Source organism: Bos javanicus, chromosome 23, assembly GCF_032452875.1.
Source record: "Bos javanicus breed banteng chromosome 23, ARS-OSU_banteng_1.0, whole genome shotgun sequence".
Lineage (NCBI taxonomy): Eukaryota > Metazoa > Chordata > Mammalia > Artiodactyla > Bovidae > Bos > Bos javanicus.
The window spans coordinates 7469951-7594383 of NC_083890.1; the positions used below are offsets into that span (position 1 = coordinate 7469951).

Below are 124433 nucleotides of genomic sequence, written 5' to 3' on the forward strand. Positions count from 1 at the left end.
ATATATTGACAATATCAGCATAGGGCAGGATTTCTTAAATAAGACCAAAATGCAAAGATGGATACATAAGCTACTTTAAAAAATTTTTAAACTTCGATGAGACAAGAAACAGCATAACAAATAAAAAGACAAGCCACAGACTTAGAGACTATTTACAATCTATATGACCAGCGAAGGATGAGTATTCAGGATTTATAAAGAACTCTTGCAGGGAATTCCCTAACAGTCTAGCAGTGAGGAACCTCCACTTTATCTGCCATGGGCCTGGATTCGACCCCTGATTGGGGAACTAAGATCCTTGCAAGCCACACGATGTGGTAAAAAATAAAGCTGAAAGAATTCCTTCATACCAAGCAAAATCAATGAAAGGGGAATTAAAAAGAAAAAATCCTTGTCGATCAACAAGAAAAGAACAAGACAGGGAGAAATGAGCAAAAGCTGTGACTAGGCAGATCACCAAAGAGGAAGACCAGATGGCCAATAAACATCAAAAGACACTCAACATCCTTAACCCAAACTGTCTACTTCACTGTAGCAATAACATTAAAATAACTCTGATAACAACAATTGTTGACAAAAATGTGGGATAATAGGAACTCAGCCATTTTGGATCGAAGCGTGAACAACTATAACAGATTTGAAGGGAGATTTGGCAACACTTCAGGCTGTAAATACACATACCCTAAAACCCAGCGACCTGGCTTCTAGATGTATTCCTTAGGAAAACATTTCTCCATATGCACAAGGAAGCAAGGGCAAGAATGGGCATGGCAGTATCATTTGTTTGTCCAGAAAATGTGGAAACAATCTAATCTATCCTTAAGATAAAGGAATGCATAAATAAAGTACAGTTTATTCTTACAATGCACTGCTACACAACAGTTAAAATAAGTGAATTATAGCTATGTTTACCAATATTTGAGTAAAGGAAAGTTGCAAAAGTAGATGTTACAATTTATTTTATAATAAGGTGGATGTTGTATGATATTTATGAGTCTAAAAATACACAAACAGGGACTTCTCTGTTGGTCCAGCGGTTAAGACTCCATGCTTCCACTGTAGGGGGCCTGGGTTCAATCCCTGGTTAGGGAACTAGGTCCCACATGCTGCAACCAAGCATTCGCATAGCACAGCTAAAGACCCCAAGTGCTGCAGCTAAGGCCCAGCACAGCCAAATAAATAACATATACCAACAATGATACATGTTTTAAAAAGCATATTTTTAATATTTTATTTATTTACTTATCGGTGAGTTCTAAACTTGATTTACTCAGGGGAGATTTTTGAGCTCCCTTCCAGATTCAAAAAAAAAAAAATTTTTTTTTACCATTTTAACTTTTTATTTTATTGGAGTATAGCTGTTTAACAATGTGATAGTTTCAGGTGGACAGTGAAGGGACACTGCATATACATGTATCATTCTCCCCCAAACTTGCAACAAACATATTTGTTAAAGTACAAAATATACATGGGAATAATTTCTAATGACTTCAGAATGATAATTACCACCCAGGAACAAGAGAAATGGGATGCATTTTGGCTGTAACTATAATGCTTTTAAAAATTATTTTGAAAGAATAAGATAGAGAGGAACAGAGGCAATGGGAAAATGAGGGTTTGCTTAATTGGGTTGCTGATTAAATTCTCCCCACCCTCCAGAAGTGTGTGCTTCGGAATCTAGCAGAGGCTCAACCTCAGCCTTTTACAGGCTTCAATTGTAGTCATCTTTTGTTTCCAGGATATAGAGCAAGAGATTGCAGAAGCATTTCCCTGGGGCCAGAAGAGTGTTAATTATGAGCAGATGTTCGGGGTTTCAGGGTGTGCTGTGCCAGAACTGAGGGCCAGATCCCAAGTGACAGAGGTGCCCAGGTTTGTCTCATAAATGCTGTATGTGATAGAGGAGGTCCTCTGAAGTCTGTGGACCAGGGCAGGACATCTGTGGTCCAGATCTGAGGATGACAGTTTGTGATCATATTCATATTCACTTCAAATTCACTTTCACATATTCACTTTTGAATATGCTAAGTTTCTGGGCCTTTGAGACATGCACGTAGGGATGTCAGGTAGGAAATCAGATCCACAAGTCTGGAGACCAGAGGAAAGACATACATTTGAGAGTGATCAGCTGATAGCAACTGAAACCAAGGATCAGTCGTGATGGATCCCCTGGAGGGAGAATGTAGCATGAGAAGAGGAGGGGTCCAGGGCACACGAGCCTTGAGCATCTGGCTCAAGGCTGGCCAGGATGGCCAGATAGAGCAGGATGAGGACACAAAGGTGCAAGGAGCAGCCAGGGGGAGAGGAGAAACACAGGAGAGCCCTCAGTCCTGAACACCAAGGGAAGACCAGACTGTGCTTCAATAAAGAAATGGCCCAAAGTGTTGAATACTGGTGAGAGGTCAAGTAGAAGACAACTGAAAAATGGATTTAATGACATGAGGTTCACAGAAAATGCACTTGCCTGACTTGGGAGGGCAGACACCAGCCAAAGTGTGTTAAGGAAAGAGTGGGCATGAGGCACTAGAGAGAGAATTCCCCCCCAGCTTTTCATTAAAAATTTTAAACATGTTCAGTTCAGTCGCTCAGTCGTGTCTGACTCTGCGCTCCATGGACTGCAGCACGCCAGTCCTCCCTGTCCATCACCAGCTCCCGGAGCTTGCTCAAACTCATGTCCATTGAGTCGGTGATGGATACATGTATATGCAGCGTCCCTTCACTGTCCACCTGAAACTATCACATCGCACCATCTCATCCTCTGCTGTCCCCTTCTCCTGCCTTTAGTCTTTCCTGGCCTCAGAGTCTTTTCCAATTAAACATGTGGAAATGTTGAAACTATAGTACAATGATCAGTTGTGAATTCGCCACTGCACTTAATGTAACAACTGTTATCATTTATACATACATGTGTGTGCGTGCTCATTCGCTTTAGTCGTGTCCGACCCTTTGCAACCCTATGGACTGTAGCCCACCAGGCTCCTCTGTCCATGGGATTCTCCAGGCAAGAATACTGGAGTGGGTTGCCATGCCCTCCTCCAGGGGATCTTCCTGACCCAGGGGCTGAACCTGAGTCTCCGGTGTCTCCTTCAATGTAGGCAGATTCTTTACCAAATATTCTTTACAGAATATACTTAATATTCTTTACAGAATATACTTTAAAGAATATACTAAAAAAAAACCCAACCCAAATTTATTTTATATATGTCTTTTTCAAGTCAGGATCTGATCAAGGTATACACGCTATAAGTGTGAGGCTGAATGATGTACCAGGAACAGTCAGAGGAGGAGGAGATGAGGTGGAGGAGGGTTTGGCTTTGGGGGTTTTACTTTGGGAGGAAGAGGTTGAAGATTCAGGAGGGAGAGTGGGGTTAATCAGGAAGATGAGAGGCAGTCACAGGGAGAGACCGGCTTTGAGCAAGAGGAGGCCAATGCCTCTGCTCCTGGGATTCTCAAAGTGGGGTCCCCAGCCAGTAGCATTGAGCATCACCTGGAAACTAGTCACAAATGAAAATTCTAGCCCCACCCACCCAACACTGAATAGGAAACGTGGTTTTTTTCCCTTCTTTTTTCTTTTCTAAATTATGAAAGTATGACAACACATTTACAGGAGACTTGGAAAATACAGAACAGAGTTACATATGGTTCCAATATATATTACAATTATTTTTTAGGTAGATAAATTAAGAATTTCTAGTTGGCGTTTCAATATCAAACTCTCAAAAACGAATAGAATGAATAGACAGAGAAGTAGAAGGATACAGTAGACCTGAAAAGCACTATGAACCAATTGAACATACTTAAGATGTATATGATTTTCACACAACAGCAGGATACATATTCTATTCAAGTTTCCATAGACTATAAAACAAGAGACACTGGAACATGTCCAGGGACATAAAATAAGGTGCAAAATTTCGTGATCTAAAGATATTGAAATCATACAGAGTCTGTTCTCTTAACACTGTGGAATTACGTTAGAAATCAATATCAAAAGATATTTGAAAGTAACCCACATATTTTCAAGCGCAGTCCAAGAGAGATCTTTGACATAGCCATCAAAAGACTAAATAAAGTTAAAAGAAAAACACAGATGGTGACTACAGAGAAGAAATCATTTAAATGAAAAATGAATGTCAAAATGAGAAATTAATATCAAAGATACTTTAAACATCCTATATATTTGGAAATTAAATGTTTACTTTTAAGTGATGGATGTATCTAAGAAGCCGTAATGGGGAAAATTAGAAAATATTCATAACAGAATAAAAATGAGAACAGAATTTCACAGAATTTGCTGCATGCTGTTGAAGCTGCTCAGTGCAATTAATACAATGTGGAATCTTGACTAGGGCATGAAAACAAATTACGGACACCACTGTAAAATTTTGTGAAATTTGAGCAAAATCTGTACTGTACTTATGCTGTATCACACGTTCATTTCCTGTTTGTTTGTTTTTTTTTTAATTTTAAACAACATCATTGTCGTTGTTCAGTTGCTCAGTCGTGTCTGACTCTTCGTGACCCCATGGACTGCAGCACGCCAGGTTTCCCTGTCCTTCACCATCTCCTGGAGTTTACTCAAATTCACGTCCATTGAATCAGTGATGCTATCTAACCATCACGGCCTCTGCCACCCTCCTCCTTTTGCCTTCAATCTTCCCCAGCATCAGGGTCTTTTCCAATGAGTTGGCTCTTTGCATCAGGTGGCCAAAGTATTGGAGCTTCTCAATTAATCCTTCGAATGAATATTCAGGGTTGATTTCCTTTAGGATTGACTAGTTTGATCTCCTTGCTGTCCAAGGGACTCTCAGGAGACTTCTCCAGCACTACAATTCAAAAGCATCAATTCTTCAGTGCTCAGCCTTCTTTATGGTCCAACTCTCACATCTGTATATGACTACTGGAAAAACCACAGCTTTGACTATATGGACTTCTGTTGGCAAAGAGATGTCTCTGCTTTTTAATATGCTGTCTAGGTGTGTCATAGCTTTTTTTCCAAGGAGCAAGCATCCTTTAAATTCACGGTGGCATTCCCATCCACAGTGATTTTGGAGCCCAAGAAAATAAAATCTGTAACTGCTTCCACTTTTTCCACTTCTATTTGCCATGAAGTGATGGGGCCGGATGCCATGATCTTAGTTGTTCCCACATTGAGTTTTAAGTCAGCTTTTTCACTCTCCTCTTTCACTGTCATCTCTTGACTTTTTAGTTCCTCTTCACTTTCTGCCATTACAGTGGTATCATGAGGTTGTTAATATTTCTCTCCCAGCAATCTTGATTCTGGTTTGTGCTTCATCCAGCCGGGCATTTCACATGATGTACTCTGGATATAAGTTAAATAAACAGAGTGACAATATACAGCCTTGTCTTTTTCCTTTCCCAATTTTGAACTAGTCAGTTGTTCCCTGTAAGGTTCTAATTATTGTTTCTTGAACTGCATACAGGTTTTTCAGGAGACATGTAAGGTGATCTGATATTCCCATCTCTTTAAGAATTTTCCATAGTTTGTTGTGATCCACACAGTCAAGGGTTTAGTGTAGTCAATAAAACAGAAGTAGGTGTCTTTCTGGAATTCCCTTGCTTCCTCTCTGATCCAACAAATGTTGACAATTTGATCTCTGGTTCCTTTGCCTTTTCTCAAACCTGCTTGTAAGTTCTCTGTTCATGTACTGCTAAAGCCTAGCTTGAAGAATTTTGAGCATAAACTTGCTCGTATGCAAAATGAGTGCAATTGTATGGTAGCTTGAACATTCTTTGGTATTGCCCTTCTTTGGGATTTGAGTGAAAACTGACCTTCTCCAGTCCTGTGGGCACTGCTGAGTTTTCCAAATTTGCTGACATATTTAGTGCAGCACTTTAACAGCATCATCCTTTAGGATTTTAAAAAGCTCAACTGGAATTCCATCACCTTCACTAGCTTTGTTTGTAGTGATGCTTCCTAAGGCCCACTTGACTTCACACTTCAGGATGACTGGCTATAGGTGAGTGATCACACCATCGTGATTATCTTGGTCATGAAGTTATTTTTTGTACTGTTCTTCTGTGTATTCTTGCCACCTCTTCTTAATATCGTCTGCTTCTGTTAGGTCCTTACCATTTCTGTCCTTTATTGTGCCCATCTTTGCATGAAATGTTCCCTTGGTATATTTAATTTTTTTGAAGAGATCTCTAGTCTTTCCCATTCTATTGTTTTCCTCTATTTCTATGCATTGTTCATTTAAGAAAGCCTTCTTATCTCTCCTTGCTATTCTTTAGAACTCTGCATTCAAATGGGTATATCTTTCCTTTTCTCCTTTGCTTTTCACTTCTCTTCTTTTCACAGCTATTTGTAAGGCCGCCTCAGACAGCCATTTTGCTTTTTTGCATTTCTTTTTCTTGGAGGTGGTCTTGCTCCCTGTCTCCTGTAATGTCACAAACCTCCGTCCATAGTTCATTAGGCACTCTTGTCTATCATATCTAGGCCCTTAAATCTATTTCTAACTTCCACTGTATAATCATAAGGGATTTGATTTAGGTCATAGCTGAATGGTCTAGTGGTTTTCCCCACTTTCTTCAATTTAAGTCTGAATTTGGCAATAAGGAGTTCATGATCTGAGCCACAGTCAGCTCCCAGTCTGGTTTTTGCTGACTGTATAGAGCTTCTCCATCTTTGGCTGCAAAGAATATAATCAATCTGATTTTGGTGTTGGCCATCTGGTGATGTCCATGTGTAGAATTTTCTCTTGTGTTGTTGGAAGAGGGTGTTTGCTATGACCAGTGTGTTCTCTTGGCAAAACTCTATTAGCCTTTGCCCTACCTCATTCTGTACTCCAAGGCCAAATTTGGCTGTTACTCCAGGTGTTTCTTGACTTCCTACCTTTGCATTCCAGTCCCCTATAATGAAAAAGACATCTTTTTTGGGTGTTAGTTATAAAAGGTCTTGTAGGTCTTCATAGAACTGTCCAACTTCAGCTTCTTCAGCGTTACTGGTTGGGGCATAGGCTTGGATTACTGTGGTATTGAATGGTTTGCCTTGGAAACTAACAGAGATCATTCTGTCATTTTTGAGAGTGCATCCAAGTACTGCATTTCAGACTCTTTTGTTGACCATGATGGTTACTCCATTTCTTCTAATGGATTCCTGCCCACAGTAGTAGATATAATGATCATCTGAGTTAAATTCAACCATTCCAGTCCATTTTAGTTCGCTGATTCCTAGAATGTCGACATTCACACTTGCCATCCCCTGTTTGACCACTTCCAATTTGCCTTGATTCATGGACCTATCTTTCCAGGTTCCTATGCAATATTGCTCTTTACAGCATCGGATCTTGCTTCTATCACCAGTCACATCCACAACTGGGTGTTGTTTTTGCTTTGGCTCCATCCCTTCATTCTTTCTGGAGTTATTTCTCCACTGATCTCCAGTAGCATATTGGGCACCTACCGACCTGGGGAGTTCATCTTTCAGTATCCTATCTTTTTGCTTTTTCATACTGTTCATGGGGTTCTCAAGGCAAGAATACTGAAGTGGTTTGCCATTCCCGTCTCCAGTGGACCACATTCTGTCAGACCTCTCCACCATGACCCGCCCGTTTTGGGTGGCCCCACGGGCATGGCTTAGTTTCATTGAGTTAGACAAGGCTGTGGCCCATATTATTATAATGATAAAAGATGCTGATCAGTTTTCACAATCAATAGCCAGACCAAAAAAAAAAAAAATGATAGTTATAACTATCAGGTTGTAACTTGTAACTATCAAGTTGATAGTTGTAACTAGTTGATATTTATAACTATCAAGTTAATGGGAACATGATTAACCTAACAATATAAAATAATTATGTACAGTTTGGGAGATTAAGTAACGTGTTAAGTAGAAGTGCATACATGCACATGTTTTCATCCAGTCTGTGTCTTTGGTTGGTGCATTTAATCCATTTACATTTAAGGTAGTTATTGATGTGTATGATTCTATTGTCATTTTCCTAATTGTTTTGGGTTTATTTTTTTTGGTCTTTTTCTTCTCTTGTACTTCCTGCCTAGAGAAATTCCTTTAGCATTTGTTGGAAAGCTGGTTTGGTGATGTTGAGTTCTCTGAACTTTTTCTTGTCTGTGAAGCTTTTGATTTCTCTGCCAAATCTGAACAAGAGTCTTGCTGGGTAGAGTATTCTTGGTTGTAGATTCTTCTTTTTCATCACTTTAAATATATCATGTTATTGACTTCTGGCTGGTAGAGTTTCTGTTGAGAAATCAGCTGATAACCTTAAAGGAGTTCCCGTGTATGTTATTTGTGATTTTCCCTTGTTGCTTTTAATATTTTACCTGAGTCTTTAATTTTTGTCAGTTTGATTCCTGTCTGTCCCAGTGTATTCCTCCTTGGGTTTATCCTGCCTGGGACTCTCTGCTTTCTGGACTTGGTTAACTATTTCCTTTCCCATGTTAGGGAAGTTTTCAGCTATTATCTCTTTAAATATTTTCTCAGGTCCTTTCTCTCTCTCTTCTCCTTCTGGGACCCCTACAGTGGGAATGTTGGTGCATTTCATGTTGTCTCAGTGGTCTCTTAAGCTGTTTTCATTTTTTTTTTTCATTCTCTTTTCTATATTCTGTTTTGCAGCAGTGATTTCTACCATTCTGTCTTCCAGGTCACTTATCCATTCTTCTGCTTTAGTTATTCTGTGATTGATTCCTTCTAGTGTATTGTTCATCTCTGTTTCTTTGCTCTTTAGTTCTTCTGGGGCTTTGAAAAGTGAAAGTGAAAGTTGCTCAGTGAGTATCTGACTCTTTGTGACCCCATGGACTATAAAGTCCCTGGAATTCTCCAGGCCAGAATACTGGAGTGGGTAGCCTTTCCCTTCTCCAGGGGATCTTCCCAATCCAGGGATCGAATCCAGGTCTCCCTCATTGCAGGAAGATTCTTTACCAGCTGAGCCACAAGGGAAGCCCAAGAATACTGGAGTGGTAGCCTATCCCTTCTCTAGCAGATCTTCCCCACCCAGGAATCGAACCAGGGTCTCCTGCATTGCAGGCAGATTCTTCATCAACTGAGCCATCAGGGAAGCCCATTTCTGGGTCTTTGGTAAACGTTCATTGCATTTTCTCCATTCTTTTTCCAAGATCCTGAATCACCTTCACTATCATTATTCTGAATTCTTTTCCTGGAAGGTTGCTTATCTCCACTTCATTTAGTTATTTTTCTTGGATTTTATCTTACCCCTTCATAATCCTCTACCTTTTCATTTTGATTAACTTTCTGTGGTTGTGGTTTTCATTTTGGCTGCTGCAGGATTGTAATTCTTGCTTCTTCTGTCTGCCCTCTGGTGGAGGAGGCTAAGAGGTTTGTGTAAGCTTCCTGAGGGGAGGAACTGCAGTGGGAAAAACTGGATCTTGCTCTGGCAGGCAGCGCTGTGCTCAGTAAAACTTAAAAATTTTACTCAGTAAAATAAAATCTGATTTTCTGCTAATGGGTGGGGCTGTACTCACTCCCTCGTTATTTGCTGGGCCTGAGGTAACCCAGCCCTGGAGCCTACAGGCTCTACAGTAGGGCTAATGGTGGCCTCCAAGAGGGCTCAGGCCAAAGGACACCCCCTAGGACTGCTACTGCCAGTGCCCGCGTCCCTGCAGCAGGCCACTTCTGGCCTACGCTGCCACAGGAGCCCTTCAACACAGGCAGGTAGGCCAGCTCCCGTCTCCTGTGGGGTCACTGCTCTTTTCCCCTGGGTCCTGGTGCACAGGAGACTGTGTCTGTGCCCTTCAAGAGCAGAGTCTCTGTTTCCTCCTGTGGAAGTCCTGCAGTTAAACCCCTTTGGCCTTCAAAGTCAGATTTCCTGGGGATTCCTAATCCCTTTGCTGGATCCCTAGGCTGGGAAGCCTGACATGGGGCTCAGAACCTTCACAGCAGTGGGAGAACTTCTTTGGTATTATCGTTCTCCAGTTTGTGGGTCACCGACCCAGCAGGTATGGGATTTGATTTCATGGTGATTGTGCCCCTCCTACCATCTCCTTGTGGCTTTGCCTTTATCTTTGGATGTGGGGGTATCTTTTTAAGTGGGTTCCAGGGTCCTCCTGTTGATAGTTGTTCAACAGCTAGTTGCAATTCTGGTGCTCTCACAAGAGGTAATGAGTACACGTCCCTCTACTCTACCACCTTGAACCAATCTCAAAACATGTTTTTTTTTAATACTTATTAATTTTTTAAATATCTATATGAATGCATCTTTAAATCTGCAAACAGTCCATATCTATTAAAAATCCTCTGACTTTTAAAGGTCAGAAGCCCAGAATCTGCGTTTTAATGATATTTTCTAAAGGGGTTGTTATCATTTTCTGTTGCTATAATTTTATTATTATCTTGGTGGTGGTGGGAGGGTGGTGGGCAGGTCGTGGGCGGGTGGTGGGCGGGTGGTGGGAGGATCATGGGCGGGTCATGGGCGGGTCATGGGAGGATGGTGGGAGGGTGGTGGGCAGGTCGTGGGCGGGTGGTGGGAGGATCGTGGGCGGGTGGTGGGCGGGTGGTGGGAGGGTCGTGGGCGGGTCGTGGGAGGATGGTGGGAGGGCAGCACAGCTCTGTAGTATTAGCATCTGGCCGACCACCACTGGGATTCCCGTCTGGCCCGGTGGAGGTGGTGTTTTTGGAAGAGGGAGGAGGGGATTTGAACCTGGGGGCCCATAAACACATCCCTTCGTGGCCTGTATCTGTTTCCCCATTCCTAGCAGCCCCTTCTCTGGAGCCGAGTTCATGGCTTGAGGGCTGAGGATGGTGGACAAACCAAGAGGCATGCCTCCTCCTGCTTCCGCTGATTCTCCTCCTCAGCCTTGATCACCTCCTGTCTCTTCATATCCTGGCCCTGCTCAAACCTGCTGGTCAGGTCCCTGGGCGGGCGGTTTGATGGCGTACTTCTTACGGGGTGCCTTTTCCTCCTCCTTGACACTCTGTCACAAGACAAGAGGAAAATGATCGGCAGCCACTCACACTCTTGCTCCTGGAGTCTGCAGGCTCTCTGACCCCAAACACAGAAAGAGCCTCAGCTTCAGACCTGTGACTGTGGGCATGTCCTCCCATTTCCCTAACCGCAGCATCTTCTGCAAAATTCAGTGAGAACCGTTTCCCCAGACTTGATCTGCCAAATGCAGACAGGCCAGTGCCTGTATGAGTTGCCCATCTAGGCCGGAGCTCAGGAGGTGTGACTTCTGTTCTTCATACCCCACGGCCTAGACTAGCTACGATGTGGATCTGATTTAGAAAATAGGGCAAATTGTCGGGAATCAGATTTTCTGGATTTTACCACTGCAGGGCTTCACATGTTGACTTGAAGTGAGAGTTTCCTGGGCTCGGAAAAAGAACAAAGCCTGTGTGTGTGTGTGTGTGTGTGTGTGTGTGTGCGCGCGCGCGCGCATGTGTGCATGAGCGCGCGCGCGCGCATGTGTGCATAAGCGTGTGTACACAAATGTGTGCTAGGTGGCCAGAAAAATGTCCAGGAAAAGAAACCACAGAAGCTGCAGAATGGGGAGAATATCCTGGGTTTGCTTCTCCTGGGTTTGCATCTCCTGGGTTGCTTCCAGCCGCAACCCGTGAACAACCACGAGATTCTCCCCTCAACGCAAGATGAGGCCCTTTTCCAGAGCAGTGTCTCGAGAGAAACCCCACGTTCCCTCTTGAAATGCAAAAGGGTACTTGACACCCTTGATGCAACTCAGGAAGTTCCCGGAGATACCCGTCCCCACTAGAGAGGAACCCCGAGTTTCACACCACAACTCAAAAAGAGCCCCGTTTTCCCCCTCCTCTAATCGAGATGAGGGTCGATTCCCCTGCTTCGTCGGGAAAGGAATCCCGACGTTGCTGTCGGCCCTCAGGAGGAGGCCAGTCTCCCCTTGAAACTCGAGCGCATTCCCAGGAGTCGTGCCTCAGTTCGAAAAGACCCCGATTTCCCCATCCACTCCAGATAAGCCTGATTCCCCTGCACGGACTTGACTGGAACCCAGAAGATAGACTCAAAACACGAAGGGAGGGGTGACAGCCCCATGGAACCTCGAGAAAAAGCCCCAGCACCCTGTGTCCACTCGACAGGAAGCCTGACACCTCTTTTACACGTCGAGAGGGAAGCTGAATTCCATGTCTCCACACAAGACGAAGCCTGACTCCCCTGTTGAAACTCCATAGGAACCCCAAGATCCATGTCAGAACTGAAGAGGAACCCTGAGGCTCCGGCCTCAACTCGAGATGAGGCCCTATGCCCCTGCACCGACTGCAGAGGAATCCCGAGAGGCCCCTCGCAACTCAAATGGAGACTTGACTATCCTGAGGCAATATGAGTGGGTTTGAGGTCCCCGTCGCAACTCGAGAGGAACCCCAAGTTTCCTGCCGCGACTGGAGAAACCCCAGGAGGTTCTCCCCTCAACTCGAGATGAGGCCCCTTTCTGCTGCAGCGTCTCAAGAGAAATCCCACCTTTCGTCTTGAGCCTCGGAAGGGTACTTGACACCCTTTAGGCAACTCAAGAAGTTCCCCGACATACCCGTCTCCACTCGAGAGGAACACCGAGTTTCCCACCACAACTCAAGAAATAATAATATTATTATAAGTATTATAATTATAATAATTATTATACAATTATAATTATTATAAATAATAATATATATATTAAAATTATTATTATTTATTATCTGCTTGCTAATCATTTTGTTCTGTTCATCGGACCAGGAATTCCATGTGTTCTCTCATTTTTTCATTTTCATTCATTCTCTCATATTTTCCAGCATTTGAAGTGGTGTCTCTTGAACCACGTCCTTGATTGGGTGGCCATGTTCCTCCTCAGGGATCCTGAAATTCCCTCATGTAATGGTTAGCACTCTGGATTCCGAATCCAGGAAATATGTTTCAACATGCCCTCCAGGCAATTTTGATGCACCAGGTTGGAACACCGTCACTCTTTTCTGAAGGAAGAGGGAAAGATGAGCACAGGTCCTTGTGAATTTGGTGACAGGTGGTTGAAGGAGTCCACCTCTAATGGCTTCAGCTTTCTCTGTGGTGTAAAAGCAAGATCACCACATGAATATGAGGTGAGAGACAGAGAGGCACCTCATAGGCTCCAGGTTCAGGGAGTTTAAAGTGGTCAGTGACCAGCCTGGTGTGGCTGGGTCACTAGGCAATGCCTCGTAGGGACCACGAATGAGGAGTGGTGACCATTTCCTGGCTGGAGACTTCCTCCGTTTCTTGACTTGCAGAGTAAAATCTTGGAGAAAAGAGATCATTAGGCTCACCCAGGTTGAGATTTTTGCCTGAGACGTATGAAGGATGAAAATACACTAGTGCGAGGGAGTTCAGGATACTGGCAAGAGAGCTGATGAAATGAAGAGGCACAGACGTGAAGCTGCATAAGGCAGGGCTGATGCAAGAAGGAATACTCCGTTGACCTGGAGGTCCTAGGAGACTGAAAAATGGTCATGAGAGGAGCAGAGACGGATGGGAGGAAGGATAGATGGGAGCTGAGTGATTCTGGAAGAGCTGCTTCAGATGACAAGGGCCAGGGCGTGACAGTGTGAAGCAGTGGCTGAGCTGAAGTGGAGACGGTCCAGGTCATGAAGTCACCAATGTGCTGAGGAGCTAGGTGGGGAGTGGGTCCTCTCCTCGGATGATGAGATGGAAAGAGGCAGTCTGCTGAGTGCCAGTGGCCCCCTGAGTGAGGCAGCGAGGCAGACAGTAGCCAAAAGGAAGGAAAACGGCAATTTAGCCCAACAGTTGGGCCTCAGAGGCCGTGAGTTATTTTATACTAGAAACTGGGGGTGGAGGATGAGGGTCTGGAGGCAGCCGTCTGAGGGGGAAGAAAGGACCCTCATGTATGAGAAAACAAACATCTCTCATTTTAGAAGCCGGCAGAGGAGGTGGTACCCTCCAGGGAGAGTTCAATTTCAGTGGAAGTCAGGAAGTAAGGGAGCACTCCAAGGAGAAGTGAGGGGTAGGAGGAGGCTCCCAGCTTATTAGAGCGCATGTCAGGGGGGCAGGGGGTGGGTCGGAGCCAAAAAGCACAGTCTTGTGGAAACAGTAATGCCGTAGAGTAGGTGGGCCAGGGAATGTACAGGCAGGCTGGATATCATCTCATCAGTCTCTGGGAAACTGTGAGAAGTGGTGGTTCAGGATGCGGAGCAGACCTCCTAATTCAAATCCCAGCCTTGCCGTGCAAGACTTTGGTCAAGGGCTCTGGACCCTCATTTTCACATCTGTAAAATGGGGATAACAATAGTTCCATCCTCACAGAGTTGCTGTGAGCCAACCTGTGATTCAATGACTTAGTGTGTTAAACACTGAGAACAGTGTCTGAACAGTTGCCTCAGATAACTTGGTCGTGCTCCCAAGCCTGGTGGAGCAGGCTCTTGGCTCTCCTGGCCCCTGCCCTGTGCTAGGTAGGATAGCGACCCTTGGATGGAAACAAGGAGTTCGATGAGCAGCTGCAAATGCAAAAATGACTTGAAGATCAAAGACATCCAAGAGGATTCCGGTAGAAAAAATGGACTCTTTGGGGCCAGCAGCCTGGGGACACTGCCCACACAGGGTCTGGATGGAAGGCTTGGTTCCTCAAGACCACAGAAGGTTTCACTGCTACCTATCAGGCCAATTATGGCTTTTCTAACGATATCGTGTCTAGCTCTACTGCAAAAATACAAGACCTCAACGCTGGAGATGCAGAGGAACTTCTGCAAAAAAAAACCTCAAACCCACTGATCCCCAAAAGAGGGGAGATAAAAGAAAGAATCGAGATGGTTTCATGTTGATAAAGATAGAAATACAAATGTATGATATATCTGACTTGCCTCCAGACATTATAGTGTGTGAAGTTACACAGCTGACATCCAAATTTTGCATTATTTTGAGAGATCCTCAGAAGAATTTAAAGTCAAGTTTTGTGTTTGTTTTTTTGTTTTTTTGTTTTTGTTTTTTTACAAAGATAACCAAAGAAATCTTAAAGGAGACAGGCTATGCTGTTATTTGAAGAAGGGATCTTTGGATCTTGCATTAAAGCTCTTTGATGAAGATAAAATTAGAAGCTACAGGCAGGGACAGACTGGGAGCTTGGGGTTAGTAGATGCAAACTGGTATATATAAAATGTATAAACAACAAGGTCCTACTGTGTAGCACAGGGAACTACACTCAATATCCTGTGATAAATCACGATGGAAAAGAATATGAAAAAGAATGTGTATGTATGCGTGTAACTGAATACTTTGCTGCACACACCATGGTAAACCAACTATACTATCTCAATAAAAATCACAAAGTGGCAAAGTTTCAGCTGAAGCTATAAGTTACAAAGTGGCAAAGTTCCAGCTGGTGCTTCAAAAAAGAAGTACAAAATCTACAAGTAGAAACTGGCTCTGCAACAGAAGCAATTGGACTGGAGACCTGAAAGGCGATGGGCCAGCCGGAATGTATCAGGAATGAGTTGTCATCATCAAAAATATATGTCATCCAATGGATCTGGAGGGTGTTCCACTGGTGCTGAAGGAGATCAGAGAACACCTTTGAATAGAGTGTTCAAAGGTCGGACAAGGTAGGAAGCTCCTTTTCTTTAATAGGCACGCAGCTGGGATGGACTTCCTGTCCTTGAGGAATGCAGAGAAAGCTGGCTGTTGTAGTCAAACCCTTGATGGAAGGGGGTCGGATGGCCATCAAAGCACTGCAGCAGGTGGGATTACAGACTATCAGGTTGAGGAGACCTCAGGAGAGAGGGGGAGTTGAGGGTAAAGGGAACTCTCCACAGACTGTGTGTGTTTATGTAACTGAAAGTGGTTCATTCCCCTGTGTGTGGTGATATACCAAGCCAGGCGGAGTGGGAGGGGGCTGCACCACGGGGAGGAATGTTTTGTTACCATCGTTGTATTATTGCTGGTGTGTGGTAACCATAAAAGTTGATTTTAGTATTATTTAAAAATTTTTTACAGACAACTGCCTTGGAAGAAATACTGAATTTCACCGTGATGTTGGTGGAAATAAAATACACTCCTCCCCATCCTCATTCACAGATTCTTCGGGATGCTGGCTAAGAGCCTTATCTTAGAGCCAGGAATAGAGAGGAAAGGAAGTCAGGTCAGGAGAGCATATTGCCTCCTGCCCACCAGCCTTCTAACCCTTGGTCCCAAATCCTGGAACTGTCATGGTTTCGGTCCTTCCCAAATCCTGCCTGTTCAGCTTTCCTCTGAAAGGTCCTTCAATCATTTCTTCTTACTTCTTAGAGTTCGAGCTTCCCTGATAGCTCAGTTGGTAAAGAATCTGCCTGTGGGAGACCTGGGTTAGGATCCTTGGGTTAGGAAGATCTCCTGGAGAAGGGAACGGCTACCCACTCCAGTACTCTTGGGCTTCCCTGATAGCTCAGCTGGTAAAGAATCTGCCTGCAATGCAGGAGACCTGGGTTTGATCCCTGTGTTGGGAAGATCCCCTGGAGAAGGGAACAGTCACCCATTCCAGTATTCTGGCCTGGAGAATTCCATGGACTCTATAGTCCATGGGGTCGCAAAGAGTCAGACACAACTGAGTGACTTTCACTCACGCTTAGAGTTAATGTGATATTTCTCTCCTGACAGCTGCTTCTTCAACTCCAGGACTGTCAGCCTGGAGTCATGGCACAAGAAGGAATTTTGGGCACAGAAGGTTCAAACCACTGAGTGGCTGTGTGTGTTGGGTTCATTACTTAGTCTAGCACAGAACACAGGAAGAACACTTCCGGGGGCAGGGGTGTGAATTCAGTGAGATGACACATCTGCTCTGTGATTTCAGGGACCTTGACTTACTGTTGGCTGAATCCACGGTAGCTATCAGAGAACACAGGGAGCAAGATGAATGGATAAAGAAGATACGGTACCTATGCTGCTGCTGCTGCTAAGTCACTTCTGTCACGTCCGACTCTGTGTGACCTCATAGACGGCAGCCCACCAGGCTCCCCCATCCCTGGGACTCTCCAGGCAAGAACACTGGAGTGGGTTGCCATTTCCTTCTCCAATGCATGAAAGGGAAAAGTGAAAGTGAAGTCGCTCAGTTGTGTCTGACCCTCAGCGACCCCATGGACTGCAGCCTTCCAGGCTCCTCCGTCCATGGGATTTTCCAGGCAGGAGTACTGGAGTGGGGTGCCATTGCCTTCTCAGCCATTAAAAGCAACAAAATTGGATAATTCGTAAATATGTGGATGGACCTAGAGACTGTCATACAGAATGAAGTAAGTCAGAAAGAGAAAAACAAATTGTGTGTATTAATGCAAAACTAAGATCAAGGCATCCAGTCCCATCACTTCATGGGAAATCGATGGGGAAACAGTGGAAACAGTGTCAGACTTTATTTTTCTGGGCTCCAAAATCACTGCAGATTGTGATTGCAGCCATGAAATTAAAAGACGCTTACTCCTTGAAAGGAAAGTTATGACCAATCTAGATAGCATATTCAAAAGCAGAGACATTACTTTGCCAACAAAGGTTCATCTAGTCAAGGCTATGGTTTTTCCTGTGGTCATGTATGGATGTGAGAGTTGGACTGTGAAGAAGGCTGAGCGCTGAAGAATTGATGCTTTTGAACTGTGGTGTTGGAGAAGACTCTTGAGAGTCCCTTGGACTGCAAGGAGATCCAACCAGTCCATTCTGAAGGAGATCAGCCCTGGGATTTCTTTGGAAGGAATGATGCTAAAGCTGAAACTCCAGTACTTTGGCCGCCTCATGAGTTGACTCATTGGAAAAGACTCTGATGCTGGGAGGGATTGGGGGCAGGAGGAGAAGGGGACGACAGAGGATGAGATGGCTGGATGGCATCACCGACTCAATGGACATGAATTTGGGTGAACTCCGGGAGTTGGTGATGGACAAGGAGGCCTGGCGTGCTGCGATTCATGGGGTAGCAAAGAGTCGGACACGACTGAGCAACTGAACTGAACTGAACTGATGCCTTGGTTTAATGAATACTGTTTCCAAAACTCCCTGCAAACTGAAATGCAGCATGAATTGCTATATCCATTTTCTCCAGGGTGGAGAGAGCTGATTTCAAAGTTGTCTCAATCTTGCTTTCTCCTTCTTTCCTTGGATCTTTACCCTAAATCTGTGTTGGAACCCAGGGAATTTGCCTGCTCCCCTCATGCCTGATTTCCTAATGTCAGAAAAACCACCTTTCTTAAATGCAAGGTGGGTGGGTCCATAACTTCGTTCCTTTTGTCCTCAGGGTACACGTCCATTCAATAGCTCTGGAATTGATGCTGAGATGGCACTTTCGTTTTGTGCAGAGACAGAGTTGTTGAACACAGAATAATGTTTCCCAGAGAGTCCAGTTGAAAAAAAACTCAGGGACTTCCCCAGTGGTTCAATGGTTATGAATCCACCTCCCAATGCAGGGGACATGGGTTCGATCTCTGGTCTGGGAAGATTCCACATGCCAAGGGGCAACTAAGTCCATGAGCCACAACCACTGAGCCCGAGCCCTCCAGCCCTCGCTCAGCAACAAGGGAAGTCACTGCATCGAGAAGCCCACTCGAAGCAAGAGACCCAGTGCAGCCAAAAGTAAATCAGTAAACAACTCAGGACAAGCTGAGGACACAGAGGTGAGGACACAGAGGTGTAAAAATAGAAGGAAATGATATTTCTTTAAAGGACAGAGATCCTTGAATAGCACTGGTGGGCTGTTACAAGCCATAGGGACATCTCCAAGTCCTTCCTATAGACACTAGGTAAGGACAGGGACCAGTGTGCCAGATGCAGGTGTGAGTCTCACAGATGAGCAAAGGGAAGGAGGATATTGACACAGTCCTGTCCGAGGTGGTGATCCCTGATGCTTCTGGGTCTGTGAGTCCAGTGGGTCCGTTATTAGCAAAAGAGAAAAGTGAGGGAGTTTAAGGAGCGGTGGCTCTAGCCAGAAGTTATGCGTTTCAGCTTGGGGATCACAAGGACCCACCTACGCCACAGGGACTGCGTGTCTTTGGACTGAAAGAAAAGCCCCTCAGCTGCTTCAGCGTGGACGGCGAGCGGGGGAGGCCTGACTGCCTTCCAGAGCAGGCGCGGCCTCCCAGACCGCCGACGGGCGGAGTGGCCGAGCTCCAGTCCCTGGTCGATGCTGCCCCCTGGAGGTCAACGTGGGGACTCCAAGAGGTCTCCCGCTCTCGGTCTTCATACCGTCCTGAGAAGGCATGGCTCAGAGGGCTGCTATAGATTCCAGGGTCTGTTCGACGTCCCCGGAAACTGTGTGCTTCAATATAACCATAATGCTTCCCGGCCCCAGTATGTAAGCCCTCTCAGATTCCAGCAGTGCCCCTCGGGGAGGCCTGCAGAAAAACATGCTTCTCTGTCCAGCGTGTGTATTTGGGTTTGGGGAGGGACAGGACAAGGGAAATTCAGAATTTCGAAAACCAAGGTACCAGCATGCATGGCCCTTCTCCCGCTGGCGCCTTAGCTGGCCTTCGACGAAGACACCTGTGTTGGCAATCTCCCTCGCGGGCTATCCAGAGATGCCCCCGCACCCCGACCCCCTTCTCTGGGAAACTGCTCTGTCAAAGCAACCTACGTCTCCCTAGTCCCAAAGCCTGGGCCCTTCTCGTCCTCCTCGAGCTGGGGCAGGGGTCAGGTCAGCGTGAGGACATCTGGGTCCCTGTGGAGTGCTGGGGGCCGAGGAACAGGAAAGGAAGGTGGGGGACGGAAGGTTCCCGGGGCGCGGGTGCCCAGGAGCCAGCTCGCGGTGCCCCCGTCTGGAGCGCCACCGCCCAGCACCGGGTGGGCCTCAGGGAAGGTCTGCGGGGGAGTCAGAGCGGGCAAAGCCTCGAGGATGCCGAGAGGAGGCGAGGGTGGCGGGGACGTGGGGTGCGGTCATTAAGGCCTCTTCCCTGAACCCTCGCCATCTCCCCGGGCTCCTCAGACCATCCGAGGCCGAAGCTCCGAGGTGCAGGTCCCGAGGTTGGTCAGCGTGCCGCTCTGAGAGCTGGGGCGGCACCCCGAAAAGAGGCGAGTGGGAGAGGCGGCTGGCACGGCTGCCCATTCGCCGCGCTCTCTGACCTTAATCCCAGGAAGCACGAAGCGCGGGCTTGACCCCAGCCCCGGTGCTCGGAGCAGACGGGGCGCCACTTTGCACCGATTCTCCCCGCCTCCGCGTGCGGGCTGGGCCAGCATCCAGAGGGCCCAAGCAGCCACTCGGGGGAATGAGTAGGTCGAGGGGTGCGGGGACGTCCCCGAGTTACCATTTCCCCCTGACGGCACTGGCCCCTCCCCCTTCGCATTTCCAGGCGCCCCCATGTCTCCTCGTGGCTCAGAAGGTAAAGCGTCTGTCTACAATGCGGGAGACCTGGGTTTGATCCCTGGGTCGGGAAGATCCCCTGGAGAAGGAAATGGCAACCCACTCCAGTACTATTGCCTGGAAAATCCCATGGACAGAGGAGCCTGGTAGGCTACAGTCCATGGGGTCGCAAAGAGTCGGACAGGACTGAGCGACTTCACTTTCACGTCTCCTCTGTCTACAGTCTGAGTTCAAATGGGATCCTAAGGCGGCAGCAGCAGAAAGGGGCCGAGACACAGAGAGGGATGAGATGGCCACACTGCAGGCCTGGCCTGCTCAGGGCACAGTGCAATGGGAACTGCAGCCCCCTAGCAAGGGCTGCGATGGTCACACCGGAGGAGCTAGGGAGCTGACCCTCAAGGAGAGAAGGCAATCCCAGCGTCAACCTGGGGTGGCCAGAGGCAAGGAGAGCTGGTGTCTGCCTTAGGGGAGCCGAGGCTGCTCTAGTGCCCCATGCGGCCAGCATCTGCCATTTTCACCAGGGTCACTTCCTCCGCCAGGTTGGTTACTCCAGAAACAGTTCTCGCCCTAAAACCAACGCAGCCACTTTGGCCTGAAGGAGCTGAAGGTTAGAGGTAACCGCGAGCCCCGAGTTTCTGGACACCCACCAGAAAGGGATGCAGGCCCAGGAGGCAGTCAGAGCGCAAAGGTGATCCTGGAGCAAAGACGGGGTTACTTGAAGGCCCCAGGAGGAAGGAGAAAAGAAATGGGAAAAGAGTGTTATATCATATTAAGTATTTATTGTTTTCTGCAGACTGACCTTGATGTAACTCTCAAGCCAGGAGGGGATTGATTAGTGTTCAAGCTGCTGAGATCTTAGGTCAAAAAGCTACAGAAAATAAATCACTGAGTGGAAGAAAAAAAAAAAAAAGCCAACCATTATGAGACAGTCTTCCCTTAACACACCAATTCCAAGAGTTGAGGCTTCACACCTCATGACATGCTGACAAGAGCTGAGTGAACCAGAAGGTTTTACTGGGAGAAGAAAAAAGCCTTGGGGGTGGGGAGTGGGAGTAAAGAGAGGAATGACAACACTGGAAAGATAACTGAGGTTATTTTGGAAGCCCAGGAGGTCCTGGGAAACTTGAAGACACGAGAGATTCCCAAAGCCAAGGGGATCCTGCTTATCCTGACGAAGCAAGGTCCCGGGAATGAAGGCAGAGTGAGGCATGTGAGAGCCTAGGAGGCAAGGGGGGACTGGCAGGGAGTCCCAGGTGAAAAAGGGGATGGGATGGGGCACAGAAGTCCGTGGAAAGGGCTGGCGGCCCCCAGGGCTCGGCGCATCAGAAGTTGGGCTTGTGCTTCTTGAGTTCCACCATGAGGTGGTGGATGTTGATGAGCTCGGCCCGGGCAGGGAGGGCTCGCAGCTGCGGCTGAGACAGCACCCGGTGGAAGCGATGATAGAGCTGGATCAGCTGGGTCAGAGCTCCCTGCTCAGAGAAAGTCACGGAGGGATGAGATGCAGGGTGATGCTAAGGATGACGATAGCCGTCAGCTTAGGGCTCAGCCAGAACTTTGGGCACGGCTGGTAGGTGAAGATCAAGCCAGGAGGGGACTGATTAGTGTTCAAGCTGCCGAGATCTTAGGTCAAGATTCCGAGCCCCGAGAAAAGAGGAGGGCAAACCAGTGATGGCGTGGGGTGGGAGTGGGGACCGGGAGTCGCAGGTTACCTGGATGATGCTGGTTCCATTTCTGAAGTTGGTGAAGCTCCGCATCACATCCTGACTCAGAGACTCCACCGACGATTTCCAGGAACTGCCGAAGCCACGGATCAGCTGAGTAACCCGGGCTGAGAGAAGGAGGAAAAAGATCATGGCTAAGTGATGTCTGATCCCGCTAGGTCCTCCCCAAGGTACAGCCGTCCTCACCCTGAAACCCCTCTTTTCTGGTGTTCTCCCGACCCCCTCTTTCGTGCCTGACACCCTCCCCATGTAATCTGCATCCCTGAATTTTTCTTTTCCATTCACCTTTCCCCTCACCCCACCACATCCACCCCATTCTCAGACCTTCTTCCCCTCGAAGTCGTTCCGCTTGTCCACGCTCAATCAAAGCTTCAGCTTCCTTTACAAATGCCACCAGCCCCCCAAAGGGGGGCGACAGCAACTCTTCAATGAATTCCTGTAGGAACACACACACACACAGTTGAGTTTCCTGGGGTGGGCAGATGTTTCCCAGTTCTGGCATCATGACCAACTCGGTCCTTAGAACACTCCCATAACAACAGTGAACCTCTAGAAAAGTCATATACTTTAAGACACGGTTGGTCTCACAAGAGGTAGGGGAAATCTCCTCCCTTCTCAAAATAAATAAATAAATGAACCACAAAACCTTTGTTTAGTTAAATTTTAAAAAACTGAGCTGGGAGCAGAGGGCCAGAACCAGAGAAGTGGGCCCTGAGCGCCTGGGAGAGGCGGGGCTTCAGAAAAGTAAACGGTCACAGCAGCTCTGCTATCAGGAAGCTGAGCTGATGCGGCCTTGAGCGGAGATGCTGAGCGTGGTCTCAGGAGAGCCTCTCAGAGGTGCCAGTGCAGACCCAGCTGGATGGCATCTTTCAGCTATTGCAAAAGCAGAGGCAAGTCTTCTCTGAAATCTCCCTGATCCCCATTTAGGCCCCGATGACTGCCCCTGATTGAGACCGAGAAAAGAGCCCAAAGATACCCAGTCACAGAAGCAAGCCAGCTACCACGAGTCAGAAGAGGCAACAAGCAGTGGACTCAGACCTCCGAAGACCGCCAGTGTTAAAACTGTCACATACAGAGCAGTTGTACATTCTGTATGAAATGTTCAAAGAAGTTAAAGACACAGACACAAACGTGACGTATTACCAAGATCAGAAACAGACAGACTTGAAACAAAATGGGATTTTAAAGAAATGATTTAGAAAAAAACTTTTTTAATTTAAAAAATGTCAGCTGGCTAAACAGCAGATTGGATATACCTGGAAAAATGACTGAGCAAACTGGAATTTATAATTGAAGAAATGACTCAAAATGCAGACAGATAAGGAGATGGAAATTTTTGAGACATTGAGAGATATAGAAATCTAATGGTCTAAGCGGTGATAACCGATGGCCACTGGCAAAAAGAAAGCCAAGAAGACACTAATGCCCTGAGAGAAGTACACACCACCACCTCTCAAATAGCCTTGTAAAAAAATCTAATTGGAATCTGCTCAAGCCTTTCCACTGAATCACACATTTATGGGAAAAGAGGAACAGCTTAGGCATGCTATGCAAGGCAGTCAGCAAAATCCAGACTATACGTCATTCTACGTGACAAATGACTCCATTTCTTCCACAAATAAATTGCATGGAGGAGATAGGGAAGAGATGGAAGGGAAATCTACAGATTAAAAAGAGACCTACAGGGACTGCCCTGGTGGTCCAGTGGTTAAGACTCCACACTCCCAAAGCAGGGGGCCCAGGTTCGATCCCTGGTTAGGGAACTAGATCCCACATGCCGCAACTAAGACCTGGCACAGCCAGATAAACTAAAAAAGAGAGAGAGGCATGTATGGACTGTATATGGATGCTGACTTGAACCACTGTTTATAAGTGGGGATACCTGAATACTAGCTACTTTGAGAGTGACTCTTTTTTTTTCCAGGCCACCTCAAGTGAAAGCCCCAAGTTCTATCTTTTTTTAAAAGTGTGATAAAGTATTGTGGTTTAAAAAAACATATCCTGACACAGATGACATGATGACAGTGATGTACAGAATTTAATTCAAAGTCACTGAGGGTTGGGGGACGGATGGGAGGATGAACAACGGGTTTTGATTACAGATGAAACAACTGTCCTGTTATTGGCTGAAGATCTGTGATGGCCCCTGGGGGCTCACCCTGCTATCCTCTACATAGCACGTACATTTGAAATTTCCCAAAACACAAAGTTAAAATGAAAAGGCAAACAAACAAATAAAAAACAGTGCAAGGGAGGGACTTCCCTGGTGGTCCAGTGGTTAAGAATCCACCTTGCAATGCAGGGGACACAGGTTCGAACCCTGGATAGGGAACTAAGATCCCACATGCTGCAAAGGAAGCAACAACTGAGCCCTCTCACTCCAAAGCCCATGCGCCACACAATGAGAGTCTGTGCGCAGCAACAGAAGATTCTGTGCGAAGCAACTAGACCTGATGCAGCCAAAAAAAAAAAAAAAATTTTAATGGAAGGGTGAAATTAAAGTAGAAAAAAAAAAAGAAGAAGAAAGAAAAGAAAAACCCAACCCAAATAGCAAGATCTGGTAAGGTGAAAGCAGAACTTTTATTTCACTTAAAAATAAACTACTTATATTTAAAAATAAAATCCTTTGTGGAATCTAAAATATGGCACAAATGAATCTATCTACAAAACAGGAACAGACTCACAGACATAGAGTACAGACTTGTGGTTGCCAAGGGGGAGGGAGCTGGAGGAGGGACGGATTAGGAGTCACAAACTATTATATAGGATGGATACGCAACAAGGTCCTACCGCAGAGCACAGGGGGTTCCAGCCAATACCCTGGGACAAACCATAATGGAGAGGAATATTAAAAAGAATGTACACATATGTATAACTGAGTCACTTTTCTGTACATCAGAAATTAACACAACATTGGAAATCAACTATATATCAATAATGTGCTCAGTTGCTTAGTCATGGCTGACTCTGAGACTCTGTGGACTGCAGCCCGCCATGGAATTTTCCAGGCAAGAATACTGGAGTGGGTTGCCATTTCCTTCTCCAGATATATCAGTAATAAATAAAAATAAAATCTTTTCCATTCTTCCCACAAAACATCCACCTATATCCACTGGAGGCTGTGAGATAACTAACACGAGATGAAGAAGACATTCCCAAGAACACATCTTTCCATAATTAAGGAATCTTTATTTGTGATGTGATTTGGGACAGAGATCATAACAAATTCAACCTGTTATAGTTGCCTAAATGCAATAAACCCACAACACCCTTAAACAGTAGGTGGGTGGATGCAGAGCTAAGCTCAACTAACAGAGATGACCTGTCCTAACACAGTCACCATGAATCACATGTAACAACTGGTCACTTGAAACAAGGCTGCTGCTGCTGATGATGAGTTGCTTCAGTCATGTCCGACTCTGTGTGACCCTACTGACAGTAGCCCACCAGGCTCCCCCGTCCCTGGGATTCTCCAGGCAAGAACACTGGAGTGGGTTGCCATTTCCTTCTCCAATGCATGAAAGTGAGAAGTGAAAGTGAAGTCGCTCAGTCGTGTCCGACTCTTAGCGACCCCATGGACTGCAGCCCACCAGGCTCCTACATCCATGGGATTTTCCAGGCAAGAGTACTAGAGTGGGGTACCATTGCCTTCTCCGTGAAACAAGGCTATTGAAACTGAAATGTGCTGTGAACATACACACCAGGCTAAGAGACTTCACATAGGAAAACTTTTCAGATGAATCATTATTCATCTATTTGTGGATAAATAATGTTGAAATGATAGTATCTTGGACACAGTGTTTTCAGTAAAACATATTAAATTTGTTTCACCTATTTCTTTTTTGTCTATAAAACTCAGACACTAGAAAACTTGAGGCACGTACTATATTTCCATGGGGCAGCAGTGGTCTAGACTTGGATGGACTTTCTTTAAGCTCTCTATCCAGCCAAAGAGAGTGGGTTTTTGTTTGTTTGTTTGTTTTGACCTTGCAGCCCAGCTTGTGGGATCTGTTTTCCCACCAGGGATCGAACCTGTGGCCTCTGCAGTGGAAGCACAGAGTCCTAACTTCTGGACCTCCAGGATAGGACCTCCAGGAGAGAGTGTTCTGACCACAGAGGAGTGACCAGAGGAAAGAGCACGCTGGGCTTCAGCTCGTAATCTCTCCCACACAGTACTGAGCAGCAGCCCACCCGAAGGCACAGGGACCGTCCCCACCCTGGCAGATCCCACAGGGCCTCAGGGCTCTCAGCAGAGTCCTCACTGAGCACATCTCTGGGGTCAAGAGGGTCTAGAGAACTGCGATTCTGAAGGCAGAGCCAACATTCCCTCTGGTCACCTAACTGTGCAGGTGAGGACAGCAGGTTCTTTTCTCATCGAACTAAACGTTTATTTTATGAAACAGAGAAAACAGACTGGGAAAGTTTAACCTATAACTGACCAGATCCCAGGAAAGAAAGATAGGAGGAAAGCAACGTTTAAAAAAATACTGGCTTCGGGAGAAGGGGCAAGACAGGGAAAGGGGATGAAGAGGTACAAACTATTACGTACAAAATAAATAAGCTACAAGGAGATATGATACAGCACAGGGAATACAGAGAATATTTCACATTTAAAGGAATACAGGGACTTCCCTGGCTATCCAGTGGTGAGGATTCTGTGCTTTCACTGCAGAGGATGTGCGTTCAATCCCTGGTGGGGAAACTAAGATCCCACAAGCCGTGTGGTTCAGCCAAGAGAAAAGTAAAGTAAATAACATAAAGGCATTTAAAAAACAAAAGTAGGACAGAAAAAAACACTGGTCAATAATTAGCAGGGAAAACAGAAGGGGAGGGACGACTGAAGCATTAAAACATCTAAAATGTTTAAAAGTCCATGTATTACTTGAGATCGGTGTTAAATATTAAGTTTAGATGTTAAGCTAAATTAACATTAGCTTGTTAATTTAAAATTTAAAGGACAAATTCCAAAAGAATGGAGTACAAAATCCAAACAATCAGAGATGGACAAAAAGTTGTAAGAAAAACAAAGGCAAGAAGAAAAAAAGACACAAGACACAGAGAAAACTAAAGATGGATGAAAACAGTAGAAATGTCACATTAATCACAATAAACATAAATGAAAAAAAAGACAAATTAAAGGGCAGAGATAATTCAATTGGATTTTTTAAATTCCAGCTATTTCTATTTTTAAAAGACTTAAAATGTGAAAATATGAAAAGGAAAGTAAAAAGAAAGTAAAGGAAAAAAGTGGAAATTTTTTAAAAAGTGGAAATAAATTAAAAAGCAAATATTAACTAAAATAAAGCTGGAAGAGCTATGTTAACATAAAATAGAATAGGCTTTAAGAGAAAACTGTTAGGGCTAACATGGGTCATGATACAGTGACAAATGCTTCAAGTCACAAGGAAGATCATATGATTCTAAACTTGTGAGAATTTAGATAAAATAAGTTGAAACTATATAAAACAAGATCTGATAAAACTGCAGTGAAAAAGTGATAAACTTATGAATTTCAAAACATCTCTCTCAACTACTGACCAAAAAAAAAATCAGTAAAGATATAGGTGATGTAAATAACAATTAAAGAGCTTGATTTCCACCCCTGACAATCAAAGAACACACAACCTTCTCAAACATATATGGATTGTTTTCAAAAGTTGATCATGTCCTATGCTATGCTATGCTATGCTAAGTCACTTCAGTCGTGTCCGACTCTGTGTGACCCCATAGACAGCAGCCCACCAGGCTCCCCCGTCCCTGGGATTCTCCAGGCAAGAACACTGGAGTGGGTTGCCATTTCCTTCTCCAATGCATGAAAGTGAAAAGTGAAAGTGAAGTCGCTCAGTCGGGTCCGACTCTTAGCGACCCCATGGACTGCAGCCTACCAGGCTCCTCCGTCCATGGGATTTTCCAAGCAAGAGTACTGGAGTGGGGTGTCATTGCCTTCTCCGTGATCATGTCCTAGGCCGAAGCAAATCTAAAAAGATTTCAAATTTCAGATTTTTAATACCAAAAGGCCACATTCTCCATTCACAACGCAACTGTTAAACATTAATAACAAAAAGACTTTTGGAAATGTTAAAGCACTTCTAAAAAACCTCATGGATTAAAGAATAATTGAAATATAAAAGTTCTTTGAACTGAATAAGAAAAATGCTACACTTTCAAACCCACAGAAGTCAATACAAGCAGTATTTAGAGGGAATTTCATAGTTTTAAATCTTCGTAGATGTTTGCGCTGGCAAGTTCTAAGATATTTTATAGGAAGAGATCATTTCAAACCCAAAATCTTTAAGAATAAAAAGAATGAGGAAATCCTTCCTTCCCACCTGCCTCTACAAATCCAGTACGACTTTGGTGCCAAAACCACATAAGGGCAGGACAAGAAAGGAATAGCACAGGCCTATCTCATTTCTGCACAGAGAAGCAAAAACTCTATATGCATCAGACCAAATCCAGAATGGCTTAACATTCCAAAATCCACAAATGTAGGATACCACATGATAGACTTTTTTAAAAAATGAAGTATAGTTGATTTACAATGTTGTGAGTACATGTATATTGAATGAATATACATGTATACATATATATGTATTTTACAGATTCTTATCTTTTATAGATTATGAGGTATTAAATATATTTCTCTGCAGTATACAGTAGATCCTTGTTGTTTATTTTATATATAGTTCTGTGTATCCATTAATCCCAAAGTCCTAATTTTTTAAAATTAAATATATGATTACCTCAACAACTGCAGAAAAAGCACACATCCCTGATTAAAAATTCAATACCCATTCATGATTTAAAAACAATAACTCCTGGAATACTAGGGATTGAAAGGAATTTTCTTTACCTGATAAAGGATATCTATTTCAAAAAAAAAAACAACCCTACGATAACAGTACTCTTAAAGGGGAAATGATGAAAGCATTTGTTTTAAAGTTAGGAAGGGACTTCCGTGGTGGTCCAGTGGCTAAGGGGGGCCTGGGTTCCATCCTTGGTCAAAGAACTAGACCCCACATGCCACAACTAAGAAGAAAAAAATAATCCCGCATGCCACAACTAAGACACGGCACAGCCAAATAAATAAATAAATATTCTTTTCAAATTAAGAAAAGGTAAGCGTTCTCACTATCACCCTTCTATTCAACCATTCAACTTTAAACAAGGTACTAGCCCGTGTAGTAAGAGAATAAAGACATAGGAATAAAATAGGAAGACTGAAACTGTCACAATGCAGAGATGACGAATGCCTACATAGGAACACACATCTCCAGAAGTATTATTAGAAATAATTTAGGAAGTGGCTGGCTATATAATCCATATACAAAAATCAATAGCACTTCATATACCAGTTCAAGTAAATTTCCTTTTGAAAAGGTAGTATTTAACAGTCTATTTAAAGGACAAATTCTAAAAGAATAAAGTCCAAACAATTAGGAAAAAAAAAATGAGGTGATTATTTCTAGTAATTTCAAGTATTACTCTTGGTAATTACTCCTAAATAAACGGTAGATCCCTAGTTCCGGAAGATCCCACATATCGCGGGACGACTAAGCCGGAGAGTCGTAACTACTGAGCGCACCCGCCCTGGAGCCCGTGCTCCGCAACAAGAGAGAAGCCCCGTCGGCCACAACTAGAAAAAGCCCGCACACAGCAACAAAGACCAACACAGCCGACAATTAATAGAAGTAACTAAACTAATTGACTTTAAAAAGAATGAGCTACAGCCTCATGTCATAACAGGACAATACTAGAAAAATTATGCGTCAAATAATCCTGCAATCCTGTTACTACGGCACTCAGAACAAACACCGAATAGTTACTGTTTCGGCATACAATTTTTTTTCTTTCCTTTTTGGTTGTGTGCTGCACAGCATGCAGGATCTTAGCTTCCCATATCCCCTGCAGTAGAAGCCAAGAGTCCCAACTACCGGACTGCCAGGGAATTCCCTATAGCTCTATTATTGCCCATAGCCAGGGCATGATAAACGCAACATTTAGGTCAATAAGCGCCTCTATGTGAGAGACAGAGACAGGGGCCGAGGAAGAACTCAGACTTTGATGTTAGTTATTGCCAAGGTGTGTGGTAGCTTTGTGGATGTCTGTATCATTAAAAAAAAAAAAAAAGAAAAAACAGACCGATAACAACAGCATGTTGTGAATCAAGAGTTGTATCACAATTTCAATTCTGCGTACCTGGAGCCCGCTGCCACTGTAAGCGTGCGCGCACACACACACACTGACCTAAACAGCACACACGTGACTTCCCTGGTGGTCTAGTGGTTAAGAATCCGCCCTCCAATGCAGGGGACGTGGGTTCAACCCCTGGCTGGGGTACTAAGGCTATACATGCAATGGGGCAACTAAGCCCTCGAGCCGCAAGTACCGAGCCCTGTGCTCTAGGGCCCGTGTGCGGCAGCAAGAGAAGCCGGAGCGCCGTGACAGAGAGCCAGTGCAGCCAAAGTCACCAGCAAAACACAGCACAGGACTGTCCCTGCCCTCACCCCACACCCCTACCTGTGTCCGCGCGTTGAGCAGCTGCTGGAAACTTTCAACCTCTTTGCTGTCATCCGCCGCCCGCTCCTGAGGAAAGACAGAGGGGAGTCTCAAGTTTGGGGAGAAGCTGCCCTTCATGCTGGCATATCCCCGTCCTTCCACATTCACCGTATGGAGCTGGACACCACGTCAGACTCCAAGAAGAAAACGCTTGACAAGGCCAACGTGATCTTTGCACTAGTGGAGGAAAGGGGGCAGAGCGGGAACCCGGGGTCTCGGGGGAGGGTGACGGGCAGGGGCCTCGGTACCATCAGCACACCCAGGAAAGGGGGCAGAGCGAGCGCCCGGGGTCTCGGGGAGGGTGACGGGCAGGGGCCTCGGTACCATCAGCACACCCAGGACAGGGGGCAGAGCGGGCGCCCGGGGTCTCGGGGAGGGTGACGGGCAGGGGCCTCGGTACCATCAGCACACCCAGGACAGGGGGCAGAGCGGGCGCCCGGGGTCTCGGGGAGGGTGACGGGCAGGGGCCTCGGTACCATCAGCACACCCAGGACAGGGGGCAGAGCGGGCGCCCGGGGTCTCGGGGGGGTGACGGGCAGGGCCTCGGTACCATCAGCACGCCCAGCATCATGTCATAGTTGTTGATCAGAAACACAAGCTGCTCCTTCCTCGAGGAGAACTCAGCTGCCACCCGGAGGACAAAATTCTCCACCTCCACCTGAAAAAAAGACCAAAAGGAGGGGGTGACAGGAGCAGGCAAGGCTCCCCCCCACTTCAGCCCCAGGGGCAGGGGACCCCTCCCGCACCCCGCACCTGGAGCTGGCCCAGCAGCTGCATGGTCCGTTCGTTGGGAATCGTCTGATTGATGCTGACAAGAGCCGAGGAGAATTCTGCGTATCGGCGCGTGATCTGGAGTAAGAAGGAGGGACGAAAACTCACGCCAATCCCCCCGGCTCAACCGACAAAACCCCTGACTCTCTCGAAGCTGGCCAACCAGCCTCTGGGCGATCCCCACCTCCAGGCCCTCCCACACAGTGCCCAGCCCACACTCCCAGGGTGCCCCCACACAGCGTGGCTACATGTCCAGTCAGGCCCAGAGACACAGCCCCGAGGCCGAGTGACCACACAGTGGGGCTGCCAGCCCTGCCTTTCCGCAGACCCCGCCACCCCTGCCCATGCTCACATAGTGAGGCCGAGTGTCCAGCCCTCCGAGGCGCTGAGGGTCAGTGCTGCGGACACTTTGGACGTTCATCTCCAGGATCAGTTCAAACCGTGGCCACAACAAGGCAAGCACCTGTTCCCAGTACCTGTGGGCTTGATCAGAATCAGAGATCTGGCAAGGAATGTCACGGGTGGGGTGGGGGAGGCTGAAACCTGATCGAGGGGTGACCATCAGTGGAGGCAGGAGTGGGTGTGAGAGGTGAGTGTGGAGGCATCAATACTGCCTCCAGGCAGACAAATGGGACCAGTGACCTGTCCAGGGCAGGAACGTCCCTCTTGGCTGTGATGTTGCGGAACCGGAGGACGATGTGGATGCAGAGGAAAACAGCGATGGCATCGTAACAGTCAACGAGGTAAGACTCCAGGTGTTTCTGTGGTTGAGGATTTAGAAACAGGCAGAGGACTGGAAGTGTCTCTTCCTGTCATTCCCAGTGACCATGGACAGATGCAGTGCTCCTTGGGGGACATGACACTTGCGGGTACAGGGAGAGATCTAAATGGAAAACGCACCTCCTTTCCTGTCCACCAGCCACTCACGTGGTCCTGTGGCCTTGCTCACCTAATCTATGATCACAAGCCCATCACAGCAGAATTCAGGGCCAGGAACCAAGGTCTAGGAGCCTCTAAGTGTTGGGTGCTATCGCCTGGGTGTGAATCAGAAGGAGGGGCGCCTCAGGGACCCCCAAGCTTTGATGGTTTTGTGGGGAGTCACACACAGTGAGAATGAGGCGCATGCATTCTAAAATGAGACGATCCTGCCTTCAGTGCCCCAGGGCCGTGGCCTCACTGCAGTGCTGATGAGGACTGGGGACAGGGTTGAGGAGCCCAGGAGCCAGCGAGCTCACCTGGGTCATGCTGAGGGTGCGGCCCATGACAGCATGGAACAGATCGTGGGCAGCCGGGCCGGACACCATGAAGAACTCACAGATGAAGAGGTATTCACGGCAGGAGTTGTCGAGGAGGGCGTAGTGCTGGCTGCGGAAGAGGGCCTCGAAAGGATACTAGGATGGGTGGGAGAGGCAGGAAGAGACACAGACGGGTGGACCCCAGTCCTGGCTCTCTGTGGACATGGCTGGAACATCAGCTCAACTGGGTACCAGTAGCTCAGAAGACCCTCCCCATCTAACCCTCGTTCAGGCTGCAAAAGGGCTTCCGGAACAGGTACTGAAGGGCAGGGGCGGGGTGGGGGGAGGGCTACACGAAAAGAGCCCACCCCCACCTGCTGTTGCTGCTCCCGCATTTACTGCCACACCTGCCTAATGACCTATCACCCTCTGTAACACCCTGAGTCAATGGTCCAACCCTCCTCTCATCGCAGAGTGCAGGAGCAACTGGAGATGGGGACTCCCCCGGGCCCTGCAGCCGGGAAGCTCTGCCCTGAGCTCTGTGCTCAGAGCCCCACCCCGAGGCTGAGGCTGGCTCTCCCTCCTACCCTCTGTTCCCCGCGCTGGGCAGTGTGGGGCACGAGGATGGGGGCTTCCAGTTCAGCGGGGGAGATGACAGAGCCCCGGGTCCCCAGGGTGAAGATGGTGTTCCTGCTGCGGAGGGATGGCTTTGAGAAGAATCGTGAAAGGCCAGAGTCAAGGGAAACAGATCACAACTATGATGGAAGATCAAAGACCCAGGACCTCCAGGGGCCCCCAGCAGTCAGACATGGCCTCGGGGTCCCTCCTCCCCAGTCTTGGGGCCCCACTTCACCTGACATCTGTGAATGGGCTCCAGGGAGCCTCTACGCTCCCTGACATCATACACAAAGCTCAGTGTAAGGGTGATCTGTGCATTTTTCTGGGGAGGGAGGTCCCCGCCTTGATCTCATTTGCAAAGTTTTGGTCCCACAGAAAAAGGTAAGCAGCAGGGCCTTGGAGGCTGGAGCCAGAGGCCCTTCCCTCTCCAGGCCCAGCTGAGTGCCCCTCAGTTCCAAGATATCTTTCTTGGCTGTATCTTCCACGCCCATTAGGTCATCCTTCTCAGCGACTTCCTCATACTAGAGAAGAGAGGATAGAGAACTGGAACATTGCTTCCCAATGTACAAGAAAAAAAGACGTCTCTTTACACAGTCACTCCTCTCAACTCAGGCGCCCAGAGCACCTCTCCTTCCACGGGCTTACCTGCACCTTCATGAGCCGCCCCAGGTAGGAGCGGTAGTAAGACAGGTATATCTTGCTCAGCGTCTCCACGTACTCGTCCCTGATTTCCTTCGCAGTGGCGCGTTCGTTGCCCAGCAGGAACTGATAGAAGAACCTGGAGGAGCCAAGAACCAGTCAGTCTCCCAGCCAGCCCCCCAGGGACACCCGCCCACTCTCTGGGTGGCGACCTGTATTTCAGCAAGGCTGTCTGTGGGATCTGATAGTTGGTCATTGGCTTTCTGAAGGAATAAATCTTCTGAAGGATGAACTCTCGGATCTTCGTCACAGCCTAGATGTGGGGGACCAAACACAAGGCATGAAGCTGTAGCCTTCTCACTGCCTGGGAAGCACCGAGGGAAGGAATGAACGTTGACTGTTGGACGAGCAAGAGTAGAGAACACCTCTTTGATATCTGTTAAGACTTTCAGAGGAACCCAGAGATGTGAGGATGAGCCCTGCCACATAAAGGCAAGGAGAAGTTCTTGGGGGTGGGCTACAGCGAGCTTTGCCAGGGCAATCCAGGGTAGAGGTCTAAGGGAGGCTGGTTCGAGTCGTATGTCCACCCCCACTTCCCACCTTGACTCGGAGGCGGTCGAGCACGCCCCGGACATCTGCACAGGCCGCTGTGCCCCTAGCCTCCTGTTCTCGGACTGCAGCTGCCTTAGCATCCAGCTCCTGCAGCTGCTCCAAGAACCGGGGCTCTGTGACTGGTGCCTCCAAAATTGCCCTGGGGAGCAGGGAGGGGTGGGATGGGTGAGGAGGGAGACCCAGACACCTCGAGACTCTAAACCATACCCCTGGCATCCAGCGTGTGTCTCCTCTCCCTTTGTACACTGCATCATAGGGTCAGAACACGTGCACAAAGTATTCTGTTCCTGGACACACATACCTCCATCACCCACATCAACCTTAAACCCTTTCTCGATGCCCAACCCCAGATGATTCCTATTCCTTAAAGCCTGAGTCAGGGTAAAAAAGAGCTGTCAACTGCTCATCATTTTCTGGAAAGTGTGTGATAACCTGAAGCCAGGAGACCCACGTGGTTAAGTAGGGTAGGTCATGCCCGCCCATCTACTTTCTATGACATTGTTGTCCTTTGTTATTCAGTCACTCGGCCGTGTCCAACTCTTTGCAACCCCATGGACTGCACCATGCCAGGCCTCCCTGTCCCTCACTATCTCCTGGAGTTTGCCCAAGCTCATATCCATTGAATCTGTGACACCATCCAACCATCTCATCCTCTGTCTTCTGCCTTCAACCTTTCCCAGCAGCAGGATCTTTTCCAATGAGTTAGCTATGACATTAGGACCGTTCAAACTAGTGACTCACGTGACCAGAGCAGAGGGCACCACGAGACCATCAACAAGCTCCCCGAGTTTCCCCCGGACAGCCTGCCGGTTCCGCAGTCGAATGTTCATGGCTCCAGACTGTTCCTGCAGTGTCCGGATCTCAGAGCTGATGGAGCTGAGATCACTCTGAAAAGCTCCCAACATCTGCTCCATGCGCTGGGAGAAGGCAGAAGCGCTGCTGATTAGCCATAGGATTGGTAGGGGACAAGTCTCTAGGTAAAGTCTCTAGTACCTATCCAACTATGAGAGTAGTGGGTGATGAGGAAAAAGGCACAGCAGAGGCAAATAACAACGTTAGTCACGGCAGCAGCAACAAAAACGGCTGCTGAGATCATCCTGAAAGGGACTCTAACTGTCCCTGCCTGAGGCAGATGGCCTAAAGAATCATCCTCAAGACCATGACCATGATCTGCGCTCTGGGATATGAGGGGTCCCAGGGCATGGTTACTAACCTCAAGGACAGCATCGCAGGCTGTGATCTGATTGTGCAAAGATGCTATGTTCTCACTCTCTTGGATATCTGACTCACAACAAGTCAAGGGGCCTCACTGTGGACATGGAGATTCTCAGACCTCCGCAGGACCTCTCCAATTTCTCCCTGAGATGACAGAAACCTCAGAGAGAAGACGGTGGCCCCGGGTGGGCTGTCAGCACCATACCCCTACAAAATGCCCGTTTTAATAACAGCACCCCTCTCCTCTGTGGAGGATACAATCCCGAATGGACTTCTGCTCAATCTGCTGTAGCTCCAGCTCAACCTGCTTTGAATAGTGACGAAGATCCACACCCTGGGAGAACAGAAATGTGAGAGGGTCAGGAGGAAGTCAGTGAAGGGACACTGGAACAGAGTCAGCAAAGGACTAGAGAAAAAGACCAGGGTGATAGTAGGAGCGCAAAAGACTTTTTTCTTTCCTTTAAGGGGAGGGTTCAGGAAGGGGCAGATTAGTATAGTGGAAAGCCTCACCGTTTTAAGAGCTTCCTTTACTAACTCATCCTCCAGATTTGCCTGAATGTGAACTGCAAATAGAAGTTCATCATAAGGGTTCAGCTAACTCTACAGCTCTGTCTCCACACTGAACATCCACACACCAGTCCCAGCCTTAGTACTTGCAGAGCCCAGCCTCTCAGGTTACAGGACCACATACCCCCCCACCCTCTGCCATCACTTACCATCCACTTCATCCAGGATGAATTCATCAGAGGTGATGTCCAACTCTCCAATCTGCAATGGCTCCCGAAGACCTGGACCACTCCCCTGGAGAGGAACAGGTTAATGGGAAAGAGAGAAGTAGAACAAAATATAATGGAGTAGTCACCAATCCTTCAAGCGGAAAAGAGGGACTTTCACTGGGGAATCACAGGTAAATACTGAGTTCACAAAATGTCAAAAGTTCCATATTGTCTCAGTCTACTAATCGGGGCTGATGGATAGGAACGGGACAAGGAGACAGGCAAACCACGAAGCGTGAAGGTAACCAAATCAGAAAAATTAGAAGATGCAGAAGGCAGAACAGAACTTGCAGGTGAATTTAGGATCTCTAGACTGCTGCTAAGAGTCAGACATGACGGAGCCATTTCACTTTCACTTTTCCTTTCATGCATTGGAGAAGGAAATGGCAACCCACTCCAGTGTTCTTGCCTGGAGAATCCCAGGGATGGGGGAGCCTGGTGGGCTGCCGTCTATGGGGTCGCACAGAGTCGGACACGACTGAAGCGACTTAGCAGCAGCAGCAGCAGCAGCAGACTGCTGCTACCTTAAATGTTCTATCACCATCCCTCGGGGGCGCGCCAACCTATTTAAAACTACCAGCTAATACATAGTGTTTACCTACCTGCCAGGTGCCATCTTACATATATTCATTCACCCAGTCCTAACCCACAACATAGATAGTAGGTCTTAGTTTTTTCACCTTATAGGTGTGGAAGTAAGGGCATAGAGAGGCAAGTTAAACTTGCCCGAAGACACACAGAGTATACGTGGCAGAGCCTGAATTAAAGCCCAAGCAATCTGGTTCCAGAAGCCGTGTTCCTAGACTTGCTTCTCTATTCTGCCCAAACATCTGGAAGTTAACTGAAATTGTGGCCCCAGAGCCAAAGTCTCGGCCATGCTGACCCCAGCTCAGGTTCAGGTCGGATCCCACGGAGGCGTATGGAGAACCAAGCCGGGTAGCATCATTGGCAGCTGCGAGTTCCACCCTTGTGCCTACACCCAGCCCAGGCTTTCCTGACGTGAGGAGACTGGACAAGACTCTGAAGGAGAAACAGCCCTGCTTCTCACCATCGGGCCCTCCTCCTCCTCCATATCTGAGGCCCCGGCCCGCAACACCAGCTCACGAGCAGCTGCCGCCATGGTCGCAGCGGCGGCCATTCCGCGCAGCCTCACTTCCGGCAGCTGTCAGTCAGGCGAATCTGTTCCCCGGAATGGAACTACAGGTCCTGGAGTGTCTTGCACGGCGCGAAATCGCTCCCAGATATTTGTTTGCCTCCAGTCTCCCTCTTTCAGCTGTAACCGCTTCACCCAAGTGAAAACAAGTGGAATTCTTAAGCACAATCTCAATCCGGAACCTTTGTTGCTCGCACACACAAGACCTGTACGAACAGTAAAGAAAACCCGGACCGGAAGTCATGCCGCCCGATTCAGGGTCTTGCATAGTTTCCGGAAGCTCCTTGCTCAGATAGCTCCGCCCGTTCCGCCTGGTAGCAATATAAGGCTGTTACGTCACTTCCGTTTTCTCTTCCACTGGAGGCCTACACGCCGCCGCTAGGGCCGCCGCCATGGTAAGAGTACAATCCTTGCGGGGATCTAGCGACATCGGGACCGGGGCAGGGAAGGTCTTGCTGTCAGAGGGTTGAAAATGTCCTGTCTTGGGGGCCTCCAACTTTCTGGGTGGAGCCTCGGATACCGCTTCTGGAAAAGGACAACTAAAGACATCCAGTCTGGGGGCTGGGGCCGGAGGAACTCCCACCCCGGGCACTAGAACGGTTTGGGCGTGAGTGGGGACCTCAGTCTCCGCCACTCAGAGTGTACTTGGGGCACGGGTAGGAGACACACTTCTTCCCCGAGGTTGCGTTTTCCCAGGCCTGAACACTTCATGTTCCTGCTGTCTGCAGGATTCAGGAATTTGTTGTGTCGTGAAGACCTGACGGGGGTTTCCTGCTCCCTGTGTGACAAGCTTAGCGTTCGTGTTTGAGGTTACGGTTTGATAGTAGTTCACTCTAATTTCTCCCTCAATCTCTGTCAGTCTCTAGTAATCCCTGAGAAGTTCCAGCACATCTTGCGAGTACTCAACACCAACATCGATGGGCGGCGGAAAATTGCCTTTGCCATCACTGCAATTAAGGTAAAGTAGGGTAAGGACTGATGGCTTCCTTGGTGGCTCAGACGGTAAAGAATCTGCCTGCAATACGGGAGACCAGGGTTTGATCCTTGGGGTTGGGAAGATCCCCTGGAGAATCTCCTCCAGTATTCTTGCCAATTCCACGGACAGAGGAGCCTGGTGGGGCAACAGTCCATGGAGTCTTAAAGAATCAGACACGACTGAGCGACTCACACACACGCAGGGTAAGGACTAGAGACTATAGATGAAACTTGAGTTGTTAACACCTGAGCTGAAAGTGAGGCAAGGTGAGGGGAGTCCCAACCAGATGGTCTTGTCTGCTAGGTAAAAAAAAAAAAGGACGATTAAGAGAGCAGTTAGTTCTCTTAACCGCTCGCCCCCTTTGTCCCAAAAGGTAAGTGAGAAAAGCCAGAGAGTCCTCTCAGGTCAAACCAAGAGATTTCACCTAGGGAATGGGGAAGTTGGATAATTGTACCATTTGAAGGGTAAATAGAAATGCCAAGAGAGTCCAAGTATGAAGAAACCTATAGTTATTATGCCAGTGAATGCAAGCTTGGATATCTCCCTTAACCTAATGAACTCCCAGCCTTCCAGATGGGGATGTTATCCTTAAAAAGATTTTTTAATTGTGGAAATGACTGAATGTTTTCTGCCAGTATGTTTACACTTCTTGGAGCCAAGGTTGCTTAGAATCCCCAGAAGACACTATGATAAGTATTTTATAGATTGTTTAAAACGGCAAATCAGCATCAGCTTTTCTTGGTGAGATTTGTCACGTTTACTTTTTCACTCTAATTCAAGGAGCACGGCTTTCATTCTTAAATAGTACGTTTCATCTTCTGTGAAACTAGTAAGTCAGTGAAAAATACAGTGTTCAGTGCAGGCTCACCTCATTTTGTGGAGCTTTGCAGATACTGTGTTTTTTTGTGGTAGCTCTTAAGACAGTTCTTCAACATTTGCACACATGGTGTGTCTGTCACATTTTGATGAAATACTTTAAAAGTTTTCAGTGGTGTATTTGTTATGCTTATCTGTGATCAGTGACCTTTGTTACTATTGCAAAAAGATTTAGACTTGCTTAAAGTTCACATGATGGTTAGTATTTCATAGTAATAAAGTGTCTTGATTAAGGTATGTATAGGCAGTTGCTCACTTAATAGATTATGTAACTACATGTGCTGAGAAACCAAAATACCATGTAGCTTTCTTTATTTCAGTGTTGTTGGGTGTGGTCTGGAGCTGAACCTGCTGTATCTCTGAGGTTGCTTCTGTTTTTAAAGATTGCTAGAATGCTTAGGTCAGATAGTGGAAATAAAAGATGAGCGTGGTTGATAGGATGCTTCTATTAAACCCTTTCTCCCTGCTTCTTTGAAATTAACTAGTTTGGTATTTGTTACCTTAAGTATATGTGATGACCTTAAAACAGATTTTGTAAGCAGTTTCCAGTACTTAATGAGTATGTTGATAAGAGTCTCTTAGGGAATCTCATGCCCTGCTTACCACTGGGAAAGATTATTCTAGAGATACACAGGTACTTGGGGTTTTGCTAACTGTGTTTCAGCTTTTGCTGGCTCTTCTCTGGTGAGACAGCCAAAGCTTAGAGGTACCTGGTCTTTTGTTAATGATTTGGAATGTGGGGTTGAGTAATACTTATAAATTGGAAGGGAGTTGCTGGGGCTGGAGGCTGAGTAGGAGGAGGGATTCCTCAGAAAATTAAAGGAGCAAAGTTAATTGGGAAAGGTGAGGTATCAAAGGTGACATAAGCAGAAAAGGGTATTTACTAAGTGGTAACACACCTGCAAGATTTTTTTATGCCACAATCCCTTCTTTTCTTTCCATTTGTGCACTTCTGCTATGAATAGTCCTTAAGGTTGGACTGCCCTTCCTCTAAATCAGGATGATACCTGGTCATCTGGATTGTTTGGAAACATGGTTGGAACTAGTCACAATGACTGGATGATACCCACTGGTTCTCATAATTGGCAAGCCAGTATCTGAACAGGGCTTTCAAAAAGCTTGACAGCAACTTAAAAAAAAAGAAAAGCTGTTTATCAAAAATCATAAACGCTAAAAAGTAGGAGAGAGAATTATTGGCCCCCTATTGATGCATCCAAGGGACTCCTGAAAATCCCTTGGACAGCAGGGAGATTAAACCAGTCAATCTTAAGGGAGGTCAACCCTTAATATTCACTGGAAGGACTGATGTTGACGCTCTAGTATTTTGGTCATCTGATGCTGGGAAAGATTGAGGACAGAAGAAGAGGGCATCAGAGGTGAGATGGCTGGACAGCATCACTGATGCAGTGAACATGAAGTTGGGCAAATTCTGGGAGGTGGTGGGGGGCAGGGAGGCCTGGTGTGCTACCGCCCCCAGGGTAGCAAAGAGTTGGACACTACTGGGTGACTGAACAACGGTCGATGTATCATCTAGTTAAAAATTAGAATCTTGTTTTATCTTTACCTTTCTCTACCCACTTGTATTTTAAAGCAAGTCTCAGACATACCACCTGTAAATATTTAAATTTGAGAGACACTTAGATCTTAGTCTCCTCTCAATCAATTTGGTAATTTGACCTCCAGGTCACTTTCTTACAGAGAGGAAATCCAGTTTCCTGGGACCTTTGTGACACAGATTTGTTGACTTAAAACAACCGAAACTTAATCTCTCAGTTCCGTGCCAAACATCCTTGGTTTCCTTGTCTTGGCAGCTGCATCACTCTAGTGTCTCACCTTATCACATGGCCTTCTTGCCTGTCTGTGTCCTCTCCTTTTATAAGAATACCAGTCATTGGATTTAACTATTTCTAACCAAAGCCATGTTTTGAGGCTCCCGATGAACAGAAAGTTGGTGGAACACTACTCAACCCAGCACACGGTCGTTCACTTTGCAAATCTGTTTGGCTCGTGAGCTCAGGTGGCAAGGAGCACCAGTGTTGGTGGTGACAGGATTCCACTGGTCTCAGTGTTTATTTTGATCACAGGGATTTAGTGACCTGCCCAAAGGATCATGGCCTATGGCCCTTTGACATCACGAGCAACTGACAATGCTGTCGCTCAACCGTTAATTCAGAGAACCTTGATCTTGTTGCTTTGGTGCTCCATTGACTGAGAAGCATCAATTTCGTCTCCACTGTGTAGAAATCAGAAGGTGCCACTCGGGTGCTACAGCTTTCAGGGGATATCAAAACCTTTTTTTCCCTTTAATGATTAGGCTTTGTATCTGGAAGAGTATGTTATTTTGGACCCTACTTTTGTGTGCTTTTTGAATCATGAGCAACCCAAAAGGTCAGACTCACACAACTCTAAAACCTCTCCTCAGGGTGTGGGGCGAAGATATGCTCATGTGGTGTTGAGGAAAGCAGACATCGACCTCACCAAGAGGGCCGGGGAGCTCACCGAGGATGAGGTGAGGACAGGGATCGGGGCTGGGGCTGGGCCTGGGCCTGCCTGGAGATGGGGGCTGTCTGGACCTGACCCTTGTCCTGCCTGCCAGGTGGAACGTGTGATCACCATTATGCAGAATCCACGCCAATACAAGATCCCAGACTGGTTCTTAAACAGACAGAAGGACGTGAAGGACGGGAAATACAGCCAGGTGTGTGTGGAGAGGGGAGAGCAGAAAGAAAAGCAGGCTGTCCAGTTGGGACTGGACCTAGGAGACCAGGGCGGAGAACAGCCATCCCTCACTGTCCCCCGTCTGTGTAGGTCCTGGCCAACGGTCTAGACAACAAACTCCGTGAAGACCTGGAGCGCCTGAAGAAGATTCGGGCCCACAGGGGGCTGCGCCACTTCTGGGGGTGAGTGGGGGCCCATTTGTCTGTCCTTAGACTCCCAGGGGACTCTCATGCCCCGTCTTTTCCCAGATTTGCTTGATATGGTGAGTAACCTTTGTCTTTTCTCCCTGCAGACTCCGTGTCCGAGGCCAGCACACCAAGACCACAGGCCGCCGTGGTCGCACTGTGGGTGTGTCCAAGAAGAAATAATGTGTGGGCTTTGTGTTAATAAATAGTTTATACAGTTAACGGCTTCCGTCTTGTGGTTCTTTGCGTTTTTCTGGAAACTCTGATAGGGAATATGCTTTCACACCGGGCCCTGTTGGTCATTTTTCACACTCGATTGATGTCCCCACTCAGCTGCCCAGACCTTGTCTTGGTCTTTGTGTCCTCGCTGCGCTCGGCTTCTCTTTAGTTGTGAGCATGGCTGCTCATTGCAGAGCACAGGCTCCGCGGCACGGTAGTGTGTAGGCGCCGAAGTGGTGGTCCCTGGGCTCAGTTGCCCTAGGGCATGCGGCATTCCGGGACCTGGGGTGGGGTCTGTGTCCCCTGCGTTGACAGGTATATTCTAGAGAGCTCCCAACACTCTTGGTCTTGATTAAAGCTATGCTGTTGCCACACCCCCTTACCAGAAGCAACCTTTTACCTATTGGTGCCACTCTCCAGGTGGGTAGAGGGAGGAGCTGCACATTCACCCTCGAGGGGGCGCTCTCGGACATTCCAAGGCCCGGCTTCCCCTTGCTGGCTGGCGGGGTGTTGGGGTTTGCGCAGGTAGCTGAGCCTAGCCAGCGGCGGGTTAGGTGAGTATCTGCGTATTGACCGCCGTACGTCTCCGAAGGCTGGAGATGCTGGTGTTGGTGACCTGGAAACGTTGAGCCCCGCCGCGCGGGGGTGGGTGTGGGGAGGCGCCGGCCGCACGGCGTCCGGCCGATGTGGCCGAGGCCCGCGGATCCAAACCCGCTTCCCGTTTTGGGCAAAGACCCCCCTTGCGCACCCCCCGCTCCCTCCAGTCTGTGTTCCGCCAAGCGCGCAGCCGCGGAGCTTCCGGCGGGGGCTGCGCACGCCACGCCTTCCGGCGGGGAGGGGCGGCGAGCGGAGACGGCCGGCCATGGAGCCGGGCCTTGTCGGCCGCGCCGACCAGGTAACGTCCCCGCGGGCCCCGCCGCGAGGGCAGCTTAGGGCGTCGGCACCGGCCGCCGCCCGGTCCCGGGGGTGGCTCGCTGCAGGCCGCTGTCTGAGAGCCGCGCTTCGCGGCCTCTAACCACGCCCGGTCTCTCCCCGCAGGTGCCCTCTGGCCGCGCCGCACCATGCGCCCCGGCTTGTCCCGGCGCCTGCTCCTGGCCGCCCTGCTGCTCCTGCTCGTCTGGACCCTCTTTGGGCCCTCCGGCCTCGGGGAGGAGCTGTTGAGCCTCTCCCTGGCCTCCTTGCTCCCCGGCCCGGCCTCGCCCGGGCCGCCCCTGGCCCTGCCCCGCCTCCTGATCCCCAACGAGGCGGCGTGCGGCGCGCCCGGCCCCCCTCCCTTCCTCCTGATCCTGGTCTGCACCGCCCCGGACAACCTGAACCAGAGAAACGCCATCCGGGCCTCCTGGGGCCGCCTGCGCGAGGTCCGCGGGCTCAGGGTGCAGACTGTTTTCCTGCTGGGAGAGCCCGGCTGGGGGTCGCGCGGGAGCGACCTGGTGTGGGAGTCGGCGGCCCACGGGGACATCATGCAGGCAGCCTTCCAGGACTCCTACCGCAACCTCACCCTCAAGACCCTCAGCGGGCTGAGCTGGGCCGACAGACACTGCCCCACGGCCCGCTACATCCTCAAGACCGACGATGATGTGTTCGTCAACGTCCCCGAACTGGTGTCGGAGCTGGTCAGGCGGGGAGGCCGCTGGGAGCAATGGGAGACGGGCGTGGGGCCCCCGAGAAAGGCGAAGGCTGGAGATGAGAAGTGGGACGGAAGCCCCACCTTGGGGAGCCAGCCAGTGCCTCTCTTGTACTTGGGTCGCGTGCATTGGCGGGTGCAGCCCTCTCGGTCACCGGGAGGCAAGCACCAGGTATCGGAGGAGCAGTGGCCTCCCTCCTGGGGCCCCTTTCCCCCCTACGCCTCAGGCACGGGCTATGTGCTATCAGCTTCTGCTGTGCAGCTTATCCTGAAGGTGGCCAGCCGGGCACCCCTTCTGCCCCTGGAGGATGTTTTTGTGGGGTTAAGTGCCCGCCGAGGAGGCCTTGCCCCAACCCACTGTGTCAAGCTGGCTGGTGCCACCCACTACCCCCTGGATCGGTGCTGCTATGGGAAATTCCTTCTGACATCGCACAAGTTGGACCCCTGGGAGATGCAGGAAGCCTGGAAGCTAGTGGGTGGCTCTGATGGGGAAAGAACTGTACCTTTCTGCTCCTGGCTCCAGGGGCTCCTGGGCATCCTGCGATGCCGGTTAATAGCTTGGCTTCACAGCTGAGAGGGCCTGGGCGCCCAGGAGAGGGGTGTGGAATGGAGGGTCCAGCCAGCAACGCCCCCACTTTCTTTCTCCCAGGCCCAAAGCAGGAGCGCTAGTTGGCTGCAGCTGAGCAAGCTGCTCCACACAGGTGCTCGGGCTGTCACTGAAGACTGAGGGTCACAGGAGGGACCTAGGGGGCTGCCTGGCCTGCCAGCCCCAGAGATGGTCTTCAGGAAGAACCACACACGCTGGCTTGTTCTCTCCAGCCATGGCAGGGGAGGGGCATAGGCCCCTCAATAAACTTGTCTTTTTTCTTCGAGTGTGTGGTCCAGGACTCTCAGAACACAATCCTGGGAAACCCAGAGGCTACCAGAGCCTGCTGGTGGGGAAGGCCATCTCCAGGGACTTGGAGCACACCTCTCCCTGGAGGAAGGCCTTAGGGAGCTGGACGAGGCCACAGCGCCCACAAGATGGGTGGGGCCAGAGAGGAGACTCAGCCCCTCACGTCCAAGAGTAGCCCCAGGGTGCACGCAGGCAGGGGACAGGTTCACGGGATGATTGAGACACGGTATCCAAAAGTCCACGTTCCTTTTTAATACCGACCACCCCCCACCCCAGGAACCAGCTGTCCTCCCCAGGAGGAAGGGGGCTCCCTGCTCCCTCCTCATTCCAGGGACGGGTAATTCCCCACAGGTGGGCGTGGGGAGAGAATGTTTCTCCTGGGTCCGGGAGCCTGACTCAGCGCACGAATCTGTCCAGGGCCGACGGCCGGGCCCCCGTGGGCTTGGCCTTCTCTTGCTTCTGCAGCTGCTGCTCCAGGCTCTGGCGGATTTTGTCCTGGGTAGGGAGAGACAGGTGAGAAGTGGCAGGTGGATGAGGCCAGCGGGGCCAGCAGGAGGGCGTTCCCCTTGGGATGCCCAGCCCGCCCCCGGTGCCCGCTCACCCTGTGCTCCTGGTCCATGACCTTCCTCTTCCTCTTTACCAGACTCGCGGTCGAGCTGCGACCTTTCTGCTTTGGCTTTGGCTGGAAGGGAGCCCTGGCATCGGGATCGTAGCCCTGAGGAAGGGGAGGGAGGTGAAAGCTGCAGCAGCCTCTGAGGCAGGGAGCTGTGCTTCTGAGGATGCAGTGGGGATGGGACGTGGTGGGAAGGGGCGCCCAGGCCCTCGGAGCCCCGCTCCGTACCAGCCTCTCTGCCCGTTCCTTCTTTGCCTGCTCCAAAGAGATGACATCAACCTCTGCCAGGGCTCGTGGATCCAGACAGATGAGCTCGGCGGGCACCTGGATGCAACACAGAGGGACGGACGGGTAAGGATCCACAGGAAGGTGACACCAAAGAGGGACAGAAAGCAGAGGCACTGCTGAAATCCTTTCTTCCTAAGACCCCCCGCCCCAGCCTGCGGGGGCGCAGGCGCATCCTCACCTTCTCTAGCAGCGCCTTCACCTCCCACTCCTGCCGCTGCTTCCGGCTCCTGTATGGGTTACTCTCCAGGCCGTCAAAGTTGGGTTCGGCAGCCCCTGGAGGGAGAGGGGGCATGTGGAACTATAACAGGAACCTGCTCCAGCCTGACAGGAGCCCCCTGCTGTCTCAGGGTCCGGCCCACAAAAGCCTCCATTTCGAGGTCACCGCTTGGAGCCCCAGCCCTGCCTGCTCACCAGGGACCAGCATGCTGGTGATGCCCCCGCTGTGCCCCACTCCCAGCACATCCTCATAGGGGCAGAACTGAAGGCCATGCACGTGGCCCGAGAGCCGGTGCGTGAGGTAGGGCTGCTCCAGGGAAGGAGGGCTGGCCTTGCCCTGTCCTGCCCAAATGTTGACCACATCGCCCATTCCCGCTGCCAGCAGTCCCCGCTGGGAGAACGCCAGGTGCCCTGCTCCTTGGGGCAGGGTCCGAGCGCTCAGAGGCTGGAACGTCCCTCGCAGGTCGAAAACCTTCAGCTGGTGGTCCAGGCCAGAGGTGGCCATGTGCCTGGGAGTGAGAGAGGGAAGTTAATCACAGCATGAAGCATCAGGTCTGCTGGGGGAGAAGATGACTGTTAAGGACGGAACCACTACCACCACCCACCTCTTTTCATTTCCCTTTTACAGAGAGGAAACTGAAGTATTGGGGTGAGTGGTGGAGCTAGAATTCAAGTCAGAGCTGTGTCTTTACTGTCTTTTCTCACCACATGTGAATGAAAGGGAGGATGCATGTGACAATCTACACTCAGGTGTGAGGTCACATCACACAGACAGGCAGCCCAGCAGTCAGCAGAGGGAAAGGCTGATGGCAATGGTCAGGGAGGGCTTTGTGGGACTTGAGCCATTCTAGGTAATAATCAAGAAAGCACAAGAGGATTGCTTCTCAGCCTTTTGGCTAAGATCAAGTGAGGAAAGCACAAGAGGGCTTCCCTGGTGGCTCAATGCTGGAGAATCTCCCTGCCGATACAGGAGACAAGGGTTCAGTCCCTGATTTGAGAAGATCCCACATGCCACGGAGCAGCTGGGCCTGTGCTCTAGAACCTGGGAGTTGAGCCCATATGCCCCAATTACTGAGACCCTCGTGCCCTGAAGCCCATGGTCCGCAAGAGAAACCACCGAATGAGAAGCCTGCTCACCGCAACTAGAGAAAAGCCCACGCAGCAGTGAAGACCCAGCCCGGGCAAGGATAAAAATAGAAAGCACAAGGAGCAATTTAAAGATTGTAGCTGAAAACTGAAAAGGTTTAAATGAAACTCACTTTAAAAAAGCGTAAGAAACAGAGACACGCAGCAGGTTTAAATAAATGAACATCAGACTGTGGACACAGGAAGATGGAAATGAGTTTGTTTTCCCGGCTGGTGGAATATGGCCAGGCGGGGACAAACTGCAGAGGCTCCTGAAGGTCAGATGGGAGACCGACAGTCCCCAAAGTGGCTCTCTGGCAGTGACAGGCCAAAAGGTGGAGGCTGCATGGACCCGAGAAAACCTTAGAAAGCAAGGAAGTGATGCGCTAGAAGGCCCCTTTCGCTAGAAGGAGGAAGGGCAAGGTTGGTGACCAGATCCTCGGGAGAAAGGGACTTGCCTGGTGGCCCAGTGGTTAAGAATCAGCTTTGTAATGCAGAGGACACAGATTCGATCCTTGGTCTGGGAACTAAGATCCCACATGCCATGGAGCAACCAAGCCTGCTCAGTACAACTAGAAAAGTCCTATGTGATACAGCTAAGACCCTATATAGTTAAATTAAAAAAGAATTGTCAAAAGTCCTCTTAAGGATGTGTGTACCGCATAAGACATTTACTTTCAGAGACTGGAGTTTCTATGGATATTCAAGTTGCTCAGAGATGCTGAAGGGTGGCCAGCCAGGTCAGGGCATGTCTGTTTGGCAGACGCTGAAGACTCACATTTTAACCTTGACTGTGAGCCCAGGAAGAAAACACTAAGGCGCTCCTCTGAGCAGAGACTTGGCCTGTGATGGGACTGATGCAAGACCCAGCTGGATACCTGTCCTGACAAGACAGACAGGGCCCAGCTCCACCCGAGGGAGAGGTCATGAGCACAAACCAGGACTTGCTGAGGGCTCCTGGGACACAGGTCACAGCCTTCACTGGGCCAACAACTCAAGGGCACCCACTGGCTCCTGCCCCCCACACCCACCTCTGGAAGCCTCTGTGCAGACACCCACCTGGTAGCCAGATGGGCATCCAGACCATGCCACCATCCTACTGAACTTGCAAGAAACAGATCAACTCTGAGGGTCCAGTCCAATCCTAATGCAAGCTTCCAGGAAGCCTGCTGAGGATGACAGCCCGCGGCATCTCTGGAGCCCCTGTGGCCGGTCTGAGGCAGCCCTGAGGAGGACCAGAGCTACACGACTGGGCCCAAAGTCAAGAACCAGAGCTGTTTGGCATTGGGCTGTTGGCCAAACCTCTGTGAACAACTGACGGAGCCTTGAGCAGAAGCAGCTGACCTAGGCAGCCCAGGGAAGGCCAAGTCCAGCTTGGGTCCAGGGGCCCATAGAAGGCAGAAGGCCCTGGAAGAGGCCCCCACTCTCCTAGATCCAGACTGGCACAGACCTGGAGTAAAGGGGAAGAACCAAACCACCAATCCACAAAGACACAACCAGAGGGCCCCGGGGGCCTGAGCAGTCAGCAGGCTTTCCACAGCCACTGGGCTTCTGCATTCTGACTTCCTGAGCGGTGGTATACGAGGAAGAAAGCCATGTGGGAAGACGTATTCCGATAGGACACCCTAAAAGAAGGGAGAACCAGAGGCTGGAACTGTGAGGTGGCAAGGACTGGAAGCAGCAGACCCTGGAGGGGAAAAGCAGCAAGGGCTTCACAGGTCGTGAGCAGTAATGCGGCGATGCAGCCAAAGCCACCAGCAGGGCCTGGGCTCCCGAGGAGCGCTCAGCCAACAGTGATTCTGCGTCTGCCATGACTGATGGCTGAAGAACACGAAGCTATGGGGACAGCTAGCAAGAAGTCGTGTTCTGGGTGAGGGCAATGTGGCAGAAAGGGAGCAGGCCGGGAGAAGCTGTGGGCGGGGGTGCAGCATCCAGCGACGGACACGGTAACGGTGGGGTGATGGGAGACGACTGAGCAGAGCCTGAGGGTTTCGCCCGGCCCGCCAACTCCTCAGCTGTGGTTGTAAATAAAGTGTAACTGGAACACCCCACCAGGGCAGATTCATCCTTCTACCCCCAGAACCCAGCCTACAGCTGGCACCCAATGAATGCCTGATGGATCAAAGAATTTGAGAAAAACACGTGGGAACTTGTGGGAAAGTCTGCCAGATCCAGACATACATACAATACAAACCAGACAAAACAGCTATGGAAACGCAAATAGTCTCTCAGGAAGGGTGGAAATTCAAAGCGGACTGGCCACCCCAAAGCCCCCACAGCACCAGCCAGACCTAAAGAGAACAGTCGTCTTTACGACGATGATGAAACAGCGCTCCCCACCTACCAGGCACCGTGTGCGCCTCTGAATACCTTGACTGGTGTTCACATCTACAACAGCTTCCTAACTGAAGGCCAAGCTTGGCAAACTACGGCCCATGAGTCAACAAAACCAGCCCACCACTTTCTGTAGAGCCTACAAGCTCTACAGAATGGTTTTCACATTTTTAAGTAGTTGGGAAAAACATCAGAAGAAATATATTTCAAGACGTGAAAATTATTTGAAAACTCCAGTGTCAGTGTTCATAAATAAAGTCATGCTGGGACACAGCAATAGAGAGTTCCAGAAAAACATCTCCTTCTGCTTTATTGACTATGCCAAAGCCTTTGAATGTGTGGACCACAACAAACTCTGGAAAATTCTTAAAGAGATGGGAATACCAGACCACCTGACCTGCCTCTTGAGAAATCTGTATCAGGTCAGGAAGCAACAGTTAGAACTGGACATGGAACAACAGACTGGTTCCAAAGAGGAAAAGGAGTTCGTCAAGGCTATATATTGTCACCCTGCTTATTTAACTTACGTGCAGAGTACATCATAAGAAATGCTAGGCTGGATGAAGCACAAGCCGGAATCAAGATTGCCAGGAGAAATATCAATAACCTCAGATATGCAGCTATCACCACCCTTATGGCAGAAAGCAAAGAAGAACTAAAAAGCCTCTTGATGAGAGTGAAAAAGTTGGCTTAAAGCTCAACATTCAGAAAACGAAGATCATGGCATCTGGTCCCATCATTTCATGGCAAATAGATGGGGAAACAGTGAGAGACTATTTTCCTGGGCTCCAAAATCACTGCAGATGGTGATTGCAGCCATGAAATTAAAAGACACTTGCTCCTTGGAAGAAAAGTTATGACTAACCTAGACAGCATATTGAAAAGCAGAAACATGACTTTGCCAACAAAGGTCCATCTAGTCAAGGCTATGGTTTTTCCAGTGGTCATGTATGGATGTGAGAGTTGGACTATAAAGAAAGCTGAGTGCTGAAGAATTGATGCTTTTGAAATCTGGTGTTGGAGAAGACCCTTGAGAGTCCCTTGGACTGCAAGGAGATCACACCAGTCCATCCTAAAGGAAATCAGTCCTGAGTATTCACTGGAAGGACTGATGCTGAAGCTGAAATGCCAATACTTTGGCCACCTGCTGCGAAGAAGTGACTCATTGGAAAAGACCCTGATGCTGAGAAAGATTGAAGGCAGGAGGAGAAGGGGACGACAGAGGATGAGATGGTTGGATGACATCACCGACTCAATGGATGTGAGTTTTGAGTAAACTCCGGGAGTTGGTGATGGACAGGGAGGCCTGGCCTGCTGCAATCCATGGGGTCGCAAAGAGTCAGACACGAGTGAGCAAATGAACTGAACTGGGACACAGCTACACTCATTTGGTTACTTATTCTGTGGCTGCTTTTTGTGCTAAGGTAGCACAGTATTGTGGTCAAGCAGACACCACATCTTATCTCTTTGCACTGCTGCCCAGAACACTATAATCTCAGTGACACACATCACTTCAGAGCATTTCAAGCACCATCCGTCTTATCATCTATCTGTGTGAAAAGATGTTTGCAAAGATAAAATACTCAAAAGTCAAAGTGTTAGTCACTCAGTTGTATCTGACTCTTTGTGACCTCATGGACTGCAGCCTATTGGGCTCCTCTGTCCATGGAATTCGCCAGGCGAGAATACTAGAGTGGGTAACTATTCTGATCTCCAAGCGATCTTCCTGACCAAGGGATCAAACCCGGGTCTCCTGCATTGCAGGCAGATTCTTTACCGTCAGAGCCACCAGGGAAGCCCAAAATACCCAAAACCTCTTCACAAATTGGCAGCTGTAGATCAACATTTGCAGTTGAGTTGGATGATTTGGAACACTAACTTTGAACCTCAACTAAACTAAGTGCTATGCTCAAAAACAGGAATTCATGGATTTCCCTGGCAGTACAGGGGTGAGGACTCTACAATTCCAATGCAAGGCGGGGCAGGTTCCATCCCTGGTTGGAAAACTGAAGATCCTGCATGCCACATGGCATGGCAGAAAAACAAACAAAAACAGGAATCCAATTATTTCCAAGAGTAGACCTATATTACACAAATATTGCATTCAATTCTTTTTCTCATTTCATTAATAATTTGGCATCCATTGTTTCTTCTCTTGTTATTTAAGAACCTACATAAAGCACTCAGTTGTGCTCCGTTACCAACAAAGCCTAAAATATTTACTATCGGGCCCCTTAAAGTCTTCTGGCCCTTGAGCAAGATACTCATATCCCCAGTCTCAGGGTGAAGACCATGTACACCGAGGTCACCTAACATGCCTGCCAACATGGTTGGTAAGGGGTAACACCAGGATTTAAGGCCAGCTTGGGTGCAGAGTCTGTGCTCCCAAAGGCGCACTACCTTTGAGGACTTTCTCTCAAGCTGAGACACCACCCCACCGCCCCCGCCCCCAGCCCCAGCACCTCAGGCCCAAACAACTGACTTACATGCCTGTAGAATCTACTGCCACAGCCCGGACTCCACCTCGGTGACAGAGAATCTTTACCAGTGGCTCCTTCATGGCTGGGCTCCATAAAGACACAGTCCCTGTGCACCAGAGAAGAGCAGAAGTTACTAATAGGGTGCTGAGGCGATTAAACCTGCAAAAGAGGGGGATTCGGGGCCAAGAGGTAAGAAAAGAGGGGAACAGAGGGGCAACCTGAAGGGACTCGTTAAGTACAAATATAGACGAAAAGCTGGGGCATTCCCTGATGATCCAGCGGGTGGGACTCAGCTTTCACTGCTGTGGGCCAAGGTTCAATCCCCGGTCAGGGAACCAAGATCATACAAGCCACATGACATGGCCCAAAAGAAAAGCAAGACAGGATGGTGAGGGTTAAAGTTCTGCCAGGCACCAACCATTACTGTGTCCGAGATGGATGACGGCATTGTAAGGGTTCTGAGTCATGACGCTGAGCCGTCCAGCCCGAGCATTCAGAGCTGCCACGATCTTTCCCACTGACACGTCCAGGTAGGTCAGAAACCCTGTCTCTGACTGTGAGAGAGAGAGGGAAGGAGACCGGATTGCCCTCTGTCCTCCCCCTACTGGGGCCCCAGGGGAGGGACGGTCTTCTCAGGGCTGCCATCTGGTCCCTGCACTCCAGTCACTCACAGCTGTGGCCAGGAGGAAGTGGAAAGGCAGGAACTCAAGTCGGGTGACCCGGTCACAGCGGCGGACGCAATGGAGCTCTATGCCCTGGTTGTCGTAAATGTGAAGCCAGCGGTTCTGGGCAACAGCGAGCAGTGCCTCAGAATGCAGAAACCTGAGAGGGGCGGAGGAGCGGAGCAATGTGAAAGGGAGTCACCAGCTGTCGACTGATCAGTGACGGGCTGTCTCATCCCCACCGGCCGCTGACCAAGGCCACTGACCGGATGTCCCGCACTGCCTCCATGACGTTGATCTCACACATAAGCTTCTTTGTTACCCAGTCGAGGGCAGCCACATGACCCCGGCGTCCTCCAAAAGCCAGGTGTCTGTTGAAGGTGGAGGACAGGCAGGGTGTCAGTTCAAGGCGTGTGTGTAGGGCAGGCGCCCGGACTCAAGGGTCTGTCCCACGCCAGCTCCTCCTCTCCAGGTGAGAGGAGAGATGTTACCACACACGCTTATCACACATGCAAGCAAATAACAAGACCCTCCCCACGTCAACAACCCAGATGTACACTGCTATGGCTGAGATGGACTAGGCTAAAGTCAATGGAATTCAACCTTACCTCCCAGTTCTAGAGTAATTTAGCCTGTAGGGTCCAAACTGCCTCAAGTTCAAGTCAAAATGCTGCAGAAGGGAATAGTGAAAAAAAGAAAAAAGAGAGTTGGTTCCTTTCAGGAATTTTCTAGTCCCCACTCCCGTCTTATTCTGCACCATCAGTCGACCCGCTGGCCCCTTTGCCATTCTCAGGCTCACTTTGGCTGCACTTGCAATGTCCACAGCCTCCACGATGTCAGCCTGGCGAATCTTCGCCGTGTCCTCCCCATCCTCTCCTTCCAGAAACCTGCAAGTGAGTGTGAGAGTTGCATTAAAGCTTCCTAATAAGAAGTGGGCGTCCCAGCATCACAATCAGAAATGAGAGCCCCATAAAGCAGGGGTTGGGGAGGCCCACATCAGGGTCCACTCACCCAGGTTCTTCAGTAAGCAGAAGCTCAGATCGAGCAGCTCTGACACTTGTTTCCTCTTCTTGGGCTTCAGCCACCACAAGTCGGCTTCGCGTCTTGGTCTTCGGATGTGGTAGCTACAACATCGGTGGTGCGGATGGAGTGAGAGAAGGACAAAGGGATGTGGGGGTCACAGGAGAGCCCCGCCTCCATTCAACTCACCCAGACACTCCCTCCTGCAACCGCTCCCCACTCTCCGACTAGTGCTCACCTCCTTGGATTTGTCAATGCGACAGTACTTCTGAACCACCTCCACACTGACGGGGGCGGGACCTGCAAATGGGTCCTGGGCCTGCGGCAGGGAGGAGGCAATTGAGAAACTGGCTCGAGCGGACCCCAGCCCCCCGACCCTGAAAGCACAAGACGACTTGCCTCGGCACCCCGGGAGGTCCCAGGCTCACCCCAGATAAGCTCCGCTGAGGCCTCGGACTCTTCAGTTCTCGGGGCTTCTTCGAGATCCGAAACTTCTTTGAGGTGTCATTTTTCTTTGGCTTCTGGGGGCGGAGCTCTCGATTCCTCTTCCGCTTACGAGGGGGACCTGGAGAAGCTCCGGCAACTGTCCCAGTGGTCTCTTGCTCCCAGTATCGCCGTGGTTTCTACCAGCAGAGCAGGATCCCTCGTATTCCGCGGCCCTTCGCCCCGCCCCTCGAACCCCGCAACTAAAAACTTCCCTTCCACCCCAAGGAGATCCCTACCTTCTTCTTGGTCTGCAGTCTGTCCTTCTTGGCTGGGACATTACTGCCCGGCTCGGGGACTGTCTCCATCTAGCCCACTAGAACCACGATCCACGTGCAAACTCCTCTCCACAGTTCCACAGTCGGATGGAAAACTCCCGGAAGTCCTCCGAGACTCATCCAATCAGCGCCGTTCCAGGTCGAAGCCTCCCAGGCGCCATCTTTAATGAGGGCGCGCTCCCCACTGAGGGGCGGGACCAAGGACCCCAGTGAGGCAACTTATGCCCAAGTGATGAAAGACGGGCACTCCGAGGTCAAGACCCAAGCAACCGTGCAGTTTCTTTTCCCATCTCGGTTTCTCCATCTTGCCTTAAATCCTTCCGCGTCTGGTCTTTTTAGCAGAACACCACACATTGACCATGTTAGAACTACATTTCCCGGCGTGCGTCAGATGACAGCTTCCGGTGCCGTCTTTCCCCAGCATTCTCTATTTACTTCCGGGTTCATCAATACTGAAGTGAGAGCGTGAGTCGGGGAGCGGTTCGGTTGAAGAGTTCGGGGTTCTGCCACTCCCTGAGGCCGGGGGTGAGTCGATATCCCGGACGAGGAGAGACTGCAGTGGGTGCCCCGAGGGGCTGCCTCTCAAGAGGGCTGTCACCTCCGCAGGCCAGAAAGGGGAGCCCGGGTACCTTCCAGAGCGAGACCCAGCGCCCCTCTCCTGCTACCCGCAGGCTTTCGTCCCCGCCATGGCTGAGCTAATCCAGAAGAAGCTGCAGGGAGAAGTGGAGAAATATCAACAGCTGCAGAAGGGTAAGGCAGCAGGGTAGGGGTGACCTCGCGGCAATTCCCTCACAACCCAAGTCTACACCCGAATAATGCATTCTGTCCCACCCCCGGCCCCAGCCTGCGGCTCCTTCCCCTTCTCTGTATTCTTCCCATTCCCTGTCCCGCCTGCCCATCCTTGGCTGCTTCCTCAGCTGTACGTTCTCACCAGGATTGTGGTGATCGGGTGGCACATGAGATGTCTCTAAACAAACCTTTTCATCCGCCAGACTTGAGTAAATCCATGTCAGGGAGGCAGAAACTAGAGGCACAACTAACAGAAAATAATATCGTGAAGGAGGTGAGAGACTGAGATTTGTGGGGCGAGGAGGGACCTGTCCTGGAAGTGATTCTGATCATGTTTTTCCCACTCCTCCATCAGGAACTGGCCTTGCTGGATGGATCCAACGTGGTGTTTAAACTTCTGGGGCCCGTGTTGGTCAAACAGGAGCTTGGGGAAGCTCGGGCCACAGTGGGGAAAAGGCTGGACTACATCACAGCTGAGATGTGAGTCTTCCTTCCACCCCACTGTGATGTACCTGATCCGTTGGGATAAAGGTGTTGAGAAACCTTTGTAGAGTCATTCTCCAGAGTAGCCCCCATTTGAGCAGGTCTTTCAACTCCATCCCTTTTCTTCATACTCCCCTTAGAGCTCAAGTTTCTGACCAATCTCCTTGTCTTCAGCACCCTCAAGAGTAAGTCTCACTAACTTCTCCTTATTTGCTTTTTTGCCTTTCCTCAGTAAGCGATATGAATCCCAGCTCCGAGACCTAGAGCAGCAGTCAGAACAACAGAGGGAGACCCTTGCTCAGCTGCAGCAGGAGTTTCAGCGGGCGCAGGCGGCAAAGGCAGGAGCTCCTGGGAAAGCCTGACCCTGTCCTGGGGGGTGGGGGAGGGGAAGGAATGAGGCAGCTCTAGGGTCTATACTGTAGCTAATAAAATGTGAAAATACCTGGCGTGTTCTGACCAGCCACTTCTGTTGTATTGTCTCCATCCTTTCCTCTGGTCCCTTCCCCCTCACCCCTACATTGCCTGCATTACTCTCTCAGATCCAAATTCTTGCACTGGAATTTCTGTGTGGCAGAGTAACCCTTCTTTCTTGAGACTAAAATCCGAAATGTCTCAAACCTAATTCTTGCCTGTATATGCAAGCCTTAACTCTCTCTTCTCTTGATTGGAAGCAACCAAGAAAAGGGCATTGACAGTGAGACAATTTGGGGAAAAGTTAAATTGAAAAACTCACAATTCTCTAACCTGCAACCCCAGAATGGAACATGGTAATCCTCTTTTGATGATTTCTTGTCATCTTCAAAATAGCCCTGGCATCTTAGTTCTTTTTAGTCTCTTTTCTTCCTAGACTTTGTTTAAATGTAGCTTAAATTGATTTCAGATCCCAGCACATAATGCATTGTGATATTCTAAGACCTCCAAGTTTGTACATTGTCCATGAAGGGGTTCTTCCATTTTTTTGTCCTAAAATTGTCTTAGGAATTCAGAGCCAAGGGTGTTTTTCACACTGATCGCTTTAATTGGATACTTGACGTGGGTGTGTAACAACTGAGGAGAAAAATGTAAGAGCCAATAAAGGAGAGGTTGCTGGAGAGGAATAAACCATTCTGAGGAAACTGTTCCCACCAAGCCCCTGCATCCAGCTTTCACGGATAGATTCGGTTGGGCCCCTTTCCCATGGGGTCTGCCTTCAGCCAGCTCCGCACCCCCAGCAGCTAGTGCACAGACTGAGGACAGGAGTCAATCAGGTAGTGTCTGGTTTATTAGTGTTGTCACAGCGACAGGAACCTCCAGAGTAGGAAGAGGAGGCTCCTGTGAGAAACTTTCTCTTGCCATTCCCTTCCCCTGGGACTCAGAGCCTCTAGGCTTTTCCTCTCCTCCTCCTTCCAGGCCTTTCCTTGGCCCTTGGCATGCTAGGATGTGGCCAGGAATCAAAAACAGATCTTTTCCCCAGCACTAGCTGTGTGCTGCATTCATGGCACGTGAGAAGCTATACACAGGTATCCAGTTTAGGCACCAAGATTACCAGTTTCACAGGGCTGAGTCTTGGCTGTCTGGTAAACCAGTGGTGCTTCACTGCCCCAGGGTGGCTGGCCACCCTTCTGGATATTTTCCCTATGTGGCAACTGCCACCACTCAGGATGGCTCCCCACGTTTGGAATGGCCACCATGAATTCTATGAACCAACAAGGCTTCCTCCTCAGAAGAGTGCCCGGGCAATCTTTCTCCCTGTGGCCTTGATCCTGGGAAAGGAACCCCCTCCTCCCTCGCTTGGGGGAGTTCCCGAGGCAGAAGGGCCACTGGTGAGGCCCACTGTAGCACTGGAGGGCCGCCGCCGCCGCTGCCGCAGGAGGAAATCGTGTGAGGCTCCGTCCATAGCGTAGAAGACGTTAGCTGAGGCGGGGATGGTCAGCTCTGAAGGTTCAGAAAAAGGTGTCAAGCACAGTCATTCCCGCACAACCCCTGGGTGTGGCAGCATTCCCACCAGCGGGCGCCACTCTCCTCCCGAGTCTGCCTTCCCTCCCAGCCCCTGACCTCGCTCCCCTGGGAGCAGCTGCACTAGCTCGTACTCCGAAGCTACCGCAGAATCACGATTATTTTTCTTAAGGACACGACTGATGACACTTGGAGCCTTGTCCTGACTTGTCACCTGGCAGGACAGCAGACCAAAAGAGCAGTTAATTGCAATGATGACCTTGGCCTTGCATCATTCCAACCCTAGCCAGTGAGCCCACCCAGAGAAAGCTGCTGCTGCTGCTCAGTTGCCAAGTCGTGTCCAACTCTTTGCGACCCCGTGGACTGTACCCTGTTAGGCTCCTCTGTCCATGGGATTCTCCAGGCAAGAATACTGGAGTGGGTTGCCATGGCCTTCACAGAGAAGGCTGCCCTTGTCCAAACTTTTGAGTTACCAGGGAAACCCAAGATGGTGGCCCCCTGTACCCCACGGGCCAGCCCACGTGGTTGCCGGGCTGTTCCCTCCGGGGAAACCACTGTTGGTTCTGAGAATCTCAGAGGACACCCGAAGTTCAAAGTGCAGCAGCTAATACAAAGTAACTTTGAAAATAAAACATGGCTGCTAAAACCAAAGGTCAATTAAAACTAAAATCATCCTCCCCTTTGGCTGTTGACACCTAAGACATCATCTCCACCCCCAACCTCCTGACCCACAGCTCTCACCAAGATGCTCTTATAGACACTGCCGTCTTCCCCCAGCTCCATCTGGACTCGGATGATTCGGCAATCAGAGGTCCCTGGCCCAGGCACCCCTCCCCCACATCCAGGCCCCTTGGAGGCCCCTTCTGCACCCCCACTGAGCGGGGAACCACAGGAGGCTGAGCGGCGGTGACCTCGAGAAGGCCGAGGGGAGGAAGCTGGGGGAGAGAGGTGGCTGGGGTCAGCTGGACTCTGCAGGGCTGGGGTGCTTTCCAGGGCGGAGTCCAGAGATGAGACAGACGGCCACTTCATGTGCTGGGGACCAACCAGACAGAACTGGCATGAAGGGAGGAAAGCCAGGGGAGAAAGATTCACAAAGTCAGGGCCTGTGTAGAGACCAGAGGCTCAGGAGTGGAGCTCACCTGGGCCAGCCGGGTCAGCAGTGGGGCGGGGGTTCCAGGCACCTCCTCTGCTCCCACACTGGGCCGATCCCAGGAGACGAGGGGGGTGGGACCCCCAACAGAACCCAGCACCCTGGAATGGCAGGAGATTGGGAGGATCAGAAGAAGAAGGACAAGTCCCCAAGAGACTGCCCTCCAACCACTGACTCCCTCACTCTGTCCACTGCGAGATGACCAGTGTTGGCCGAAGCACCCGCGGGGCAGGTGGGTCACCGCTCCCAGGCGTCTCCACCTCACAGGACACACGATGGCTGGGGAGGGGGCAATGGGGCAGAAGTCAGGACATGACACACTGACCCCCACATTCAGCCTGTGCCCTGGAGTCCCAACCGCACCCAGCCAGTCACCTCTGCGCCTCTGTCAGTGGCCGGAGCCCCTGTAGCCACCGCTGGATATCGGGGTCAGGTCGGAGGTCATAGCCACGACATTCGTTCTGGAGCCGCCGCAGCTCAGAAAGGACAGCAAACTCCTAGGAAGGAGCCCACAGACTGCAGGAGGCCCAATCCAGGGAGCTCTGACTTCGCCCTCCTCTCCCTTTCCTGGGATGGGGCTACAGATGGCTGGCATATGGCCAAGCACTCTCCTCACCTTCCTCCGCTTGTCAAAATTGATGTATCCATTCTGCAAGGGGAAGGGGGTGGGGTGAGGGTCCCAACCCTGCCACAGAGAGCATATCCCCTCTCCCCACACTGGCCTCTGTGACTCCTCTGGCCCCCCGCTCCTCCCCCTCTTACCCATCACACCCTCAGCCCACTACCTTGCCCTTTACATTGAACATCACAGGTAGAAACTGTGGCCAATTTACAGAGAAGAAAACTAGAGATCAGAAAAGGAACTTGCCCAAGATCCCAGCTTTGGTTTATTTATCAAACGTTTTGTACGTATGCTTGCACCTCAGGCGTGCTCTGAGCACTCGCCAACATTAATTCATCCAACCCTCATAAGAAAGGCTTGATGTAGATGCTGTCACTAGTCTCCCACTTACAGCTCACTGAGGCACAAGAAGGTTAAGCACATTTGCCAAAATAACAGAGTCCTGGCCCTTACTGTTTCTGCCTTGCACTGGAAAGAGGTGGCCTGTCAGACCCTGAGGTCTCTTCATTCCATCACCATAATACACACACACACACACACACACACTACTGACCTCCAGCTCATCCTTAGAGGCTGCGTCCAACATTACGAGGTCTTTTAAGAAGGTGCCAAGGTATGGGACCACACCCTGAGGTCAGAAGTCAGAGGGTCAGTCACCCCTGCCACTAATCCCAGGGATCCCCCTCCCTCTGCACTTTCCTAACCCATTGCCCCAGAACAAGTTTAATTCTCCTCCCCCTGCTGTGCCCCCTTCCCAACCCTAGCGCTTCCACCCCCAGTGGTCACTCACCCCACCCCGGGAGGCAGACCTCGGGGACTTCTTGGAATTTGGCTCCAGAGAGGGCTGCAGCTTCACCTCCTGACGGTGACAGAACAAGGTGACATGGGGGATGGGGGTGGGGGGAGATGGCAGGAATGCCAGGGAATGGGGCCTCACCTGCAGGAGGAGCTCCCGGCTCTGGGAATAGTTATCCTCCTCAGAGAAAATCTGGCAGAGGCTGGAGAAGACTCTGAGGCTGTCCCTGGGGGGTGGGGGGCAGCGGCCTTGAGGAGGGGCCTAGCTCAGCTCCCGACTCCAAGCCCTGACTCCCCTCCAGGGCCCTGTCCTCCCCACCTGGTTGCTTCCCCCCAGGCTGCCCGAAGCCTGTGGATGGGGCTGGATTGCAGGGCTGATACCACAGCATACACTGAAGAGAAATTTCGGAGCAGACGGCACTCCTGTAGGGTCACAGACAGAGATCACAGCTTTCGGACGGACCTCTTTCCACACCTTGATCCCCAACAGGGCCAAGTCTCTCTCGTACCTCTGCCACGCGGATCCACTTCTCCAAGAGCCGGGCCCTCTGGGGAGGACGAAGTGGCCGTACGGTCACATCTCCAAGCCCTTCTCCAGTTGAGGTAGCCCCCAGGACAGAGCTGACCACTGCCCCTGCCACCTTGTTGAACTGTGTGACAGTCGCCCGGACAGATGGGCAGAGGTGAGAATGTCCTGGCCGGTCTCTGTGACCCCACAGGCCCCCCAGGCACTGAGAGGGGACCAGATTGAGAAACAGCTCCTGCAGGGCAGAGGTAAGAGGTTAAAGTTCATAGTCAAGTGAGGTCAGCCTTCCAATGTCAGGGGTGTGAGGATCTCATGTGGCCAAGGAACCAGAGGGGCATAGGGTTTGAAGGGCAACAATCAAGGGGAAATGGGGAAAGGTCAAAACTGGGTGGACAGAGGAGGCTGGGAGCTGGACCAGGAAGGACTGGAAGCCAGGTAAGGACATGGAGTTAGGGACAGGTTAGTAAGGGGGCAGGGGTCATGGGGTCAGAGGTCAGGGTCTCACCGCATCTAGCAGGGTCAGCTGTTCGGCCAAGTGGTCAGCGAGGTACACCAGGACATCCGTGGGGTCAGCAGGGGGATCGCCGGGGAGGGCCAAGGGCTTAGGAAGTTCGGGGGTCTGGGGGTCCACCCGGGACCGGAGGTTGCGGATGAGGTCAGCGCCGCCCCCCACAATACCCTCCCCTGCTGCATACCCTGTCCGAAGAAAGAAGCTCTCAAGCCGGTCAAGCTGACCCTTGACCTCAGAGCCAAAATCCTCAGGGTGAGAGGCCAGCCAGGTTAACAGTACAGAGATGGCTACCCTGGGAGAAGGGGAATTCACCGGGGATTAGGTGTCAGGCTGCTGCTTGGCCGGAGAAAACTGTGAAGTCAGACTCAGGGGTCACTTACCCTTTTGTCCTCTCTAGCTCATCAGCAGGATGAGATTCAAGAGCTTCCAGCCTGGGGAAGGGAAGAGATTCTATGTGTCCATGTTTTCCAAAACCCTAGCGGTTTTGACTATTTGGGTGGGATGTCTGGCTTTAGAAAGTCAAGACATGTCAATGACCCTTGGTCCTTTAGTAGCCTGACCTGTCAACCATAAGCCCTAGCAGGGCAGGCGTGGAGGTGAAGGCCCGGTGAGTGGCCAAGAAGGCTGCTGTGAAGGTCATGTCAGCCCCTGATGTACGGGCGTCCAGCAGGTGTCTGACCAGGGCCTCCAGGGTGCCAGCTCGGAGTTTCCGGGAGGAACGCAGAGGAGGCCTTGGGGCCTGGGGGAGACAGAGCACCAGCCACTGACCCTTTTTTCAACTCTCCCTCGCTAGATCTCTGGGAGAAATCCCAGACCTAGGAGATGATTCAGCCTCATTGTATTAGGATTCAGAGAGAGCAAATGACTCGAACTAAGTCACACAGCTGAGTCCAGTCTCCAAACCTCCAACCTAGTATTCTGGCCAGAAAGTCAGTGGGAGGCAGGGGAACTGGGAGGTGGTAGGTCAGAGGTGAGACATCAAAGTTATAATCTCACCAAGGAATCAAGAGGCTGATACTGGCGACTTGTGACTGTAAAGGTAGCACCATCCTCCTCCTCCTCCCAGACAGACACAGGGGCCTGGAGGAGCAAGAAGGGGAGGTCAGATGGTTCCACACCCCACCCCACTGCCCAAGCCTCACCCCCAAGCCCTGCTCCTCCCTCTGTGCCCCTCACCTGTTGCGGAGGGGGACAGTACCAGCGAGTACGAGGGGTTGGGGGGGCTGGTGACCCCAGGTCTTCCCCACTGGGGCCCAGACAGCCCCCCCCAAGCCGCCTCAGGGCCCGGTGGAGTCTAAGGGGTTGCAGTGGGGAGTTGGATGGAATGCAGGAACCCTGAGCCTGGTGACCGCTGCAGCCCCTTCCCCCCAGAGCTGAACCCTTGAACAGCCAAGAATCCAGGTGCAAAGGTAGGAGGAGGGGGAAGCAAGAGAGGCAGAAAGCCTGAGGCAGCGATCTAGAGAAGCTGAAACCTCAGTCACAGGCACAACCGCATGCTCCGCCCTCCCCCGCAGTAACTAGCCAAGCCCAAAGAGTAAGTCCCCTTAGCCCCCTTTCTCCGGGTCCCTCCTCAGCTCTGGAGACCCCCCTCAGGGCGGCGGCGCCGATCCCAATACAGGAAGGAGAAGGGGAAGTGGGGATGGTGTGTGTGTGTGTGTGTGTGTGTGTTGGGGGGGGGGGGCGGTGGTTTAGACTCACAGAGTCATGTGACCCCGGCCGCTCCCCCAACCGATCCCGAAAAACCAGCCCTGCTAGTCACCCAGTCAGTCCTCACCCAGACTCTGGATAAGAGTGTCCAAAACCTCGGGGCCCCAAATCCAACTTTCGGCCCTTCTTAAGGCCCGAATCCTACTCCTGCCACTAGCCCCGGAGAGAAGCAGGTGACCACCAGCCACTCGGCCCGGGACCGCCCTCAACGGTCTGAGAGCCTCGGCTCCCCATCTCCGCCCAGCCCCAGGCGGCGGAGCGGAGCGGGGAGGGGTCACGAAATAGAAGGGTTCCCTCCCCAATCCCGAAGTCGGAGGAGCGGGTTACTGTGGAAACAAACCCCTCCCCGCCAAACAGACACCCGGAGGGAGACAGGGACCTCGACTCCACGCCCGGAGGGACGGGCCACTCGGGCGCGGGCGGAGAGGGCGAGGGACCCGCAGGCCAGCCAGCCACACGCGCCGTGCGCGAACGGGGCAGGCTCCTGAGTGTCTGTGCCGCACAGAACCTCGGAAACGCCGGGGCTCCCCGCTGGGGGACACGGGCCGACTCCGGCGAGAGGCGCAGCAAGGGCTGAGGCAGGAAGAGACGCAGGGACACAGACTCGCAGCGGGGAGAGTCTCCGGGACACATGCCGCCCGCGCCTCACCTCGTCGTCGTCGTCGTCGTCTTCCTCCTCCTGCCCCCCGCCCCCGCCCCGGCCACTGGGGCCCCCACCCTCTTCGGGGTCTCGACTCCGGAAGCTGCTCAGCACGACTCCCCCAGGGGGGCTCGTGTCCCACAGCAGCCGCAGGGGCCGCGGGAGCATGGCCGGCTGAAGGAGTCAGCGGGGTCGGGCCATGGGGGCGCCTGAGGAGAGACAGGAGCGGGGAGGCGGGGGTCAGGGGTGCGCGGGGCCCCAGAAGGTGGGCTCCAGGTAGTCGCCGGGAAGCCCCGCGGGGAGGTGGGGCGGGGGGCAACGCTGCAGGGGCACACAGGGCCTGGCGTTGTGTGGACCGGGGGTCAGGAGCACGGGCTCGGGCGGGGTTACGGGGGGCTCCGGCTCTGACCTGCTCAGGACGGGTGGGGACAGCGCGGCTCCCGAGTTGCCGTTCCCGTCGGTCTCCGGCCCCGGATCACGTCCCCGGACCGAGCCCGTCCCCGGCTTTTCCGCACCCCCTTGTACGCCCCCCCCAACCCCCCGCCCCGCCAGACTCCCGGGCCCTCCCGCCCTTTCCGCTCCCCCCCGACGTCCGCCCGCCCCGAGAGCAGGAGCCAAAAGGGAAGGAAGTGAGGACAGGAGCCACGGCCGCGGACTTAGAGGAGCGCCGGACGCTTGGGGGCTGGGACCCAGGAGCCCGGGTCTCCAGCCCGACTGTGCTCGGGGAGCCTGGAGCCCACGTTGCTCTGCGCTGAGTGGGGACAGGGATTCCCGTTTCCAGCCCCCGGGGAAGGGCGAGAGCCGAATCTAACATCCCGCTCCTCGCACACCGCGAGGCTAAAAGTCCCGCGGGGAGCGTGTCAGGGGGAACGGGCCCAGTTTCTCCGGGCCACCGGGGCTCCACTCCGCCCCAACCCACGCGTGTAGCGGGCCAAAATCCGGTCCGGGTTTTCGGGGGAGCCCGGGGCTCCTCTCTTGCTCGGGAGTGGGCGGGGCAGGAAGCCGCCACTTCCGGTCCCAGAGAGGGCGCCGGGGGTTGTTTCCGGCGCCGAGGCCGGCCCCTCCGCTGCCCTGGTCCCTCGCGAGTGCCCGCGGCATGAGGGCACGCTGTCGGCCGTGGGTGGCGCCCGGCTTCAGTCCCTTCCAAAGGGGCGTCGGGTGCCGCCAAGGCGTTAGAGGCAGGCCGTGGGAAGGAACCATGGGGGAGTGGAAGTGTCACAGCGCCTGGAAAGAGGGTCCCTGAGGTAGAACTGAGAGGTTCCTTTTGAAAAACACTGCAACGAGTTTATTGCCACACGATTAGACCCGCACCCTGCGTCCGTCGGGCCGACCGACCTGGCCCTCGAAGGGGACCCCCCTCAGCCGAGCCGCTGCTTCCTTCTTCCAGTAGTTTATTTGATTCAACACATTTTTTTAATCTTTCGGACGAAAAAAAGGCCAACTTCTTAAATTGAGCGCCCTCCAGCGGGCCCTGTGCAGGCGCGGGAGACACCGCAGGGAAAGGACAGGGTCGTCCCAGCCTTCGAGGAGCCAACAGTCCGGGCAGGGAGGCAGGCTTTTAACAACGACTCGCACAATCACTTAAATACAACCGTGGTGAACCGCACCAGAGGGACACGCGGCGGTCTGAGGGGGCGAGGCTGACCTGGTCCGTAGCCCAGGCAGAGACAACAACGCTCTGGGACCCAGAGGGAGTGGGAGGCCATGGAGAAAAGGATCAGCTTTAGGTGTAATGAGCATCGGGAGGAGGGCGGGAGAGCGCTAAGCGGAGCAGTGGCTGGAGGGCAGGGATGCACTGAGTCAGGGCCGGAAAGAATGGATTTGGCCTCTAGAGCACCGGTTCCTGTCCCAGATGTCCCTGAGACTATTTCAAGGGCTACGTGAGGTTTAGACTATTTTCATAGCAATCCTGAACTGTTACTTGCCTTTTCACTCTCGGTCACTAAAGAACCTACACTGGCGTTTTCCTGAAGCTACATGACATGTACTGACATCGTCCCCACAGCTAATGGAACGTGTGCTTGTGTCTTCCTGTGTATTAAATTGTTCTCAGTTTTGAGAACAGTACAGTAAATATCTGTGGCTTATAATCTACATAAGTGAAAGCTTTATAGAGTCCTTAATAATTTTTAAGAGATCCTGAGACCAAAAATTTTGAGAACCGCTGCTCTAGAGTCCTAAGGAGGTGAATGCCTTGTGTCTTTTCAGGAAGCATTCCAGTGGCTCAGTGGAGAGAGACTGGAGGGAGCAGGAACAGAGGGCATACAATTTGGGGAGTTATTACAGTAGCTTAGACCGGAGAGGACGGTGGCTTCCCCAGGATGGTGCTGAGTTGGTTTCACTCTGTTTTCTGGAAGAGAAATAAAAAGGTGAGGGATTCAGGGTATTAGAAAGCAGGGTTAAATGCTCATGGTCAGTCCAGAGACAGTGAACGTCATGGGCACAGAGGTGGCAGCAGAAAGAGGCTAACGCTTTCTGTGTATTTTAAGCCTGGCAGATGCAGCACCAAGTGCTTCTGCTCCTGCATCTTTCAAAGGAGATGCCATATCTCCTTAAATCCTTCCAACAGCCCTCTGAGGCTCTGCTGACCGGTACAGTAGCCACCATTCACTCGTGTCTGTTGAGCATTTGAAATGTGGCTAGTCCATACTGAGGTTTAAAATAAACCACTGTTTTTGAAGACTCAGGATGGAGAAAACACTATAATTTCTTATACTGATGACATGTTGCCATGCCAACATTTTGGATATATTACATATATTTTACCTTTTTAATGCAGTCCCTAGACTATGCATTTAAATTTACATATGTGCCTTGTGTTATATTTCTATAGGATATCACTGCCTAAGTCATTTTCCCCCCCTTACACCCAAGGAAACAGGTGTAGCCTGTTTGAGGTGGCGGGATTTAATGCAGGTCTGTGTGAATTCCAAGGCTGGATTCTGCCCACCAGGCCAGCAGCCGCCCTCTTGGGTGAGGAGTTGGGGAAAGGGGATAAAATGAGAAGGGAAAAATAAAGGAAAGTGGAGTGTTGTTACCTTTTCCATTGAATTCTGTGTGGTCAGGTAGGCAGCTGTGGAGAGAGATTGAGAAGAGATGGGATGGGGGAGCAGTAGGGCAAAGGGATGAGTGTCAGACTTCTTTGGGAGGAGGCAGATAATGTCTTGCCTCTCAAGGGTCCCAGTTTGGGTGGGGCTCACACTCACCGGCCCAGCCCAGTGCCTTGAGGAGCCCAAGGAGGAGAAAGGCAGACAGGAAGAGACCAATGCCGTCCTCCAGAGAGGGCCCAGAGAGACCTGGCAGGCAGAAGGGGCAAGAGAGTGAGTCTGAAATTCCCAGGCACACCCCCCAGCGCCACCCCATTTCTCCGTCCTCCAGACTCTTACCAGCCACCTGCAGGGTGACCTCAGCGCTGCGCCCCAGGGCGGACAGGCTGGGGTGGTGGACTCGGCAGGCATAGCGGGCCCCATGCTGCTCACTGGTGACCGGGGGCAGCTGCAGGTGTGCGGAGAGGCTCAAAGAGCCATCTGAGTGATGTCTCAGGGCCGAGAGCCACCTCTGGCCCTCAGCCTTCTGAAGGCGACCCTCTGGGCCACCCCGAAGCTCCCATTCCACCTCCAGCCCATGGGAGGGGTAGAAGTGGGACACGAGGCAGAGCAGCTCTGGGGGTGCCTCCCCAGGAGCAGCCCATACAAGAGGCGCTGGTGTCAGGGCCACCTTGGGGGGTTCTGGGGAGAGAGGAAGAAAGGAGCATGGGGAATTGATCTACACAGCCCTGCCTCAGAGGCCCTCTGTGTGCCCTCTGGCTCCCCATACTGAGAGGGTTTAGGGGTTTCCTCCCAGGTTGGGGAGCCCACCATCTCCCCATTGGTGTTTCGCAGGAATCTTCATGCCGTGTCCCCAGCCTCAAGGACCCCTTCTTCAGATTTGGGAACCTCCATCCCAAAGCCCTTTAGATCCCTAGGAATCCTTTACCCATTGCCCCTCTGACTCCCAGGGACCCCAGTATATCTCCCCGTATTCACCCAGCACCCTTTTCTCCACTATCCTCCCATCATGGAGTCCCTACAATCCTAGTGACCATCGTCTACCCATAAGAATCGCCATATCCTCACTCACTCAGTACAGCAAGCTCCAGGGTGATCTGCCCTTGCAGGTATGGCAGGTGAACAGTAGCCAGATAGGTACCCTCCTGGGAGGGCCGAACTGCAGGCAGCCAGAAGGTCCCATTTCCGGTCCATGGCCCCCAGGGCTCATCGTCATCCCAAGCAGCAAATGCCACTGCCCCCTCTCGGGCGGCTGGCACCTGCCCATTCAGTCCAGGAGTCACAGCTAGCAGCAGGTGCCCCTTACCCAGGTGCTGGCGTCGCCACTCCAGCCCAAAGGGAGGGGGACCTGGGGCCAGAGAAGGAGCCTTGGGGGTGAGGGGCACGTAGGCAAAGCTCAAGTCCAGCAAGGCATCTTGTCCCATTGGGATGCGAGGGGTAGGGGTGTGAGTGAAGACAGTTAGGACAGCTGGGGACGGTGGGGAGAGAAGGGTCGGGAGGGGAAGAGAAAGAGAAAAAATAGAGAATTGGGTTATGGGGAGGAGTTAACTCTTACCCACCCCTCCAAGGACACTTCCTTGGACACTCACCATCTCCCAGCCCTCCCTGCAAACCCCCTTTGTCCTGGGACTGTGGGACCCACTGTAACTCAGAGTGAGCAGAGGGGTCTTGAGGTGAATAAGGGCGGCCTTTAAAGGCTGCTCGGAACACACAGCCCATTCTGCACCAGCCCTGGGGACAGAGGGATCTGAGGGTCCTTTTGACACAGCCTGAACCAGCCCACCAGTCTCCACACCCACACTTGAAGAGCCAGGCCTTTCTTGGTTTGCTGGTGAAGACAGTGATGACTCATGACTGTCAATCCCCTGATGCTACACAGAGTATTTACTGACCCTGGAAGGTTCTGGCTCTAGACTAAAGCTGAACACAGACCTCTGGGCTCTGCTTAGGCAAGTATAGGCTGGTTAAATGCCTGGAGCCTGATTGCCCTGATCAGTCCCAACTCAGCAGCTGTTATATAGCCTTGGGCCGTTAGTTTACTCTTCAGTGTCCCGTTCTCCTAAATAAGGATGATGATGATGCTAGTACTCATCCCAAGGAGTTGGAGCAGTGAAGGTTCAGTCAATTTATATCTGCTACTGATCTGGACAACAAAGACACCTATATATTAAAGCTGCTTAGAATAGTGCCTGGAACACAGTACATCTACAAAAGTGTTTGCTGTGATTACAGCCAGTCATCTGCCAGACAAACATAACATGTCCCAGCTGAACAGCATCTCTAGAACATCCCCTGGCCCAGCTCCAGTGCCGGTCTTCCCTGCCTTAAATGATCACCACCAGCCCCTAGGCACTAAAGGAAAACATTTGCAATCCCTAAGATTCCTTCTAATTCATTCATTTGACTAATATTGATTGAGCACCTAGGATGTTCAAAGTTGATGAGAGTGGTGAACAGGACAGGCAGCCCCCTGCCCTCCAACTGTGCAGTCTGATAAGAAAGACAGATTGCCAAACATAACACGCTATGTGCCATCCCCACCAGGCCCTAATTCTGTCTCCCAGATAGATGTTACATTTGTTTCCGACTCAAGTGCTCATCCGGAGAAGGCAATGGCAACCCACTCCAGTGTTTTTGCCTAGAGAATCCCAGGGACGGGGAGCCTGGTGGGCTGCCGTCTGTGGGGTCACACAGAGTCAGACACGACTGAAGCGACTTAGCAGCAGCAGCAAGTGCTGCTTCTGCTACATTTGGGCAGTTACAGCAGCCTCCTCTCAGATCTCGCTCTCCTTCATTTCATCCTCACACTATAACCAAATAACATGGCTGCAAGTCTGACCCAGGCACTTGCCTGTTTAAAAATCCCAGTTACCTAGGAACCTAGCAACTAAAAGCAGAGGCTGGCGCTAGAGGGCCCAGGTTCAATCCCTAGCCTTGCTTCTTACAAGTTGTGTGTCCCTGGACAAGTTACCTAACTGCTCTGTCTCATATTTCTTCATCTGTGACATGGGTATAACATCAGTACTTAGTTCTTACGGTTGTTCAGAGGAATAAATAAGATTATGCCTATAAAGTGCTTAGAACAGGAGCTGGTGTATAGAAAATGCTTAGCTGTTACTACTTTCATTACTGTCATCATCATGGTGAAGGATTTGCAGGGTATCTTGGAAAAATGACTTTATCTCTATTTTCCCATTAGTCCAATGACTGATCCTTGCCTAGCTTTTGTAGGAATCATGTAAAATAACAGGCTTTTGGAAAAATGGCACCCACATACCTACACATACACACAAAACTTCTGATGATTCACTATCACTTATAAACCCCAGCTTTCAAGGAACTGGGTAATCTAGCCTTTCCGGACTTCTCTTGCACCCGAAGAACCAGCCACGGAGAAGCCCTTTCTATGACCAGTAGAAAATCTGTTGTCATTGGGCTTTTCTTAGCTTTGTTCAACTGCCAGAAATGTCTGGGTCTTCCAAGTGGAAGTAATTTTTTTTTCCTCTTGTGATTATTTTTGTTTTTTGGTTGTGCCATTTGGCTTGCAGAATCTTAGTTCTACAACCAGAGATGGAACCAGAGCCCTTGGCAGTGAAAGCGTAGCAGAGTTCTAACCACTAGACCACCAGGGAATTCCCTACTTTTATGTAACTTTTAATCCTAGCTTCTAAGACCCACAAAGTTAAACTTCTCTGAACCTCACAGGACTATTTTTGTTCAAGAGAGTAAAAAAAGTAAGCAATTTCATTTAGTTTATTTAAATCCAGAAACACACTTTTGAATTGTATGAATCAATCTGTAGAATTAATAAGCAAATCTTAAGCTAAGAGTGCTCTTTAATATGGGTAATTGAAGCAATTTTAGACCTACATTCCACAACCTGGACTCTGTAAAAATACACATGTAAACATAACAGGGCCAGAACCTGTTGGTAAGGAAATTTCTACTGTTTCACAGTTTGTATTATATAGGTCTATGCTTTTCTGTTAAAAGTGAATGATAACAACTATTATAGGGTATTACTGAAAAAAATTAAACCCAAATCTAATCAAACCTCTAGCTCTATCAATGTATAGGAAACATGGAGGGAAAAGGAACACAGAAAATGACAGGATGAGCAAACAATTGGTCAAATATAGAATAAGGGAACATCTACAGAACAAATGACAAGCCAATAGCATTTAAAGGGATAGGGCAATTACAATAAGACAGACTCAAGAGATAAAACTGCTATGGACTGGATGTTTGCGGCTCTGCCTTCCCCAACCCCCAATTCATACGTTGAAGCCCTAACCTGCAATGTGACTGGAGACAGGGAGTTGGACGAGGTGATACAAGTCAATGAGGTCATAGGTAAGCCCTAATCTGATGGAGCTGGTGCCCTTATAAGAAGAGGGAGAAATAGCAAAGCTCTCTCCCTCTTCCCTCCCTGTGAGGACACAGCCAGAAGGCAGCTGTCTGTGAGCACAAGGGGAGAGTTCTCAGCAGACATCAGCCATGTTAGCACACTGATCTTGAACTTCTAGCCTCCAGAACTGTGAGAAAATAAATTCCTATTGTTTAAGCCCCCCAGTCGACGATATTTTGTGATGGTAGCCCAAGCAGATTCAACAACCAAAGAGAAAATATAGACATCTTTTTGATCCTGATTCAAACAAATCAATTGTAAAATAGCATCACTGAGACAATTGGGAAAAATTTAGTATGGGCCAGAAATTAAATCATATTAAGGAATTATTATTTGTTTTGTTAGGTATAATGCTATTGTGTGTAGGGGGGATGTTAAAGTCCTTAGGTAATAGAGATGTTTACTGAAGTACTTATGAGTAAAATAATATGATGAGACATACTTATAAACACTTCCAAAAAAGAATAGAAAATTGGAGGAAGATAGGTATAACAATTTGGTAGGGCTTCTCTGGGGATCCAGTGGTTAAGAATCCTCTTTACAATGCAGGGAGCACAGATTCAATCCCTGGTCCAGGAAAATCCCACATGCCCTGGAGTAACTAAAGCCATGCGCCATAACTACTATTGAGTCTGCACTGTAGAGCCTGTGCTCCGCGACAAGAGAAATGGCCACAATGAGAAGCCCTCACACTGCAGCTGAAGAAAGCCCACGCCCAGCAACGAAGACCCAGCACAGCCAAAACTAATAGATAAGATGTTATTCCCATTAAAAAATTCGGTAAATGTAATAACTGTACAAGTAGGTATACAGTGTATGGCGGGTTCATTTTCCTCTCCTAGTGTATCACTGAAACTTTCTATAATAATTTTAAAAGAATGATGAGAAATACTATACACACAAAGTATATTAAGAAAGTATATTTGTCAACAAACATTTTAGAGTATTTAACAACTTACTTGGTAAGAAATAAAGTATAAATAAATCCATACTAGCAAAACTATTGATCTGTGACCCTGGAAAGAGTCTATTTTTAATTTTACATTTTAAAAAAAAAAAACCTTTCATTTTCTTAAATCCCTAATCAAGCAAGAATGTTTGAAAAGGAAGACTGAGCACAGCAACTAGTTTTCACCCCCGGTGGTGGGTGAGCTGCAATAACGTTCTCACCTGGCCATGCCCTTGGCTCCCTATCCACACTTCTTTTAGGGCTCAAGTCACTTTCTACTCTAAAACTATCCCATGGCAAATCTGATGAGAACGTTTCTGAGTAGACTCTACATCTAATCACCTCTGTGACCCTTAAAAGTGTTCAAGGCCACCCCAGAGATTCTGATTTAATTTACCTGGAGTGAAATTTTTAAGGATTCTTATTTGTAGACCGAACTGAGAACTACAGGGCCCTAATTTATTCTTGGTGATAATAAACATTTATTAAGTCAGTGAATAAATTAACAAAGTGTCTCCCTTGATTGTCACAACAACAGGAAGGCAGATGGGAAATACCATCCACATTTTACAGCTAGAAAAGCAGATTCAGAGAAAAAGGGACATTCTTACCCTACCTCGTGAAACCAACAGCCTTGGAAATATTTCTGTCCACTAGAGACAACTGCCGTCCCCACAAGGAACAGTTTGCCTCTGTCCCTGCCCTGGGCAATGTCTGGGGACAAAGAATGGAGGTGGAAGCAGAGGTGAGGATTGTGTAGTGGGTGCTGAGTCCCACGGGTGATTCTCGAACGTCAGGGAGAAGGTACTGGGGAAGGCAGGGTGTAGGGCTCAGTAGGGGTTGACTGGCAGGTCAGGCTGTATGCTTTCCATAAAATCACACAATGTTTAAGAATTGCCAAGGACTCTGTTCCCATCACCCTCCAGAGAAGAGCTCCAAGAAACCCAAATCCAGGTTGCATCTTCCCCACTTTTGCTTTATCCACCCACTCCCAAGACCAAGACCCAAAAACTGCCCAACCCCTGGGCCTCGAACCGGGTTACACAATGCGGCAAGTGGTCCGTCCTTGCAGCCGGAACCACCAGATCCCCCGCCGCGTCCCTTCCATGCACTCAAGCCCACCATTCAGTGACCACCCACAGAGTCAACGCATCATCACGAGCCATAAGAGGAGGCTGTCAGGGGAGATTAACGCGCTTAAGCGCAAGAGCCTGTGCTTTGCTGATTGTTGCAGCGCCGGATGTGGGAACGGGTGGGGCGTGAAGGCAGTTTTTTTTTTTTTTAAACAGGGTGAACAGCAAAGGTGGGAGCGCCTAGCAAGATCTCAGAGGAAAGCAGCAAAAGTTCCTGCTTCTGAGACCCTCCCAAGCCCCTCGCCTAGCCAGTTGCTTAAGGTCTGCTGCTGCTGCTAAGTCGCTTCAGTCGTGTCCGACTCTCTGCGACCCCATAGACGGCAGCCCACCAGGCTCCTCTGTTCACAGGATTCTCTAGGCAAGAATACTGGAGTGGGTTGCCATTTCTTTCTCCATTCTTGAGGTCAGGTGTCCGGAACCCCCCCTCTCTCCAAAACCCCGCCCCAAACCGCATTTTATTTTAGATTAGGTTGAGACTAGATGAAGCGGTAAAGACATTTTAACTTTAACTGAACTGCCTTGATTTACAAATAAAGAAACGGAGACCCGACTGGGGAAGTGACTCGCTCAAGTCCGCAGAGCGAATTAACGGCTGATCTGGACTCTTAAAATCTACCCAGTAATCTCCCATTCCCTTCTGTAGCTACCTGTTGCCATGGTGATGAGAGCAGGCTCCGGCTGAGGCTCCGACTGTGGTCGAAGGAGGCTGGAGAGGCTGAGGAACGGGCTAGACATGCTGACCATGAGCCAAGTCCCGTCCAGGGCCCGCGGGCAACTCTGCTCCGGGGTCAAGCCGCTGAGCCATTTGGCCGAGGCTGGGAGCGGGACGTAGAGGCTCATCTCGCAGCGTGGCGCGGGGGCGTCCCGGGGATACTGCCTGAAGGCGGCCTGAAGGGCGCCCGCGGGGTCTGTGAACGCAGAGAGAAGAGCTGCAGGCGTAAAGTCTCCGCCAGGAAAGAAGAGGGGAGGGCAGAGTCCAGGGACTTACAAAGGTGCAGACTAGCCGGTCGTGAGAGACTGACAGGGCGGATCGTTTCACTTTACAGCTGGGGGAAGCTGAGGCCCGAGGTCACTGAGACCCAAAGGGCTGGGGGGGGGGGGGTGGTGTTCGGAGGAGGCAACAGAGTTGGAAGCGAGTCCGGGATGACTCACCGTGAATTTTGAGGTAGCGCTCTGGCGCGAGGTCCGGTCGAAGAGGTGGGCTCTCCGCGCCCTGGCGCAGCAGCAGGGCAGCGGGTTTCTTGGCCAACTTGCCCCCGCCCGCATCCTCCACGAACCAGCACTCAATCACCGCGGGTCTGGCCGAGACAGCGGTCGCCAAGCCTGGGGAGAGGCGCGCGAGTGAAGGCACGGCCCCAACTTCAGGTGACCCGACCTCCCCCATCCCCGGACGTGGCGGGGCTCACCTCCCACCGTTCCCTGTGCCAGGAGTCACGGGGGTCGCTCACCCAAAGCCACAGCGAGGAGCAGGGACAGGCGCTTCATGGCGTTCGGATTTCTCAGCTCCGAAGCAGCCTCTTCCTCCTTTCACTTTCACTTTCCTCCAAAGGCCAGCAGGTGGGGCGGAGGAAATCCCCTCTCAGGCTAAGGGAAAGTTCGTGGGAGGCAGGTTCTCTCCCCGCCTTCCCCCTTCCCTTGCGCCGGGCAGGGGTTCCGGAACATCCTCTCCAGTTGGGGAGTTCCGGTCTGGGGACCTCAGCCCCGCCCAGGCCTCCTGGATCACCCAGCGCTGCAGAGTCCGGGAGTCTTCCCACACCCGAGGCGCTCCCGCTTGTCCCCCCCAACCCCGAATCCACTTCCCTGAGAACCATTACTCCACCTTTCCCCACCTGTGCCCGGTCCCAAGCAGACACATCGGGGTTGTCGGGAAGCCAAATGAAATGACCAATAAATATTTTAATCACTGTTTAGAAAAAATAAGATTTAAAATAAAAACCTGTACTCCTACGACTTAGTCCCTCCTTGTCTCCATCCCCCGCTCTCCCCAGTGAGAATTGAGTTGGGGACCCCCAAAGTGGGGGAGGAGAGATTAGGGTAGAAGTAAAGGGCACATCCTTTTGGGGGGCAGGCTATATTCTAGGACAAGGGTGGGGCTCTAAGGCCTGGTCCCTACAACTACACAAACACAGACTTCAGGTACAGACTACAACCACCTGACCCTTGACCCAGTGACTCCTGGATGCTCAACAAGCCCCCTCACCCCACCCCCACCCCCACCCCACATGCGCCCTACTCGGGAGCTGGGGCTTCTGTGCACCCATCTGCAGGGAAGGAAGGGCTGAGTTACAGGGATACTTTGGGGAGGAGGGGCTGAGGAGTGGAATAGGGTAGCCCATGATGCGACGCGGTTCCCCTTCCAGGATATATATACACAAGTCCATAGAGACAGGAAGACAGTGTGTTGGGAGATCACGTAGGGTCCACAGTGCCCCAGATTCGTGACCCCTAATCTCTCTTCCCGGAAAGCTACCCCGGTGGGCCGCCCCTTCAGTTTGCTCCGCCGCCCCCACTGAAGCCCATTTCCACCTTGTGGACACTGAGCGGGGACCAGACGCATCGGCTGGACGGGGGCGTGGCCCCACTGGCCTCATCGCCGCTGCCCCCGCCGCCGCAGGGGGACTCTCTCTTGGGCTGCAAGGCCGGTCCGCTGGGCCCGCCCCCGGGGCCCGGTCCACCCCCACCCCCGCCGCCTAAGTGGTGCCTGCGCTCACAGTGTCCCCGGTGGCGCATGAAGCTGTCTCGCCACATGAACTTCTTGGCGCAGACACTGCACTCGTAGGGCTTGAGACCCGTGTGCGTCTTCATGTGCTCCGTCAGGTGATGCTTCATCTTGAACTTTTTGTTGCACACGGGGCAGTCAAAGGGCCGCAGGTTGAGGTGCATGTTCACATGACGATCTCGCATGCTCTTGTGGGAGAAGGCTTTCCCGCAGTGGCACAGAAAGATCTTATTTCCATCCCCACTGCCTGTCCCTCCAGGGGTCCCGCCAGTACCACCTGGCCCGCCCAGGGCCCCTGCCGGTGTGCCCCCCAGGGTCACCGCCCCGTGTTCAGCTTGGTTCCCTGGTGGCTGTGAGGAGGAGGAGGAGGATGAAGAGGATGGGAAGACTAGGATCTGGTTGCCCTGCATGTCCAGTGGGAGCAGGGGCCTTGGAGGGTGGGCTGGAGCATAGGATGAAGGGGTTGGTCCCCCTGAATCATCAAGCCCTGCCCCAGGACCCCCACCTTCATAGGGACCAAAGTCATTGGAGGACTCACAGAAATTAACCTGCTCCTCTCCCTTGTCCGGAGGCTCAGACAGGGTCCGGACATCACTTATGCTAAGGGTAGCCTCGGGTCCTCCCCGTGCTGGAACCCCGGAGCCACCCCCCAGCTCTTCATCTTCGTCATCCTCACAGGTCAACACCAAGTCTTCCTCCTCCTCCTCCTCTTCCAGGTCTGGGTCTTGAGGAGCCAGGGGTGCCGATGCTGGGCAGTTTCCACCCCGCTTCACATATACCCAGTGTTTCTGTGGCACAATGCTAGGGGGTGTATAGGTGGGCCGGCGGAGCCCAGCCCCAGGGACCACCGCACCCCTCCCATCCCCACCGTCATCACACAGCTCATCTGCCTCCAGCAGCAGCTTGCCAGAGGTAGCACCCCCACTGCCAACCACAGGGGCAGGGAATACAGGGCCGCCCGTGCGGCGCTCCCCACTGCCCACTGCAGAAGCTGCAAAGGCCTCCTGGGAGGAAGATGAGAAATCAGTGGACTCCCGGGGGCTGAAGTAGTTGCTGCTGCTGGGGGATTGATTCTCACTGGCCCGGCTGGAGGCATGGGAGCGCACGGAGCTCACAGTGGCAGGGGCCACCGTGCCCCCACTCCCTGAAGGGACCCCAGCACCAGGGACAGTGACCGACGTGGCTGCAGCAGTGGTGACGGTGGTGGCGCTGGCTGAGGCCCGGCCCTCTCGGAGGAGTTCAGTGCACTTATCCACGATGTGCCACATTTGGAGCACAGACCCCACTGTGAGGAAGTTAACAATGTCAGCAGCAGCCATGCTGAGGCGGCCAGTGTAAGCTGAAGCCAAGACAGTCTCAAAGGCTCCTGGGTCCATGACGCTGGGCAGCGAGATGGAAGTCATGCCCTTGAGTAGGACCTGGTCGTGGAAGTAAGGGGAAGAAGCAGCCAGGACAGCACGATGAGCCCGGAACTCCCGTCCCTGCACCCGGATGGACACATCACAGAGCTGGCCCTGCAGCCGCTGCTGATTGAGAGACTCCAGGAGGGCACTGGTCACCTCTGGGAAGGACACATGTACCACCGCCGCTGCAGGCAGGGGCAGTGGTGGCGGGGCCAGTGATAGAGGCAGGGGGAGTGCTGCCCCGCTGGGAGACAGAGGAGATGGCTCCATGGTGTGGAGGGAAGGGGTACCCCCCCAGCCACAGGAACAAGGGAAGGAGGAGGGCGGCCGGGGGGGTCTCTGGAAAGAAAAAGAGAGACGAATGATAACATCTCATAATGACACAGCCCTTTACAGTTTAAAAACACATTCACATTTATTATCTGGGTAACCCCCTACAAGGACACTATAAGGTAGGCACTCCTCTCAACCCCATTTGACAGATAAGGAAACTGAGGCTCAGAAAGATTAAGAGATTATCCAAGGTCACACCATCAAGTGGCAGCACCCACAAACGCAGGAGTCCTAACTCCAAATCCAGTGCTTTCTTTGGAGGTTAGAGAAATAAGGTACTCCTGGGGACTGGGGTGCCTCCCCTCAGAAATTCCCATTTGCCTGAGAGCCCAACTTAATAAAATTTACCTTACTGGGGTTTTGTACACTTTTCTTGGGTGGGGGGGGACAGGTCGGTTCTGGCATCGAAAACCATTTCCCTTTAGGCCATGCCCCTGGCTAGCCACGCCCCTTGCCCCCAGTTATCCCTAATCGCCCAGCCAAAGACCCGCCCCGTGGCCTTTTGGCTCCGCCCCTGAGTACCCCCGCCCACATAGGACCCCGCCCCCCTCTGCTCCGCCCCAAGCGGTACTTCGACCTCCTCTCCCACCCGGAAGGCGCCCCCCAACCCCGCGCGTCCCCGCTTACCGGGCCGCGCGCCCCCGGGCCCCCCCCACCCCTCACTCGGCGGCCAGAGCCACAGCCTGGGCCCCTCCCGCCGCCATCTTGCGCCGACTCCCTCCGCCCTCCGCCTCCGCTCCGCCTCCCGCCCCTCAGGCTTTAAAGGCACAGGCAGGCACCCCCGCCCGAGCCGCTGGGCAATACTCGGCCGACTCGGCCACTTCTCCTTTAAAAAACGGCTGCTTCATTCCACCTTAAAGGTACCACGTCTCGTACGCCGCTAAGGACTCCGGACTCGGGTCCGCCGAAGCTCTCATTTCCCTTTAATTTAGTAAGCCTGCCTCTTCCTATTGGCGATGGGTCTAGGCCTTCGCTGCTTGGGCTCCGCCCCTGAGCTGTGGCCATTAGCGCGTTTACGATGTCTAACCGCCCCGGTCGCCCAGATTCTGACAGTCCTCCTGAAGCTCCGCCCCCCACCTCTGGTCTTGGATTGGCTAGATAACCTTGAGTCGGCCGCTGATTGGCTTTTTTACTGCTACCGCTAGAAGTGGGAAAGAAAAGCACATTCAGGAGGCTGAAGCACATTTTAGTGCCTTGCAGAGGGCAAGGAGCCCTGAGGATGAGAAAAACTCCAACAGAGGCGTGAAGGCAGCTGGACAGGGCAGATCCAGGGCTGTCCCGGGGGAACGGCTAACCCTGAGCCAGAGCACAGCTGGTGCCAATCACCAGCTGGTGAGGGCGGGACAAGGAAAAGACAGGGATACAATAAGAAAAGAACTTTATTGTTTATTAATGTTTCTATGTAAAACTTAAGCTTTGTTGTTGTTGTTGTTTTTAAAAAGAAACCACCAACAGGCAATTAGCTCAGTCCATCCCTTCCTCAGTCATGTGCTTCCTACCATCCTCCAAATACGATCCCAAACATTTTGGGGTCAGGGAGGAGGGGGAGGCAGTTAATCAGAGTCTGAGAGCACGATGATCTCCTCGGGATCACACTGTGTCGCCACACTCATCTGCAGGGGAATGAGAGACAAAGAGTCAGAAAGGTCTGGAACACAGTGAAGCCAGGGAAGGACTTTATCAGAGATCAAAACTTAGGGTGGGAAAAAAGAGAGAGGGAGGAGGTAATGGGTATAACATTCAGAGAACCCCAAATGAATGATGAAAGAGAATGAAGTTAGGAAACACAGCCACCCCCTCTTACCTTATAAGTACCAGGCCTGGAGGGTTGTGACTGGGGAGTGTGGGACAACCGGGTTGGAAGTGGGCTACAGAGGGAGCTGGTCACCAAGCCATGGCTAGGAGAGTCCACCCTTGTTGAGGAATCAGCAACTGGAGCCATAGAAGCCAAGGGGGAAGGTGGGCTGGGCAGGGTATGTGTCTTCTGCCCGTTCTTCTGTACTGCCCTTTGCATTTCCACATGGCTAGAGACAGAAACATACATGGGAGGAGGGTTGTGTGTGGAGCCTGAGGCTGGAGGGGGAGCGTGCAGTTTTTCCCCAGACTCCTTTCTACAATATTTCTCTCAGAAAGCCCCTCCAGTCCCTCCATGGCTTCCCTCTTTCTCCTTGTTGCTGTTACCTCTTTCCTAATGGCCCAGCTTCTGTTTGCTTCTCTTTCCGAGATTTCTTGCGGGGGGGACTGGAATCCCCCCAAGTGTGAGGAGAGACGCCTCCATTGAAGGAAGTGGAGGTGACCATGGCGGCCCCATTCTCCAACACAGTGGTGAGGAGGTCCTCTGATTTCTTGGAAGAGGAAACGTCCCTCTCCTCAGGGGAAGGGGTCGTATCCAGGGGCAAGGCTTCAATCTCTAGCTCAAAGAGCTGAGACATAGGGCTCTCTTCCTCCAGGGGCAGCTCCTCGAGGTGCTCTTCCCTGCTTTCAGCAACTACACTGGAGGGGGCCGGGGGCTCTTCTGCCAGTGAAGATGGTGACTCTGTGAGTCTTTTGTTTTGCTGCTCCTCTGAAGACCCATTTTTCCCTTTATGAGGTTCCAGGTTCTTTTCAGTGGAGATCGGTAGTGGGGACACGGGGCTCTTATCTCCATCCTTCTCTGGAAAAAAAAAAAAAGAAAAAAGAGCAGATTGGTAGCAAAAGAACTGGGGGAAAGAGTAAGAGAAAGAAGGAAAGGATCTCAAAGGGGCTCGTGCCCAACAGAGTAGAGAGAATTGACACAGGAGAAGACTGTTTCCTTGACATACCTGCTTCCTCCTCCTCCTCTTCATCGTCCCCCTGACCTTCCTTCATCTGTTCCAGATCCTCCTCTTCTTCGGAATCTGTGGCCTCATCTTCTTCCTCCTCATCTTCCTCGTCTTCCTCCTCGTCTTCCTCCTCATCTTCCTCCTCTTCCTCTTCCTCCTCCTCTTCACTTTCCTCATCTTCTTCATCATCGATCTCAGCCTTGGAAGTGGTAGGACACTCCTGGGATGCCATCCCACTAGGGCCCTGCAGAGAACAAAGGAGTTTCCTGAAGGAATCTGTTGCCCCATTCTCAAAGGAATGCTTCTTGAATTCCTTCTGCACATGCCACGATCAGTCACCCCAGACTCCCTCCTGGCCAGTGCAGGGGAAGGACAAGGTCTCTCCTTTCATACCTCACCAGAATCCAACGAGGATTTGGGGGTATCTTCAGAGTGGGAAGAGGTGGCCTGGGGGAGCCGGGCTCTTCTCTTCTGTCTCTCACTCTCCTCATTCCTGTCTTGCATCATCGCATACTTGGAGATGACCTCATCCAGCCGGCTCATAGCCAAGCTTCGGTTCTCCCGCAGGCGCCGGGCCAGGACAGGATCTGACAGTGCGGGATCAATGCCTGTGTGGGAAGATATAAAGTCAGTGTAGTCACCCAGAACTCTAGAAGTAGGGACTAAAGAGATGCCCCCTCCACCACACACACCTGACGAATGAGGGTTACCAAGGAGTATCTCACTAATGCCTACCTGGCCTATAGTCATCTGTGAGGTGACAGCCAAAGTTGTAGATGAGATCCAGGTGGCGACGCTCCTGTAACCTGATGCCCACATCTCGGAAGGCATCCTGAGCCATGAGCTGGAGCTGCTGTCGGGGGAGGCCAAGGCTGTGCCGAGCAGCTGCCTTCTCTACGGCGCGCAGTACATCTCCATAGTCAGGGAAGGTATCAGGCCCTGGCTTGTTGATGAGCCGCTCAATGCGCCTATTGACCTCTGGGTAGCGGGTACCACGGTAGGGGATGCGCTGCTCTATGACCCGGCCTGTCAGTGAAGAGCAGTCTTTCAGCTCACACAGCCGTCCAAAGAGACGGATCAGCTTACGCTTCAACCTTGCTTCCTGCAGGTAAGTGGAGTCTGGGTCATCCATTTCTGAGAGATCCAACTCCTTTTCTTGCAGCCGCCGGATCTCTGCCACATACAGTGCCAGCAGCTGCTCCAAGCGCTGGATCTGCCGCCGGGAACCATGGGTCCTTGGGGCCTCAGAGGCAGTGGTCTCAGCATTTGGGTCCGAGGAGGGGTCTGTGGGAGGGTTATTCCCAGAGGGCTCACTAGAGGTGGTGGCAGCAGGGGCCAGGTTCAGCTTCTTCTTGGCTGAGTGGGCCTTGAGAACCGTGCAGAGCTCATTAATGTAGACATAGAGCTTAGCTGGCCGGTTCTGGGCCCGAGAGAGGACCCGAGAGAGGATGTTGCAGAACTCCGCCGAGGCCAAAAACAGAGGGTGGGCCCGCTGCTGCCGGTTATAGAGGAACGGGACCACCTCAGGGTGATCCGCCGTCTGCGTCTTACACAGTGCAAGGAACTGGAAGGTTCACGGGGGAAAAGGGAGGGGAAAAAGATAAAGGATAGGGTTGAGAGAAAGGTGAGGTGGGGTTAGTGGGGGAGAAAGGACAGGAGAGCCAATCAGCCATCCCCCTCCCTGGGGCACGACAGTCTTCTCCCCTAAAGCTCACCTCTTCAAACAGCTTCTCATTCTCCAACTTGTAGCATTTCTTGCCGCCAGAACTACTGCTTCCTCCAGCCCCATGGGGCTGAGAGGAGCCAGGGTCTTCTGCCTTGGGTGAGGCCGGATTAGGGGGTGGGTGGGAGGGCCCTGGTTGAGCAGCTGCTTCATCTTCTTCATCATCATCCAGCACGATGATGCTGTTAGCGGTGGCCATAGGGGATCAAATCCCCCGGAGGGAGGAAGTGTTGGGGATTTCGTAATTCCTGCTGGAAGGGGATGGGGCCTCAGACAGAGCCCCTCCAGCATCGCCCCATCCCTTCAGCTCACACGTTTTCCAGTCTTCTTGGGTTTCAAAAGCACCCAGCCATGCCCAACAGTGTCCTTATTGCCTAGCTTCAGCAAGCAGTAGTACCATATGTTTTTCTGGCCCTTTACTGTGGGAGTTCCAAACCTTCTGAAAACCTGAAGTCCCACCCCCAGCTCTACCCCCCACGCCTATATCCGGTCTTTCAGTATCGTTTTCCCACTATTTCTCAGAGTTGGCAAGTTGAGTCTTCCTCTCAACCCCTGGACGACCTCTCACGCTGCACTCCAGGTTCCCTTGACATCCTCTCGAACAGACACCACAACCCCGCTGGCACCACCGTCTTCCCTGTTCGCTCTCTCTCACACATATCAAATCTAAACCCTCACCCCATTCTGAAAGATAACCCCAACTCGGAGACCCTCTGAGAAGGAGGTTCCCTCCCCAAAATCCATTCCCTTTTATACTTAAATTATCTCTATATTCCACCCTCTGGTGGGTCTCCTCAAACCGAAGCGCTAGGTTGAAGATATTTCACCTCAAGTCCCCTCCTTCTCACCCCACCCTAATTTTCCCCATTCTCTTTTAGTGACCTGTAACCGATCGTGAGCTCCACGCTGGGCTCTCCCGATTCCTCTCAGATTCCAGCCCTGAATCCAGTCCTTCCCCTAAATGAGCTTCCCGCCAAGTCCCCCTCCCCCAGTTCAGCCCCTGGCCGCCCCACTCCCCTTCAGGGATAGGAAGGAAGATCCCACAGCCTGCCCCTCAGACTCAGCGCCCGGGACTCCCCAGTACCTCTCCCTCGACATTCCTGCCCCCGCCTTCGCTCCCCACACCGTCCGGCCCCCACCTCAGAAACGGTCTCTCGAGGCGACCCTCTCCGCTGATCTCAGAACCTCGCATGGTTCCCTCCGTCTTCCTTCCCCCTCCCACCGCAGGCCCTACTCCATACCGGAAGCCGCGGAGTTTCCGCCCACACGCGCTGGGCGCGGCCATATTGTCGCACGGAATCCAGTGCCCCCGTCAGGCAGGAAGGAAGGTAGGGCCGCCCCTCCTAGAGCCTCCAGTGCCGCCCACAGAGTCTGCGGCTCCTTTCACCCTGGCCTGCAGGGGGCGGATTCGTCGCCTCCGGGCGTCCTAAATACCCGAGGGCCGCCATTTTGCCGTACGGCTCTGGCTGCGCCGGGACTGGGGGGCGCCGTCTGTGGAGCTCTTTTCACCCGGTGCTTCCGCGACTCCGCCAATCAGAAACTTCCCGCATCCCGGCCCAACCACCGCTAGTCGCGTGCGGGGAGGACTGATCCACCTTTCTACGTTGGGGAGGGGGGGAGGAAATAACGGAACAGCGCGGGGTGAGGAATTGGGCCCTCCAAGGCTGAACAGGGATGCATGGAAAGGAGGAGTCTCTTAAAAGGGAAATAAAACCTTTTCTATCCGCTGGGCTTTGACAAGCCTTGTGGCGCTGCTTTCCTACCTGCCAGGTCCCAGTTTCCGCGGCTCAATCGACTGTATCTGTCATTCCTTTCTATGGTCTGCGCGCTCCCTTGCAGCTGCCCAGAAGCTACTTCTACATCCAGGTGCCTACATCTCCCAATCATGAAGTCATAACACATGCATACAAACGAGCACAACACGCTATACAAATGTGTTGTTATTATTATTGCGATTGTTGGCGTGCTTTCCAAGCTCCACCACAGAACTAATGACCAACCAAGTAGGTGGGACCTAGTTGGTTCTCCGTCGTTTTCTGGAGGGGGTTCCCGAGGCGCAGGCGCTGAAGACAAGGAGGCTGTGCTTTGTCCAGGAGCTCTAGGGCCTGAGGACAGGCGATGTGGGGAGGGAGCTCTGAGCAGAATCTGTAAGAGCTGTGAGAAGAAACGAGGCTCGAGGCTCGTAAAATACCTTGAGTCTCGTCTCCTCCTCTTCCTCTGGGATAGCTGATGAAGGAAGAGAGAAGAAACCAACATTGGCGCCCGCCTCGCCCACACCCTCACCCTAAACCAACTTTAGGGAAACTGGAGGGGCTCGAAGAGGCAAAGCTGGGCCCAAAGGTGAACTTCTGAGGAAACCGGAAAGGTTAATATGGTTCCAATCGCAGAGTTTCCCACATCCTTGAGAATTCCACAGAGGGGGAGCATCTTGCCACTTTCTAGGACCACAGTCTCTTACATCCCCAATCCCTCGGAGTTACAGAACCTCAAACCCTCACTCCCATTAAAGAATCCCACACCACTTTTCTCCAGTCGTCTAAGCCTGTAGTCTTCAAATTGGGGGACATGAAGACTCGCCTAAGGGTACTCGGATTTGGGACATATAAAGGATTAATTTCCAGATTCTCAGTTTTCCCAAAATTTGTTTTCCTGAATAAATGCTTGCACTAGAGCTTCTCCTTCTTTTTCTCTTTTACAATAGACTTTCTCCCCCTCTATTTAAAAAGGAAAAAAAAAAAAGGTATAGTTCTTAACCATGAAATCTAAGGATAACTTTACCTTGTTTTACCTTGGTTGTTTTTTGTTTGTTTGTTTTGGGACACATGCCCTGAATCTTGCAGGGATCTTAGTTCCCCAACCAGGGATGGAACTGGCCCCCAGCGACAGCAATGAAAGCACCAAGTCCTAACTGATGGACCACCAGGGATTTCATTACCTTGTCTTAAATAAAGAGACATGTAACAATATTGTAATATAATTATCCTCTAATTAAAAAAAAAAGACATGTAGCCTATTTCTTTCAAGGCACCATAAACACCATCCTGTCTATCTCATTTTAAATGTACTTTTAATATTAAGTTCATCACTTCATGGGAAATAGATGGGGAAACAGTGGAAACAGTATCAGACTTTATTTTTGGGGCTCCAAAATCACTGCAGATGGTGACTGCAGCCATGAAATTAAAAGACACTCCTTGGAAGGAAAGTTATGATCAACCTAGATAGCATATTCAAAAGCAGAGACATTACTTTGCCAACAAAGGTCCGTCTAGTCAAGGCTATGGTTTTTCCTGTGGTCATGTATGGATGTGAGAGTTGGACTGTGAAGAAGGCTGAGCGCTAAAGAATTGATGCTTTTGAACTGTGGTGTTGGAGAAGACTCTTGAGAGTCCCTTGAACTGCAAGGAGATCCAACCAATCCATTCTGAAGGAGATCAGCCCTGGGATTTCTTTGGAAGGAATGATGCTAAAGCTGAAACTCCAGTACTTTGGCCACCTCATGCGAAGAGTTGACTCATTGGAAAAGACTCTGATGCTGGGAGGGATTGGGGGCAGGAGAAGGGGACGACAGAGGATGAGATGGCTGGATGGCATCACTGACTCGACGGACCTGAGTCTGAGTGAACTCCGGGAGTTGGTGATGGACAGGGAGGCCTGGCGTGCTGTGATTCATGGGGTCGCAAAGAGTCAGACACGACTGAGCGACTGAACTGAACTGAATATTATGAAAATGTGTACAATCTTTATGCTATTTTATCACTTCTGCTCTCATAATAATTGTAATGATAACCCAGAAGAAATATTTCTAAAAACCTAGAGTTTTATGGTCACAAGAAAGAAAAATATTTTTCATCTCAATTATAATATATATATATAAGAAAGTGTGATAGGGGACTTCCCTGGTCATCCAGTGGTTAAGACTCTGTGCTTCCATTGCAGGGGGCTGGCCTTAGATCCCTGGTAGAGGAATTAACATTCCCCCATAGGTGCAACCAAAGAAAAAAAATATTTTAAAATGTGATAAACTGGTCAATAAAAGACTTTCAAGTATAAAAGCATAAAATTGTGGGGAAGTCGAATGGTAATAGGAGTTTTAGGAGAATAGAGAATGATGGGTTAAGAAAAGGAAAGAGTCCCAATTATATTTTTTAATGAGGGCTAGTGGATACCGTCACTCTGATATTTCAATTCCCCTGGACACACAAAAGATTGATTTATTTTAAAATATTTTGTATATCCCAGGAATTACATCGTTGAAACAATGTTAACTTATGATGATAAAGTTTAGATGCTTACATAGAAGTGCTTGAGAAGAACAAACTTTTTCAAAATTATTTCCTGAAGTATAGGTGCAGAAATTTTAAGACAGTTGCTCTCAGCTATCCAACTGTCCCTCCAAAGCCCCCAACAGTGCCATTCCCCTCCACCCTGTCTCCCCTCTCACCTCTGTGGCAGGGCAAGCAGAGGTTTAGGAAAGATGGTCACAATTCCAGCTCCTCCTCCTTCTCAGGCGTTCTCAGGAGCCAGTCCTCAAACTTTGCCCAAGGTAGCAGCCATAGCAGCTTCCAAACAGCCTCCAGCATCAGCAGTGTCGCGATGAGGACCAGGAAGATAAAGAAGGCTTTGTCCATGGCCCGCCGCAGGGGACCCCTGGGAGGAGTGGGATGTCGGGCAAATGCCAGGAACACATCCTCCTCATCCACATCGCCCTCCTCCTCGGCCATTCTAACCCACAGTCTGACCGCTGGCTTGAGCGAGGAGGCTGGGATGAAAGCCCTTAGTCAGCCTTGCCAGGATTAAGGGGAACGATGTCGGCAAGTCCTGCACCTGCCCAGCTTGACCCTAATTCCCCCAACCAAGAAGAAAAAAGGAGAGGAAGGCCTCTGAGTCTTTGAACGATCAATATAATGTGAATAATCTGGAATAAATAATTCCTAAAGTCTGTCCAGTTTTTGGGCTTCCCAGATGGTTCAGTGATAAAAGAATCCGCCTGCCAATGCAGGAGACACCGGTTGGATCCATGGGTCCGGAAGATCCCCTGGAGGAGGAAATGGCAACCCACTCCAGTATTCTTGCCCGGAGCCAGAACAGAGGAGGCTGCCTATAATCCAGAGTTGCAAAGAGTCAGACACCACTGAGCCACTGAGGACGCACACACCCACGTCCAGCTTTTTAACTTGTGTTTCGGAAACTGAAGTCCCAACAGAGACATGCCAGCTGCAGCTGCCCAAGTCATTCTAGGTCTCTAAGATTAAGGTTCAAGGCATTGGGCCTCTACAGCCCAGGACCTAGTACCTACTGTGAGCCGGGGTCACTCAAGCACTTCAACACTGCGTGGGGTTGGGGGGATGGGGAGGAACGATCTAACCTAGGCGCGGTTGGGCGGCAGTGCGGGGCGCGGGGGGGTGGTGCTGTGGGGAGGCGGGGGTCGTATGTGCGGGCCGCAGGGGCCGGACAGGGGGCAGCAGAAGCTGAGGCGGCTCCAGTCTGCGCAGGCGTAGTTTTTCTCCAGGTCCGGGGTCGCTGAGCTTGCTGCGCCGAAACCCGGCATGCTCTCTTTGTGACTTCCAGTAGGATTATAACTGGACTGCGGGTGCCCAATCGGAGGTTTATAAAAAGAGAAAGACCGTGGATGGCCAGCGGAGCGACGGTTAACGATAGGGACTTAACTATTGAGGCAATAATAAGGAAGGGTGAGCTGTGCTTGAGGGGCCCTGGTCTGAGAATTGCTGGTGGGAAATGTCAACGAGGACACTGGGACTAGGATTGAAGGCCTTTTCTTAACTCTCTTCCCCAGGCACTGGCCTGAAGCTTCGTGAGGGAAATCAAAGTCTATATGGAGACCTGCCCATAAATTCTGGTTGGTGGGTGGAGTGCAGAGGGAGGAAACAGCCCAAGAGGTAATAGACCTCCAGTGGGTTCTTGCCTGGAGAATCCCAGGGACAGCGGAGCCTGGTGGGCTGCCGTCTATGGGGTCGCACAGAGTCGGACACGACTGAAACAACTTAGCAGCAGCAGCAGCAGGGCCCCTTAGCTAAACTCCACTTTGACCTTGATAAAAAAAACATTGTTTTCTTGGGAAGACCTTGTTTACCCCAAAATAGTACAACGGATGTCACAGTTTTGCTTAGAATCAACTCATATTATCGTTTGCTGCCACCACAGGAAACCACATTACCAGTCGAAAGAAAGAAAGAAACTAGATGGGAGTCTGAACTAATTATTTATATTTTTAAATCAGTCACAGCTTTATTTTTTAAAAAATTTTATTTATGGCTGTTCGGGCTCTTTGTGGCTGTGTGGGCATTTTTTCCTAGTTGGGGCAAGCGGGGGCGACTCTCTAGTCGCCTATGCATGGACTTGTTATCGCAGTGGCTTCTCGTCTTGCCGAGCGAGTACTGTAGGTGCGCACAGGCTTCAGTAGTTGTAGCACTTGAGCTCAGTAGTTTCTTCTCCCTCAGCTCTAGAGCACAGGCTCAGTAGTTGTGGAAGTGGGCTTAATTGCTCCTCAACATGTGGGATGTTTTCCCCATTGGGGATTGACCCCAGAACCTGTCCCCTGCGTTGGCGGTCGGATTCTTTACCACTGAGCCACCAGGGAAACCCCATACTAATCGTTTATGAGTTGTGTTAATTAAACAAGGAGAACTTTAGACTGAGGTGACTCTGATGCCCTGGTGGTCTACTTAAGCCAAAATCTAAACCTATAAATGCCTCAAGAGAAGCTAGAGGAGGGACTTACCCGGAGTGGTTAAGAATCTGCACTTTCCACTGCAGGTCCCACCGAGGTGGGTGAACTAAGGTCCCCAACGCTGCATGCGCAGGCCCAAACCCGCTCCCCCCACTCGCCAAAAAAAAGAAACACTGGAAGATAGTCACACACAGCCAAATCGACTAAGCTATAGCCAATCAAATAATTTCCTTTCTTTGCTTCCACGTTTTCTCCATTAAAGTCTTTCCTCTGGGTCAGGTCTGAGGATGTTCAAACTACCGGTGCAGTTGTGCTCCTTTCACATGCTAGCAAGGTAATGCTGAAAATCCTTCAAGCTAGGCTGAACCTACTTCAAGCCGGTACAAGAACCATGTACTTCCAGATATACACGCTGGATTTAGAAAAGGTGGAGGAACCAGACATCAAATTGCCAACATCCATTGGATCACAGGAAAAGCAGGAGGATTCTAGAAAAACATCTACTTCTGCTTCATTGATTACACTAAAGCTTTTGGCTGTGGGTTACAACAAACTGTGGAAAGTCTTCAAGAGACGGGAATACCAGACCACCTTACCTGCTTCCTGAGAAACCTGTATGCAGGTCAAGAAGCAACAGATAGAACCAGACATGGAAAAACAATTCAGTTCAGTTGCTCAGTCGTGTCTGACTCTGCGACCCCATGGACAGCAGCATGCCATGCTTCCCTGTCCATCACCAACTCCTGGAGCTTCCTCAAATTCATGTCCATCCAGCCATCCAGCCATCAGTATTGGAGTCAGTGATGCCATCCAGCCATCTCATCCTCTATCATCCCTTTCTCCTCCTGCCTTCAATCTTTCCCAGCATCAGGGTCTTTTCCAATGAGTCAGTTCTTTGAATCAGGTGGCCAAAGTATTAGGAGCTTTAGCTTCAGCATCAGTCCTTCCAATGAATATTTAGGACTGTTTTCTTTTAGGATTGACTGGTTGGATCTCGTTGCAGTCCAAGGAATTCTCAAGAGTCTTCTCCAACACCACAGTTTGAAAGCATGAGTTCTTCTGTGCTTAGCTTTCTTTATGGTCCAACTCTCACATCCATACATGACCACTGGAAAAACCATATCTTTGACTAGATAGACCTTTGTTGGCAAATTAATGTCTCTCTTTTTAATATGCTGTCTAGGTTTGTCATGGGCTTCCCTGATAGCTCAGTTGATAAAAAAATCTGCCTGCAGTGTGCGAGACCTGGGTTCGATCTCTGGGTTGGGAAGATCCCCTGGAGAAGGGAAAGGCTACCCACTCCAGTATTCTGGCCTGGAGAATTCCATGGATTGTATAGTCCATGGGATCGCAAAGAGTCGGACACAACTGAGCAATTTTCACTTCATTTCACTAGGCTTGTCATAGCTTTTCTTCCAAGGAGCAAGCAAGTGTCTTTTACTTTCATGGCTTCAGTCACCATCTGCAGTGATTTTGGAGCCCAGAAAAATAAAGTTCTTCATTGTTTCCATTGTTTCCCCATCTATTTGCCATCAAGTGATGGGACCAGATGCCATGATCTTTGTTTTCTGAATACTGAGTTTTAAGCCAGCCTTTTCACTCTCCTCTTTCACTTTCATCAAGAAGCTCTTTAATTCCTCTTTGATTTCTGCCATAAGGGTGGTGTCATCTGCATATTTGAGGTTATTGATATTTCTCCTTGCAATCTTGATTCCAACTTGTGCTTCATACAGCTCAGCATTTGGCATGATGTACTCTACATATAAGTTAAATAAACATGGTGACGATATACAGCCTTATCTGAATCCTTTCTCAATTTGGAACCAGTTTGTTGTTCCATGTTCGGTTCTAACTGTTGCGTCTTGACCTGCATACAGATGTCTCAGGAGGCAGGTAAGGTAGTATGGTATTCCCATCTCTTGAAGAACTTTCCACAGTTTGTTGTGAGCCACACAGTCAAAAGCTTTAATGTATTCAATGAAGTAGAAGTAGATGTTTTTCTGGAATCCTCTTGCTTTTCCTGTGATCCAATGAATGTTGGCAATTTGATCTCTGGTTCTTCTGTCTTTTCTAAATCCAGCTTGATCATCTGGAATTTCTTGGTTCACATACTGTTGAAGCCTCGCTTGGAGAATTTTGAGCATTGCTTTGCTAGCATGTGAGATGAGTGCAATTGTGCCGTAGTTTGAACATTCTTTGGCCTTGCCTTTCTTTGGGATTGGGATGAAAACTGACCTTTTCCAGTCCAGGGGCCACTGCTGAGTTTTATCGGCATATGGAGTGCAGCATTTTCACAGCATCATCTTTTAAGATTTGAAATAGCTCAACTGGAATGCCATCACCTCCACTAGCTTTTTTCCTAGTGATGCTTCCTAAGCCCCACTTGACTTCGCATTCCAGGATGTCTGGTTCTAGGTGAGTGATCACACTGTTGTGGTTATCTGGGTCATTAAGACTTTTTGTATAGTTCTGTGTGTTCTTGTCACCTTTTCTTAATATCTTCTGCTTCTGTTAGGTCCATATCATTTCTGTCCTTTGTTGTGCCCATCTTTGTATGAAATGTTCCCTTGGTATCTCTAATTTTCTTGAAGAGATCTCTAGTGTTTTCCATTCTATTGTTTTCCTCTATTTCTTTGCATTGACCACTGAGGAAGTCTTTCTTATCTCTCCTTGCTATTCTTTGGAACTCTGCATTCAGATGGATGTATCTTTCCTTTTCTCCATTGCCTTTTGTTTCTCTTTTCTTTTCAGCTATTTGTAAGCCTTTTTTGGACTTTTTGGATTTTGCTTTTTCACATTTCTTTTTCTTGGGGATGGTCTTGGTCACTGCCTCCTGTACAGTGTTACAAACCTCTGTCCATAGTTCTTCAGGCACTTTATCAGATCTAATCCCTTGAATCTATTTGTCACATTCACTGTGCAATCATAAGGGATTTGATTTAGGTCATACCTGAATGGTCTAGTGGTTTTCCCTGCTGCTGTTGCTGCTGCTAAGTCGCTTCAGTTGTGTCCAACTCTGTGTAACTCCATAGTCGGAAGTCCACCAGGCTCCCCTGTCCCTGGGATTCTCCAGGCAAGAACACTGGAGTGGGTTGCCATTTCCTTCTCCAAAGCATGAAAGTGAAAAGTGAAAGTGAAGTCGCTCAGTTGTTTCTGACTCCTAGCAACCCCATGGACTGCAGCCTACCAGGATCCTCCGTCCATGGGATTTTCCAGGCAATAGTACTGGAGTGGCTTGCCATTGCCTTCTCCTAGTGGTTTTCCAACTTTCTTCAATTTAAGTCTGAATTTTGCAATCAGGAGTCCATGATCTGAGCCACAGTCAGCTCCCAGACTTGTTTTTGCTGACTGTATAGAGCTTTTCCATCTTTGGCCGCAGAGAACATAATCAATCTGATTTCGGTATTGACCATCTGGTGACCTCCATATGTAGAGTCTTCTCTTGTGTTGTTGGAAGAGGGTGTTTGCTATAATCAGTGTGTTCTCTTGGCAAAGCTCTGTTATCCTTTGCCCTGCTTCATTTTGTACTCCAAGGCCAAACTTGCTTGTTACTCCAGGTATCTCTTGACTTCCTGCTGTTGCATTCCAGTCCCCTATGATGAAAAGGACATCTCTTTTGTGCGTTAGTTCTAGACAGTCAGGTGGGTCATCATAGAACCATTCAACTTTAGCTTCTTCGCCATTACTGGTCAGGGAATAGATTTGGCTTACTGTGATATTGAATGGTTTGCTTTGGTAATGAACAGAGATCATTCTGTCATTTTTGAGATTGCACCCAAGTACTGCATTTCAGACTCTTTTGTTGACTATAACGGCTACTCCATATTTTTGAAGGGATTCTTGCCCACAGTAGTAAATATAATGGTCATCTGAATTAAATTCACCCATTCCGGTCCATTTTAGTTCACTGATTCCTAAAATGTAAATGTTGACTCTTGCCATCTCCTGTTTCACCACTTCCAATTTACCTTGCTTCATGGACCTAACACCCCAGGTTGTTCTTTACAGCATCGGACTTTACTTCCATTACCAGTCACATCCACAACTGGGTGTTGTTTCACTTTGGCTCTGTCTCTTCATTTTTCTGGAGTTATTTCTCCACTCTTCTCCAGTAGCATATTGGGCACCTACCAACCTGGGTAGTTCATATTTCAGTGTTATATCTTTTTGCCTTTTCATAGTGTTCACAGACTGATTGAAAATTGAGAAAGGAGTCAGACAAGGCTGTATATTGTCATGCTGCTTATTTAACTTCTGTGCAGAGTACATCATGTGTAATGCTGGGCGGAATCACAAGCTAGAATCAAGATTGCCGGGATAAATATCAACAAACTCAAATATGCAGATGATACCACGCTAATGGCAGAAAGCAAAGAGGAACTAAAGAGCTTCTTGATCAAGGTGAAAGAGGAGAGTGAAAAAGCTAGTTTAAAACTCAACATGAAAAAAACTAAGATCATGGCATCTGATCCCATCACTTGATGGCAAATAGATGGGGAAAAAATGGAAACAGTGGCAGATTTTATTTTCTTGGGCTCCAAAATCACTGCAGACAGTGGCCGCAGTCATGAAATTAAAAGACACTTGCTCCTTGGAAAAAGAGCTATGACAAACCTAGACAGCATATTAAAAAGCAGAGACAACACTTTGCTGAAAAAGGTTCGTCTAGTCAAAGCTACGTTTTTTTCAATAGTTCTGTATGGATTTGAGAGTTGGACCATAAAGAAAGCTGAGCGCTGAAGAATAGATGCTTTCGAACTGTGGTGCTGGAGAAGACTTTTGAGAGTCCCTTGAACAGCAAGGAGATCTAACCAGTCCCTGAATATTCATTGAAAGAACTGATGCTGAAGCTGAAGCTCCAGTATTTTAGCCACCTGATGCAAAGAGCCGACTTATTGGGAAAGACCCTGATGCTGGAAAGACTGAGGGCAGGAGAAGGGGGCAACAGAAGATGAAATGATTGGATGGTATCACCAACTCAATGGACATGAGTTTGAGCAAACTCTGGGAGATAGGGAAGTATAGAGGAAGCCTGGTGTGCTGCAGTCCATGAGGTCGAAAAGAGCTGGACACAACTTAGTGACTGAACAACAATACCAACAGGTCTGAAGAGTGTTCATAACCACTTCTGGTTTGATGCAGTACCATTCCATGCATTTTGGCTCAAATAAACTTAAAAATTTTAACATGCTTCAGTTTAACATTAACAGTTATGTGAGCAGGATCTTGGACAAGTCACCTGATGTCATGAAGGACAAATGAAATAAGATTTTCTTTTGGGTAAATCATGAAATGCTGTGTAAATATAATGTATTAATTTCTGATACCCTCACTATGTCTCAGATAAGTTTGCAATAATGCCACCCAAACACCTTCATCATCTCCTTATAGTTCCTTCCCCATGGTAAGTTCAAAACTAGGATCTTGTGTAATACATAAACCCAGCACTTTATTGAATTAAAAAATTTTTGGAAGCAATTTAGAACTTACAGAAAACATTTAATAACAGTACCAGGGACTCTGGTGTCCTTTCCCCCCAATTCCCCATTTGTCAACATTTGGCTCTGTTTGCTTATTTCTCTCAACCCCAATGTAACTGTCTGTTATGAGCTGAATTGTGTTTCTCCAAAATTCAAATATTGAAACTTTAACTCCCAGTACCTCCAAATATGATCTTATTTGGAAATAGGGTTGTTGCAGATGTAATTGGTTAAATTAAATTGAAATCATACTACAGTAAGTGGACCCTTAATTCAATATGACTGATGTTCTTATAAAGGGAAATTTAGACACAGACCTGCATATCATGAGAATATCATATGAACATGAAGGCAGAGATAGTGTTTCTGTTACTGCGAGTCAAGGAATGCCAAAGATTGCCAACAAACCGTGAAAAGTTATGGGAGAGGCATGGTATAGACTTTTCTGTCATAGCCCTGAGAGAACCAATCCTGTTGACACTTAGTTTTCTGACTTCTAGCCTTCAGAATTGTAAGATGATCAATTTCTGCTGTTTAAGCACCCTGTTTGCAGTACTTTGTTGTGGCAGCCCTAGGAAAGTTATATACCATCCTATTCAGGAAATCAATACGAGTATCCAATTCATAGGTACAATTCAGGTTTTATCAGCTGTCCCATTAATGGCTCTGTCTTTTCTGGTCTAGGATCACATATCGCATTTGGTTGTCACATACCTGCAGTCTCCTTCAGCATGAGCAGTCAGTTCTGTTCAGTTCAGTCGCTCAGTCGTGTCCGACTCTGCGACCCGATGAACCACAGCACACCAGGCCTCCCTGTCCATCACCAACTCCTGGAGTCCACCCAAACCCATGTCCATTGAGTTGGTGATGTCATCCAACCTTCTCATCCTCTGTTGTCCCCTTCTCCTCCTGCCCTCAATCTTTCTCAGCATCAGGGTCTTTTCAAAAGAGTCAGCTCTTCGCATCAGGTGGCCAAAGTATTGGAGTTTCAGCTTCAACATTAGTCCTTCCAATGAACATCCAGGACCGATCTCCTTTAGGATGGACTGGTTGGATCTCCTTGCAGTCCAAGGGACTCTCAGGAGTCTTCTCCAACACCACAGTTCAAAAGCATCAATTCTTCGGTGCTCAGCTTTCTTCACAGTCCAACTCACATCCATACATGACCACTGGAAAAACCATAGCCTTGACTAGATGGACCTTTGTTGGCAAAGTAATATCTCTGCTTTTGAATATGCTGTCTAGGCTGGTCACAATTTTCCTTCCAAGGAGTAAGCGTCTTTTAATTTCATGGGTGTAGTCACCATCTGCAGTGATTTTGGAACCCCCAAAAATAAAGGCAGCCGCTGTTTGCCATGAAGTGATGGGACCAGATGCCATGATCTTCGTTTTCTGAATGTTGAGCTTTAAGCCAACTTTTACACTCTCCTCTTTCACTTTCATCAAGAGGCTTTTTAGTTCCTCTTCACTTTCTGCCATAAGGGTGGTGTCATTTGCATATCTGAGGTTATTGATATTTCTCGCAGCAATCTTGATTCCAGCTTGTGCTTCTTCCAGCCCAGTGTTTCTCATGATGTACTCCGCATATGTTAAATAAGCAGGGTGATAATATACGGCCTTGACGTACTCCTTTCCCTATTTGGAACCAGTCTGTTGTTCCATGTCCAGTTCTAACTGTTGCTTCCTGACCTGCATACAGATTTCTCAAGAGGCAGGTCAGGTGCTCTGGTATTCCCATCTCTTTCAGAATTTTCCACAGTACTTGTGAGCAGTACTTCTGTATTTCTCTGGTCTTCCATGAATCACTTTTAAAGAGTACAAGCTTTTCATTTCTGTAAGATGTCTCTTACAGAGACAAACCTCAGTGCATGTAAGGGGAAGAGAGAAATAATGTGCTCCTCTCCTTGCATCACATCAGAAGTTACAGGAGATGAAACCATCTCACTCTTGATGCTGCCAAACCAGTCTGGCAGGTTTCTCTACCATAAAGCCATGACTGTCCCTTTGTAATTCCTAAGTATCTGGCACTTCATCTAGTCTCCATCTTTCTGCTTTATCATCATTCACTAATGACTCTCATCAGAATAAGCATGATGATGTTTATTAAATGGTAATTTTTTTTATTCCATCATTTTTTCTTCAGTTTTCAGTAAGCAGTCTACTATGAAGAGAAATTTCTTTCTCCTTTCTTTATTTATATCATATGAACTCATGGATTCCTATTTTATTCAATGAATTGTAATCCATTATTATCATATGTATTTATATTATCTGGGCCCATACATTTCTATTTTGTTTCATTAATTGTAACCAGTTACTATTCTCATCATTAATTTCATGCACAAGTTATCCCAAATTTGGGCATCTCCAGGTTCCAAGATTCATGCTCACCAGCCCCTATCACTCCCACAGGAGAGAATGGGAAGCCCATGGGCCTGCTGGTGCAAGTGAAGTTCACAGGCATCTGAGCTGCTCCAGCAGCAGTGCCCCATGGGTTCCTAGCTGGTGCAGGGAGAGAGAAGCGGGAAGCATTTCCCTGATAGTGGCTTGGACCCCTCTACTTGTCATCAGGCACCACTGAGGAGCTCCTGTGCAAGCTGGGCAAGTAGTGAGACATCCTGGTGCTGATAGGGGTGAAGATGAAGAATGTGAAGGGCAGCATCCTCACCTTGTCTCAAGAGCTCGGCGAGAAGGATCACCTGCTGGCCATTGGCTGTGTGTGTGCGCTCAGTCATGTCCGACTCTTTGTGACCCTTTGGACTGTAACTTGCCAGGCTCCTCTGTCTATGGGATTTTTCAGGCAAGAATATTGGAGCAGATTGCCTTTTCCTACTCTAGGGGATCTTCCTGACCCAGAGACTGAACCCACATCTCCTGCGTCTCTTGCATTGCAAGTGGATTCTTTACTACTGAGCCATTGTGGAAGTCTTGCTGCCCACGGCTGTCATTTGCAAAACGTGACAGAATGTGAACAAGTTCCCTTTTGGCCTTTGCGACTCCCAGACCCCTGTCGGCTTGGAAGAGACCTCGGGCCACTGCTGTTGAACTCCCTTATACCTCTGGGGCACTGTTTGACAGTACTGAGGCTTAGGCAGTTGAACTCTTTTGCTGGTGACTTGGCACCCTCTCTTGTTGCCTCCTGAAGCCAGGTCCTGAAGTCTGGGACCTCAGACTCTGCACTGGTAACACCAGCAATTATGACTTTATCTACCTTTCCCCACTTTCACCCCACACCCCAAGTTTATATTGCACATTCTGGAAAAGCAGAAGCTTCAGAACTACTTAACTTGAAACTTATCCCCTACGGATGCAGACAGGATGCCCACGACTAGAGATCTGGGAAGACAACACTTTGAGTTTGGCCAGCAATCAGAGACAGCTCTTCTGAATGTGGTGATCAGAGATCCAAGTAACGTAAGTTCTCCTACTTTTTGTGCCTCCCCCACCACCTCGCCCCCACCCCGAAGCAGTTTCTTGGGAAACTGGCAGATCTCTGCTTCTTCCTCCTAGGACGTCCCTCTCAGAAGGCCATTTATAGGGGGATCTTGGTGATTTGTTGATGAGGATCCAGCTTGCCAGGGACTTAGGTGTATCCTGTTATGTTTGCTACAGATTCTATTTTCTGTACAGTTAGTTAGATTAAAGTTCTCACTGTGTGTGTTTGGCAAAATGAATTAAACAGAAAGTAAGGTTAAAAAAAAAATTATCCTAATTTGGCAAATGGGAAAGTCCTTCAAGCTAGCTTCTGTGTCCTTCTGCAATATGCTCAATATTATTTGATCGTTTCCTTACTTTCTTTTTTCTTAAATTTTATTATTTTTTTAACCCCAAAAACATTTTGTATTGAGATACAGCCAATCAACAATGTTGTGATAGTTTCAGGTGAACAGTGAAGGGACTCAGCCATACACATACATATATCCATTCTCCCCCAAACCCCTCTCCCATCCAGGCTGGCCCATAACATTGAGCAGAGTTCCATGTGCTATACAATAGGTCTTTGTTGGTTACCCATTTTAAAGGTAGCAGTGTATACCTGACTTTCCCAAAGTCCCAACTATCCCTTTTCCCCCGGCAACCGTATGTTTGTTTTCTAAGTCTGTGATTCTCTTTCTGCTTTGTAAATAAGTGCATTTCTGTTATTTCCTTTTAGATTCCACATATAAGGGATGTCATATATTTCTCCTTCTCTCTCTGATTTACTTCACTCAGTATGACGCTCTCTAGGTCCATCCATGTTGCTGGTCTTATCTCACTCTTTTTAATGGCTGTTTAATATTCCACTGTATATATATACACCACATCTTCTTTGTCCATTCCTCTGTCAATGGACACTGGGGTTGCTTCCATGTCTTGGCTATTGTAAACAGTGCTGCAATGAATGTTAGGGTGCATGGATCTTTTGGGGCCATGTTTTTCTCTGGATATATGCCCAGGAGTGAGGTTGTAGGTAGCTCTATTTCTAGTTTTTTAAGGAAACTCCATACTCCATTTTTAGTTTTTTAAGTTCTCCATAGTGGTTATACCAATTTACATTCCCATCAGCAGTGCAGGAGAGTTCCCTTCTCTCCACACCCTCTCTAGCATTTGTTGGTTTTGGATTTTTTAATGATAGCCGTTCTGACCAGCGTGTGGTGATACGTCACTGTAGTTTTGACTTGCATTTCTCTCATAACTAGTGATGCTGAACATCTTTTCATGTACCTAATTACCATCTGTATATCCTCTTTGGAGAAATGTCTATTCAGGCCTTCTGCCCATATTTTTAGTGGGTTGTTTGTTTTGATGTTAGTAAGTGTTATAAGTTGTTTGTAAATTTTGGAGACTAATTCCTTATTGGTCACATTTACAAATATTTTCTCCCAATCTGTGGATTGTCTTTATTGTTTCCACTTTGCTCTACAAAAGCTTTTACATTTCAGTAGGCCCCATTTGTTTAGTTTTGCTTTTATTTCCATTATTCTGAGAGATGGATCAAAAAAGATGTTGCTGTGATTTATGTCAGAGAGTGTTCTGCCTATGTTTTCCTCTAGGAGTTTTATAGTGTCTGGTCTCACATTTAGGTCTTTAATCCATTTTGAGGTTATTTTTGCATATAGAGTTAAGGGATGATCTACTTTCATTTTTTAAAATTTATTTATCTATTTGACTGCACCAGATTTTAGTAGCGGCATATGATTTCTTAGTTGGGGCACGTGGAACCTAGTTCTCTGACCAGGGATTGGACCCAGGCCCCCTGCAGTGGGAGTGAGGAGTCTTAGCCACTGGACCACCAGGAAGTCCATTTCATTTTTTCACACATGGTTGTCTAGTTTTCCCAGCACCATTTGTTGAAGAGGCTGTCTTTCCAACATTGTGTTGTCTTGCCTCCTTTGTCACAGATTAATTGACTATAAGGGCATGGTCTTATTTCTCAGTTTTCTATCCTGTTCCATTGCTCTATATTTCTTTTTGTGCCAATACCATACTGTTTTGATGACTTTAGCTTTGTAGTATAGCCTGAAATCAGGGTGCCTGATTGCTCCAGGTCCTTTTTTCTTTTTCAAGATTGCTTTGCTATTCAGGGACTTTTGTTTCTCTATAAAATTTTCGAGATTTTTTTGTTCTAGTTCTGTGAAAAATGCCATTGGTAATTTGATAGGGATTGTATTGAATCTGTAGGTTGCCTTGGGTAGTATAGTCGTTTTGACAAAATTGATTCTTCCACTCCATGAACATGGTATATTTTCCCATATGTTTATGTCTTCTTGGATTTCTTTCATCAGCATCTTACGGTTTTTGTAGTACAGGTCTTTTGTCTCCTTAGGTAGGTTTATACCTAGGTATTTTATTCTTTAGATGCTGTAGTAAATAGAATTGCTTCTTGAATTTCTCTTTTTTGATCTTTCATTGTTAGTGTATAGAAATGCAGCAGACTTCTGTGTATTAATTTTGTAAACTGCAACCTTACCAGATTCATTGATGAGTTCTAGTAGTTTTCTGGTAGCATCTTCAGGATCTTTTATGTACAGTATCATGTACATAAACAGTGACAGTTTAACTTCTTTTCCAATTTGGACTCTTTTTACTTCTTTTTCTTCTCTGATTGCTGCATTTAGGACTTCCAAAACTATGTTGACTAAAAATGGTGAGAGTGGACATCCTTGTCTTGCTCCTGATGTTAGGGTTCCTGGAATGCTTTCAGCTTTTCACCACTGAGTATGATGCTGTCTGTAGGTTTGTCATATATGGCCTTTATTATGTTGAGGTATGTAGCCTCTATGCTCACTTTCTGGAGAGTTTTTATCATAAATGGGTGCTGAATTTTGTCAAAAGATTTTCTGCATCTTTTGAGATGATCATATGGTTTTTATTCTTCAATTTGTTGATATGGTGTATCACATGGATTTATTTGCAGATGTTAAAAAATCCTTGCATTCCTGGGATGAATCCCACTTGATCATGGTATATGGTCTTTTTAATGTATTGCTGGATATGGATTGCTAGTATTTTGTTGAGGATTTTTGTATCTATGTTCGTCAGTGATATTGGCCTGTAAGTTTCTTTTTTTGTGTGGTATCTTTGTCTGATTTTGGTATTAGGGTGATGGTAGCCTTGTAAAATGAGTTGGGAAGTTTTCCTTCCTCTGCGACTTTTTGGAATAGATTCAGAAGGATAGGTGTTAACTCTTTTCTAAATATTTGACAAAATTCAGCTGTGAAGCCATCGGGTCCTGGACTTTTGTTTGTTGGAAGGTTTTTAATCACTGTTTCAATTTCAGTGCTTGTGATTGGTCTGTTCATATTTACCATTTCTTCCTGGTTCAGTCTAGGGAGACTGTACCTTTCTAAGAATTTGTCCATTTCTTCTAGGTTGTCCATTTTCCTGGCATACAGCTGTTCACAGTAGTCTCTTACGATCCTTGGTATTTCTTTGGAGTCAGTTGTAGCTTCTCCTTTTTCATTTCTAATTTTACTGATTTGAGTCCTCTCTCTTTTCTTCTTGATGAGTCTGGCTAAAGGTTTATCAATTTTGCTTATCATCTCAAAGAACCAGCTTTCAGTTTTATTGATCTTTGTGATTGTTTTCTTTGTCTCTGTTTCATTCATTTCTGCTCTGATCGTTATGATTTTCTTCCTCATACCAACTTTAGATTGGGCTTGTTCTTCTTTTTCTAGTTGTTTTAGGTATAAGGTTAGGTTGTTTATTTGAAATTTTTCTAGTTTCTTGAGGTAAAAATTCCGTCTTAGAGCAGTTTCTGCTGCTTGCCTAAGTTTTGGACCGTTATGCTTTCAATTTCATGTGTCTCTAGGTTTTTTTTTAATTTATTCTTTGATTTCTTCAGTGATCCAGTGGTTGTGTAATAGCATATTGTTTAGCCATCACGCGTTTGTGTTTCTTAGAGTTTTTTTCTCATAGTTTATTTCTAATCTCACAGTGTTGTGATCAGAAAAGATGCTTGGTATGATTTCAGTTTCTTAAATTTACCAAGGCTCACCTTGTGGCCAAGTATGTGGTCAATCCTGGAGAATGTTCTGTGTGCACTTGAGAAAAAGAGGTACTCTGCTGCTTTGGGATGGAATGCTCTATAAATATCAATTAAGTCCAACTCTTCTAAAGTGTCATTTACGGCCTGATTTTCTGTCTGGATGATCTCTCCATTGATGAATGTGGGGTATTAAAGTATTAAATATTTAAAGTATTTTTAAAGTATTTAAAATATTTTAAAGTATTTAAAACAAATACTTTAAAATATTTTAAAGTATTAAAGTCCCCCACTTTGTGTTACTGTCAATTTTTCCCTTTATGTTTGTTAATATTTGCCTTACATATTGAGGTGCTCCTATGTTGGATGCATATATATTATAATTGTTATAACTTCTTCTTGGATTGAACACTTGATCATTATATAGTCTACTTCTTTGTCTCTTATAGCAGTCTTTGTTTTAAAGTCTATTTTTCTGATATGAGTATTGCTACCCCAGCTTTCTTATGATTTCCATTTGCATGAAATACCATCTCCCATCCCCTTACTTTCAGCCTGTAAGTGTCTGAGGTGGGTATCTTGTAGACAACATATATATGGGACTTGTTTTTGTATCCACCCAGCCAGTCTATGTCTTTTGGTTGGTGCATTTAATCCATTTATACTTAATTATCAATATGTATGATTCTATTACCATTTTGTTCATTGTTTTGGGTTTTTTTTTTTTATATCTTTTCCTTCTGTTGTGTTTCTTGCCTTGAAAAGTTCCTTTAGCATTTATTGTAAAACTGGTTTGCTGCTGCTAAGTCACTTCAGTCGTATCCAACTCTGTGCGACCCCATAGACGGCAGCCCACCAGGCTCTGCCGTCCCTGGGATTCTCCAGGCAAGAACACTGGAGTGGGTTGCCATTTCCTTCTCCAAAACTGGTTTAGTGGTGCTGAATTCTCTTAACTATTTGTGAAGAAAGCTTTTGATTTCTCTATCAAATCTGAATGAGAGTCTTGCTGGGTATTCTTGGTTGTAGGTTCTTCCCTTTCGTCACTTGGAATATGTCATGCCATTCTCTTCTGGCTTGTAGAGTTTCTGTTGAGAAATTGGCTGATAACCTTATAGGATTTCCCTTGTATGTTATTTGTTTTTTTCCCCTTGTTTCTTTTAATAATGTATCTTTGTCTTTAATTTTTGTCAGTTTGATATTTGTGTGTCTCGGTGTGTTCCTCCTTGGGTTTATTCTGGCTGGGACTCACTGTGCTTCCTGGACTTCATTGACTATTTTCTTTCCCATGTTGGGGAAGTTTTCAGCTAATTATCTCTTTAAATATTTTCTCAGGTCCTTTCTCTCTCCTCCTTCTGGGACCCCTATAATGTGAATATTAGGCCATTTAATGTTGTCCCAGAGGGCTCTTAGGCTGTCTTCACTTCTTTTCATTCTTTTTTCTATATTCTGTTTTGCAGCAATGATTTCCACCATTCTGTCTTGCAGGTCACTAATCAGTTCTTCTGCCTCAGTTATTCTGCTATTGATTCCTTCTAATGTATTGTTCATCTCTTTTTGTTTGTTCTTTAGTTCTTCTGGGTCTTTGGTAAACATTTCTTGCATCTTCTCCATTCTTTTCCCAAGATCTGGGTTATCTTCATTATCATTCTTCTGAATTCTTCTATAGGAGGTTGCCTATCTCCACTACATTTAGTTGTTTTTCTAGGGATTTATCTTGTTCTTTCATCTGGAACATATTCCTATTTCTTTTCATTTTGGTTAGTTTTCTGTGATTGTGGTCTTAGTTCTGGAGGCTGCTGGTTTGTAATTCTTATTTTTTCTGTCTGCCCTCTAGTGGATAAGGATAAGAGGCTTGCATCAAGCTTCTTGATGGGAAGGACTGGTTGTGGGAAAAAATGGATCTTGCTCTGGTGGACAGGGCCTTGCTCAGTAAAACTTTATCCAATTGTCTGCTGATGGCTGGGGCTGCATACCCTCCCTGTTGGTTGTTTGGCCTGAGGTGGCCCAGTCCTGGAGTCTACAGGCTCTATGGTAGGGCTATTGGAAAAGACCTCCAAGGGGACTTACACTGAGATGCATCTCCCAGTGATGCCAAGCAGAGCCCTGTGGGACTCCAGGGCACAGAGGCCTTTTTGTTCCCCATTCCTTGTAGACAGGACTCTGGCCTGCCTGAACTGGAACTCTGGCCAGAACTCTGGCCTGGAACTCATGACCTCTGAGTTCCAAAGGGCAGAACAGTTGCTAATCAAAGGGGAAGAAGAAACAAAACCACTTGAGGCAAAGGTTCATCAGGATTAAGAGATGGACCACCTAGGACCCTCAGTTCAGTTCAGTTCAGTTCGGTTGCTCAGTTGTGTCCGACTCTTTGAGACCCCATGAATCGCAGCACGCTAGGCCTCCCTGTCCATCACCAACACTCGGAGTTCACTCAGACTCACGTCCATAGAGTCAGTGATGCCATCCAGCCATCTCATCCTCTGTCGTCCCCTTCTCCTCCTGCCCCCAATCCCTCCCAGCATCAGACTCTTTTCCAATGAGTCAACTCTTCGTATGAGGTGGCCAAAGTACTGGAGTTTCAGCTTTAGCATCATTCCTTCCAAAGAACACCCAGGTCTGATCTCCTTCAGAATGGACTGGTTGGATCTCCTTGCAGTCCAAGGGACGCTCAAGAGTCTTCTCCAACACCACAGTTCAAAAGCATCAATTCTTTGGTGCTCAGCTTTCTTCACAGTCCAACTCTCACATCCATACATGACCACTGGAAAAACCATAGCTTTGACTAAATGGACCTTTGTTGGCAAAGTAATGTCTCTGCTTTTGAATATGCTATCTAGGTTGGTCATAACTTTGCTTCCATGGAGTAAACGTCTTTTAATTTCATGGCTGCAGTCACCATCTGCAGTGATTTTGGAGCCCCCCAAAATAAAGTCTGACACTGTTTTCACTGTTTCCCCATCTATTTGCCATGAAGTGATGGGACCAGATGCCATGATCTTCATTTTCTGAATGTTGAGCTTTAAGCCAACATTTTCACTCTCCTCTTTCACTTTCATCAAGAGGCTTTTTAATTCCTCTTCACTTTCTGCCATAAGGGTGGTGTCACCTGCATATCTGAGGTTATTGATATTTCTCGCAGCAATCTTGATTCCAGCTTGTGCTTCTTCCAGCCCAGCGTTTCTCATGATGTACTCTGCATATAAGTTAAATAAGCAGAGTGACAATATACAGCCTTGATGTAGTGATATAGCCTTTTCCTATTCGGAACCAGTCTATTTCCTATTTGTTCCATGTCCAGTTCTAACTGTTGCTTCCTGACCTGCATATAGGTTTCTCAAGAGGGAGGTCAGGTGCTCTCGTATTCCCATCTCTTTCAGAATTGTTCACAGTTTATTGTGATCCACACAGTCAAAGGCTTTGGCATAGTCAATAAAGCAGAAATAGATGTTTTTCTGGAACTCTCTCGCTTTTTGCATGATCCAGTGGATGTTGGCAATTTGATCTCTGGTTCCTCTGCCTTTTCTAAAACCAGCTTGAACATCTGGAAGTTCACAGTTCACGTATTGCTGAAGCCTGGCTTGGAGAATTTTGAACATTACTTTACTAGCGTGTGAGATGAGTGCAATTGTGTGGTAGTTTGAGCATTCTTTGGCATTGCCTTTGGGATTAGAATGAAAACTGACCTTTTCCAGTCCTGTGGCCACTGCTGAGTTTTCCAAATTTGCTGGCATATTGAGTGCAGCACTTTCACAGCAGCATCTTTCAGGATTTGAAATAGCTCAACTGGAATTCCATCACCTCCACTAGCTTTGTTCGTAGTGATGCTTTCTAAGGCCCACTTGACTTCACATTCCAGGATGTCTGGCTCTAGGTCAGTGATCACACCATCGTGATTATCTGGGTCATGAAGATCTTTTTTGTACAGTTCTTCTGTGTATTCTTGCCACCTCTTCTTAATATCTTCTGCTTCTGTTAGGTCCATACCATTTCTGTCCTTTATTGAGCCCATCTTTGTATGAAATGTTCCTTTTTTCCTCTGTTTTTTTTGCATTGATCGCTGAGGAAGACCTTCTTATCTCTTCTTGCTATTCTTTGGAACTCTGCATTCAGATGTTTATATCTTTCCTTTTCTCCTTTGCTTTTCGCTTCTCTTCTTTAGACCCTGCACACACCCTAATCTTGTCAGCAACCCCACCTTTGGAAACTGCAGAAGAAAGAAGAATACAAGACTGTTACTGCCTTGATCCTTATCACATACTCCTGCCTGACTATATAACCTTCGTCTGTCTAAAATATGGGAGACCCAGGTTCGAGCCCTGGGTTGGGAAGATCCCCTGGAGAAAGAAATGTCAATCCACTCCAGTACTATTGCCTGGAAAATCCCATGGACGGAGGAGCCTGGTAGGCTATAGTCCATGGGGTCGCAAAGAGTTGGACACGACTGAGCGACTTCACTTTCACTTTACTCACCAGGGAAGGGAAACCCGTTCTTGAGACACTAGCTTACTGTGTTCACCCTTTGCCTGGCAAAGTAATAGACCTGCTCTTTCTTTCTCCTCCATAACTCTGTCTGCATTTGTTTGGCCTTGGTCCACAAAGAACCAAGATTTTGGCAACACCAAGACTGCTGCTGCCAGTGCCCCTCCCACTATGGCAGGCCACTGCTGACCCAGTCCTCTGCAGGAGATCCTCACACACTCACAGGCAAGTCTGGCGCAGTCTTCTGCGGGGGTCACAGTTCCTTTCCCCTTGGTCCTGGTGCACACAGGTTTTGCTTATGCCCTCCAAGAGTGGAGTCTGTTTCTCCTAGTCCTGTGGAGCTCCTATAATCAAGTCCCACTGGCCTTCAAAGTCAGATTCCCTTGGGATTCCCAATACCTTGGCTGGATCCCCCATCTGGGGAGCCTGATGTGGGGTCTAGAACCTTCACAACAGTGTGAGAATTTCTTTGGTTTTATTGTTCTCCGGTTTGTGGGTCACCCACTCAGTGGGTATAGTGTTATAGCCATGCGTTCCGGGAAACAAACTCACTCAGAAGGACAATGCAGATAGTGGAGTGCAGTTTACTACACCGGCGCACCCAAAGCAGAGTCTCCTCTTAGCCAAGGATCCCGACCAGCATTTGTGAAAATCTTTTATACCCCATGTGTACGTGTCCAAACCCACCACCCCGAATTCCTTGAGACTTACATAAACAAAGAAAGGGTAAATACAATCACAATAACCCCATCATTCGTGTGTTATGTGTTCAAACAGGTAATCATCAATAAGCCCACGGTTACACTCCAAACAGTTAATGATTAATAAGCCCTCGGTTACATTCCAACCAGTTAATAATTGATAAGCCTGTGGTTACATTCCAATCAGTTCAGTTCAGTTCAGTTGCTCAATCATATCTGACTCTGTGATCCCATGAATTGCAGCACGCCAGGCCTCCCTGTCCATCACCAACTCCCGGAGTTCACTCACTCACGTCCATTGAGTCAGTGATGCCATCCAGCCATCTCATCCTCTGTCGTCCCCTTCTCCTCCTGCCCCCAGTCCCTCCCAGCATCAGAGTCTTTTCCAATGAGTCAACTCTTCGCATGAGGTGGCCAAAGTACTGGAGTTTCAGCTTTAGCATCATTCCTTCCAAAGAAATCCCAGGGCTGATCTCCTTCAGAATGGACTGGTTGGATCTCCTTGCAGTCCAAGGGACTCTCAAGAGTCTTCTCCAACACCCAATCCCTCCCAGCATCAGAGTCTTTTCCAGTGAGTCAGCTCTTCACATGAGGTGGCCAAAGTATTGGAGTTTCAGCTTCAGCATCAGTCCTTCCAATGAACACTCAGGGCTGATCTTCTTCAGAATGGACTGGTTGGATCTCCTTGCAGTCCAAGGGACTCTCAAGAGTCTTCTCCAGCACCACAGTTCAAAAGCATCAATTCTTTGGTGCTCAGCTTTCTTCACAGTCCAACTCTCACATCCATACACGACCACAGGAAAAACCATAGCCTTGACTAGACGGACCTTTGTTGGCAAAGTAATGTCTCTGCTTTTGAATATGCTATCTAGGTTGGTCATAACTTTCCTTCCAAGGAGTAAGCGTCTTTTAATTTCATGGCTGCAGTCATCATCTGCAGTGATTTTGGAGCCCCAAAAAATAAAGTCTGACACTGTTTTCACTGTTTCCCCATCTATTTCCCATGAAGAGATGGGACAAGACGCCATGATCTTCGTTTTCTGAATGTTGAGCTTTAAGCCAACTTCTTCACTCTCCACTTTCACTTTCTACATTCCAATAGATGCAGAAAAAATTTATGACCTGTCCAGAGGCAGGGGTGATTAGAGTATGTTTTCTCTTAGTCGATGAGTAACCTGGATGTGATCTTCAAGATTCCCCTGTCTGGAGAGGGTCTTACCCTTCTGTTGTAGTTTCCATAGGCACTAAGCACAGAGTGCAGAGTCTGTTGGAGAGGTGGCTGAGCATGATCAGCACGAACAGGCCTCAGATGGGGTCCAGGCCCTGTGAATTCCTTCTTCAGTAGGATTTTATTTTATTGTGATTGTGCCACTCCCACCATTTCGTTGTGGCTTCTTCTTTGTCCTTTTTGGATATGGAGTATCTTTTTTGGGTAGCTTCCAGTGTCTTCCTGTTGATGGCTGTTCAAAAGCTAGTTGTGATTTTGGTGCTCTGGCAGAAAAAGACGAGTGCACATCCTTCTACTCTGTCATCTTGGACCAGTCTCTTTCCTTACTTTCTGGAACAAAAGGCAATCTAGGCTCAATTTGTTCTTTTCCTGACTTAGCCCAATAATCAACCATTTCTTCAAGTGGCTCTGGCTTCTTTTAACAAAAGATAGTATTTGAAAGGGGCTTCCCAGGTAGCTCAGATGGTAAAGAATCCATCTGCAATGCAGGAGACCCCAGTTTGATTCCTGGTTTGGAAAGATTCCCCTGGAGAAGGGATAGGCTACCCACTCCAGTATTCTTGGGTTTCCCTGGTGGTTCAGTCAGTAAAAAAATCTGCCTGCAACATGAGAGACCTGGGTTTGATTCTTGGGTTGGGAAGATCCCCTGGAGGAGGGCATGGCGACCCACTCCAGTATTCTTGACTGGAGAATTCCCATGGACAGAGGAGCCTGTGGGCTATAGTTGATGAAGTCACAAAGAATTGGACATGACTGAGTGACTAAGCACAGCACAGCGCAGTATTTGGAAACCAGGATCTAGGTGCCAGATGTTCTCGTTGCTACTATGATGCCATTGTTTCTAGGCCTTCTCAGCAGATAAAACTAAGAAATATATGAATTTACTATGTATGTACACACACACGCACACACACACACACACTACTCCAGTTACTTTTGCCACCTAACATACCACCACCAAAATTGATACAGAATACTGTATCAGAAAGGACATGGTGAGGCTGGCTTGTCTTTGCTCAGTGATGTCTTGGTCCTTATCTGAGGACACTTACAGGCTGAGGGTGACTTAAATGATAAGAGCTGGAATCATCTGAAACCACTTTCCTTTACACATCTGGCAGTCGATGCTGGCTGTCCGCTGGTTCTCTGCTATGGCTGTTGGCTAGAACACCTACATGTGTCCTCTCCAAGCAGCCTGTGTTTCTTCATGGCATGGAAACCTTGAGATAAAATTCTTACATGGCACTCATGGCTCCAAAGGCATGTTGCAGTGAATAAGGCAGAAGTTATATCATCTTTTATAAGCTAGCCTCAGAAATGATACAGCATGACTTCTGTTTCATTCTATTGGTTACAAGACACTTACAAACCTGTTTAGATTCATGGAGGGGAGGTATGGACCTCACAAACCCACCTCTTTTTTAATTAATTAATTAATTAGGCTGCATGGGGTCTTACTTGCAGCATGCAAGATCATTAGTCACAGCATGTAGGATCTAGTCCCCTGACCGGGGATCCAACCCAGGCTCCCTCCGTTGGGAGCGTGAAGTCAGCCACTGGACCACCAAGGGAATTCCCAATCCACTTCTTTTTTAGAAAAATTTATTGAAGTAGATCTGACTTACTACATTGTGTTAATTTCTGCTGTAGAACAGAGTGATTCAGTTATACATACATATATTCTCTTTCATATTCTTTTCCATTATAGTTTGTCACAGAATATTGAATATAGCTCCCAGTGCTATACAGTAAGACCGTGTTGTTTATCCATCTTATATATAATAGTTTGCATGTGCTAATTCCAAACTCCCATTCTTCCCTCCTCCAGTCCCCCAATCTTTAGCAACCACAAGTCTGTTCTGTATGTCTGTGAGTCTATAAACCCATCTCTTAATGAAAGAAATGGAGAGAATTAAAGACAAAACAGTAGATGAGGAAGAGAACAAGAGTACAACCAATCCTTTCAAATAATTTTACCATAAAGGGAAGGAAAGAAATATTGCATAGTGTAGAAAGAGATGCAGGCTCAAGGGGAAGGATTTTTAAAATAAGAATATCTCAGTATTTTCACATACTGATAGGAATGAGAAAGTACAGAGGGACAGGGACCAGAGAGTGCAGTGGTAGGAGTGATGCCCTTGGCTGAGAAGGACTGAGATTCAGTGCGCAAGTGGAGAGAGTGGCCTTAGATAGACACTTAAACTTGTGGTGCCTGGAAGGAGACAGAGTCTAAGACCAGAAATGCAGGAGAAGGCGGGAAGTGGAGAAAGAAGTTCTTTTCTGTTGCCCCTTTTTTTCCACGAACTAGGAAGTAATGTCATCAGTTGGGCACAAGTGAGTTGATGTGAAGAGAGAAAAGAAGGTGCCCCAGAGCTAGAGTAAAAATGGAGGCTTATATATAATAAGTTTAAATTTTTAAAGTTAATCAGCAAACTAATAAACTGTTAGATATGTTCTTTACTCTTACCTTTGATAAGTCTACCTTCATAACAACAAAATAAGACAATACAACTGAGACAATATCAAAATGACCTCATTTAATTATTATCACATGTATCTAGGTATTCTTTTGGTGGACCAGATAAGGCTGGACAAGTAACCAAATAAAGATGTGCTTTATTAGAGAAAGGATAGTCTCATCAATCAGTGGCGTTGGGGAAACTGGACAACCACATGCAAAAAAAAAAGAGAGAGAGACTAGACTACTACCTCACACCATTCACAAAGAATCAACTCAAAATGTCAAAATGGATTAAAGACTTGAATGTAAGACCTGAAATCATAAAACTCTTAGACAAAAACTATACGGTATTCTCTTTCACGTGGATTGGAGCATTATCTTTCTGGATATGTCACCGCAGGCAAGGGAAACAAAAGCAAAAATAAATGAAACTATATCAAACTAAAAAGCTTTGGCATAGCAAAGGAAACCATCAACAGAAATGAAAAGACAACCTACAAAATGGGAGAAGATATTTTAAAATTGTATATCTGATAAGGGCTTGATATTCAAAGTATATAAAGAACTCATACAACTCAACATTGAAAAAACACAACTCAATTTTTTTTTTTAATGGGCAGAGGTGCTGAATAGACGTTTTTCCAAAGAAGACACTCAGATGGCCAACAGGCACATGAAAAAGATGTTCAACATCACTAATTATTAGGAAAATACAAATCAGAATCACAAGATATCACCATGCCTGTCAGAATGGCTATTATCAGAAAGGCAAGAAATAACAAATGTTGATGAGGATGTGGAGAAAAGGGAATCTGTGTATACTTTTGGAGGAATGTAAATTGGTACAGCCATTATTGAGAACAGTATGGAGATTCCTCAAAAAATTAAGACTAGAATTACCATATAATCCAGCTATTCCACTTTTGGGTATTTATCCCCCAAATATGAAAACACCAACTTAAGAGATATATGCATCTCACATGTTTATCACAGTATCATTTACAATAGCCAAGCTGTGGAAATAGCCTCAGTGCCCATTGGTGGATGAAAGGATAACTAAGATGTGGCACATGCATGTTCAGTGGAATACCGCCAGCCGTACAAAGATGAAATCTTGCAATCGGAGACAATATGGATCTTAAGGATATTACACTAAGTGAAATAAGTCAGATGGAGAAGGACAAATAAACTGTGTGATTTTTGCTCATATGGGGAATATAAAGAACAAACAAAAAACCGAAATAAATGAACAAGCCAGACTAAATAAAAAGAAACACATAAATACAGAGAACAAAGCAGGGGCAGAGAGGAATGGATGGGAGGAAGGTGAGGTGGGGGAAGGGTAGCGACTCCAAGGTGATAGATGGAAACGAAACTTCTGGTGATGAGCCCACTGTAGTGTATACAGAGGTAGGAACGTAATGTTGTACGCATGAAACGTAGCCAATATTGCTTCAATTTTAAAAAGACGTATTATTTACAAACTAGTAAATACATATTTCAAGCTGTTTATATTTTCTTCATTTTTGCAAAGTCACTATTTATAGTGTTCACTGAGATTTTCACATAGCCTATGTTCTAGTAATGGTAATGGGCTAAAGAATTTAAAAGGTAAATGCAACTAATTTCAAACTTTGTGAAATATATTGAATATATTTTCATAAACACATAAAATGAAGTTAATGTAAAATTTAAATTATTTTCATGCTTTCAAATGTTATTTTTCTAATATTTGAATTGTCTACTAAAATTAAAGCGTAGGGGCTTCCCTGCTAGTCCTGTGGTTAAGAATCCACCGGCCAATGCTGGGGACACGGGTTTGATCCGTGATCTGAGAAGATCCCACATGCTTTGGAACAACTAATCCGGTTCAACTACTGAGCCCTCACACCACATCTACTGAAGCTCACGTGCCTACAACCTGTGCCCCGCAACAAGAAAAGCCATTGTGATGAGAAGCCCAAGCGCCGAAGTGAAGAGGAGCCCTTGTGCGCCACAGCTAGAGAAAGCCTACTCACAGCAACGAAGACCCGGCACCGCCAAAAACAAATAAATAGATAGATAAATAAGACATCTGTGATGATTAATTTAAAAAATTAGAGGGTTAATTGCAAATTATACTGAATAAACAAAAATTGTTTATAGAACGCTGACATGAAAATTTAACTTTTTGAAATTTTAATTAAATGTTATGAAATATTTTTTAGAAAATCAAAACTACATGTAATTCAAGTGTTAGATGTCTGTTTAGTTGCCAGTGTAGCTTCATGTGCCATGTTTGTTATGTATATGTGTGTGTGTGTATATATATATATATACACACACACAAACTGAAGAGTAATGTTAATTGTTTAGTACAAGGAAAATATCCCTCAGCCACCATATACAACTGTAGCCCTACTGAGAAAGAATACATCATTATGTAAGAAAGGATTGCATTCCTCCTGGCTGAGAGAGAAGGTTTGACAAGTTAGTTAATTTGTCTTTTCTCTTACTTAATCCCAATCATTGCTAAATTTTTCTTGCATCCCAAACAAGTATCCATCTGTAGGGTCACAATCCATGAATCTTCACAGCATTTGGTCACTATCACCTTTTGCTTCAATGACAGAGGACAAGAGGTCTGGAAACACATTCCTTGTGACTTGAATAGTATTAATTATAAAGGCAGATGTTTAGACTTGGTCATGCTGTGTGTAGTAGGCAACCTTCTTAAGTGGCCCCGAGTGGCCTCTATCTTCTGACAGCCATGCCCATATGTAACGCCTTTCCCTTGAGTGTGGGCTGAATCTAGTGACTTGCTCGTAATGAACAGAATATGGCAGAGTGATGGGGTGTCAATTCTGAGGTTAAACGTCAAGATTTTTGTCTTGTAGGCACTCTTTCCACAGCTGGTTTTGATGAAGCAAATTGTTATTTTGGAGAGGCCCATATGGCAAGACGCTGAGGGTGGCCTCTGGGCAGTAGTCAACAAGAAACTGATAACTTCAGTCCAGCAACCTTTAAGGAACTGAATCCTGCCAACAACTTGGGGAAAGGCTTAGAAGCAGGTCTTTTCCCAACTGAGCCTTCAGATGAGATCACTGGCAACACTTTGATTGCAACTTTGTGAGACCCTGAAGCAGAGGATCCAGCTAAGCTTCTCGCAGGTTTCTGACCCACAGACATCATGAAATAATGTGTGCTGTTTTGAGCCGCTAGTTTTGGGGGTACTTTTTTATATAGCTAATACACTGCGCCAGAATTGTGTCAGTCCTTAGTAACACAGATACCTTGCTGCTGCTGCTAAGTCGCTTCAGTCATGTCTGACTCTGTGCGACCCCATAGACCGCAGCCCACCAGGCTCCCCCGTCCCTGGGATTCTCCAGGCAAGAACACTGGAGTGGGGTGCCATTGCCTTCTCCAACACAGATACCTTATGTCCCTTCAAAAGTTTTTGTGTGTGTTGACATGTCGTGTCCTCTTAAATATAGGGCTCAGTCTTCAGTTTTTTTGTTTGCATGTTCCCTAAAAGCCTTTTGGAAAACTCTATGACTTGTTACACACTTTTTACTTCATATCTAATTTCTTTCCTTGTAAATTTAAATAACTACAAACAATGTAAAATATTTAATATCACAAATATTGACATTTAAAAATAAAACTTTATAACACTTTTTTAAATGTGACCAATAGAACCTAAATGCCATAACTTTTTTTTTTTGGCTGTGCAGTACTCCATGCTGGATCTTAGTTTTTTAGCCAGGAACCAAACCTGTGTGCCCTGCAGGGGAAGCTCTGAGTCTTAACCACTGGACTGCCAAGAGTGTCCCAATGCCATAGCTTTTTGATATTCAACATCATCCTTTTAAAAATCATAAATAGATTCTTTTTCAACAATTGGACATTGCACATTATTTACTTCTTCCTTGAATTCATATTTCATTCATTTCCACTACATAATTTTATCTTAATGTATATCTGAAAGCCTTGTATTGATCTTTCTTTATTTCTCTGTAACAAAATATATTTTCAAAAAGTTAGTTCTTTTTAATTTCTTTTAATTATAATACTGTAAATGTTTAAACTTTTGGATTGAACTATTAGCAACAGAGCAAATTGATCGAAATCACATGTATTACACAGATGTATTATACAGCTTGATAGATTTATTAAATATAAATATAAAATGTTATTCACAATGCATCTTTTAAAGGGTTTTTAGCTAGTTCTGTAATAGGGAAGAACAGATGTGACTCCATACTAGATCTGTTCCTTTTAACTTTAGTGCTCTGTTGCCTAGGCTCAGTCATGCTGGCTCTGCACCTTTTGTAAAAGAATGTTGCCTATAGCTTCCAGTATACAGGATACCCCGACCCTGACCTGACCAGAGAATAGTATCAGTTTTGTTTGAGGTTTGGAGGAACATCATGACCTGACTGTGACCTGATCTATGTGGACAGCTGTAAGAACAAGGCATTCCACACCAAGAAGTTTGCAACAACTAACCACACCCCTTCCTCATCTTCCCTTTCAAAGGGCTTTGCTGGGCCTTCCCTGGCAGTCCAGTGATTGAAATTCCCCACTGCATGGGGCACGGATTGGTCCCTCGCCGGTGAACTAAGATCCTACATGCCAGTTCAGTTCAGTTCAGTTCAGTCGCTCAGTCATGTCTGACTCTTTGCAACCCCATGAACCGCAGCACGCCAGGCCCCCCTGTCCATCACCAACTCTCGGGGTTTATCCAAACTCATGTCCACTGAGTCGGTGATACCATCCAACCATCTTCGTTCTCTGTCGTCCCCTTCTCTTCCTGCCCTCAGTCTTTCCCAGCATCAGGGTCTTTTCAAAAGAGTCACCTCTTGCATCAGGTGGCCAAAGTATTGGAGTTTCAGCTTCAACATCAGTCCTTCCGATGAACACCCAGGACTGATCTCCTTTAGAATGGACTGGTTGGATCTCCTTGCAGTCCAGGGGACTCTCAAGAGTCTTCTCCAACACCATAGTTCAAAAGCATCAATTCTTCTGCATTCAGCTTTCTTTATACTCCAACTCTCACATTCATACATGACTACTAAAAAAGCCATAGCCTTGCCAAGAGGGGCAGCCAAAAACAAAAAAACAAAGCTCTGCTTGGAAGCCTGGGGAGTTCTGGTTTGCCAGGCCCTGCAATAGACCTTAGGGCTTCCCAGGTGGTACCGTGGTAAAGAATCTGCCTGCTAATGCAGGAGACACAGGAGACCCAGATTTGATCCTTGGGTTGGGAAGGTCCCTTGAAGTAGGAAATGGCAACCCACTCCAGTATTCTTGCCTGGAAAATTCCATGGACAGAGGAGCCCGCCTTGCTACAGTCCATGAAGTTGCAAAGAGATGGGACACTACTGAGTACGCACATACAGGCGGTAAACTTCTCTCTGCTCCAGACTCTAACTTTTCAGTATTGTTTGACTGCACTGTGCCTCAGGCACACAGAGTGGCTTTAGGTAACAGTTCATGTATCCCTGAATCATAAATCACATTGATGGAATGAGTCAGCTTTCAGTAACATTCTCTATTTTTTTTTCCATAAAAATAAAAGCTGAGAGTTCTTGTTCACATAAATAAGAAAATGGGAATTGCAATGTAAATTTATCATAGCAATGACACTCACTTCTCATTTATTTATTTGGCTGTGCCAGCTCTTATTTGCAGCATGTGGGATCATCAATCATTGTTGCGACATGCAGGATCCTTAGTTGCAGCTTGGGCATTCGAACTCTTATTTGTGGCATGCGGGAATCTAGATTCCTGACCAGGGATTGAACTTGGGCACTCTGCCTTGAGAACTTGGAGTCTTAGCAACAAGGACAACCAGGGAAGACCCAACACTCACTTCTTTGAACTCCTTCTGAACTATATGTGAAAAATCACATAAGCCATCATAAATGTATTGTAAAATACATTAAAATTTAATGTATCAAACTAAAAACTCAATTAGATTCTCTTTTAATTTTGTTGAAAACAAAGAATTGAAAACAACCTCACTTGCTAAACGATTCATTACTCAATCATTAGAGTCGTTTACTTTCCAAAACAATATTTCAAATTATACTTTTGTTTAGCAACCCAGATGTTTTTACATTTCTCCACCTTTGGAGAATGGCAAATGGGAAATGGTAAAAAAGGACGAGAGAAAATATGCACAAAAGTTCTGAGGTAAATTAGTTTTAGGAGAAGGATATACAAAAATAGAGAACATGAACATGAATACCTTCATAACTGGTCATGTCCTCATGTCCCTTGTAAGGACTTTGGGTATTCCTTGGAGTCTGCACACTTCAAGGTGAAGACCACTGGATTAGGGACATGTAGGGACAACTGCAGTTGTCAGCCAGTATGAAGTCTACTTAAGACTTAACATAAATTCAAAGTGAGAAATTCAAAGCCAGCATGGTTGTGTAGTTTTCTTTCCCTTGAGATATGCTTAGCCACGTGAAAGCAATGGCAGAGAGGCAGAGTTAGGACCTTTTGCCAGGAGTGCTGGGAAAGGATGAAGGGATAAAGGAGTCAAGGTTGTATGCAAAAATAACTTCAGGATTATTGGTACAATCCAGACAGGAAGGCGAGTGCTAAAATTTCCAGTTCTTAAGGAGGAGCTTTCCAAAGGTAGCAAAGTGAGAAGAGAAGAGGGCTCAAGACCAAGCTTTGGACAGCTCCAACGTTTAATGTCAGGATGAGAAAGGCAGTGGAGATCGAGTGATTACAGAGGTGGATATCAGTAAGTGTTGGGTCTTGGAGGCCAAGGAAAGTGTCCCAAGAAAGTGGAAGTGTACCTGTCACCTGCTGCTAGGGAAATTAGTAACAAGAGGTCTGGAAAGTCCACTGTATTTCAGTTTAGTTCAGTTCAGTTGCTCAGTCATGTCTGACTCTGTAATCCCATGAATTGCAGCACGCCAGGCTCCCTGTCCATCACCAACTCCCGGAGTTAACCCAAACTCACGTCCATCAAGTCGATGATGCCATCCAGCCATCTCATCCTCTGTCGTCCCCTTCTCCTCCTGCTCCCAATCCCTCCCAGCATCAGACTCTTTTCCAATGAGTCAACTCTTCACATGCGGTGGCCAAAGTATTGGACTTTCAGCTTTAGCATCAGTCCTTCCAAAGAACACGCAGGACTGATCTCCTTTAGAATGGACTGGTTGGATCTCCTTGCAGACCAAGGGACTCTCAAGAGTCTTCTCCAACACCACAGTTCAAAAGCATCAATTCTTCGGTGCTCAGCTTTATTCACAGTCCAACTTTCACATCCATACATGACCACTGGAAAAACCATAGCCTTGACTAGACCGTCCTTTGTTGGCAAAGTAATGTCTCTGCTTTTCAATATGCTATCTAGGTTGGTCATAACTTTCCTTCCGAAGAGTAAGCGTATTTTAATTTCACGGCTGCAATCACCATCTGCAGTAATTTTGGAGCCCCAAAAAATAAAGTCTGACACTGTTTCCACTGTTTCCCCATCTATTTGCCATGAAGTGATGGGACCAGATGCCATGATCTTCATTTTCTGAATGTTGAGCTTTAAGCCAACTTTTTCACTCTCCTCTTTCACTTTCATCAAGAGGCTTTTGAGTTCCTCTTCACTTTCTGCCATAAGGGTGGTGTCATCTGCATATCTGAAGTTATTGATATTTCTCCCAGCAATCTTGATTTCAGCTTGTGCTTCTTCCAGCCCAGCGTTTCTCATGATGTACTCTGCATATAAGTTAAATAAGCAGGGTGACAATATACAGCCTTGACGTACTCCTTTTCCTATTTGGAACCAGTCTGTTGTTCCATGTCCAGCTCTAACTGTTGCTTCCTGACCTGCATATAGGTTTCTCAAGAGGCAGGTCAGGGCTTAGCAACATTCAAAGTTTTACATGGCAAAACCAGCATCATTAACTTGAAACCAAGCTTGCAACTTGGTCACAGATTGATGATGATATCAGTTTGCATCCATCCTGGGATTATAAGTGGGAACCCTAAACGGCAATCTTTGAAGGCTCACCCATGGAGCGGGACACGCTGCCTGGGACCCTTTCCCAATTGGGACTCCAGATGTGCTGTGACACAGGACTGTTTAAATCTGGATGTTGGTCAAAACTCAATTTGGTTATATATTCTCTGCTCTTTCTAGTTCTCTTTTCTTTTAATGTTAGTATGTTGAAAGTAAGTTAGATAATTCTCTAATAAATATCTGTATTATTTATCTGTATAAAACGAGTGGCTTATTTTGTTAACAAATCCTTTGAGCCTGAGACGAAAGTGAAAACTTTCTGCAAAACAGGGCCAAACCACACAAATCTGGCCTTGGGGACCTCAAACCCAACTGAGAGCAGAGGAGGCCCATACTGAATACAGAGACTTTTATTGATGGGAGGCCTATATCCCAAGCAGTGAACCCGCAGCCTCCTTTCCCCAGCTGGGTCCCAGAAGACCCGCAACCACTTTCAATTACCCAGGAGTCTGACGCTTGGAGGCAACTGCCTCCCTCAAGGAAAAATACCCACAGATACAGACGTTTGAATGTGATTCAAATAAAAATCTTTAAAAAGTCTTTACTGAATGTGTTACTATATTGTTTCTGTTTTACGTTTTGGTTTTTTGGCCACAAGGCAGGTAGGATCTTAGCACCTCGGATCCCTCCTCCACCAGGGATCAAACCCACACCCCCTGCATCGGAAGGCAGTCTTTACTGGACAGCCAGGGAAGCCCCTGATTCAAAACCTTTAAAGTCTGGATTGTCTCTCAATAACTCACAGTAAGGCTACTAGTTCCCACCTGGATACAACAGTGGCCCACCAGCTTGCCGGTGGCTTGCTTTTAAGCAGGAGTTTTCAGGTCAAGATCACTAGACATTTAAGGGAGATTTTGGACAGGAACAAAAAATTAAAATAAAAAGCAACAAGGAGGAGAGCCGGCGGAGCTGGTGGGAGCGCGCCTGTTGCAAGATGGCGGCGGCCACGCGGTCCCCGCCGGTCGCGGGGCCGCTACCGGCAGCGGCTGCGCGGCCTCCGGTCAGACCGATCTCCATCTCACCGACGGTCCCTGGCTCAAGCGGGCCCAGCAACGATCCGGCCTTTCTGGTCAAGCCGTGGACCCTCCTGAGCGACCCCTGACAGACACGTGGAGCTGTGTCCACGTGCTCGACCAGGCTGGCTGGCTGCCTGAGTGCCCAAGCAAGGCGCGGCCAGCCTCGTGCGGCTGCTCGACCCCTGTGGCTTCTGGAAGGTGGTCCTCATAGAGATCGGCAGCTGGGTCAGGCCAGAGTCGATGACCCCGAGTGCCAGCACCATGCTTCCTGCGCGGCCAGGAGTAGCTCCTGGAGAACAGTCAGGAGGGAAGTGACCGTGCGTCCACCCTGAGGAGTGAGGGACATAAAGCTTCGCCAGTACAGTGTCACCAGGCTGCTGACCGCCTTTCCATGGATGAAGGGGAAGCAGGAGAGCACGGACCCCAACCCGCCCCGCATGAAGCAGAGGACGAGGCCCCGTGGCGGGACGTGGCCGGCCTGCAGCAGAAGCAAGCCAGGCCGCAGAAGGCGGTCGACAGGCTCGTCCACGTTCTCATCCAGTTGGCGCGTCCAGCCGGATCCTGCAGGTGATGAGAACGATCCCGGTGATGCTGAAGACGGCGGCTCGGCACATCCCAAGCCCCAGAATGGCTGGCAACACTCCCTGGAGCAGGTCCACTACAGCCCCTGTGAGGCTCCCGCCTGGCCTACAGCGGCCCCAGCCTCTCCTCCCCAGATGCTGTTGCCAGCTCTCGACCCATCATCTGTGACATCACTGAGCTGCCCCCAGCAGCCCCTTGGCAAAGAGAGTCCCCTGTCCAGCAGGCCCTTGGTTGAAATCAAGAAGGAGCCCTCCCCACCCCCCAGGTCACCTCAGAGCCCCTGGGCCAAGGATTCCAGTCCTCTGTGATGGGGACTCCCTTGTCTCCAGTTCAGTTCAGTCACTCATTCGTGTCCAACTGCAGCATGCCAGGCCTCCCTGTCCATCACCACCTCCTAGAGCCTACTCAAACTCATGTCCATCGCCTCCCTGATGCTATCCAACCATCTCATCCTCTGTCGTCCCCTTCTCTTCCCACCTTCAATCATTCCCTGCATCAGGGTCTTTTCCAATGAGTCTGTTCTTCGCATCAGGTGGCCAAAGTATTGGAGTTTCAGCTTTAGCACCAGGCCTTCCAGTGAATATTCAGGGTGATTTCCTTTAGGATGGACTGGTTGGATCTCCCTGCAGTCCAAGGGACTCTCAAGAGTCTTCTCCAACACCACAGTTTGAAAGCATCAAATCTTCAGTGCTCAGCTTTCTTTATAGTCCAACTCTCACATCCATACATGACTACTGGAAAAGCCATAGGTTTGACGAGACAGACCTTTGTTGGTAATGTCTCTGCTTTTTAATGTGCTGTCCAGGTTGGTCATAGCTTTTCTTCCAAGGAGCAAGCGTCTTTTAATTTCACGGCTGAGTCACCAGCTGCAGTGATTTTGGACACCATTCTGTGGGAGAATCTGAGCCTGCCGCCCAGGCCACATCAACCACACCCTTTACAGATGGGGGGTTGGGGGGAGCGCCCTCCCCACAGTCCCTGCCCCTCCCGGCCCCGCCCCCGCCCCCCATCAGGTGCCTCAGCCTAACCCACCTGGACAGTTTGGCTCACACCCCTCAGAGGCCTGGGGTCGCCCGTCTCTTCCCCAGCCCCTCCTGCTGTCTGCATTACCGAGTCCAGTCAGGGACCGAGCTCAAGGACCATTTGGATCCACAGACTCCAACCTGGATGACCTGAAGACCAGGCAGACTAGGCACAGCTTCCACATGGACACCAGCACCCTCCTGAATCTGTTCTGCTCCTTGGTGACAGTGCCCGACAGGAGCCTGCCTGACCCGGGCAGCAGCCTGGCTCGCAAGCCCCCAGGCCTCTGGAGGCACAGAACAGTAGCCCTGACTCCGGGAAGCAGCTCCTGCAGGCCCCAGGCTCTGTGACGGCCAGCACCCTTCCGGTGCACTTCGAAATAAAGGAGGGCTCCTGCTTCTCCCAGGGGGAAGACCACGGAGGGGATCCCACCATCTCCCTGCTAACTGGGAGGAGGGCCAGCCTGTGCCCTTCCCCACCCCTCCCAATGCAGGGCTGGTCTCAGGAGCCTGGTAACTGGTCTGCCATGGCCCCCAGTCAGCACCAAGGGCCACTCCTGTGTGCCATCTCTTGCTTGGCACTTCACAGCCACACTCGGACTGACCACTTCAGGTAGAACTATATTTTGGACTTTTTGCATGAGAGATACCCCCCCGCCACACACACACCTTTTGCCTTTCTCCTTCCATTGAGATGTTGTCTTTACTCACTCAGTCGTGTCCAACTCTTTGTGACCTCATGGACTGTAGCCCACCAGGCTCCTCTGTCCTTGGGATTTCCCAGGCAAGAATACTGGAGTGGGTTGCCATATCCTTCTCCAGGGGATCTTCCCAACCCAGGGATCAAACTTGGGTCTCCCACACTGTGGACAGATTCTTTACCACCTGAGCCACCAGAGATATACAGATACGTGTGTGGATGGACACACAAGACAGGCAGAGATCTATGAAAGTCTGGGCTCTGTCTGTGGCTGGGAAAAAAAACAACACGGAGGAAACAGAGAAGAGGGAAACGCCTCATAAATTATAATAAACTTCCTCATAGATAAGCTAGAGTATCTATGAAAGAAAAACAGGATGCTGTAAAAAAAAAAATTAGCAAGAAGGTACAGTAAGATGATCAATAGTATATGAGAAATAAAACCTTAAGTCCAATTTTAAGATCTAGATTTTATTACTTCTTATGATGGAAAGAAGCTACTGGCATTTAAAAAACAATTGTCATTATCCTTAGCTCAAGCAACCAACAAAAGTATGTACCTTCTTTTTTGTAAAAAAACAATAGTCATTATCCTTAGCTCAACCAGCCAACAAAGGTATGTACCTTCTTTTTTGTCTTGAAAATGACTGAAATCTCTAAAGAAAGAAATGTACCTTTCTCCAAGAAATTCTTTCTCTGAGAAATTCTTGTGAGTACTTAGTTAACTGGAGAAATTGAATCTCGCCCTAAGTATTGAGGAGGCTCTTTAAGGCATATGCAGTTAAAAATTAAAAGCTGGCTTGTTAAACCTTAAGCACGGCCTCCTAGGGGGAAGGTGACTTCTCTGTGTCTCTGAGATATAAATGTCCCACACGGTCTTACTAGGTTACTCTATTGTGTGTGTGTTTGTTTATATTAGGCCTGTAAGAGGTCTTATCCTGTTCTTACTCGGTGGCCAAATGATGGATCCTTTTAAAATTAGAGAAACTAATAAATTATTACATATAGAGCTTTCTCATTGTAAACAACTGTTTTGTTGGTACCTATAAAACACCGGGGTTTCCTTGGTGGCTCAGATGGTAAAGAATCTGCCTGCAATACAGGAGACCTGGATTAAATCCCTGGGTCGGGAAGATCCCCTGGAGAAGGGAATGGCAACCAACTCCAGTATTCTTGCCTGGAGAATCCCATGGACAGAGGAGCCTGGTGGGCTACAGTCCATGGAGTATAGCAAAGAGTTGGACACGACTGAGCAACTACACTGAGAAATTATTATGTTTTAATTATTTAGGAATTGTATTGATTTGACACTGCAAATATTTACAAAAGAACTCTTCCTATTGAATACAGAGCATATGTGCAAAATCCCAAAGGAGGAAAGGCACATCCCCTGTTTTGTTTTGTTTTGTTTTGTTTTTTTCTGTTCTGTACCAGTTCACCTCTCAGGAGCCAAAATCTTTTACTGGTTTCTTTTGCATCTTCCCAAATGAAAGTGAAAGTGAAAGTGAAAGTTGCTCAGTCCTGTCTGACTCTTTACAACCCCATGGGATTCTCCAGGCCAGAATACTGGAGTGGGTAGCCTTTCCCTTCTCCAGGGGATCTTTCCTACCCAGGAATCGAACTGGGGTCTCCTCCATTGCAGGCAGATTCTTTACCAACTGAGCTGTCAGGGAAGCCCTCTTTCTGAATACAGGCAATTTATTGGAAACAGTAACAAACTTTATTTTTCTGGGCTCCAAAATTATTGGAGATGGTAACTGCAGCCATAAAATTAAGAGACACTTGCTCCTTGGAAGAAAAGCTATGACCAACCCAGACAGCATATTAAAAAGCAGAGATATTACTTTGCCAAGAATGGTTTGTCTAGTCAAATCTATGGTTTTTCCAGTAGTCATGCATGGATGTGACAGTTAGACCATAAAGAAGGCCGAGCACTGAAGACTTGATCTTTTCAAACTGTGGTGTTGGAGAAGACTCCTGAGAGTCCCTTGGACTGCAAGAAGATCAAGCCAGTCCATCCTAAAGGAAATCAGTCCTGGATATTCATTGAAAGAACTGATGCTGAAGCTGAAGCTCCAATACTTTGGCCACCTGATGTGACGAGCTGATTCATTGGAAAAGACCCTGATGCTGGGAATGATTGAAGGTGGGAGGAGAAGGGGACGACAGAGGACGAGATGGTTGGATGGCATCACCAACTTGATGGACATGAGTTTGAGCAAGCTCTGGAAGTTGGTGATGGACAGGGAAGCCTGGTGTGCTGCAGGTGTGCAGTCCATGGGATCACAAAGAGTTGGACACGACTGAGCAACTGAACTGAACTGAACTGACTGTGAAGCTAATTATGTTTCGGCATCAGAGTCCCTTCCTGGGCTTCCCTGGTGGTTCAGTGGTAAAGAATCCACCTGCAATGCA

At 48.5% G+C, this 124433-nt stretch overlaps 10 protein-coding genes and 1 pseudogene across 23 annotated transcripts; 4 read left to right on the forward strand and 7 right to left on the reverse strand.

Annotated features, from left to right (window-relative positions):
• Window positions 1-20976: 20976 nt before the first annotated feature.
• Window positions 20977-37739, reverse strand: VPS52 (VPS52 subunit of GARP complex). Of its 3 annotated transcripts, none has more exons than XM_061397893.1 (20): window positions 37412-37737; window positions 36304-36388; window positions 36098-36150; window positions 35846-35921; window positions 35586-35653; window positions 35114-35289; window positions 34361-34511; window positions 33973-34073; window positions 33767-33899; window positions 33585-33642; window positions 33091-33224; window positions 32504-32659; window positions 31911-32029; window positions 31621-31744; window positions 31251-31346; window positions 31048-31155; window positions 30459-30524; window positions 22263-22374; window positions 21927-22045; window positions 20977-21686 (listed from the first exon to the last, which is right to left on the reverse strand). In XM_061397893.1, exons 1-20 carry the CDS (start codon window positions 37499-37501, stop codon window positions 21540-21542), a joined length of 2172 nt encoding a protein of 723 aa, XP_061253877.1. In that variant the 5' UTR covers window positions 37502-37737; the 3' UTR covers window positions 20977-21539. The 3 variants fall into 3 exon arrangements, with proteins under 3 accessions (XP_061253877.1, XP_061253879.1, XP_061253878.1); XM_061397894.1 differs by lacking the exon at window positions 20977-21686 and adding an exon at window positions 21693-21781 and having other exon boundaries at window positions 37412-37739; XM_061397895.1 differs by lacking the exons at window positions 36098-36150; window positions 36304-36388; window positions 37412-37737 and having other exon boundaries at window positions 35586-35657.
• Window positions 37740-37804: 65 nt separating this feature from the next.
• On the forward strand, window positions 37805-42493 carry RPS18 (ribosomal protein S18). Its single transcript, XM_061397903.1, has 6 exons — window positions 37805-37911; window positions 38376-38474; window positions 41791-41877; window positions 41965-42066; window positions 42177-42268; window positions 42379-42493. The coding sequence occupies exons 1-6, from the start codon at window positions 37909-37911 to the stop codon at window positions 42452-42454; spliced, it is 459 nt and encodes a 152-aa protein (XP_061253887.1). The 5' UTR covers window positions 37805-37908; the 3' UTR covers window positions 42455-42493.
• A 97-nt stretch (window positions 42494-42590) lies between these two features.
• B3GALT4 (beta-1,3-galactosyltransferase 4) lies at window positions 42591-44984 on the forward strand. Of its 2 annotated transcripts, none has more exons than XM_061397900.1 (2): window positions 42591-43044; window positions 43529-44984. In XM_061397900.1, the coding sequence occupies exon 2, from the start codon at window positions 43552-43554 to the stop codon at window positions 44686-44688; it is 1137 nt and encodes a 378-aa protein (XP_061253884.1). In that variant the 5' UTR covers window positions 42591-43044; window positions 43529-43551; the 3' UTR covers window positions 44689-44984. The 2 variants fall into 2 exon arrangements, with proteins under 2 accessions (XP_061253884.1, XP_061253883.1); XM_061397899.1 differs by lacking the exon at window positions 42591-43044 and adding an exon at window positions 43286-43385.
• Window positions 44985-45240: 256 nt separating this feature from the next.
• WDR46 (WD repeat domain 46) lies at window positions 45241-54784 on the reverse strand. The gene is made up of 15 exons (XM_061397898.1): window positions 54470-54784; window positions 54176-54370; window positions 53986-54066; window positions 53739-53851; window positions 53527-53614; window positions 53336-53397; window positions 52994-53098; window positions 52737-52887; window positions 52484-52619; window positions 52072-52171; window positions 46322-46635; window positions 46089-46183; window positions 45851-45946; window positions 45611-45724; window positions 45241-45504 (listed from the first exon to the last, which is right to left on the reverse strand). The coding sequence occupies exons 1-15, from the start codon at window positions 54536-54538 to the stop codon at window positions 45406-45408; spliced, it is 1818 nt and encodes a 605-aa protein (XP_061253882.1). The 5' UTR covers window positions 54539-54784; the 3' UTR covers window positions 45241-45405.
• A 104-nt stretch (window positions 54785-54888) lies between these two features.
• Window positions 54889-56243, forward strand: PFDN6 (prefoldin subunit 6). Of its 4 annotated transcripts, none has more exons than XM_061397907.1 (5): window positions 54889-54973; window positions 55180-55258; window positions 55501-55571; window positions 55653-55777; window positions 56013-56243. In XM_061397907.1, the coding sequence occupies exons 2-5, from the start codon at window positions 55195-55197 to the stop codon at window positions 56140-56142; spliced, it is 390 nt and encodes a 129-aa protein (XP_061253891.1). In that variant the 5' UTR covers window positions 54889-54973; window positions 55180-55194; the 3' UTR covers window positions 56143-56243. The 4 variants fall into 4 exon arrangements, with proteins under 4 accessions (XP_061253891.1, XP_061253888.1, XP_061253889.1 ...); XM_061397904.1 differs by having other exon boundaries at window positions 54931-55033; XM_061397905.1 differs by having other exon boundaries at window positions 54946-55033; window positions 55115-55258.
• A 776-nt stretch (window positions 56244-57019) lies between these two features.
• RGL2 (ral guanine nucleotide dissociation stimulator like 2) lies at window positions 57020-64193 on the reverse strand. 3 transcript variants are annotated; one of them, XM_061397886.1, is made up of 18 exons: window positions 64076-64193; window positions 63676-63875; window positions 62316-62399; window positions 61880-62058; window positions 61700-61750; window positions 61314-61611; window positions 60792-61043; window positions 60602-60705; window positions 60425-60509; window positions 60278-60346; window positions 60041-60115; window positions 59482-59514; window positions 59241-59362; window positions 59049-59144; window positions 58855-58966; window positions 58457-58747; window positions 57815-57929; window positions 57020-57694 (listed from the first exon to the last, which is right to left on the reverse strand). In XM_061397886.1, exons 2-18 carry the CDS (start codon window positions 63832-63834, stop codon window positions 57480-57482), a joined length of 2340 nt encoding a protein of 779 aa, XP_061253870.1. In that variant the 5' UTR covers window positions 63835-63875; window positions 64076-64193; the 3' UTR covers window positions 57020-57479. The 3 variants fall into 3 exon arrangements, with proteins under 3 accessions (XP_061253870.1, XP_061253871.1, XP_061253872.1); XM_061397887.1 differs by lacking the exon at window positions 59049-59144; XM_061397888.1 differs by lacking the exons at window positions 61880-62058; window positions 63676-63875; window positions 64076-64193 and adding an exon at window positions 63094-63669.
• Window positions 64194-64928: 735 nt separating this feature from the next.
• On the reverse strand, window positions 64929-74940 carry TAPBP (TAP binding protein). Of its 2 annotated transcripts, XM_061397901.1 has the most exons (8): window positions 74652-74936; window positions 74356-74526; window positions 73851-74111; window positions 67786-68181; window positions 67053-67394; window positions 66873-66962; window positions 66705-66739; window positions 64929-66016 (listed from the first exon to the last, which is right to left on the reverse strand). In XM_061397901.1, the coding sequence occupies exons 1-8, from the start codon at window positions 74686-74688 to the stop codon at window positions 66005-66007; spliced, it is 1344 nt and encodes a 447-aa protein (XP_061253885.1). In that variant the 5' UTR covers window positions 74689-74936; the 3' UTR covers window positions 64929-66004. The 2 variants fall into 2 exon arrangements, with proteins under 2 accessions (XP_061253885.1, XP_061253886.1); XM_061397902.1 differs by lacking the exon at window positions 66873-66962 and having other exon boundaries at window positions 74652-74940.
• A 139-nt stretch (window positions 74941-75079) lies between these two features.
• ZBTB22 (zinc finger and BTB domain containing 22) lies at window positions 75080-78384 on the reverse strand. 2 transcript variants are annotated; one of them, XM_061397897.1, is made up of 2 exons: window positions 78286-78384; window positions 75080-77664 (listed from the first exon to the last, which is right to left on the reverse strand). In XM_061397897.1, exon 2 carries the CDS (start codon window positions 77593-77595, stop codon window positions 75691-75693), a length of 1905 nt encoding a protein of 634 aa, XP_061253881.1. In that variant the 5' UTR covers window positions 77596-77664; window positions 78286-78384; the 3' UTR covers window positions 75080-75690. The 2 variants fall into 2 exon arrangements, with proteins under 2 accessions (XP_061253881.1, XP_061253880.1); XM_061397896.1 differs by lacking the exon at window positions 78286-78384 and adding an exon at window positions 78007-78185.
• A 635-nt stretch (window positions 78385-79019) lies between these two features.
• DAXX (death domain associated protein) lies at window positions 79020-83699 on the reverse strand. Of its 4 annotated transcripts, none has more exons than XM_061397890.1 (8): window positions 83424-83699; window positions 82175-82433; window positions 81195-82023; window positions 80853-81067; window positions 80460-80703; window positions 79840-80311; window positions 79463-79682; window positions 79020-79271 (listed from the first exon to the last, which is right to left on the reverse strand). In XM_061397890.1, exons 2-8 carry the CDS (start codon window positions 82379-82381, stop codon window positions 79212-79214), a joined length of 2247 nt encoding a protein of 748 aa, XP_061253874.1. In that variant the 5' UTR covers window positions 82382-82433; window positions 83424-83699; the 3' UTR covers window positions 79020-79211. The 4 variants fall into 4 exon arrangements, with proteins under 4 accessions (XP_061253874.1, XP_061253875.1, XP_061253873.1 ...); XM_061397891.1 differs by having other exon boundaries at window positions 83322-83425; XM_061397889.1 differs by lacking the exon at window positions 83424-83699 and adding an exon at window positions 83322-83415 and having other exon boundaries at window positions 82175-82430.
• Window positions 83700-83815: 116 nt separating this feature from the next.
• SMIM40 (small integral membrane protein 40) lies at window positions 83816-87521 on the reverse strand. Its single transcript, XM_061397908.1, has 2 exons — window positions 86627-87521; window positions 83816-84408 (listed from the first exon to the last, which is right to left on the reverse strand). The coding sequence occupies exon 1, from the start codon at window positions 86904-86906 to the stop codon at window positions 86664-86666; it is 243 nt and encodes an 80-aa protein (XP_061253892.1). The 5' UTR covers window positions 86907-87521; the 3' UTR covers window positions 83816-84408; window positions 86627-86663.
• A 32111-nt stretch (window positions 87522-119632) lies between these two features.
• LOC133237051 (heat shock factor protein 1-like) lies at window positions 119633-121148 on the forward strand (annotated as a pseudogene).
• The last annotated feature ends 3285 nt before the right edge of the window (window positions 121149-124433 follow it).

Bases quoted from the DNA above. Each gene is read 5' to 3' on its own strand.
- PFDN6 (XM_061397907.1), top strand. From the start codon at position 55,195: ATGGCTGAGCTAATCCAGAAGAAGCTGCAGGGAGAAGTGGAGAAATAT. The intron at 55,572-55,652 runs GTGAGAGACTGA...CTCCTCCATCAG, and splicing joins AAAATAATATCGTGAAGGAG to GAACTGGCCTTGCTGGATGG. The intron at 55,778-56,012 runs GTGAGTCTTCCT...GCCTTTCCTCAG, and splicing joins GACTACATCACAGCTGAGAT to TAAGCGATATGAATCCCAGC.
- DAXX (XM_061397890.1), bottom strand. From the start codon at position 82,381: ATGGCCACCGCTAACAGCATCATCGTGCTGGATGATGATGAAGAAGAT. The intron at 82,024-82,174 runs GTGAGCTTTAGG...TGAACCTTCCAG, and splicing joins ATGAGAAGCTGTTTGAAGAG to TTCCTTGCACTGTGTAAGAC. The intron at 79,272-79,462 runs GTAAGAGGGGGT...ATTCCCCTGCAG, and splicing joins CCAGGCCTGGTACTTATAAG to ATGAGTGTGGCGACACAGTG.
- RGL2 (XM_061397886.1), bottom strand. From the start codon at position 63,834: ATGCTCCCGCGGCCCCTGCGGCTGCTGTGGGACACGAGCCCCCCTGGG. The intron at 60,706-60,791 runs GTACGAGAGAGA...GTGACCCTACAG, and splicing joins AGTGGATCCGCGTGGCAGAG to GAGTGCCGTCTGCTCCGAAA. The intron at 59,145-59,240 runs GTGACTGGCTGG...CCCCCTCCCCAG, and splicing joins CCACTGACAGAGGCGCAGAG to CCATCGTGTGTCCTGTGAGG.
- TAPBP (XM_061397901.1), bottom strand. From the start codon at position 74,688: ATGAAGCGCCTGTCCCTGCTCCTCGCTGTGGCTTTGG. The intron at 74,112-74,355 runs GTGAGTCATCCC...CTGCGTTCACAG, and splicing joins GCGCTACCTCAAAATTCACG to ACCCCGCGGGCGCCCTTCAG. The intron at 67,395-67,785 runs GTGAGTGAGGAT...CTCTCTCCCCAG, and splicing joins CCTGGAGCTTGCTGTACTGA to AACCCCCCAAGGTGGCCCTG.
- RPS18 (XM_061397903.1), top strand. The intron at 38,475-41,790 runs GTAAAGTAGGGT...ACCTCTCCTCAG, and splicing joins TTGCCATCACTGCAATTAAG to GGTGTGGGGCGAAGATATGC. The intron at 42,067-42,176 runs GTGTGTGTGGAG...CCGTCTGTGTAG, and splicing joins AGGACGGGAAATACAGCCAG to GTCCTGGCCAACGGTCTAGA.
- ZBTB22 (XM_061397896.1), bottom strand. From the start codon at position 78,063: ATGCCAGAACCGACCTGTCCCCCCCCACCCAAGAAAAGTGTACAAAAC. The intron at 77,665-78,006 runs GTAAATTTTATT...TTTTCTTTCCAG, and splicing joins GTGTACAAAACCCCAGTAAG to AGACCCCCCCGGCCGCCCTC.
- B3GALT4 (XM_061397900.1), top strand. From the start codon at position 43,552: ATGCGCCCCGGCTTGTCCCGGCGCCTGCTCCTGGCCGCCCTGCTGCTC.
- VPS52 (XM_061397893.1), bottom strand. From the start codon at position 37,501: ATGGCCGCCGCTGCGACCATGGCGGCAGCTGCTCGTGAGCTGGTGTTG. The intron at 36,151-36,303 runs GTAAGTGATGGC...TTCTATTTGCAG, and splicing joins CATCCTGGATGAAGTGGATG to TTCACATTCAGGCAAATCTG. The intron at 35,290-35,585 runs GTTAGTAACCAT...GCCTTCTCCCAG, and splicing joins CCTGCGATGCTGTCCTTGAG to CGCATGGAGCAGATGTTGGG.
- WDR46 (XM_061397898.1), bottom strand. From the start codon at position 54,538: ATGGAGACAGTCCCCGAGCCGGGCAGTAATGTCCCAGCCAAGAAGGAC. The intron at 53,852-53,985 runs GTGAGCACTAGT...CCGATGTTGTAG, and splicing joins GCATTGACAAATCCAAGGAG to CTACCACATCCGAAGACCAA. The intron at 53,615-53,738 runs GTGAGTGGACCC...ACTCACTTGCAG, and splicing joins CTGCTTACTGAAGAACCTGG to GTTTCTGGAAGGAGAGGATG.
- SMIM40 (XM_061397908.1), bottom strand. From the start codon at position 86,906: ATGGCCGAGGAGGAGGGCGATGTGGATGAGGAGGATGTGTTCCTGGCA.